Consider the following 144,179-nt stretch of genomic DNA (forward strand, 5'->3'; position numbering starts at 1 on the left):
AATAACTGTAAGATAAGTCAAAATTACAAAATCATACTTAAATTCACAAAGAAATAATTAAGCAAAACAAGAAAAGTAACTAAAATTTTAAATGAACCAAACAAAAATGCAATTCAAAACTTTGAGTTAGTAGATTAAATATTTTTTTAAAAAAAATCAGATAATCATTTCACTTACATAAAAAATTACATTCAAAATGAGTTTACAGATAGTTTTAAAAATGTAGATTGAACTTTCCAAACAATGAGAAAATTATTAAAATATAAAATGCAAACAGACTGTAGTGCATTTAACATGAAACTAATGTGTTTTTAACATAATGTATAAAATGTTATACTAAAAACAAGACAGAAAATGATATTTATAAACACCTGTACATCATTTGAAGATTTAATACAAATATTCAACTAATATAATCAAGAATATATATTTATATTTCAAAGAATATAAAATAACTATTGTTAAATTAAGCACAGGGTGCGTAGGCAGATTTTTCAACTAAAAATAAGCTCCCTTTAAGTACTTTTTAAGCACTCAAAAAATATTTTTAATCACTTTCCAAAAAAATCATAATTAGGATCTGTGCATTAATAAAAATAATTTCTTTCTATTGTTTTAAATTCTTAATTTACGAACATAAAATCAATAAAATTCAAAAAACATTTTCACAAACTTCACATAATCATGATAAAATAACTTGATTCTGATAAATATTTCAGAGAAAATCATGCATTTTTTTGTAATTTAGAACAACAATTGACACGGCAAAGAGAAAATCTCTTTTCAAAAGATTGAAAATTAAAGACTTTTTACAAAAACTGAATTTAAAAAAAAAAGCACCTTTAAGGGCTTACAAAAATGTAAATCAAAAATAAGCACCTTTTAAAAATGCTACGCACTCTGAAACAATTACAAATACTATAATTGTTTAAAAACACAAATATTTTCAAACATCTGCACATCATATAAAGATTTAAAGCAAATTTTCATAAAATATCATCAAGAATAAACATTTAAAATTTTTTAAATTGTTTCAAAACACCTAGCTTGAATTTTATAACTAATTAAAAAAATTTAAGCAGAATCAAATCAAACAAAAATTCTATTCAAACTTTTGTTTAAGTAATAAGTAGTATTAGTTACCTTTAACTAATAGTTCAATATTTTAAACGAATATAGAGGCATTCATTGCAAAGTCTTCAGTTATTGCAATCGACAATTAACTGAATAAAGTAAAAAAAATAAAGAAAACAAACTTTACAATGAATGATATTGATTTAATTATAGGCAAATGATATTAAAACATCTAATGATGGATTAGCAAGTAAAGAAACTAAATCTGCCGTTCTACAATTGAGCATATATAGATATATACAGAATATTCTGTAATCCCCATTTTTCATAGATATTTTAAGAACAAGTGTTGAAAATGAAGTACACTAATTAGGAGACGCAAAATATTTAAGGAAGGGAAAAAAAACAAACAAAAAACAAGAATTGCATCAAACCGATCACTAGAGAGCAGGGCTGGATGAAAACCATCAAAATCAGTTTAATTGTCTGATGAAACTAGATTGCCATTGAACCTCTCTTTATTTATTCCAGCAATCAAAACAGGATTTGTGGCTTTCAAATTGTCTTTTTCACACCAGAACTGTTAGATTTAAATAGTGATTATGCTTTTCTTACTAATTGTATTACATATTAATTGCGATTGTTAAAATACATGTTTTGCCATTTTTGACAAAGATTCTAAAAATATATAGTAAGAGTTGCAGTTACAGAACACCCTGCATGAATGCCGGGTGAACAATAAATATTGGTGCTAACATTAAGGGAAGACAGAATATAATGAAATATGCTATGTATGATGAAGTTAGATTTCATACAACATTGATCATCTTTATAGGTTCAAATATTATTAGTTATTAATTATTGTTAACATGAATTAAATGAGAAAAAAAGATATCTAGGTTATACTAACAATTTCAGAACTAATGAAGTATTACATATATAAAAGATGAAATTTAATAATTGCCAAAATGAAATATTACAGGCCTTTTATGAAGTACAGGCAGCCATTACCTTGTCTTTTATGTTTTAATAACTACTTTGTAATATTTTAAAAATGAGTTCTTACTGAAAGCAGATTACTCAGATAAATGAAGAACCTGTAGAAATGAAAATCAGGGTGCATAGCCAAATTTTTCAACATAAAATAAGCACCTTTTAAGCATTCAAAATATATTTTTAAGTACTTTAAAAAATATCATGATTAGGATATGTGCATTATGAAATTTTTTTTCTTCATTTTGGTGAAAGTTCTTCATATATACATTAACAAAATAATTTTTAAAGAGTTTACATGATCAAGATAAAATAAAAAATTTCTGACAAAAAATTATTTTTAGCCACTAAAAAAACAATTTATACACAATTTTAAGTATAGTACATGCAATATTGAGTAGCTCATTCTATTTTTTAAATTAATTACTTTATTTAATTAAAAAATACTAATTAATTTAACTACTATTTAAAAAGATTATAGAGTGTATTTTTTAGATTAAGTAAACATTATTTACAAAAGCGCACTCAACAAAACATTAACAAGATTAATATCATTGACCACACAAAATTTATAAAAATGTGCAAAGAACTAAGCAAACTTTAATAAATTCATATTACAAATGTAAATTAGCGATTGGTCTAAATAAATTTTTATAAAAATTTGTTTCTTGGTTCAGTATTTCTTTAACGAAATTATTAAATTTTTTAAAAATAATTTTGAAATGTTAACACAATGAGCTTTGAAGCTAAACATTTTTGTCAGAAGTAAAATATTACAGGGTTCCTCCACTCGTAATACTTGAAAAAAAATCTGACATAATCGAATTTTTTATTTCAATGTTTTTAAATCAAATCACTAAGAGATGAATTATAAGTTTTTTTTGGAATGACAAATCTTAATATAATAAGATTTTTTGCTGCATTTAAAATATTGAAAGTCCCTCACTTTATACATATTTTAAAATCTTGCCTCTTAAATATTATATAAAAAATACTTAGCACTGGAACTGCTTGTCATATCTATCTTCCATACTTTGATTTTAAGATTCACAACACTTATGGCTAAACTTGAAAGTGAAAGAAATTTTATACGGTGGTCAAGAACTCTCAGAAAAAAAAATCAAATTAAGGGACCTAAATTTCATAAATTTTTTATCTTTGCTATTTTTTTTTTATAAATAAAATACATCACAAAACACTTTACTTTTGCTTTCAGAGTTTAAAAAATCCTTATTTTTAAAATTACAAATAGAAATTTTTTTTTTGAGTGGAAAAAATAGTTCTTTGAGATACCTTTAATTTATATTAATTCCCTTTCCCTGACTTTGTTCATATCTTAGATTTCCCTTATTCTAAAGTGATAAAATTTCCTGTTCTGTGGTCACCTTACTTTAAACTTAACGTTACAACCATAAGAATGAAGAAAAAAATTTAAGGTTTAAAAACAGGTTTCTGACCTACTCCTTAAAAAGTGTGATTTTCAAATTGTGTGAATACAAATGGTAATGCGACACATCGATCGAAATTGGCAAATTACAAGATTAAAAGCCTTGTTAAAATCACCCAAACTGGGAATTTCAATAAAAATTATGGTTAGAAAACAAATTGTAAATTATGTTTTAGTCTCAGCATTCCCCCCCCTTTTCTTATCAGAAAAATGTGCACGTCAGTCTACATTACATCATATGCTGAAATACAAATGATTTTGAATAATAGGCAGAAAATTCCAAAGCAAATGAAACACTTTGCATATTGAAAAATTTTTGTTAGAAATATTGCGCTCAACAAGAAGAAATCAGCAATGCTTCTGAGCACTAATAAGTACAATAATATTTGTGTACTTACCAGGGATGTCAAATTTCTTTCAAAGCAACAAAAAATTATGATAAAAACCATACCAGACGGAAAAGATTTAGTTTCTTCCAACCCGAGTGAAAGAAATAGAAGAGACTTTAAAAAAAATATGAAACATCAAATATTAAAGAAAAAAAATTTCAATTGCAGTCTAGTTTTAATAATACTATTAATTTCCAAACTAATTAATATAAAAAATTTCAACACATGAAAATTTAATATTTTTGTAAACATGAGAAGCAATAATCAAAAAGAAAAATAAGCTTAAAAAATTTCTTCTTCTATTATCCTTCAATATTTAACTTAAATAAGGACAGCAAAACCTAATTTATAATTATATAAACTGCTATAATATAATTTTTTTTAAATACTAAATTAACAAATCACATATACACTACACAAACATAAAAAAAAAAAAAGTATGAATACTCAATTGGAAATTTTTTTTAAGTTTTCACATTAACTTTCACACTTATTAACAAAATTGAGAAAGTACAATAGGATAAAGACAACAATTGATGCATAGAAATAAATGTAAAAAAATACACAATAACCAACATTTTACATTTCGCCAGATGACATAATGAAGAAATAGATACATCTAGTAATGCAAATTATTGTATTTGAAGGCTAAGCCAATAAATGTTCAGCATTTTTTGCAATAATACCAGTCAGCTCATTATAAATTTTAATGTAACTGTTCCTCAACTCTGGTGGAACACTAGCACGGTTGTAGAGCGTGGACGCCAAATCAGCAATGATTTGATTAATGCTTTGGTAAAGCTCAAAACCAATGGGATACTTTAAGAACTTGGAGGTTTCTTTAAATCCAGAGTACCACGTAATGAAATCAGTAGAAGTTTGGGATGAGAAACCCGAGCTGTTGGAGGCACTCTGAGTACCGACGGGAACGACTGTGAGAACAGAAGAAGGCGGTTGCTGGACGGACAACTGCAAATCGTTAAATGCTTTGGAATAAAAAAAATTGTTGTTCTTAAGGTGTTCTTGTTGATGTGCCTTCAGCTCCGAAGGATCAGCAAAAAATTTGGGACAGGCCATGCAGGAGTGTATTTTATGAGATTTCATGTGAAGGTCTAGCGATTTTTGCTTAGGAAATCTCCGTTCACAAATAAAACACACATGACCTTTCGTTTGGCCCCTATTTGGGGAACAAATAGAAACCCTTTTAGAACGGGTCTCTTCTGGATCCGATTCAACACTCGTGAAAGAATCGGCATCGGATTCGACGTCTACTTCATTAAAGTTTGCGTTAGATTCGTCATTAGAGTCACTATCGTCACAGTCTGAAGTTTCACTCAAGAAGTCGACATATTCCTTGTCTTCTTCGTGCTCGGCAGTCGTATGCAACCACAGTTCTTCATCATTACTGAAAGGCTTCCGGCAGAACGAGCAAGCCAGTGTGTGGTTGGTGATGTGTATGATTTGCTTAGCTACTGTAGGAAACACGGCATCGCATCTGAAGCACTGATAAGGTGGCGTGCTCATATGTTCAGATTTATGTTTTCTGAAACCAATACTGTGGAAGAACTTTTTGTTGCAATCTTCGACGGAACACGTATAGATCTTTTCCCCTCGATGTATCTGTTGAACGTGTGCTACAAGCTGAGGTTTTGACAGAAAGCTGATCAGGCAGTGCTTGCATTTGTAGGAATGAATATTTAGGTGACTGCGAAGGTGCCGCCGATAGCTTCCGATTTTCCGAAACTTTTGTTGGCAATTTGGACATTCATGCCCATTAGAAATTATATTTTCAGCTACGACTTTGGTTTTTGTAGTGGTCAATGCGACATTTGTAGAAGAGAAATCCTGAATTAATGCAGAAGTTAATGCTGTAAAGATGAAAACATTTTGTTAATAAAAAAGGACTTTCATGAAACAATTTTTTGTTGTTGTAGTGATTCAAACAAAAAATGCATTTAAATATTACACATATTTTTGGAAATGTTGTACTCATTTGTACTTTGTAAACAGAAATAAACAAATTATTAACCAGAACAATTAAGTATTATTACTATTTTTTACAATCAAAAGAAAAGCAGCAAAAAAAAAAAAAAAAACCTAAAACCTCTTAAAAATTGCAGTTTAACAAATAGGAATCCTTAGAAGCTATGCAACTATACACAGCAGATTTAATTGAATTATAATTTTATTCATGAAAACATAATTTTTTGTATTTTATAGTATTTTCTGCAATGGTAAAATTTTTGCACAATGGTAATAACAATCTAATCAAAACTTTAAGTTAAAAAAAGTACAACAAGAAAAAGCAACTAAAAAATAAATAAATAAAAAAATTTTTAAACAAAAAATTTTATTTCATGAATGGAAATTTATTTAAATAAATTTAAAGAGTAATATCTGATAGAATAAGTTTACTAACATAATTGCTCATAAAAAATGACATAATTCTAAATAATGATGATACACTGAAAAAAAAAAAAAAAAAAAAACGCAAATTGATGATGAAATATTTGTGAACAAATTACTTTTTCATTATAAAAAGTACATAGCTCTTTGTTTAAAAATGAGTTATAAAACAGTTTAGTCGAAAGAAGCAATATTAGATTTTACCAAAAATAAGTTTTATCTCTATTAATAAAATGCAAGTTCAACTAGGTATCAAAGAAAAAAAAAAAAAAAAAAAGAAAGAAAAGAAAATAGAACCTATATAATGATACTTAAATAGCCAGTTAAATGTACTATAAAACCCATAAAAAATATGCAAAGGTGAAATTATATTTAAAAAAAAAAAAAAAAAAGCCATAAAAAGTGTTTTTGAGTAGTAATGATCATACTGATAAAAAATAAGAGTTACAAATTTGTAATAGGAAGAAGAAGTAATTAAACATTTTTGTTAACAAGTGAAGAAAGAATAAATATTTAAAAAACAGAAATAATGCATTATGTTTTTTTTACAGTTGTAATGAATATTCAGCTCCTACTCTGCATTCAGCCTTTTTTCTGAATATTCAGACCTCTGATTGTTCAACCAAATGTTCAAAGTATTTATTTATTTATTTTGGAATTTTGAAAAAAATATTAAATAAAATAATAAAAAATGTTTTTTTTTAACTATACACATAGCTGCCAAATACAAAAAAAAATCCAGTAGATTTTACGAAATAATAATATTAGATGACACCAGTTGCACAATATGCTAAATATTTTACGTATAGGGGAATTGTATAAGATTTTTATTGTCATTAAAATACAAAACTTTTATTACATTAATAACTATAACTGGTCTGCAATATCTTGTATTTTGATTAACATTAAATAACCTTGAATTAGAAATGTTTTCTACTAAGTTCATAATTTTAAATAGCAATATATAAGTAATTTATTACTACTAGTTAAAAGGTTTTAATTAATTTAAAAAGGGAGTTTTGAACTAAAGGAAAGGAAATGCTTTAAACCGATTACAATATTAATGACCCGATTAGTTAAGCATAAATAATACTTATTTAAATAAAGCAAATTATTGTGTAAAAACTGAATTTTTATTAAAACAGTATAATAGGAGAAACTGACAAAACCTAGAACACTACTGATAAATCCAGTAGAGTTGGCAGCTATGTATACATTATTAGAAATAGTTTTTACACACATTAAAGTTCTAAAATTTTAACAGAGCTTGCAAATTTAAGTCCGGGAAGACAAATGGAAAAGTGGATAAAACTAGATTACTTTATACTGAATCACATATTTTTTACTGTTGATATTTTTCAAATTACATTATCAAATTACATTACATTACATTACATTATTACTCTTTTTGCATTTTGCTGTTTCTTATTATTGCATAGCGCCGACCGGCCTGTGTAGGGGGCAGGGAACTGTCCTTGCATCAGAAAGGTCCTGGGTTCGAATCACGGGCAAGGCATGGATGTTTCTTTCTCTCTATCTGTGTTCCATGTCTTTTCTCCTTTGTGTGTGATTATGTGAAGGTGACCTGCCCTATAATCAGGTTGGGGTAGTGCGGCGTGGACGATGCTGCTCCACAGCCATGGCTTTGCCACAGGTGCCCACTGGGTAACGGAAAGAGAGTTAGTAGTTTTCTGAGGCCAATGGACAATAGTTCCAAGTGCCCGTCATTAAAAAAAAAAATTATTGCATAGCATTTTAGCGGAACATTTATGATAAATTTTATTCTTTCACTGTAATTTTTTTCCTGAACGGTAATATAGAAATCTGTGGTTTTCAAGGCTTAAGTTATGTTTTAATAATTAAGAACAGTTTTTTTTCTGTTCCACTTCTTTTTTATTAACTTTTTGATTTTATCAGAATTTTTATTATGATACAGCGTTTTTAATAAACTTTATTCCTTTATTGTCCCTTTCTAAAAATACGACAATGTAAAAAAGTTAAACTGAGATTTTTAGCGTTACATTTTTCTTTTCAAAATTAAGAACGATTTTTGTTTTAGTTTCATTCCAACTTAAAAAAAAAAATTGACATTTTTATTATAACTTGGCAATTAATAGGGTTCCTATTAGTTTTTATTCTATTTTCTTTTGAGAACCATGATCGATTTTAATTATTTTTTCTGTTCTGAACAGAATTGTTAGTTTTTAATTACGTTTTTAATGTTTGTTTTTATTACAATCAAGTTTTTTTTCAGTGTATTTTGGCGATTATGGGGATAGGGTTAGTGAGTAGTTTTTTTCATAGTTTGTGATATTAATGGTAATGTTGCCAATCAAAAGATGGGGATAGGGTTAGTGAGTAGTTTTTTTCATAGTTTGTGATATTAATGGTAATGTTGCCAATCAAAAGATTTTTGAAAAAAATTATAAGAATGGAATACTCTTTAACTTTTAGGTGAGTTTTTACATATTTATTTTCTGGGGTTTTATGTTTTTTGTTAATTTTATGCTGAATGGTAACTAAACTGTAACCTATGATTAAACATCGATTTGCAGTATTTCTTTTTATGGGTTATAAAAATTGTTTGTAATGTTAGACTTACTAAACATTTGTGCAGATATATTACAAAATACTTGCCTAGGAAATGGAAATGATTTAATATTGATCTACAGTATTTTTCATTTTCTTGTTTTTAAAATAAGTGTTGGCTATGATAAATTTGCCGAAAATGTGTGCTGATGCATTTCAAAATTATTGCTTAGAGGTAATGATTCAATATAGATTTGGAATATATTTTATTCATGAACAGAAATTTTGAATTAAAAAATGTCAGTAAAATTGATTACATTTTAATATAATAGATACTGATGTGTTTTAAATTTAAGTGTCAATGCCCGATATACATTTCTAAGGTTAAGTGTCATTGCTTTGGATATCCTACACTGCTGCTTAAAATTGACAGAAACACAAATGAACTTTCGCATCAGTGCAGACTCATAACGAATTAATCGCTTATGGGTTACCATTTGTTATAGGTCTGAAGTTATTTTTGAAATGTGTGTTCTATGTTAAAAAATTATCGAAAGGCAAGTGAACTTTGAATTTAGAGTTACAATATTTTATTCTGTTTTCAGCATGTGATAAGACTGGTGCCTATAAAGATGTGCCAAAACTGGCTTAGGGGGGGGGGGAAATCAGCAACATCAGTTGCTGCTGCATAATAAATCATTCCCAAACAATGTGCAATTTGCAACTTCACAATCATGTTGAGAAATAAAATTTATGTTGAAAAAAAAAGCATTATATTTTTTTATAAATATAGTTCAGGGGGTAAAAGGGAATAAAAGATAAATCAAAATTAAGATAATTATAAATTAAAAAATGCAATTAATTAAAATTAAGTTTACATTGCACTCTGAGTGGTTACTTTTAGATCTACAAAGAAAGCCAAGTATAAGGTAAAACAAAGTAAGTCAATAGCTAGTTTTATATATTCAAAATGAAAGAAATGTATGCTATCACATTAATAATGATAATAAAGTTTTATAAAAATTAAAAGATTAAAAAAAAAAAAAAAAAAATTCAGTGATTCTTGGACAAATTTTATCAAATTTATGCAGCAATGAAAAGGTTGACACTAGTTACAAGAATTGCTTACATGAAGGGGAACAGCCACATTAATTTTTAATCCTATGCACATTTCTAAAAATCTTTGAAGGTTTACCAGGGTACCTAGCCAAATCTCTCAACCAAAAAGTAAAGTACTTTTTAAGCACTCAAAAAATATTTCTAAGCACCACATACATTAACAAAATGCAAAATAACTTTCAAAGACTTTATATGATGATGATAAAATAAGTAGTTTCTGACAAAGAACTCTTTTCCTGACTATGTTAGCGACCATAAAAAGATCGAGAGATTTTCCAGTTTGATTTCAGAGGGCAGAAAATGAAGCCTGAAATTTAGAATATCCTGCAAAAGGCAGCATAGTTGCACATGAGAGTGCAGGAATCTCACCGAAAACAGCTCAGTAGTCCCTCCTAAATAATATTTGTAACAGGACAATTGTGGTTAAATTAATTGTGAAAACGTTGAATAGAATAATGTGAAAACCACGCTTTTACATAATATGCAGCGAAAATCAAGCCGATTTTAGAAACATCCTATGAAAAATGCACCTTTAAGGGATTTTAAAAAAACAAAAATAAGCACCTTTTAGTACTTTTTAAAAATGCTACACACCATGTTTACATACCGTATATTCCGGCGTATAACGCGCACTTTTAATACAAAAAATAACATTGGAATTTACGGGTGCGCGGTATACACCGAATATAAAAGTTATAGATTAAAAAAAATTTAAATATAGAAAAATACTTTTATTTTAAAGAAATAACATACCTTTACCTATATACTTTATTGATTTTCGTTATTACATAAATGGTTCATTATATTCGTATTCCGTTATTTCTTCAGGCACGTCATCACAATCTGTTTCGTCTTCATCATCTGTGTTACCCTCCTCCATAAATAAACAGTCATCCGTCCAGATTATTTGAAATGCTGCATTTTTTGAATGATTTTCTAAACATCTCAGGCTTAATTTCATCCCATGCTTTTAATATCCATTCGCACACTGTTTCCAAACTGTTGTCCTCCTTTCGTAAAGGTTTTCTCGCCCTCCAACATCCAAGTGTTCCACTGTTTTTTTTAAAATTGGCTTTAAATGGTTTGTTTAAGCAGACGTCCAATGGCTGAACTAATGGTGTCTCACCGCCCGGAATAACTGCCATATGGGTTTTACATTCCTTCAACAATTTTTTTGTATTATCTGTAAGGTGGGACCTAAACATGCCCCACACTAAAAGGCTTTCTGGTTTTCTTACGCAACCAGGACGGATTTGCCAGACATTTTTTACTCACAATTTAACACCATTTTCATCCATCCAGCCTTTTTCGTGGACATGAACAAAAATACCTTTTGGAGAATTACATTTGGGAAAAGTTTTTCTCTTAAAAATCTAAATTTTTGTACGCGTTATACGAAGAGTATATCTTAAAATTCAAGAAAAGTAATTAGAAATTACAGGTGCGCGTTATGCGCCGGAATATACGGTACTTTTTGGAAACTCTGTATATGAAAATAACAATACTCACAACCAGTTTTATGACTTTTCACATGTTTTCTATACTCATTCATAGACGTGCACATTTGGGGACATCTGGAACAAACATATTGTTTGTCTTTTCTTTTGAAAAACCTGGATCTATCAGCAGGAGGACATTTTTGGTCAGAATCTAAATAATAAGAATAAAATATTATATTCTTGTTCAAAGAAACTTTTTGTACACTGCATTTGTTAACCAATCGTGTTTAAATTGGGGGTCAACTTATAGATAGTTAACCGAGGGTTAACAAAAACAAGGTTATAAATATTCTTGATATACAGTCACCTTTGTAACTTGACCATTTACTGAGCAATACAATAGCGATCAGTTTAGAAAGATGATCAAGGTCAACTCTGTACAGACAATAAACAAGATTCTAAAAGAATAGCACAATTTAGAAAACTAGCATAACTCTTAATATCGTGGTTCAGACTCAAAAGGAAGAAATTTTTTTCCCTGATTTTTCCTCTCAGATTTACAAAAAATTCTAGATTCTTTTTTCAAAAAAAATTTATATTTAATAAAAATGTCAATTAAAATTGTAACTCAAAGGAAGTATTAATAAATTATTTTTATTTAAAAAAAATAAGATGATAAATTGTCAGAATTGTAAACAGAAAGGGAAATAAGAAAGAGAATTAATTGAGCAAATTTTTTGCAAAAAAGCTATTTTAAAATTTTTTTAAAAACATTGAGCAATTTAAAAAAAAAAAAAATTGGTATGAAGTTGTTGGAATAAAAATAAATAAATAATCTGTGCATAATTGATATTAAATTAACTCAAGAACATTTTTTAAAATAAAAATGCAATAAACAATTAAACCCCAAAATATTAGCATAGATTAAAAATTAATTATGGGAAAGATAAGCATCAATGAGAGTGCAAATGATACCACAGCTCTGGTGAATCAGAATTTTTTTTAGGCAAAGAAATAAATAAACATAGCAGATGATAAAAAAAGTTTTGTTCTTAATAATTAATGCACGATCCAAAGTTATAAAAAAATCTGTTAAAATAAATCATGAAGTGTAAAGTTATAATTATTAACTAAAAGGAATACTAAGCTCTTCAAATATTTATAATATATGCTTACACAAGATTAAAACACAATGCAATACTCTTATCAAAGTAAAGAAAGAACAGAACTTAAGTTATCAATTGTCTTTTTAAACAATATAATTTCTTAATTAACTTTTACACTACTTGTATTTTTTTTTCTTGGTCTAATTATTTTCAAAAACTTAATTTTGATTCAACAAAAAACTATCATTCAATAGTTTTATTTAGATTTATTACAATTAGTAAGTAATAACCTGCTGGTTCGATTGCTGTGCGTTAAGTTTTAAAACAAGAAACATTTAAATAGGAGTTCAATTAATTCCAAATAAAAAATTAATTATGTTGCAGTAAAAAATTGTCTAAAAATTCCGACTGTATATTTTAAGTGTCTAACAATTTTAACGAGTATAGATTATCTTTCTAGATATATAATACGCTGTTAAAGGGGTACCAGATATTTTTTTAAAATTTATTTTAATTAGTTTCGTATGGTTTGCACTTGGTCTGCAAAAAATTTCTTTTCTTTTGTTTTTAAGAAATGATGCATAAGCATATTGAAACAACCAACTGGGTTATAGAAGTTAAAGAACCACATAGTTTATTTGACTTTCATGTATTTCTGTATATATAAAAGAAACAATACACATTATTTACATAATCTATTCAATTTTCACAATCAACAGAGACAGTGCACCAAAATTAAAAAAAAATAATTAGAATTAATAATTAACTATTCATTGAATACAATAATTGGTTTGTTACATCTATAAAAATTTCAGTTATTTTCAGGATTTTTTTATTTTTGGCAATTATTGGCATAAGCATTAAGATTTTAGAAAAATCGAATGCATTTACCTTGTTTATTTCATATACAGTCAGGACAGGCTTTGATTTGTCAAATGAAGAAACAGAAATGGTTTGCAAACAGAAGATTTTACGATACCCTGTTTTGTGAGTTTTGTAACACTAGTCCCATGAAAAACATAAAATCGTGATTCGACTGTATTTTTAATTCAATTGTTGATTCATACATTTTAAAAGCATAAATCCACATTTAATAATACAATAGAAAACTGATTATACGGAATAAATGCGGATCATTGCCACTCCAGATGTCGGAATTTCCGGTTATCTGGAGCGCTAAAAAATGATTTAATATAGCCTAACTCAATTTCTACTTTATTATTGAATAAAAAATATAGTGGAATTTTAGCCGAGCAAAAAATGAAATGATTCGTTTCATCAAATTTTGTTTATGAAATTAAAAAAGAAAAACCAAAAATGGTAAAAATTCCTCTATTCAACCCAGTAATCAACCAGGCAGCAACTGATTTAAGAATTTCTTTGTCTGCTATAGGCAATTGCGCTTTTCCCACGCTTATGTTTGGCTTTCAGGCATTGGGAATTAGACAGACAGCTGTTGGTTTCTCCACCGGGCAAAGAGAGCTGCTTTTGTCATTCAATTCCCGAACTCGTCGCTACATATATTATCCATTTTAAGTGACGTCGGGGGATTTTAGGTTCATGATGCGTCTTGTTAAATTGTGATTTTGCTTGAACATGTTTATTTCAGAGTTCAACTTTTAAAAAAAATTTTTTAAAAAAAAACTAACTAAATATTTTATGAAATAAAAATTCAAATTTTTAATAAATTTGGAGAGAATTAGATAGCGACAAAAGGTTTGAAACTATTTACAAGAGTTGATTAATTTCTCACTTAAAAGTTTTTTAATTGAGAATGATTTTGATGATACCCAGAGAGCATTTGCAATTATCAAGTCTTTTCAGGAGGAAATTTCTCAATCTTTTAGTATTGCTTAAATGCTGCTTACAAAAGAAAGTTGAATAGTGGACAAAAGGATTTTGAACAGCAAGTAATTAAAAACAATGGTTTAAACTGTGGACATTGTCATTGAGTTAAAAGCCTTGGCAAACTTGGATTCAACCTAAAATCATTTTAATATTTTAAAAGTATCTAAGACTTAAAATTTAGTTACCAGAAGTAGATGGGTCCAAGCATTTCATTTTGCGTTGAACTTTACGAACTGAACTTTTGATAGGTGTTGGCAACTTTTGTGTACTGTCTTCTGCATCTATACAGAAAAAGGAATAAATATGGAGTGTCAACAATTAAGGCTAGCACTTGTGAGTGGCTTGTATAAAAAATCATGCAGAATTTTTAAAAAATTTGATTGTAACATAATTACATTATAGGACTATTAAATAGAACAAATAGATATATCAAACTTTTATAGAAAACACAGACAAATAACAATTGAATAAAACATTAAATTTAATTCACAAAACAAAACTACTTTGTCCTTTTAAAAACAGCAGCCATAATTTAACTGTTTATAATTTGTCTGTTTATATTTGACAATACCTGCACAATATTTGCAATAATCAAGTTTTGTTACAGGAAATAAACATTTACTTCCAGGCTATAATTAATAAATTGTAAACACTCTTATTGAAGCTTAAAGCTTATTTCTCAACCTTGTAGTATTTGCTTAAAAAGAAGCTTCTACATTATGGACGAAAGAATTTTAAGCAGTTCACAAAAGGGTTTTGAACAGAATCAGTAGTAAAAATCATGGTCTAAACTGTGTGTATTAACATTGAATTAAAAGCCTTTCCAAACTTGGATTAAACCTAAAATCAATTAAATATTTTTAAATTAAAATTTAGTTACCAGAAGTAGATGGGTGTAAGTATTTCATTTTGCGTTGAGCCTTACGAACTGGACCTTTAATAGGTGTTGACAACTTTTGTGGACTATCTTCTACATCTGAAGTATACAAAAGAATAAATTTAAATAAATATTTTTTTTTTTATCTAAAGGATAAATATAGAGTGTCAACAATTAAGGTTAGCACTTGGGAGCCATTTGCATAAAAAACTATGCAGCAGTATTTTTAAAAAATTGGATTGTAGCATAATTACATTGAAGGACTATTAATTAGTGCAAATAGATGTATGAAACCTTTATAGAAAACACATACAAATAACAATTGTAGGGACAGCAGCCAAAATTTTAAGAAAATAGGATTTTTTTCAAAAATTAGGCGTGTTGAAAAACAAATAAAAATTTCACTTTAAAGTAACTTAATAAATTTTCATAAATATTAATTTTAATCATAAAAAATATCTACTTTCCCAAAGAGCAAATATAAATTGAAAAAACAGTAATTAAAAATAAAATTTCTGAAAAGATTAAACATTCTCTGAGAGTTAAGTAAGACATATTTTACATTTTATCATTTTCATTGAGGCTTTAACAATATAATTATGATATGCATAAGTAATATAACTTGCATAAAAAATATATTTACATAAAATTGAGCTAAGAAAATGTATCAAAAAATTTTTTTTGCCAAGTTTTGCATTTTATGAATAAAATATTCTCATATTAAAAACTTTTATTTTACAAAATTTAAAAATAAATTATTTCTACATAAATTTTTTAATTTTTTAAAAAAGTTATTCTTGCAGTTAAAACAAAACCGCTTTGTCATTAAAAAAGAACAGCCATAATGTAACTGCTTTATAATTTGTCTGTTTATTTTTAAGACCTGCAGAACATATGCAATAATCAAAACTTGTTGCAGGAAATAAATAGTTGCTTCCAGGCTATAATTTATAAATTGTAAATGTTCTTATTATAGCTTAAAGTATAGTTCTCAATCTTTTAGTACTGCTTAAAAGAAGCTTCAAAATTATGAACAAAAGAATTTTGAATAGTTGACAAATTGGTTTTGAACAGTATAAGTATAAAAAATAGTGGTTTAAATTAAGTTTAATTAAAAGCATTAAATTAATAATTAAAATGAAGTTACCAGAAGTAGATGGGTGTAAGTTTTTCATTTTGCGTTGAGCCTTACGAACTGTTCCTTTAATAAATGTTGTCAACTTTTGTGGACTGTCTTCTACATAAAAGGAATATAATTACACAATAAATTTAGCTAAATATATTTTTTTTCATCTAAAGGAATAAATATTAGAGTGTCAACAATAAGGTCAACATTTGTGAGACACCAGTATCAAAAAATATGCAGCAGAATTTGAAAAAAATTAGACTGTAGCATGATTATATTATAGGAGTATTAATTAGTGCAAATAGATGTATCAAACCTTTACAGGAAACACATAAAAATAACAATTGAACATAGCATCAAAACAAAACTACTTTGTCATTAAAAATTTGCAGCAATAATTTAACTGTTTATTATAATTTGTCTGTTTATTTTTGATACCTGCAGAACATTTACAATAATCAAGTCTTGTTGCAGGAAATTTGAAATTATCTGCTTTCATGGACAAAAGAATTTTGAAGAGTTGACAGAGTTTTGAACAGTGTAAGTAGCAAAAACTATGGATAAGGATTTAAACTGTGGATAATGACAATGAGTTAAAAGACTTGCCAAACTTGGATTCAACCTTAAATTATTTACACATTTTAAAAGTATCTAAAAATTAAAATTTAGTTACCAGAAGTAGATGGGTCTAAGCATTTCAATTTGCGTTGAACCTTACGAACTGTACTTTTAGCAGGTTTTTTCAACTTTTGTGGACTGCCTTCTGTATCTAAAGTACACAATATGATTACAATTACATTTAGCTCAATAATTTCTTTCGTTTTCCTTTAAATGAATATATATAGGGTGTCAACAATTAAGGTTAGCATTTGTGAGCCGCCTATATCAAAAACTATGCAGCACAATTTTTAAAAATTCGGATTGTAGCATATTTACAACGTAGGACTATCGATTAGTGCAAAAAATTAATTACCGAAAACATCAGTAGTAGATGTATCATGCCTTTATAGAAAACACATACAAATAACAATTGAATAATATATCAAAGTCAACAATTTTCATTTACAAAACAAGTATATTATGATGTTCACCAGTGTCTTTTACAATTTGAAGGCATGAAATCAGATGTTCAATCCCTGAAAGTAGTGTATGCTTTTTTACAGTTCAAACATCATTTTATTATTAGATTAAGTCTATCAGATATGTATAATATACACGAATGCAGTTCACGGAAAATTTGTCCCCATAGCGGAATTTTTTTTAGCATTAAAGAAAGAAAAAATAATGATAACACAACCTCTCATTTACCGCAGTATTGCAATAGACCTTCAAGCATACTAGCTTTTGGTATCAATGATGAATTTTTTTCCGTTGTTCAATTTAATAATAGTAAAATAAAAAAATTCACAGTTTAAAGGAAAGTTAATCTTTTTTGAATTCCCGAGGAAAAAAAAATTAGTTTTTACCCTTTTCCTACCTATGCAAACACGATGCAAAATAACATTCACACGATTTAAAATTACACAGCGTGATTCATATTCACGCAATTTAAAATCCACTATTAGTATTTACATTCAAGTAAAAATCCTGTATTGATATCTTTACTACTCTTACATTGAATTGATAACTTTCTGATGCGCTTTATGTATGCCGATTTCATTGTAAATCTAAATGATTTTTTGATTTCTCGTTTAAAGGCAGTTATTGCTACTTTTTTCCATGTGCTTTTAATATATATATATATATAGATAGATATTAAATAAAAATCACAATAAAATAATTTATTTTATTGCGTTCAGAAGCTACTGGGGTATGCAAATCAACAGTTGGCGGGCCACAGGTTGGGTAGTGCATCCCTAGATCACAGAGTCAAGAATATCAATGAAAATAAATTTTTAAAATATATTAAAAATTTAACCTGAGATTGAATTTGCTGCAAGCTGGCAATGACTTATGTGTACATTACAACCTCTAAGAGTCTTAAAAACTTTTTGGCACTTCAGACACTTGTAAGCAGCTTTATTCGAGTCAGTTAGGATGACATCTACGGCTTTAATGTCATCATCACTTCTTGCATCAATTTCCACTTCCAAAGCAGGGTCTTAAAAAAATGTTATTAAAGATAATTCAATACAAATTATATTTTTCAAATTGGTCTAAAATTAATAAATTAAAAATAACTTGTTACAATGAACAGATGAAACATGAAATGCTATCCAAAATAACTCTCTATTATGTCTCTTAATCTTTAAAATGCAATTTCAACTTCCAATAATGTAAGAAGCTGTCCAAGCTTATACACATTATTTTTAGGGATAACTAACTGAATACCCGTTATTCACACGGGGTGAAAAAGCATAAAAATAAGAAAAGAATTAATAAATCAGTACTGAGAATCTTTCCTCCATGAGCTCTTGCTTTTTAGAACATAGCTTTTTTTATTTTATTTCAGTTAATACACATTATCAATATTAATTGAGCATTAGTGTCGATAATAATATGCAGATTTTTTACTGTTACCCAAATGAGAATAAGTATCTTTTATTTGTGCTTTTTAGTTCAGAAATTATTTTTTTATTTCAACTAATACATATTACCAACATTAATTAAGCATCATCGTCCTCCATTCAAATTAATACCTTTACTCCATTACTTTTGCTTTCTAGTACCTAGCTAATTTCTTTTATTTCAGTATGCATATATTATCTTAATTAAGCATCTTAGGCAAAATTAAGTCCCATTGGCTTCGATTTTTAATGTTTCTCCTAAACGAATTAGCACCACTTCCCCATTAACATTGCTGTCGAGAATTCCCACTATAACTGTCTTCTGCGCATGTTGTTTTGGTGCGCCCACAGTTGATGTTAATATCTCGATCTGAGAACAAGCATGTTTAGCTCCGTACGATAATTAGATGTTTAATTGTTTATCTTCTTTTGTTTGTTATATTTCGTTATTAAAGTGATTGTCTATAAACATGTTAGAGTCTTTTATGACTGAGCAATTGATATTTATTACCCTCCAAAATGTGGCAGTCCTGGAGAACGGGGTAAGTAGCACTTACCTTAATTAATATAGAAATAGTTTTCTTCAGTTTTTGCTTAAAAATTGACATTTGGCGCCCGAACAGGGACTGCCATTAAACGGTAATAAACTATTATTGACATTTATTGACTTTTACCTGATAACGAAATGTTGCATGTTTGAAATAAGACATTAAACACCAATGTAAAGAAATTAAGATTAGCAATTAAGAATAACTATAAATTGACTCACACTTATAACAGAATGTCTGAAGAAGAATTGAATAAATTGAAACGGAAACGCGGCTTTGTAAGAGCTTCGGTGACAAAGATGATTACTAAAATCGAAACTGACATTCTAAAACCGGACATAAGTGTGGAAGATCTCGAAGAATCACTTGAACTTTTTGGTGAAAAAAGCGAGGAATTAAAAACTATTGATTCTCAGATTGAGAGCTTAATCAAAATCGAGGATATGGAAGAGGAATTTAACTGTATAGAAGAGTACAAAGAAAAAATAACTAAAACAAAATTTAGAACATTAAGATTTATTAAGAATTTAAACAAAGAACTTGATTTAAATAATTCCTTTCAAGAAGCTAATATTTCTCTAAATAGTCCCAATCAGAGTGACATTCAAACCATTGAAAGGGAACGCATTAAGTTACCTAAATTAACTATTCCTAAGTACTACGGAGAAATTTCTGAATGGTTAAATTTTTGGAATTGTTTCAATTTGTCAATTAATGAGAATAAGAACCTCAGTAAACTTGATAAATTCATTTATTTGAGATCATTTTTAGGAGGTCCTGCGTTTAATGTGATTGATGGTTTAGAATTAACCGCGGAACATTATGATCACGCTATTGATTTATTAAAGCAACAATTTGGCGATACAAATATTTTGATTAATGTACACATTGAAAACCTACTCCATACATGCCCATTAAAAAACTCTAATGACGTAAAAAACTTCAGGAACATTTTTAATCACATGCAAAAGAATATCAGAAGCTTAGAAAGTTTATCTGTTAAAAAAGATAGCTATTCGAACATTCTAGTTCCCATTTTAACCAAATTGTTGCCCCGTGATCTACTACTAGAATTCAACAAAAGAACGAAAAATCCTCTTGTTTCTGAAATTGATGAGCTAATCGATTTTTTATCATCTCAATTAAAAGCCAGAGAAATGACTTTCTTAAATATGAATACTTCTGTTTCGGAAATCAAAACACATGTTAGAATGAATCATCACATTACTGAGAAGGAGTGTAGGCGCCAGCCATCGGCTTCTGCATTAATTAATGAGTGTTTTGAAGATCGGAAGAATGAGAAAGAGACTTGTCTATTTTGTAAATCTCATAAACATTACTCGGCTTCTTGCACGAATAATAATTTGAGTTTGGAAGAAAAAATAGACATTTGTAAGCGGTCTGGCTCTTGTTTCCGATGCTTAAATGATAAAATAAAAAAAATACACCTTTCCTCTACTTGTAAGGCTATCGTTAAATGTGAGATATGTTCAGGCAGACACGTTAGTATAATGTGTATGGGGAAAAGAAAAATAAATTCGATAGAAACAGGGGGGAAGGGGAATAATTCTGATCTTTCCCAAATGAAACCTGATACGGACTGTGCTTTAAGTAACTCTTCAAGTAGAGAAAAAATAATGTTGCAAACTCTCATTGTAAGTGTTTCGGGAGGTAAACAAAAACATTTGATTAGGGTGATTATTGATACTGGATCTTCTTGTAGTTATATATCGGAATTTGCAGCGCGTAAGTTAAAATGAAAGAGTCTTGGGCAGGAAACAGTTGTGCATGGATTGTTCGCGGGGTTAAAGAAAAAAGAATCACATAAAAATTACACGATTAATTTAAGTAATGTGGACAATAGTTTTACTTATACATTAAATGTACTGGAACAAAAGACAATTTGTACCCCGATTCCAAAATTGGACAATAGGGAAATTATGAAGGAATTAAAAGGGCACGGAATTTATCCTAGCGACGTAACCGTGAATGAAACTTTATGTTTATTTGATAGGAATGCTAATGAAATTCACGGATTAATAGGTGCGGATTATGCTGGAGATTTATTTACTGGAGAAATTAAAAATATAACGAATGGCCTTGTCGCGATGAATACGCATTTCGGTTGGACCTTAATGGGAAGAACTGGAGAAAGTCCTATAACGAATGAAGTGCTTTTATCACTTCATGTTACTGACTTAAATATTTGTGACTTATGGTCACTTGATTCTCTGGGAATTGCGGAACCGAATATTTCTCAAACGAGATCAGAAATTGAGGAAGCCGCGAAAGATCATTTTGTTCGGTCGTTAAGAAGGGATGGAGAAGGTAGGTATGAAGTGTCACTCCCATGGTTGGAGGTTCATCCTGAATTACCGGGCAATCGAAACCTTGCCGAAAAGCGGTTAAAGTCTTGCGTAAAGGCGTTACAAAAACGAAACTGTTTACATGAATATGAAAACGTCTTCAGAGATTGGGTAGCCGAAAAAATTATTGAACCCGTTGATTCAGAGGAACTGACAAAAGATAAAGGTCATTATTTACCGCATAGACCAGTATTTAAAGAGAACTCCACAACTAAAATCCGACCGGTTTTTGATGCGTCTGCTAAGGAAAGAAATTCTGTGTCGCTGAACGATTGCGTTGAGAAAGGGCCGAATAATTTAGAACTGATCCCCAAACTCATTAACAGATTTCGTCAGGGGAAATTTGGGGTAATATCGGACATTCGTCGAGCTTTCCAACAAATAAACGTTGCTCCCTCAGATAAGAAATTTCTGCGGTTCCTATGGTGGGAGGGAGGTGATCCAGGGAAACTTATTTTTTATTCACATTGCCGTGTAGTTTTCGGCGTAAATGCAAGCCCATTTTTACTCGCCGCGACTATAAATTATCATTTAGAGAATGTAGATGAAACCAAGAGAGACATAGCTTTAAAACTTAAAGATTCTATGTATGTAGACAATTGTGTTGCAAGTGTGAACACTATTGAAGAGTTAAATTCTTTCATTACGGTGTCTAAAGAATTAATGGCATCAGCACAATTTGACCTAAGGGATTGGAAACATAATCGGCCAGATAGTGATGAGATAACCTCAATTTTGAACTTGTCTGGAGATAACTATAAAGAAATCGTTTCAGTATTGGGCCTTAAATGGAATTTATATAGTGATACTTTATCTTGTGAGATAAATGAGGAAAATGAACCCATTCCGAGTAAACGAAATGTATTATCTATGTTAAGCCGAATTTTTGACCCTATTGGGTTTACAAGTCCTGTCACACTAGTTCCTAAATTAATCTTGCAGGAATGTTGGAAGGAGAAAATTAATTGGGATACAGGACTTCCGGATAATCTGAGGAATAAATTTCTAAAGTGGGCTAATGAATTAAAATATCTGAAAGAAATAGAAATCCCTAGAAAAACACCTGATCTAGATGAAAATTCTACTCTGCATGTCTTCGTAGACGCGAGCAAATCGGCTTAAGCGGCTTCAATTTTTATTAGAAATGTTAAAGGGGGAATAGTTAACTGTCAACTCTTACAGGCTAAATCCAAGGTAGCACCCCTAAAATCGATAACAATTCCTAGATTAGAAATTCTCGCGTGTACCATTGGAGCCAGGCTCGCTTACACTGTAAGAGATGATTTGAATATGAAGAATGTGCAAACCTTTTTCTACACTGACTCAATGAACGCTTTATACTGGATTAAAAAGCAAGATAACTGGGCCACTTTTGTTGCTAACAGAGTCAATGAAATTCGAAAACTTACGGATCCGGAGGCTTGGCGACATATTCAAGGAAAGTATATTCCCGCAGATTTGCCCTCACGGGGATGTAATTCTAAAGATTTATTGAAATCCCATTGGTGGGAGGGCCCCCAATGGTTAAAACTGCCATTCGAGAATTGGCCAGCTAGTGAACTTTCTCCGGATATTGAAGTAGTTCTTTCAGAAAGAAAACGAACTATATCCTCAGCCACAAATTTAACAACTGATACCTTTGAAATCTTCCAAAATGTGTCTTCCTTCAATAAAATTGTGAGAATCATGGCTTACGTCATCCGATTTTATAAAAATACTCTAAGAAATCATAGTGATAGAAAGAAGGGAAAATTGGAGGTAGAAGAGATCGAAGCATCTGAGAAGTTCGTTTTGAAAGAAATTCAAAGAGAATCTTTTAATGGAAAGATAAATTTTCGAACTGTGAAAGACAGCGATGGTCTCTTACGAGTTGAGACAAGAATAACATCGAGAAAAGACTTAGAAACTTTTAGATTCCCTATATTATTGCCTAGCAAGCATGATTTGGTGGAAAAATTAATAATGGACAAACATATTGAACTGAAACATGCCGGTGTTCAAACTTTGATGTCTCACTTCAGAGAGTCGTTTTGGATTATTAAAACCAGAAAGACAATTCGAAGCGCCGTAAGAAATTGCGTCAAGTGCAAAAGATTCTCGGTTAAACCATTGGAAGCCGTAAGCATTCCACTCCCAGAAGATCGAGTCAGAGACGCAGCTATTTTTGAAATTATAGGTGTCGACCTGTGCGGACCTCTGCTTTTAAAAGGAGATAGAAAATGCTGGGTGGTACTCTTCACTTGTGCCATCTACCGAGCGGTGCACCTCGAAGTAGTATCGTCCCTGTCAACAGATTGTTTCATCTTGGCCCTTCGCCGATTTATTGCTCGCAGAGGACACCCATCCACTGTATACTCTGACAATGGGACAAATCTTGTGGGAACGGCAAATCTTTTGAAGAACATTAATTGGAACGAAATTGAAGACTTTGCTTCAAGGAAACGAATTTCATGGAAATTTAATCCTCCCTCTGCCCCTTGGTGGGGAGGCTTCTTCGAAAGATTAATAGGAGTTTTGAAAGGCATCCTGAGAAAGGTTCTAGGACGAGCTTGTTTGAATGAAGAAGAGTTAGCTACAGTATTATGCGACGCGGAAAGTTTAATTAATTCCCGTCCTATAACGTATCTTTCAGAAGATCCCGAAGATTTGTCAGCGCTCACGCCATCCATGTTTCTACAGGAAATTAAAGAAATTGGTGTTCCTGAACTTGACCTAATTGATTAAAAAAAAATTGAACAAAAGATATTCTTATCGGTTAAAATTGCGTCAAGATCTGCGAAACCGATTCAGAATTGAATATCTAGGTTTGCTTAAAGATAATTCTAAAATTAAAAGGGAGTCGTCTATCAAAGAAGGAGATCTTGTGCTAATCGGAGATTCCAACCATAAGAGAATACTCTGGCCATTGGCCAAAGTTGAAAGGACTTATCCAGGAAAGGATGGGAGAATCCGTTTAGTGGAACTTAAGACCCAATCTGGGAAACTATTAAGACCTATACAAAGACTTTTTCCGCTGGAAGTGTAACTATTTTGCTAATAATTTTATTTGTTTAGTTTTTTTCAGATGGACCATATAGACTAAGAATTCTGTTTTGATTCGAAAATATTTCTTCGAATCCAAAGGTGGGAGATTGTCGAGAATTCCCACTATAACTGTCTTCTGCGCATGTTGTTTTGGTGCGCCCACAGCGCCACCAGTTGATGTTAATATCTCGATCTGAGAACAAGCATGTTTAGCTCCGTACGATAATTAGATGTTTAATTGTTTATCTTCTTTTGTTTGTTATATTTCGTTATTAAAGTGATTGTCTATAAACATGTTAGAGTCTTTTATGACTGAGCAATTGATATTTATTACCCTCCAAAATGTGGCAGTCCTGGAGAACGGGGTAAGTAGCACTTACCTTAATTAATATAGAAATAGTTTTCTTCAGTTTTTGCTTAAAAATTGACAATTGCCTTTGAATACATAAATATTTTTTTTTCTATTCACAGTTGGTTATAAATAAGTAATCTTTTAGAAACATGCTTAAAAGATAATACAAATGAAATAGAAGAGCATGGTATAAGACAAAGTATAAATTTGGTGACGCAGACCACGGGAACTATCAGGTAATGTTTATTGAATTTATATGACATAGAGAATATAAGATAAAATACACATATATGCACATACATATATGTGCAAGAAACTATTTTTTGATCAAATAGAGCTATAAGCCAGCAATTATCACTGATGTTATCTTTAAAATTGAATCGTTAAATTTAAAACAAAGGCCAATGCTTAACCAATCAGAAAAATCCATTTCGTTTTTCGCCTATTCCGCTCGAACGGTGTGTCATAGAATGTTCTAATGTCAACAGTGACCTTCCTCATGCTTTGAACTATGTTAGTGCCGTTGTCGAGTTTCGCTATAGTCCATTCCACCTTAAGTTGGCACTGGAGAGAAAGGTAGGAAATGTAATACTCCGCCTTTGAAAAGTAGTTCTTCGCTATTTTGGAATTAATTGCAGCTTAAATGCGCGTACAAATATAAATAAATGTTGCATAGTAAGAAAAGTATATCTTGAAACATTCATTAGAAGTTTTTCATGTTTAAATGTATTTAACTTATAAATACCTTCTCAGTAAAGCGAATATACAAAGAAAAAGGAGGTGTTTTAGTTTGGCGCTGAATTAGTTTTCGAGGACAAGGAATTGGCTCATTGGCTATGTTTCTACACTGGTCAGTCAGCTTTTCCATTTGCCTTGGCTTTGCTTAAGTGTCGTATCGCTTGTGCAGTTCTTATTTCGTTTTTTTTTTTTTTGTATTTGATTATTTAATTTTCTAAATATTAACCTCATCTGTACAATATTTAATGAAAAGTTTTTTCCCCTCAGAATAAATGAAAAAAAAAACACACACCCCAATAGACAGGTGAATATTATTAAACTGATGGCAGTTGAGCATATTTGCTATGTAGCTAATTCAACATGTGATTTTATTATTATTTTTTTACGACAAAAGAAAAAATTGTTTTCGCTTTGATCGATCTCTGTAAAGATTCAAATTTTGCGTCTTTTGCGCCATGTTTAGTTCTGAAAAACAATTCGCTTTTCATAGGAACTTAAATAATGTAAAAATTTAAGATTTTTAGTTTGTTCAATTAAAGGGACTTTTAAATATTATCTGAAATACAATTTCCATAATAGAAGTGTTAATCCGTTACTTATAAACTAATGAAATGTATAGGAATTGAAATAATTTAAAAAAAGACGCAAAATTTGAATCATTAATTTTTTTTAAACATCGAAAGGTTAATTTAAACCAATCAAAATTTTAATAATTATTTTTGAAATACAAAGCCCAAAAAGCTGAGAAATCCTTTCCCTTATGTAGAAAATATTAAGATATTTCAGTATCTGACAAAATATTTCGAGGCTAACTAATTCTACTGTACTTAAATAACAAATTATACGGGTTTTTCTCTTAAGCCTCCTTTCACCTGTAAAGATCCTGAAAAGTAAAGGAAAGTTCTGATATTTCAAAATATGTATTTTCTTTTGAAGAAATGCGCCCACCCATCCAAGTAGAATTTCGCCTGATGAGAAATTGTGGATTGAATTCAATTCAGGGCTACCCCAAATAGAGTTTGCAGAAGGAACTGTCAACTGTTAAAATATTAAATGAATAACATGATAACCACCAGGATAGGTGGTTATCATGTTATTCAAAGAGTTCCTGTTGAGTCTAAGAGGGTGGGATATGGCAGCTGAAAACATGGGGGGGGACAAACAGTACGCCCCCCATATGGATAATACTAATTATTTTTTTCAGGTAAGTTCTTTTGTCTCTTAGAAGCAAATATATTTCAGATAAAAAAAATTTTATAGTAAAAAAAAAACTTTTCTGAAAATTTTTTTTAAATTTTTTATTTATAAAAAAAAAGAACAGTAAATATTAAAAAAAAACATAGGTATGATATTTTTCATGATCAATGATTTCCTGCCTATGTTGACTTTTTCTTCCCCAACAAAACACCAATGAGGGATAAATTAATGTACATTAATCTACAAAAAATAAGCATATAAAAATAAATATTTAAAACGAAGTATTTATGCGCATCTATGCATTTCGTTTTTTTTTACTTAGATTTCAGCAAAATATAATCTTTTTAAATATATATTTTTTTGTTTAAAATTAGTTTCGTTTAATTAAAAAATTATAATAAGAAAAAAAAACAGTAAGTATTATAAAACATAAGTATGATCTTTTTCATGATCAATAATTTCCAGCCTATGTTGACTTTTCCTTCCCCAACAAATCACCAATGTGGGATAAATTAATGTACATTAATCTACAAAAAATAAGAATAAGAATATAAAAATAAATATTTAAAGCAAAGTACTTTTGCGCATCTATGCATTTCTTTTTCTTTAACTTAGATTTCAACAAAAAAGAATATTTTTAAATATATATTTTTTTTTCTGTTTAAAATTAGTTTCGTTTAGTTAAAAAATCATAATAAGAAAATCTGCTTTTTAAATACTAATTAAGAAATCAGCTTACAACTAGTATCTTAAAATAATAATTATGAGAAATGCTCTAAAAAATCGTGCTCTTTTCCGTATTCTGTACAAAATTTTAGTACGATTCTTGGTTTTTTTAAAAAAAAAATCGGCGTTTTGCTTTCTTTAACGCCAATACTGGCCACTTTCTCTCCCTTTGTTGCTACCTCATCCCCGTACTGACTTAAAGAGTAACCCAGTTTCCATGTAATCCGGTCTACCTACCTTTCTCTCCAGTGCCAACTTAAGGTGGAATGGACTATAGTAGGGGCAGTTCAGATGTATTAACTTTTTGTTCGAAGCTCTCGTGCTTATTGTTTTTTGTAATTTAACATGCTTCGATAACTATTTTATGATTAGTTGTAACCATATTTTGATAATTGCTTATGGTTAATGGTAACCATATTTTGGTACATAATGATTCACTCGGAATCATAAAATTAACTGATTTCACTATTGTTATTTTGTTTACAATAAAAACTGTTATTGTTATGGACTATTGATTTACTTGACCTATGGATACTTTGTTGTTAAAGTAGGTTGACCCTACACTATTTGTATGTTAAATTTCACAGCTTTCGGTCGGATGGTTTAGGAGTCTGTAAAGGACACACACACCCACAGACATATTTTGGATCACAAAATTCTGTTATTGTTTACAAAATATTGTTTCACTTGGTTAAGAATTTTGAAATTTGGCTAATACTTTTGATATTTGGCTAAATAACTGGCCAATAATTTGAAGTCCATTGTGCGGGCACTGCAAGTACAAAATTATTAGAAGTCAATTATCAAAAATAATAGTAAATCAATTAATAAAAGAAATAGAATGTAAAAAATAATAAATGTGGCTAACCATATTTCAAGACACATGTGTGAGCATCTAAGGCAGCTTTGCTTTTAAACTCCACCAAGCAATCCGCACAAGTAGAACGGTCCTAAAAGTTGAAGATGCATAAATAAATATAACCTGCCTTAACTAGTTAGGATTCGTTCACAAATACATGATGTGAAGTGGAAACAAAATTTTCAGTCAAAAAAATAAAAAAAGATAATACAAATAAATAGGGTTTATTTCAGACTGAGCAATGAAATTATTACATTAAAACGGTAGAAAAAACTGTTCATTATGCTTATTTGTACTATTTGTTAGATGTGTGTAGCATAAAAAACACATAGTTTTCAACATGTTAAAAACAAAAATAGAAATATGCCAAGTCTATCAGCGGTACTTTTGACACAAAGTGAGCTGTTGTGCAAAAAATTTTAAAAAATAATTATTTATAGACTTACCTTTGAAGGCATAGAATATTTGGATATCTTTCTCACTGATCTTGATGTCATGTCATTTAATCCTGTAAAATTGTCAATTGCAAGATCATCCCTTAAATAAAATTCAAAATTTATATATTTAATTCTCATACCATAATTATTATCCTTGATTACTTATTTTAAATATCTGCATTAATCACTGTCAAATTTTTCTGAATTAATATCATTTGCACTTAACTATGACCAATAGTTATACTACAGCTTTGGAGTAAGAAGACAGCCTGAAGAAACTGCCGAGCAGTCTTAAATAAAATGAAATACTTTTTGCAAATACAAAATGTAAAAAAAGTTTTCTGCACACTTTACATCAACTCTTGTAACTAGTGTCAACCCTTTCGACATCTCCTAATTTTGGCGAAGTGTAAATGAAAATCACGGATTTTTTTTAAAAAAATGTTTCAATCTTTATAAAACTATATTGATTCAATTCACAGGGAAGAGTTTGGTAAAAAACTGAAAATTGTAATCCAAATATATTTTGCGCAAAAAACGCTTTATAAATAATTGAAAAAATACTTGAAATTTGAGAGAGAAAAGAGTATGTAGGAAGCAATTATCCACATCCCCCATAATTCTTTATACGTTCGCTGAACAAAACAAACAGAAAATTTACATTTCCATAGAAAAGGGAAAAACAAAAGCGGAGATTTAATTATAACGAATTTTCCAGTTAGCTGGAAAAATAATATGCACGATTAATAGATTCGATTAGTTACATTATTCTACGGGCAAGTTTAATCTATTGCAATACAAATACATTTTAAAAACAAAATAGCATAAGATTTTTAGAGCACATTGGTTTTGAATATACAAAAAATATGCATATGACTTCTGAAAAAATTACATGGTTTCCAAGAAACAAATAAATTTTAAGCTTTCTTATACAACAACTAAAAAAATTTACCATCTTAAAACTTATGGAGCAATTAGATAATACATTACCTGATAAATACACTTCAATGAAACAATTTCGATTTTCATGAAAATATTAATATTTGTATAAAGTTTGAAGACTTGAAACATGCCTTTAGCTTGCATTGTAAAAATTATTATGTAGTGAACTTCTTACTTTTACGGTTAATTTTTAATAGCGCTTTTTACTCACATGTGCTGGGACAAAGCAGTGGACGCAACACCGTTTTTCTGGCAGCAACCAAAAATTACGAAACTTTAAAAAGATAATTAAAACTGATTTTATTTGAGAATATCGATAATTTTTTACATGAAATTCAATTAAAAATGCTCCAAATCCTATTTCATAAAATATTAGTTTCTTTACTGATTTCTGGTGTTGAAAACGATGAATCGATTCGAAATATGCCCATCCCAAAGCAGAAGACGTGTTGGATTTGTTGTGAACGGTTTTGAAGTTGCGGTAGCTTACCTGTCATCGTAAGAGAACAGGAGATTTATCTGTCATTCCCAACGATTAAAAATGTCAACTTCTGGAGATTTTGGAAATCCTTTAAGAAAATTTAAACTTGTTTTCTTAGGTGAACAGAGTGGTGAGTTTCGATTATGTAGTTAAGCCTAAATTATATGTCTGTTGATTTCTTCATTTTGATCACTACGTTGCTCTACTATTTTTAAATAGGTCCTGTGTTTTTATGTATTGGATTTGTTTTCGTATTGAAAGAAAAACAAATATGCTAATTATTTGAATTTGTGAAAGTCTGTTTATTGTTATATAATCTAAGTAGAAAGCTGAAAGTAATTTTTGACATCTTGTTTTGACTTAGAAACCACCCTAGTAAAGGAAGCTACCTTCATAAAAGTTTCTAAACTAATTTATTGAGATTTTTATTTAATGAATCTATTTCTTGCTTTGCTACTTTTTATTTTGTCCCAGGAAACCATGGGTCAGTTCCTTAACATAGAGCTTTAGAAGTTCTCTCCTAATTTCTTCAACCTTTGAAGAGTAAACAATCTTTTGATAGTTTACTTTTCGAACAATCAAAGTCATAGTTTTTATTTTATAATACTTCTATTGTCAATATTTTCCATTTAATATTTTTATTAATTCTACAAAAAAGTACAGTAAAAAAAAGTTAAAATCTTGAAGGAAGAGTATTTATGAGTTATCGAAGTTTAGGGTAGCTACATTGTTGTGCTCAAAAAGCAGCAGTTGAATTCTGAATTTCTAAGTGGGTTTTTCCTATGATTTTATTATTTTGATGAAAAACTTACTATTAAAAACACAGAAGCAGCATTGGAAAGTGTTCTGTTTAGAAAATGAAGATTATGTTATTAAAACATTTTAATTCAGCATAAACTCGTTTGTTTATAACAAAAAAAATGATAGATTTTCAGCGCTTTTTTTTTAGATTAAAATACAAAACTATTTTATCTATTTGCAAACTATATTATATGAACATCTAAGAGCTAAGTCAGAACTGGCCCCTGGGCTAATTCTTCTATCCTAAATTGAGGATTAAATCTTTTTTTGTGTGTGTTCTTCATGCTTAATGTTACTTACTGTACAATATCTAAGTATGTTAAAATTCGTAGTGATCATGTTAAAATGAAGAAATTCATTTTAAGTAAATTCACTTAGAGGATGGTTTTATGGATTTGCTATTGATAATTTTTTTTGTAATTGTATGTCAAGTATTGGTATATTCAGACAGGTAGTATTTTCTACACAATCGTCAAGACCCCAGTTTTTTTTTTTTACATAAATGTAAAATATGAAGTGTCAATGAATTAAACTCCTTAAAGAAAAGCATGAATTAAATCCTTTGAGTTTGTCCTTTTTGGGATGTTTTTCTTTTTTTAGTTACACACGTGCCATTGCTCCTCCTGCTTACTTCAAAACTAAGAGTAAGGTAACTGCGCTTCAAGAGTACATTGCAATTCATATTCACGTAAGTTTAAAATCCTAAACTCGCCCTTTGTTTCCATTGGATCTAAAAACGGTGATATTTCTGTATTGTGATCTGTCGCGCCAATAGATTTTAAACTTGCAAATTTAAAAAAAAGAAATATGTAGATGTTTGCCTAGGGGTGGCTGCGAGTTATACCTTTCAAGTTAGTCCCTTTCTGTGATGTTTTTTATTTTATTTTTTAGTTTCTCTCGAACCACTGCCCGGAAGTTTCCAAAACTTGATTATTTTGCCGCAGATCAGGATACAGAAATCTCTCCTAAAAACCCTGCATTTCGATTCAAAAATTCCAATATTGCGATTTGTGGGGAGATTTCCGTATCCGATTTATGGATTTCTTTAATATGATGTTGTTGTTTTTTAAATACATATAAAAACTTTTTTGTATATAATAGATACTCTTTTTTATTAAGTATTTATATTTCACTGTCATTTGACTTTCATTCTATTCGAACTAACGTTTAGTTTGATTTTCAGTGGGTAAGACATCATTGATTACAAGATTTATGTATGATAGTTTTGACAACACATATCAGGTATTTTACATTACATTTTAAAGTTATATGTTATTTATTACTTATTGTATCACATGTCAGGAAGAGAAAAAGAGGTATTAAAATCATCATTAAAGTCTTTTTTTTCTTCTTCCTAATTGCTTTAGAGGTAACAGACGATTTTAATATAACCTTTGGTTTTATCAACATTAATAGTTAATTGGTCTGAGTTTTAACTATTAATTTCAGGCACCAAATTATTTTTACATTATTTTGGCTAGGATTCTACTAAAAGTATATATATATGTACTGCGAATGACCGAAATCAAGAAAATGTCTCCTTTCACTGGTGAATGTCAACAATCACATAGTCGCTGTGGTGAATGTCCGAAATGTTTGTTACGTCTGATTTGATATTAATTTATTCATTGATATTATATTTATTCAATATTTTAATATCTGCTGAGGATAGATTAGGAGAAACATCAGTGTTTGGAGTACCGGTTAAATGCATACTGGACAGTGGCATTTGACCTTATAAAACCATTGATGTAGGGCATACGGGGCAAATGTATACTGGGCAGTGGCACTAAACCTTTAAAACATTGACGTAGTTCATACCGGCCAAATGTATGCCAGGCACTGAACCTAGACCTAGTAAATATTTCGGACATTTACCAAAGCAACTGTGATTGTCAACAACTACTGCTACAACTATTTCTGAACACAAACTATATAAATGAATTGAATGGTTTACAATTGATCAGTTTTAAAAAAAAGTTTCAATTTAAAGATTTTTTGGACGTAGTTCATACTAGCCAAATGTATACCAGGCACTAGACCTAGTAAATATTTCGGACATTTACCAAAGCAACTATGTGATTGTCAACAACTACCGATTCTGGTCATTCACAGTAACATATATTTATAAAGATATTTCTGAACACAAACTATATAAAGGAATTGAATGGTTTACAATTGATCAGTTTTAAAAAAAGTTTCAATTTAAAGATTTTTTGGACGTAGTTCGTACCAGCCAAATGTATACCAGGCACTGGACCTAGACCTAGTAAATATTTCGGACATTTACCAAAGCAACTGTGATTGTCAACAACTACCGTTTCTGGTCATTCACGGTAACATATATTTATAAAGATATTTCTGAACACAAACTATATAAATGAATTGAATGGTTTACAATTGATCAGTTTTAAAAAAAGTTTCAATTTAAAGATTTTTTGGACGTAGTTCGTACCAGCCAAATGTATACCAGGCACTGGACCTAGACCTAGTAAATATTTCGGACATTTACCAAAGCAACTATGTGATTGTCAACAACTACCGATTCTGGTCATTCACAGTAACATATATTTATAAAGATATTTCTGAACACAAACTATATGAATGAATTGAATGGTTTACAATTGATCAGTTTTAAAAAAAGTTTCAATTTAAAGATTTTTTGGACGTAGTTCATAGTAGCAAATGTATACCAGGCACTGGACCTAGACCTAGTAAATATTTCGGACATTTACCAAAGCAACTATGTGATTGTCAACAACTACCGATTCTGGTCATTCACAGTAACATATATTTATAAAGATATTTCTGAACACAAACTATATTAATGAATTGAATGGTTTATAATTGATCAGTTTTAAAAAAGTTTCAATTTAAAGATTTTTTGGAATCTAAAAAATTTTACAGAAGTACAATTGAGTATATTATTTGTAGTACTTAAAATTACAGAAAAAAAAAACTTAATTATGGTTTTAAAACTAAAGCTTAAGTTTTATAAGGTTTTTCTTATGGTTTGCTGATTCATTTTTAAATTAGAATGATAACAACAGTATGATGGTCTTTAGAGAACCAGAAGTAATGGTAATATTTTTAAAGTTTAACTGTTATTATTAAAATATTATTATTGTTATTGTCCAGTAATATTGAAAGTCAAATAACTAATTTTGAATTGTTGAAAAGAATTTTTTACTAACAACAAGTAGGATTTTAAAAATTTGATTTTTTATGCTTCTCTCACATGTACAAATCTGTATATAAAGTTTTGTATCTAAGTCAAAATTTTGTAAAGGTAATTTTTTAAATAGAAATATTCTGGTTGGTAGGGCATTCGGCCCGTGTCCAAGAGATCGTGGGTTCGATCCCTGCCAGCCAAAGACTTCCCTTGCTGTAAATGGTGACTGATGAACATTAAATCTGTCGAGTCACAAAGTCTGCCATGTTCCCATAACAAATCATACCTCTGGGGGTACTGATCCAGGAGTTTCCTTGTCTCCTGGATTGGTTCAAAATTGCTAGGATACAGAGTTGAACATTAGTAGTCGTAAATACAAAAACTGGGTTGGCTGTTCAATACGAATATAAAATATAAAGATAAAATAAATTGTTAGTAGACATTTGAGATTTTTGGGAGAGGAAGGTTCATTTTTAATGTCTTTTTCAGGAATTATATATAAATTAAGTACAAAAAATATTTTTACTAATATGAATTGATTCTAAGATTATGAAATAATCTCAGAAACAACTTTTTTTGTTCTTTTCTCAATTGGTATAAAAAATACCTGCTTCTTGACGTTCACAGCAAAAGAGCTGTATCAAGAGTTGAAAGTCATTTCTATTTAAAGTTGTCGCATTTTAACACATAAGAGTCTGACATTAATTATATTTGGGAAACATTTATAAATGATTTTACTTTTAATACCATCAATTCTTGTTCCTGATTTGTTATTAAAATAGGTTGATACTAAAATTTTAGTATTGTTTTAATTTTTTATTTATTTTTTTACAGGCTACCATAGGTATTGATTTCTTATCAAAAACAATGTATCTAGAAGATAGAACCGTGAGTATTTTCAATTTGTTTCTTTGCATTCTTTCAATATTCTTTTGTTTCAAACTGAAGAATTTACTTATTGTTTTATTGACCCTTTAAATTTTCATTGCAGGTTACAAAAACAAGTTTATTTTGTTTTGTTTTTAAATAAAAATGAAATGAAAATAAATTTATTACTTTAAATGTAATATTGTCCAATGTACTCTTACTTGTGCAACATATACATTAAGCATTCATTTATGTTTAATATTAAGTTATTTAATAGGTCATGGTGAAATATTTTTATTGAATTCCAGCGAGATTTTTTAAAAAAAAGACCTCTGACTTGCAATTTTTTGCCAAAATTAAAATAAATAAATAAAACTTAAGAGCCTTTGCAATGTGAATTTTTTTTATTTTTTATTTGCTTCACGTTTAAAATCATTAAGATGTTTACCATTCTTTATTTTGCTGTGCTCTAAGTAATTTCTTATTTTAAGCTATCATTTTTTTTAAAAATGTTTTGTTAGGGTGACCTGGGGTAATTCCTGATCAAAAAATGCAAACATCTATTTTGTGAAAAAACTATTCAAGATAGAATATTAATATTTTCTGGAAGTTTGAGGCTATATGAGATGAGTCCAATGCTACCTTCTTTTGTTTGAAAATCTAATTAGAATTTAAAAGATTTGAAATTTTTAGTGATCAGGAATTACCCCGTCTCTTGATCAATTCTGGGGTAAATCCTGATCATTTCTGGGGTAATTACTGATCACCAGTTTTTATAGTAAATGGGCTGTTTAAAAATAACTATACAATGGTAATTAACAAATAAGACATTAAGATCAAACAAATAAACCAAAAAGATATGTTTAAGCAGCTAATAAAACTGTTTATTTAAAATCAGGAATAAAGATTAACACTTCAGCTCTGGCAGCAGCTCTCACACTGAAATTTTCATTTTCAATCATTAAAAGAAATTCACTATTTTTGCTTTCTAGAAGCTTAGTATCCTTTTTAAGCTTATAATTTCTCACCATATTTATATTAGGTTAATTTATCAACTTAAAAATTATTCTAGCAATGTACACACATAAATTTAAGACAGAAGCAAGGTAAGACAAGCTAGAAATGGTGCATATCAGAACACATTTTTCTTGTATACAGTTAAAAACAAATTTTGTGATTATAGTTAAAATATATTTTATAGTTGTTCCATTTTATAAATATGAACTGTTATTTAAGAAAAGACAATTGACTATTTATTAGCTATTTTTTATACTATTTATAAGAAGAAATGACAATGATCAGGAATTACCCCAGTGATCAATAATTACCCCATCTGTAAGGGGCAACATTTGATATAGTTTCGTATAATCAATTATAATGTTTACAGTAGATGTGAAATAATTAAGCAAAAGCCTACACTATTTTTATATCAAAGAAAAAGAAAGTAACTCAAAATATTTATTATTAAGAGAAGGAGGGGGATCTTTGCAGAAATGTGCACATTTTGAAACCCATCTTTGAAATGGAAAATACAGAAAGCATTTTAAAAGATACTTATTTTGTTAGATTAAAACTGTTATTAAGTAAATGTAGTTATACGTTAGTAAAGTGTACAAGCATTCTTGTCCATGTCTCAAACTTAAAAAAAATATTATTTTTTTAAAATAAAACTTAGGTGATCATTATTTACCCCAGAAACAGAGTGATCGTGAATTATCCCGGGTCACCCTATTTACTTTTCATATTTCTTCAATATTTTATTATTTACTTTAAATGTTTTATTACTACAATTCATGAATCTATTTTTAATCAAGACCAATTTGCAGTTCCAGGAGTGCCAGAAATTTTAAATTTTTCCCATAGTTTTTGTATTAATGAAATTTATAATGGACTGTACCTGTTCTCTTTAACACTAAACATACCAACACTTAATGTAAACCTATTTCTACCGTAGCCGGTCAAATGACCAGACTTTATGTTTCTTCATTGAATGTTTGAAATATGGATGTTAGGAAATAAATAAGCTGAAAATAACTTTATTATAATTAAACAAAATTGTATATTGCCAACTTTTATGTATTACAAACACAAAAAATAAGAATTTTTAATTCATAGCTCAACACATTTTTTACATATACAGGGTGTTTTCATTGTACATTTTCTGCAAACATAGTTCTTCTAATTATTATTATTTCTATAATTCTTATAATTAATGTTATATCTTCTAAGAACTTGTGCTCTCCTGATTGTTTCAGCATTTTTCTGGGTAAAAACTAACAGGTTGTTTAAAATGAAGTAAAGCTATCAATGTAAAATCTAAGGTACTTACCAAAACATTTAGCTTTTGTTACTTTTTCTTACTCAAAAATGCCAATCTGAAATTTTAGGTACTTGCTCAAAATTTGAATTCACAGTTATTCTGATTGAACTAACTATGCAACACTGCTTGCAGAAATGTGTAACTAGTTGAATGCAATACGTTGAGCACACATTACATTGTAATTTCTTATCCGATAACCTTATAATAATTAATAATAATTGTTCTCCCGTTCAAATGACCGGTTGTTATAGAAATAGGTATACGACAAGTTTTATTTGAAGCAAACAAAAGTTTAAAAAAATAAAAAAAAATAATTCAATATTGTAGTCGTGCAAAAACGATAAGATGATAAGCACATTTTCGATGCAAAAGTTCTTTAACGGTCATTTGACCGGTTATGGTATGTTTATTGTTAAGAAATTCTCCCTTACCATAATATATGCATTTCTGTTTCATTCATTTTAAAGTTTATAATTCTTCATAATTTTTTTTTAATATTTTTAGAATCATGAAATACATTTCTTAAACATAGCATTTATGAAATCACATTGCTGTCTTAGTTCTGAAAAATTTTTGTTCTCTTTTCCTCTGTTTGTGAAAATTTTGTTCACTAAATAGTGAACAAAATGCAAAAACGATAAGATGATAAGCACATTTTCGATGCAAAAGTTCTTAAACGGTCATTTGACCGGTTATGGTATGGTTAGTGTTAAGAAATTCTCCCTTACCATAATATATGCATTTCTGTTTCATTCATTTTAAAGTTTATAATTCTTCATAATTTTTTTTTTTTTATATTTTTAGAATCATGAAATATATTTCTTAAACATAGCATTTCTGAAATCACATTACTGTCTTAGTTCTGAAAATTTTTTGTTCTCTTTTCCTCCGTGTTTGGGAAAATTTTGTTCACTAAATAGTGAACAAATTGAAATAAATCTTCAGATAATTTTATGTTCTGTTTTTTGTCAACTAGTTAATTAGTGAAATACATTATTTTAAATTAATTTAAAGGTCCCTTACCATAATATATGCATTTCTGTTTCATTCATTTTAAAGTTTATAATTCTTCATAACTTTTTTTTAATATTTTTAGAATCATGAAATACATTTCTTAAACATAGCATTTCTGAAATCACATTACTGTCTTAGTTCTGAAAAATTTTTGTTCTCTTTTCCTCCGTGTTTGGGAAAATTTTGTTCACTAAATAGTGAACAAATTGAAATAAATCTTCAGATAATTTTATGTTCTGTTTTTTGTCAACTAGTTAATTAGTGAAATACATTATTTTAAATTAATTTAAAGGTCCCTTACCATAATATATGCATTTCTGTTTCATTCATTTTAAAGTTTATAATTCTTCATAACTTTTTTTTAATATTTTTAGAATCATGAAATACATTTCTTAAACATAGCATTTCTGAAATCACATTACTGTCTTAGTTCTGAAAAATTTTTGTTCTCTTTTCCTCCGTGTTTGGGAAAATTTTGTTCACTAAATAGTGAACAAATTGAAATAAATCTTGAGATAATTTTATGTTCTGTTTTTTGTCAACTAGTTAATTAGTGAAATACATTATTTTAAATTAATTTAAAGGTCCCTTACCATAATATATGCATTTCTGTTTCATTCATTTTAAAGTTTATAATTCTTCATAACTTTTTTTTAATATTTTTAGAATCATGAAATACATTTCTTAAACATAGCATTTCTGAAATCACATTACTGTCTTAGTTCTGAAAAATTTTTGTTCTCTTTTCCTCCGTGTTTGGGAAAATTTTGTTCACTAAATAGTGAACAAATTGAAATAAATCTTGAGATAATTTTATGTTCTGTTTTTTGTCAACTAGTTAATTGGTGAAATACATTATTTTAAATTAATGTAAAGGTTTATTTAGTTTCTTTAATGTATATTTCACTTCATCTTGTAAGTAAAAAGAAAAATCTGTGAGGAAAGTAAATTAAAATGTTATTAAGTATGTTATTAAAATGTTATTATGATAAATTAAGGGAATGAATTCTTTTTTTACAATGATTTCCCAAAAAGTTTATTTTTACCTATGTTAACATTTTTATAGTTGTTAATATTTTTTATGAATGTAAAATAGTGGCAAGTAAAAATAAATAGCCTAGCTAGTGCCTTTGGTAATAAAGTTTGATACCCTGCTTTATGGTATACTTAAAGGGTTCAGAATTTTTTTGAGTGAAGGGCCACATGCACAGCAGATTTACCAATGAAGGGCCACATGACAAAGTATTTAGACAGACATATTGACAGCAATTGTTATATAAATATCATTGTTCTAGTCACTAAATTCTTCTTTTCAGTTAACTTTGTTATATCTTTGTAAATAATTAAACAATTTTAAATGTTTAAAGTTAGAAGCTGCAAAACTAATTACTTAAGGAGTAAAACAGAATCAATTTATTAGGAAAAAAAATTCGATCAATTGAAATAATTAAACTATGGGAAGATGCATTTTTTTTTAAAGATCATGTTATATAATACAGAAGTCCATTTAAACATGAATTTTAACAGTAAAAAATTATTCATAGAATTAAATTTAAAAAAAAAAAATAAATAAATAAATATTCTAGTTTTTAAAATAAAAAGTTAGAAACTTTAATTTAAAGAAAGTTTATAGGGTTAAAAATGATTAAAATTAAATCTATTAAAATTAAAAATGATGAAAAAAGAAAAAAAGCGATCGAAGAACTACATTGATTGAGACTGGGTGCATAAAAAATTATTTAATTTTAATTTTTCAAAAAAATAATAATTTTTTAAAAAATTTTTTGTTTAGATTGGTGCCGAGGGCTGCACATCGAAGGTTGGTGGGCCGCAGTTGTTTGCTCCCCTAGTATACTTCATAACTTGGTGTTGTATTTATACTTAGAGAAAAATCTAATATGTGTTAAGAGTTTGAGTATTTGAACTGCTAGTAAAGGTCTTTAGTCCTTAGAAAAGTGTATCTGCATTTTGCAATCACAGAAATCCAAAAAGCATTGCATCTTGATTGCAACTGCATTTAAATTACTCAAAAAAATTAATCTGCACTACATAAAATAAGCAATATTGATTAAAATGTGAATCCAATTCAAGCTCTACACTTATAATACATTTTTTTAAAAAAAAAATTTTCTACAAGTTTGGCTTATTTTATCTACTCAAAATATAATTTAAAAATGAGAAGTTTCTCTTCATCAGATTTTGAATTTTCATCATCATTAACAATTCTTTTGTACATTGAAATTAAATTTATTCCTCCTTAGAATTACAATATAGTTTAAAATTTTACTGTGTTCTGAGAAAATTAAAATTGTCAATTCAAAAACCTTAAGCTGGTTATTGATGATTTTAATAATGGATAAAATCGAAATGGATCTTTCGAAAGCCACTTGTGTAACAATATTGTAATTGTCTAATCAGCCTTAAAAATGATGCAGATTTTTATTAAATATTTAACAATTGAATTTCCTTTGAATAACAGGTTAGATTGCAATTGTGGGACACAGCTGGACAGGAAAGGTTTCGTAGCTTAATCCCCAGTTATATCCGTGATTCAACTGTGGCTGTTGTAGTCTATGACATCACAAGTAAGACTCTACTTAATTATTATTTATTTTTTAAATGCTCATCAAAATAAATCACATCTGCCTTTCTTCAAATTCTTCAAAAGTAAATATGTTCTACAAAAGTATGAAATTTTTCTCTACTATTATTATAATTTTTTTTTAAATTTTGAATTTTTTTGCTATGTTTTTGAAGATTGGAAAAAAAGGACATATGATTAAATTCAAATTAAATCAGAATATATGTATAGTATTTTTATTGATAATTTAGTTTTTTTTTATTTCTTCTTTTAGTTGTTGAAAAGTTGCTCTTTCATTTTATAGTTATATTTGGATAATTTGATAATTGGTATAAGATTATTGGTATTGGATTTAATAATAATTTGATAATTGATAAAGAAACTTTTTTTTTTTTTTTGCTTGTCTGTTGATAAAAAGCGTAATTTTTTAGTTACTTATTCTATAAGACTTTTAATTTAATAAGTATGGATTAATTTTAATCATATATGGATTCTTTATATATTTGTGGAATTTCTGTTAGGATAGTTTGATAATTGGTGTTAAAAATATGTTTTTTTTTTCAATTATTATCTTTTCAATTATTATTATATTTTAAACTTATCACTCAATTAAGTTTTGCAATCTTATTGTTCCTTATCTTTACCATAATTAATTTTTAATCTCTTCAAGTATTTTATGTTTTAATTGTTTATTGCTTTTTTTGTTTTAAAGATGTTCTTACGAGGATTTATATATATATATATATATATATATATATATATATATATATATATATATATATATATATATATATATATATATATATATATATTGCCTAGTAAATTTAGTTTGTCTTATTTCAATTTCAGTCACATTTTTTGTAAATCTACCTGGAAAAAATCTCTTCCTTTTTTAGTATGAATTAATTTTGAGATTAATGTATAGCTTGCACAGTTGGCATGCTTTTGACAGAATGGATTAATCCACAGTTAAAACCAGGGCCTAAACTGTTCTGTCCAAAACCCCTTTGTCTTAAACTGTCCAAAACCCTATTTTTCAAATTATGTCACAATTTAAAAAAATATTGCGAGAAATGAAAGATTAATTTTTGAACAAGAAACAGAATAAAGAAATGTATTTTATTTTTTTAAAAAGTTTATTATTATTTTTAATATTGCATTATTTATCCTTATGCAAAAGCATAATTTATCTGTATTAAAGCATATTTATTCATATTCTAGAGATAAGGTATTCACTTTTGTTCAATGAATTGTGGAGCTTCAAAAGTTATAAATCTTTTCCTATTATATTATTTTCCTTTATTAAGTTAAAGCAAATTGTACAAAAAGTATCAAATATTTATTAATGTATGTAATTGAATTGTTATTTGTGCAATGGTTACACAAATAGAATTTTTACCTTTTACCGAAGTTTAAGGTTTTGAACACTTTAAGACAGTTTTAGTCGGTTTAGGATAGTATAACTAATAACCCATGTGTCCTGTCCAAAACCCTAACCTGATTTTGAGGAATTCACAATTTCTAATTTATGAATATTATAATTTATGATTTTATCATTGCAAAAACTGTTATGTGTATTTCATTTTTTTTTAATAAGAAATCAACTTAGTTTTGAGAAGTATTAATTTATTCAAGGCTGATGTATAAATTAAACCTTTCCAAAAGTAAAATTTCAATGTCTCCAATAATAGCAAATGTTCAATTTTAATACTTGTGTAACGGTCAATCCCTAATTTGTTTTATTTCAATTTAAGTGTTGAGAAAAAAATCTAATAAATCATAAAATATGCCATTTTAGATGCTAATTCATTCCATCAGACATCAAAATGGGTTGAAGACGTCAGAACGGAAAGAGGCTGTGATGTAATAATTATGTTAGTTGGCAATAAAACAGATTTAGCTGACAAAAGGTATAAACTTTTAATTATATAAAACATTTGTTATTTGAATTCAGCTTTGCTAGAAAATTTATTTCAATTATTATTATTTTTTTTTTTTAACTATTTATTAACTGTTAATGCATTTATTATTATTTAGTAGACTTTCTATATTACTGTGTTTGAAACATTTTGTAAATAAATTATTTTTCTTCTGACTGCAATCTTAATTTAAAGTATTCTGCTTATAAACAGATTTTTTAGCATTCTCTTTTTCCATTCTTTTCAATTTTGTTGATAATTTGCCCTTTTCTTAATTGATCTTAAAAATTTGCAAAGAGTATTTAATGATATTATTGGAAAATAATAATGTTAGTGATTCTGCTAGACTTAAGAAAGACTTAAGGTCTTTGGGACCCAGGACTTCTAAATCTCTTGATCCATCTTTGCTGAAAGCATGTTCCAATACATTTAAAGTTATAGTACATGTTTTACTTTAGATATTTAGTGCAATTTCTATTTTTGAAAAGTTTCCTTTTGTTTTTTAGAAAGTTAAAGTAATTGTCCTCTTTTTTTCTCTAAAATCTGCAAATTTCTCAATATGTTTTAGTGCAACAAATTGCTTGGAATTAGTTTTTTTTTTTTAAATATATTATTTTTATTTAACAGAAGTTTTTACTTTTCTGAAGCCTTAAATTGAACATGCAAAATTGATAAGATATTTAAGGAAGTGAATCAATAGCAAAATGACAAGAAAATAGTTCAGAGATATTAGATAATCACAATCTTGTCAAGTAAGGTGGTCTTTCTACACTTAGGGAGGGTAATAAACTGATAGGATTATCTTGCTGAAGTCAGTAAGAGTACAAAAGAAAAACAAATTTATAAATCAAATCTTTCTCATGAAAATTGTTACACAGGATATTGCTCTCCGCAATTAAATTTCTACTGCCTTTCTACCTATCCAGACAATTTTTTCTGGATGGGTTCTTGTGATTTCTTAAATAAGGATCAGTTTCTTAGATGAGAGGGAGATATGGCTTTTGTAATTAGTAGTTTGAATGTAGAATGTTTGAGTTTTCACAGCAATTACTTCTTACAAAGCAACGGTCAAGGAATTGCTCGTTGATGAAGGATAAGTGATCGTGTTTTGAAAATCAGAGACCGAACGCTATCCAAAAGGTGCAATTCGATGATTGTCGATGCCTACAAGCAGCGTGGACGCAGAAAGATCGTTTTCTCAAAAGAAAGAATAAAAATGTATTAAATGTTGAAAGACGAAGCATAAATGAGAATAATCTGACAATGTACAATACTTTGTACCAAGATTCTGTTCATTTAAATAAAAATATTAACATTGATTGAAATTAAAAGAAATACTTTTGTTGTGTTTCTTTTAAGCTTTTTTTATTACATGCCCAATTTCTGTCTTTTGCATCATTTATATAGTAAATTTTTTTATGTTTACAATCTGCGTAATTTCAACATTTTCCGCGAATTTTGGGTCTTTTTTTTCTGCAACAAACTTGCAGCCCTAGTTATGATTTGAAGAAGAAAAACAATTTATTGCTCAGATTAAAATAAAATAATCAGGGTTAAAAATTAAGAACTGTTAATCACTTGTTCTAAGGTTTAATACTTCTAGTAATATTCAGGGGTGTTTGTGCTCCGGGGAAACCCCGGAATTCTGGGGATTTTGAACTTTGATATCCGGAAATTCCAGATATCAAGAGGACTTAAAAACATGTATTTCAGATGAGTCACCTATAAAACTCTGAGAAACCTTCTACATTAGCAGAAAAGCAAACTACTTCTACCTCTGCATGTGCAGTTCTCGAGGAAATTTCTTTAACTGTAAATGAGGAAAATAAAAGTCAACCTTCCTGCAATTATGAAGTTCACCACAAAAGAAAGACAAGCCCACAAACATCAGAAAATTAAAAAAAGCAGCAGAAATTAGATAATTTTTTTTAAAGAATTAATTCAGGTAATTTAAAATATTTACATAAAATGTAGTAGTTTACATGTTTGAAAATTTATGGTTATTAATTTTGCAAAAAAAGTAATTCATTGAACTTTTATAATTAGGTCATTCAATACTTCATAATTGTAATTTTTCATTCCCCCCCCTTCTCGAAACTCCAAAATGTCGGTAGTAAGTCCGTAAAAGTTACAGGGGATTTTTTGGGGTCCCACAAATACCCCTGAATATTGGAATATTACTAGCTTCCTAGTCTTACATATTTTTACTGCTTCTTTTACATCTCTGTATTAGAGTTTCATTAACAAAATCAAGGTGAATTTAAATGAAAAATTACTTTACAAAGAATGTGTAATGTTCACAATGTGATGAACAATGCTATTTTGTGACAAAGCGCAAATCAAAACACTATACAGAAAATTAACATACAATTTCTTTAAATCATGAAAATTTATTTTATGTGATCAGAGTTAAATTTTACTGGCCATGGATCACTCCTATTTTCAAGTCCTGATAGGTTAAGAAATTGTATTATGTAAGTAATTGAGTTCATTTAAAAATATCAATTTATGTCCTTACATTAGTACCTTTTTTTTTTTTTTTTTTTTTTTTTTTTTTTTTTTTTTTTTTGCTTGCAATAATGTTCCACTTTGTTTATCCATCAGAATCTATAGATTTCTGTTTATTTGTATTTATATACATTCTTTTCTTATTGACAGGCAAGTGACAACAGAAGAAGGTGAAAGGAAAGCAAAGGAGCTAAACGTTATGTTTATAGAAACCAGTGCAAAATCTGGATACAATGTCAAACAGGTATGTTGATTTTATTTAGCATCTTCATATGTGATGGTAGAGGTTTCCATTTTCCTCATGTAAATTTAATTATCAGATCAAAACTTCCCACATGTCTGATGTGAGGTAATATTTCACGCTTATCATTCTATAGTCAAAACATTTCCCACTTGAAGGTTTCCTATCAATCATAATATACTGGAAATTTTTTTTTTTTTCTATTTTAAATTTATATGCAATTTATTTATGTCCTCTTTAATCCTTCTTTTAACTGATTTTGCAGCCCGCCTTGCTTAGCCTTTGATCCCAATCAATTTTCTCTCTTACCCTTTATAAGTATCTTTTTTCAATTTTTTAAGTGATTTTAAATTTTAAAGTTATTATCTTTAAATAAATAGGTGTTTTTTTTAATGCTCTTTTAAATGTTTACTTTCTCATAATTTTCAGTTTAAATTATAGGAAAAAGCTTTTAAGTTGTTTATCAATTAATCATTTTTTGCTAGTTTGCTTTTTTTGGAAAAAAAATATGCACAGAGATTTTTTTTTAGCATGTGTTTAATTATTTTTATAAACTACAAATGTTTCGCTCGCTTTGAAAATGAGAGAGAATATACTCAAACAATAGTATGAGAGGATAATTTAAAAATTGTTGACCATAAAATTCAGTTATTACTTAATATTACACATTTAGATAAATATTTACACCCTTATTTAGTATAAATCCTTTCAAAACTCAAAGTGCTCTGCCCTTTTTTATTTCTAGGGAGAATTCTGGATAGTAAACCAGGGTGTAGTACTTGCCACAGATTAAAATCATTTTTGCTCTCAGAGCATTTGATTTCATTAAATGGCTGATTTCATAAACCAGTTTACACCTAGGAAAAAAATGTTGTTTTTTTAATGGTGGGCTCTTGGAACTATTGTCCATTGGCCACAGAAAATGTCAAAACTGCTAACTCTCTTTTCGTTATCCAGTGTGCGAAGCCACGGTGGTGGAGCAGCTTCGCCCACGTCACACTACCACAACCTGTTTATAGGGCGGGTCACATTCACACGCAAAGGAGAACGTGTTTATGGAGTCCGATTCGCGCGATTTTGGGCGTCTCTCTTTTTTTCAGCTATTACAACCATGTATTTCATGATTTTTAATTACTTTTTTTTTATTGTGATGATTATTTACAAAATTTAATAAATTGGTAAAGCTCACATATAATTTGTGCGTTTTTCTCCCAACAAAATGTGACAATATTATCCATAATATAAAAATAAAAAATTATTGCTTATTCAATTTGAAAAATATATATAGTCTTTTTTGTAAACACAGCGTATTTGTTACTTTCAATTAGTAACGTACATGATTGTTATAATTAAAAGTATCTTGCAGAAAGATGTTTGTGCTAGAGAGATTCGTAGCAGATAGGTCGAAAAAATTCTGCTACAGGGCAAATCAACAGATTTGTAATGAGATTTAGAACAGTAGAACATGGAAATGTCTTTATTATAAGACGGTTTTATTGAAGCTTTGTATAATGCATGCACATAATCTGATTCTTTGTTTTGTGCATTATTTGGTATTCTCTCTCTCCGCCATTCATTTTCTCTGCAAAGACTGGAAATATCTCCCCCTTTTCGCAATTCATGCATGCTCAAAATATACTAAATATTGTTATTACCACATATTAGAAAAATCAACTATAGGGGTGAACAACCTGAGGTCCGCGGGCCTCTTGTGGCCTGCCGGAACTTTTGAATGCAATACAAAAATTTCTTTTAATTTGGTTTTTTTAAACATCATAAATTTACTTTAAAATATTTAATTCAAATTTATATCACTCCATAATTTTTTCCACTTTCATACTGTAAGCTTCTTTTTGGTTAGAATTTATATCCAACAAATATATATATTTAATAAATTATTTATTTAGAAGAATGCAAATGGTTTTTTTTTTTTAGAAAAAGTATCCATTTTTTTTAGTTTTAAATAAACTAAAGTAATTAAAAGTATTTAATTTTCTGAAACTATGTTATTAAGTTTACTGACTGAAATATTTAATGCTTAGTACACTAATGTTTATTTAAAAATCATCATATTTGCCACTAACATGACTAAATATGCGTGCTGCCCTTCGTTAATCTACCTGCTGTGCAAGTGGCCCTTCACTCAGAAAGGTTGTGCACCCCTAGTCAACTGTAATTTTTATTTTTTCCTATTTGGTTTTATTCTTTGTTGTGTGACATTATTCCTGTTTTCAGCTTTTCAGACGCGTAGCTGCAGCTTTGCCAGGAATGGAAACTCCTGAAAGAACAAAAGAGGATAGTATCCTTTTTCTTAAAGTTTCTTTTCTTTCTTTCTTTTGTTATTTTATTTATTTAAAAAAAATTTTTGCCTGCACTTTTGTGAATGCTTTTCTTTGACAATGCATCAAAGTCTTGGCTTATTGCTTTTTAAATTTTTTATTTTCTATATGTTTTGTGAACAGTTATAAATTTGATTTTTGTTTCTATTGTGCATAGCTGCCAACATTTTTTCAGAATACAACAGTGAAATTATTGAAATTTAGGAAACAATTAAACATTTTTCTATATTTCCTATTTAAATTAAGCAAATAATAACATGGGAAACTAAACTCAATATTTTTAATATTACTTTTCTTTTCTGAATTTTGCATTAAAGATGAATAAACATTTTTAGTGTCTCAAGTTTTCATATGTGACCCCAAATTTAAACATTTTTCAAAAATTCTTTTTAAACTCTGAAAATTTATGTAAGAAATCCACTTCTAAAATAGTACAATTAAATTGCTTTCTTTGAGAATTACAATGATTTTTTTTTTCATAAATGTCTTGAAAATCAGTGAAGTGTATATTTATTTCTATTATTGATAAATTTCAAATTTTTGAAGGAAAAAAAACAACTTCGTACTAACATTTTTCTGACTGTAATTATTATTATTACTACTTTTTTTCATGTTTAGATCATAAAATTTATTTATTGTGCGAAGATATTGTATTCCTTTGCTAATGAATCAGATTTTCTTCTTTAAATTCAAAGTAAATTTTGCATGATTAGTGCTGTTTCTTAAAAGGTCCTTAAATCATAAAACTTTTTTAAAGCCTGCAAAAGTAATATTTTTTTTATCTTAATTTTACCCATTCAAATATCACTTTAATAAACTAATATTTTTGACATATTTTATTGACCAAAATAGCCTCCCTATAAGTACTGCTCAGAAACGAGTGTGCCCCAGAAAAAGTCCGGATTTTTCGCTAACCGCGATCCGAAAATCCGAGCTCCAGAAGTTTGAAGAAATCATTGATCACATTTATGTATAAAAATTCTTGTACATTTTATTTAAAAATATCAGAACTAGAAATTTTACTTGACATCTCTTTCATTTGTAAATATTTTTTTTCTGGTTGAATAATAATTGTGATTAGAGATAAAAGTAATCTTATACAAAATTATTAATTTAAATTATGCTGCATATGACTTATTTAGAATTTCATGTTGCGAAAATATCAATGATTTAATTTTATAAAGACATAAATTTTTTGAAATGCGTCATGAATTATTTTATTCAAGAAATTTTCAGGATTTTTGAGTTGGGCTTACAAACACCCATGGTATTGCCATTAATTATTGCTTAAAACTTAATTAATAAAGTTTCTAATATCACAACAAATAGTTAGATTTTATTTACATATAAGGCTTCTGGGTGGCAGCTATGCTTGTTGCATGGTTTGTAATCTTCTCCTTTTTTTGTTTTTATTCCTTGACTTTGTGCTTTAGTTGTTGATGTGGATCTCAAAGATGCTCCTAGTGAACCGCCTAAGCCGGATGGTGGTTGCATGTGCTGAAATGTTGTTTTGAATTTGGCTTATATGGCTGCTTGCCTTGGCTGGTCCAATTTTGTACTTAATCCCTTAAGAAGACTCAAGTCATATCTAATAAAAGTCTTCTACATAGCATTTTTTTGCAGACTGCTTGAGTTATATTTATTTAAGAGATACATTAACGCGTTAATAGCATTTTTGATTTATGTTCGTAATTAGTTCTGTTTTTTATTATTTTTTTTTATTGACTGCATGATGAAAGCAGCTTGTGTTAATTTATTTCATATATTTTTTTTATTTCTTATTATTATCTTACTCTCACTAAAACATCCTTGGAAATTGTGATTTATTGTGTGTGTATATATGAAGAATACGTAGTTTGTATGTAAGTTGAGAAAATTTGTGTAGAAACTAAAAAAGTCTCTTCTTTATAAGTACAGTTGACTCTCAATATATTGAACCCTGTCATCTAGCAAAAAAGGCTATTGTAATGTTAGGTACTGATAATGTGAATTTACAAAAGTAACATAAATATTTATTTATAACTGATAAATGCTGGATTAAGTTTGACTAAACCATAGTTAAAAAGTATTGGGACCCTGACAAAATAATTGATAATTATGTAACATAACATATGTTGCGAGCAACCATTTTCTATAAATAGCTAATACCCAGAAAACTTTTAAGTCTTAACAAAATCAAGAGGAATAAATTTAATATTATTATTTAAACTATAATTATTTAATGAATTATTTAAAGTAAACTCTAATTCACATACTTTTGTAGTCCAAACCCAATTAGAATAATAATATATTCAAAATTATTTAAAGATCTTTCACATTTATTTTGCAGAAAAATGGTGGTTTAAATTTCTATAATGTACTGTCGAGTAACCAATTTTCAATGGAAGAATAACTTATTTTCAAAGTGCAAAAGAGGTTCACTCTTGTTTAAGAAAAGATCTCGATGAAAAAAAAAATTACTTTAGTTCAATTCATATGTTCTTATGAACATGAAAATAATGTATGTAATTTTGCATCTGTGGAACATAAAAGGGGACTTAATGTACTGCTTGTCAATAAGAATAAATAACTAAATAATAGAGTAATAAATAAATGGAAGAATCAATACTAAAATATATATACCGTATTAATAAACTTGTCGAAACAAAAATATTCCTAGATATGATTTTAATCTTTTCTAAAACTTTAAAAAGGTGATTTTATTTATAAATATCTATTTTTGCTGAGATTTTCTTGGAGATGAAATGAAAAAAATCAAATTACATTTTGTTTGCTAAGTGAAATAAATTAGCATATTTTAAGCAATAAAAGTTTAGTGGGTTAAGTATTCAAAGTAGCATGCTATTGACATACGTAAATAGCATTGTATCTATGGAATAACAAAAGGGTTGTTAATAATGGAAAGGATGTTGATATAGTGGTCAGATGTAATAATAATAAATGTAGTCTGTATTTGTAAATTTAAAGAGACAATAATCTTTCTGGATATGATTTTAATCTTTTCTAAAACTTTAAAAGGATGATTTTATTTAGAAGTATTTACAGGGTATCTGTGCACCTGGAAATTCATGAATTTCGGTATTGAACAAAATTTGCCATGAAATGTCATGATTTTAACTGTTTTTTTTTAAAAAAGAAAAATCATGGAAAGTCATGGATTTAGGTCGCCGAAAAATCTAATTTTTAAAATTGTATCCCCCCCCCTCAATTTCACAGTGTTCCGAATATCTGAATTTGTAACGAAACTCCACTCACAGTAATATTTTATTCAAATATAAAATGTTTTTATCCTGTTCTTTAAAAATTATGTTGTTCTTCCAAAAAATGAAAGAAAGAACATCATTTCTAGATCAAATTATTCTATAAACTTTTGTAATTACAGATTTTTTTTATTTATTTATTTTATCAATTTAAAATTCTTGCTGAAATTAGCCAGTCATTGGCTCTTTTTTTTAAAATTCTGAAATAAGAACAGAAAAATTAGTATTTCTTTCCTTTCGGATAAACAAAAAAAAAAGTATCTTTAGAATATAATTTTGCAGTAAAAAAGGAAAACAAAATTTTGCTTTTGTATTTTTTTCAGCTATTTTATTACTTCAACTTTTTCTTTACCCTGTTTTTTAAATTTAAAACCAATAAAAATGAAGATGCAGAGTATAACAGTTTTGGTTATGCTTATCATTTCGATTAATGTTGTTATAATGCTTTTTTAAGTTTATTGTTGTGTTAATGTAGAATCGGAGAAAATAATAATATCTTTAAGTCATGAAAAATTCTTGTAGTTACTCATGGAAAGTGGATTTGAAAATCTAAAATGTAGCAGATACCCTGTATTTGTAGTTGATTTAAAAATGGAATGCTTCTGTTTATTAGTGTTGGCTTATATTATGCTAAATGGAGCTGATAGCATGGTCTTTACTACTTTTAGCTGTGCATGTTGCTTGTATTTTAACTTTTGAAATTGCTCCAGATGATATTTTGGGTACAAATTATTTATAACATAGAGTATCTTGTATAATTCTGTAACATATACATTTTTTATATTAAGGTCTATTTATATATACATTCTGAACATTGAATATATTGAGGTGTGATTTTATATTGTGAATTTTCGTCGAATAAAAATGTGCTTCCTATTAATGGTCAATTTAATAAAAAGTATTTTAATATAATATATACATTTCTATAAAACAAAGCTAAAGGAAGTTTGCGTTTATATATTTAAACCAATCATTATGATGTGGGTTATTTATTATTTGTTAAGATGTATAACCTAGCTTCTATTAAGTTTATTGTTTTGGTTCTTTGGTGTTTTAGTGATATTTTCTTATAATTTGATGTTTGTAAATAGAATTGGGTTGATAAATCCTTTGTAGATTCATATTTTTGTGTATACATTTTTGTCTATACTAACTTTCTTAAATCCAGTTACTGTTATAGAATGTTAACTTGCTTTTTTTTTAGAAGGATTTAAGTTCCTCAATTCGAGGGGATTTGATAGAAAAAGATTTAAGAGAATGCTCAGGGATCTGTCCTGGGTAAATTCACTCCCGTTTAGCGGTACCTTCACAAATTCAACTTTAGGAAAAATGGTAGTTTCATAAAATACTTTTAAAGCAAGTTTTAAGATCCTCCCCATCTCATCATAAAATTTTATTTTTGTATCCCTGTAAAAAACAATAATTCCGGGTTTAATAACACATTTTGGCTTGCAATGTATCCCTCCCGCTGATTCTTATGGTGTAGTAGAATAATTTGCCTCCCCAGTTTGGAGAGAGAATGTTCCCAAAATGCTGTGGGATGTATATATGAAACATTTATAAACATTAATTAAAACTTATATTTTTTTTATGAAAAATTTTTTCTCTGTGAAATTTTTGTAATGTATGACCCAGACAAAAATGTTTGCACAGTGATAATAAATGTACCTTCACAAATTCAACTTTAGGAAAAATGGTAGTTTCATAAAATACTTTTAAAGCAAGTTTTAAGATCCTCCCCATCTCATCATAAAATTTTATTTTTGTATCCCTGTAAAAAACAATAATTCCGGGTTTAATAACACATTTTGGCTTGCAATGTATCCCTCCCGCTGATTCTTATGGTGTAGTAGAATAATTTGCCTCCCCAGTTTGGAGAGAGAATGTTCCCAAAATGCTGTGGGATGTATATATGAAACATTTATAAACATTAATTAAAACTTATATTTTTTTTATGAAAAATTTTTTCTCTGTGAAATTTTTGTAATGTATGACCCAGACAAAAATGTTTGCACAGTGATAATAAATGTACCTTCACAAATTCAACTTTAGGAAAAATGGTAGTTTCATAAAATACTTTTAAAGCAAGTTTTAAGATCCTCCCCATCTCATCATAAAATTTTATTTTTGTATCCCTGTAAAAAACAATAATTCCGGGTTTAATAACACATTTTGGCTTGCAATGTATCCCTCCCGCTGATTCTTATGGTGTAGTAGAATAATTTGCCTCCCCAGTTTGGAGAGAGAATGTTCCCAAAATGCTGTGGGATGTATATATGAAACATTTATAAACATTAATTAAAACTTATATTTTTTTTATGAAAAATTTTTTCTCTGTGAAATTTTTGTAATGTATGACCCAGACAAAAATGTTTGCACAGTGATAATAAATGTACCTTCACAAATTCAACTTTAGGAAAAATGGTAGTTTCATAAAATACTTTTAAAGCAAGTTTTAAGATCCTCCCCATCTCATCATAAAATTTTATTTTTGTATCCCTGTAAAAAACAATAATTCCGGGTTTAATAACACATTTTGGCTTGCAATGTATCCCTCCCGCTGATTCTTATGGTGTAGTAGAATAATTTGCCTCCCCAGTTTGGAGAGAGAATGTTCCCAAAATGCTGTGGGATGTATATATGAAACATTTATAAACATTAATTAAAACTTATATTTTTTTTATGAAAAATTTTTTCTCTGTGAAATTTTTGTAATGTATGACCCAGACAAAAATGTTTGCACAGTGATAATAAATGTACCTTCACAAATTCAACTTTAGGAAAAATGGTAGTTTCATAAAATACTTTTAAAGCAAGTTTTAAGATCCTCCCCATCTCATCATAAAATTTTATTTTTGTATCCCTGTAAAAAACAATAATTCCGGGTTTAATAACACATTTTGGCTTGCAATGTATCCCTCCCGCTGATTCTTATGGTGTAGTAGAATAATTTGCCTCCCCAGTTTGGAGAGAGAATGTTCCCAAAATGCTGTGGGATGTATATATGAAACATTTATAAACATTAATTAAAACTTATATTTTTTTTATGAAAAATTTTTTCTCTGTGAAATTTTTGTAATGTATGACCCAGACAAAAATGTTTGCACAGTGATAATAAATGTACCTTCACAAATTCAACTTTAGGAAAAATGGTAGTTTCATAAAATACTTTTAAAGCAAGTTTTAAGATCCTCCCCATCTCATCATAAAATTTTATTTTTGTATCCCTGTAAAAAACAATAATTCCGGGTTTAATAACACATTTTGGCTTGCAATGTATCCCTCCCGCTGATTCTTATGGTGTAGTAGAATAATTTGCCTCCCCAGTTTGGAGAGAGAATGTTCCCAAAATGCTGTGGGATGTATATATGAAACATTTATAAACATTAATTAAAACTTATATTTTTTTTATGAAAAATTTTTTCTCTGTGAAATTTTTGTAATGTATGACCCAGACAAAAATGTTTGCACAGTGATAATAAATGTACCTTCACAAATTCAACTTTAGGAAAAATGGTAGTTTCATAAAATACTTTTAAAGCAAGTTTTAAGATCCTCCCCATCTCATCATAAAATTTTATTTTTGTATCCCTGTAAAAAACAATAATTCCGGGTTTAATAACACATTTTGGCTTGCAATGTATCCCTCCCGCTGATTCTTATGGTGTAGTAGAATAATTTGCCTCCCCAGTTTGGAGAGAGAATGTTCCCAAAATGCTGTGGGATGTATATATGAAACATTTATAAACATTAATTAAAACTTATATTTTTTTTATGAAAAATTTTTTCTCTGTGAAATTTTTGTAATGTATGACCCAGACAAAAATGTTTGCACAGTGATAATAAATGTACCTTCACAAATTCAACTTTAGGAAAAATGGTAGTTTCATAAAATACTTTTAAAGCAAGTTTTAAGATCCTCCCCATCTCATCATAAAATTTTATTTTTGTATCCCTGTAAAAAACAATAATTCCGGGTTTAATAACACATTTTGGCTTGCAATGTATCCCTCCCGCTGATTCTTATGGTGTAGTAGAATAATTTGCCTCCCCAGTTTGGAGAGAGAATGTTCCCAAAATGCTGTGGGATGTATATATGAAACATTTATAAACATTAATTAAAACTTATATTTTTTTTATGAAAAATTTTTGTAATGTATGACCCAGACAAAAATGTTTGCACAGTGATAATAACTTTTAGTGCTAGTACTGTTAAATGCTTGTTTTTATTAAACTCTAGTTGCAATTTAACTGTGGAAAATGAATATATAGATTTTTAAATTTGGATACAATTTTAAGCCCAAAATTTTACAGTGTCAAAATTATTTTTGAATATAATTTTGAGGGGGAAAATATATTGAAATTTACCAGTCATAAATGATTTTTATTTGTAGTGACAATTTTTGAAAATATTTTCTTACTTTGCCATGTTGTGTTGATTTTTAATGTAATTTTTAAAAATTATGTCGAAATTTTCACAAAATAGGTACCTCTAAAAAAACTAGACAGACCCCTGATGTGGGAGAAACTCTTCATGTCAAATTCTCGTTCACCTTCACGAGTAATTTAAAGTTTTAAGCGGGTTTAGGTTACCCATGAAGTTACAAGTGCTCACAATTTCTTTTTCTTTCAATATACAGTAGGGAACCGATTATCCAGAACGGTCGGGACCATCGCTATTCCGGATGACTGATTTTTCCGGTTTTCTGAATCACTACAAAAAGCCGTTTTTTTTTTATTGTTAAACCAACTAAAAAAAAAAATATTTGGAAATAATCTTAAAAATAAGAAAAAACAATGAAGTAATACACTAATGATTATTTCCAAAATGATGGTAAGGTAAACATCTTTATTCTTTAAAAAAAGAAAGAAAAATCGTAAAATCTTGTGAGGAAAAAAATATATTTTTTTAAAATGGCGAGAAAATTTATCGAATTTCGTTCCGGTTTTCTGATTTCTGGATAACGGGTTGGGTTCTGTACTGTATCAAAATGCAAACGAATTGTGACTTGATTGCGTAGGATTACATAGTTGGAAAAATATCTTGCAATAATTTGTTTTTATTTTGATATTTTGGAAAAGTTTTCTTCATTTGAAATTTCATAGTTCATAGCTGCCAAGTCTCCTGTTTTTTAACAATTACTCATGTATTTTACGACTATTTCCTGTTTACTCGTATATTCTCAAATTTCTCAGTATTTGTTAAAGAAATTTTTAAAAAAAATTTTGCAAACAAATATCCACTGATAGCAAAAATACTTCTCTTATTCCTCAACCGAAGGTGCTATTGCCAGTACTGGAGTGTTTAGAGTGTTTAGAGTTTTAAGTAATTATAAATAATGGTTTAAAAAAGTCTTTTTTAGATTAAGATTTATATACAAATTTTTTTATTTATCTAAATGTAAGTGCTTATATTATTTCCAATTTTGAATTTCTCTTTTGGACTTACATGATTATGCATTATCAAAACTTTACTCGTAGCCTAGAAAATTTCATTAGTAAAATCTCTGTTATTTTATTTCCCTAATATTGGCAGGTATGATCCTGCTGTGATTTGTTTGCATTTTGATGTTTTGGAAATGTTTTCTTCATTTGAAACTTCGTAGTTTACTCTAGGTTCACCTTAATTCATTTTTCTCTAAATATTAAAAGGCCAATGGAGGTGGAACAGAATTTCCCGTGAAAAGATTCTCCTGTAGTATAGTGTTACACTATGTGCTTAACTGCAATAATAAAAATTAAGGATTAAAGCCTAGGATCACAAAAAATTGGGATGTTGCACGACAGAGAGAATACTTAAACCTAAAACAAAACTTGAATCATAAATATATACAGTACCGCTCAAAAGTATCAGTACACCTAGAAACTTATAAAAAAATGGCAAAATTCAAAATGTCATAACTAAAGTGTTAAAAATGATCAAAAATGCTTCTGCTTTAGCTCATTTTAAAGCTTAAAATCTCTCCTTTTATGCACTTTAATTGTTTTTAATTAATATATTTTGCAACTATGCACAATTACACTCTAAACAATCATAGAAAATTGTATTAATTTTTTGTGAAGTTTGACGCGATGTACGGGCACAAAGGGGATAGATATTGTTAATTTTTATTATACCATTGAAAAATTTGAACTTTTAGCTTTCATTTAAAAAAAAATTCCAAAAAAACATGTTTTTTGACGAAGTTATTGTCAAATAAAAAAAAAGTTTTTTTTTCAGAATTAATGATTTTTCAGCAATTATAATGAATTTTAGTGTAATTATAATATGTTATGAAAATTTTTTAATTAAAATAAATTGAAATTTAATATTTCTCGATAATATTATTTCATAATTTATTATAACAATTTTAACTTTTACGAATTTAACGAACCTGAATAGTTCCTGTGCGGAATTCATTATAATTGCTGAAAAATCATTAAAATCTGAATAAAACCTTTTTTTTTATTTGACAATAACTTCGTCAAAAAACATGTTTTTTTGGAATTTTTTTTTATAAATGAAAGCTAAAAGTCCAAATTTTTCAATGGTATAATAAAAATTAACAATATCTATCCCCTTTGTGCCCGTACATCGCGTCAAACTTCAGAAAAAATTAATACAATTTTCTATGATTGTTTAGAGTGTAATTGTACATAGTTGCAAAATATATGAATTAAAAACAATTAGAGTGCATAAAAGTAGAGATTTTAAGCTTCAAAATGAGCTAAAGCAGAAGCATTTTTGATCATTTTTAAAGAAGTTATGACACTTTGAGTTTCTAGGTGTACTGATACTTTTGAGCGGTACTGTAGGTTTGTAATTAACATTAGCCAAGTTTTTTTTAAATTGTTTTTTTACTTTTTTTGAAAAAAAAAAGGATATTTTTGAAGCATTAATAAATGTAATTTGAAGAAGTTTTTTATTTTCTTGTTAAAAATATCAAGTCTTCGATATTATTGTTTTATATTTTTATGCTAGAGGTGATTGTGTCGATTTGGGCCAATTCTTTTTTTTTTTTTATCTAATATTACTTTCTTTTTTTGTCAGCTGTTGTAAAGAAGGAAACAAAATGGGATATTTAAGATTTGGTTTTAAATGAATCATTTTCAAGTCTTACTTATTTTTTTTTCGATGTAATTTTTGATGAGTTTTTTTCTTATTTTTTTTTAAAGTTTTTAAAAATGGCATAAAGATTTTAGTTTCATTTTAAAGTATTCATATCCTTTTTGTACCAGCGCTTTTGGGTAAATATCTTGATATAAAAAGTAAATTAGGAGCTGGCTTAATGTTACTCTATTTATTTGCTTAATTGTCAAAACAAAACTGTTATTGTTATTAAATTGTGACTATCTTTAACATGAGCTATGTTTTATCCCTTTAATAAATTAGGCATTTATTCACTAAACTTGCTTTATATATTTATTTCTTAATATTAACTTTTTATACACCTCATTGAAAGTCCTGTCCTTGTTTTTTTTTTTTTGATGTCCTTGATTAATCAGAAATTTTTTTTGAATTTTCGAAAATTTTCCTTTGTCAAATGTGGCTTTCATCAAATGTGGCTTTCATCAAATGTGGCTTTCATCAAATGTGGCTATTGTTATTTTTTAAAAATGTGTAAGCAAAAAAGAAATATATAGAAAAATGTTTTTCTAAATACTTTGATTATTTTTTTTTATGGAATATAATTCAGTGACAAAATAAGGCTGTTGTATTTTTCTTACCAATATTGATAAATTAAAAAAAAGAGTGAATTGATTTTTGTATCCAAACCAGTTCAGTCTATCAAAATTATTTAATTTCCATAAAATGAACTTAAATTTTTATCTCTATGAAAATTATTTTAAAATAATTATGAATATAATTTATTACAAAAAATATTACCTGTATTTTTTTCTCCTGTAAAATTTTTGTAGGTGTCAAATGGTTTTAAAATCATAGTCTTCATTTTCTGAAAATAGTAATGCTCCTATATATACAGTATTTTTTTCTTCTTCTTATAACGGGAAACGTTGAGAAAGTATTTATGAATTAGTATTTAAATATATATATATATATATGTTAATTTTACATTGATAAGCAATAAAACACACTAATGCTTAATTTGTGCTTTATATTTTTTGTTAAGAATAAGTTAAATGTAAAGTTCCCCCCTCCCCCCATTCGTCATTAATTCATTAACTTTTATTGATTCCGACATTTCTGTGTGCATAAAGTAATTTAGACATTGTTATAGTTTTTTTTTTCTATTTCTATGTCTTTAAAAGCATATGCCACTTAAATATAGTGCTATCATTCATTGATTTAATAGAATTGCATTTTTAAAACGCATTTTAAAAAATTAATAATATTGATTTGTTAGAAATGATATGGGAAATAAATTATTCATTAAAATTTTCTAACTTTGTTAAAAGAATTTCCTTTCTATATCATTCATGGTGCGTAGCATTTTTAAAAAGTGCTTAAAGGTGCTGATTTTCGATTTTTTAAAAGTCCTTAAAGGTGCTTTTTCCATAGGGTGTTTTTCAAAAGTGCTTAATTTTCCCTTTTCGAAGATGAGATTTTTTTTCTTTAAAATGTCGATTTCCGCCTGGTATTACGCTAAAACATGCTTTTCGCATTGTTCTATTAAACTTTTTTACAATTCATTCAAACAAGGCATTTCGGTTTACTGTCGGTCCGTAGCGTATGGAAGTGCCACTCATGTCACATGTTTGGCGAAGTACCTGCGGGTCCCCATGTGCATATACTGAGCTGGGTTTGGTGAGATTCTTGCACTCTCATGTGCAACTCTGATGCATTTTGGAAGATATTCTCAATTTCAGACTTCATTTTCTACCCTCTGAAATCAAACCGAAAAATCTCTGGATCTTTTTAGGGTGGCTAATATAATCATGAAAAGAGTTCTTTGTCAGAAACAAGTTATTTAATCATGATCATGTAAAGTCTTTGAAAATTATTTTGCATTTTGTTAATGTATAGTGCTCAAAAATATTTTTTGACTGCTTAAAAGGTGCTTATTTTCGGTTGAAAGATTTGGTTAGGCTCCCGGTCAATTTTATAAATATGATTTTTTTTTTTTTTTGCAAGACATTAAGTTTGCCAACAGTCAAGGCAGAATTTGACTGTAACCGTTTGTATACAAACTTGCTCAGTGCCTAAATTGTATATGACACACTTGAGTGCACTTCTCAACTCAAGCGTTTTAAGGGGAGCTAGTAAAACTATTTGCTTACATCTTATTAAATTTAGATGTTAAAAAAATGTTCTAGTTTTTCTTGGCAGCAAAAAAAGAATTTTTTTTTTTTTGCTTTTAATTTTGTGAAATGTATCTGCTTGTACTTGTATGTTTGGGTATTGTGAGGGGAAAATAGATCAGTACTATACTTGATAATACTATACTTAAGTATATACTTGATAATGTAAAAACTTCAAAAATTAATGAGATGGATGAAGTCTACATATTTTGAGCACTCGAAAACAGGCGCCCATTCTCTTGTCTCACCTGGTTTAAATGATGACTCTAAGTCACCAAAAATGAAACAGGAAATAAATGTGTTTAACTAGACTAAAAAATCGCCAAGAGGCAAATCAAGACAAAAAGCATTTTCAATCAGTATGGCAAGCAGGGAAAGACTCTTGTCGGTAACCAGGGAATCGCAAGCCTAAAGTAGCAAAATGAGCTAATGTTACAAAATTATGGCATTATCAAAATTAAATTAATGCCAATGGTAACAAAACAATGTGTGGCTGTAGATGATAATTTGAATTATCCATTATAAATCTTAATATAAATTTTAAAATGTGTTATTTGATGAAGCCTAGGTTGCATTTGCCAGTCATGTGGCAAATGGCTTTTCGACGTACCGTCTGTCCATGGCGTATGAAAGCAGCAATAATTTTACATGTTTAATGAAATACTTGCGAGTCCGCATGTGCGTCTACTGAGCTGGGAGCGTCACTCTCACGTGCAACTCTGCTGCGTTTTGCAAAATATTCTCAATTTCGGGCTTCACTTTCCCCTCTCTGATATCAAACTGAAAAATCTCATTTTATAATGGCTGATATAATCAAGAAAAAGAGTTCTTCGTCAGAAATGAATTCTTTTATCATGATCATCTAAAGTGTTTGAAAATTATTTTGCATTTTGTTAATGTATATAGTATTTAAAAGGTGCTTTTTTTTGTTGAAAGATTTAGCTACGCACCTTGTAATATAATTTTGCGTTTTCAAAATAGAAGTTCCCTGTTTAAGTTGACCAAGCACCAAATTTACAAAAACAATTGTTTCACCATCTGAGGTGAACTATTGCAATTGTCATATCATAAATGAAGATTTAAAATTTTGCTGTTGGAATATAACGTAATATTACGAAAATGAAAGAATTATTAGCAAGAGGGTTATAAAGATATGACTTATAATCTCCCCCTTTTTTCCACCTTCACGAAACGAATTTTTATCATGATTTTCTTGATGGGAAAGACCTTTTTAATTACTTGTTTATTCAAAACAATATTGCTTTAACGATATTTTAAATAAATAAGGTAATTAAGAAATAATTTGAATGCTGAAGAACCTGTTTTTAATTTTATTGTAGCAAGGAGGGATGCCCGTTTTCCGTTCCGAGCTGTTAAAACTTTCTTTTCACGTGATTTTTTTTTGCTTGGCAATATATTTTAACTAACTTATGATTTATTTTTATGGCTTGTAGAATAAGAAAAATGTTTAAAAAAAAACTCAAGTTGAAAAAAAAGCATTAGGAGTAACAAAATAGAAAAAGCGAATTTTTCACAGTCGTAAAGCATCAAATTTTAAAAAAAGTATTATTCTTAAAATTCGATTTCTCAGGAGCTATTCGTTCGACTTATTTATTTTATTTTATTTACTAAATTTTGTAATTTACCATTTTAAATTGTATTCTTTAAAAAATTGTATACTTTACAATTCAAAATGCATTTGACTATAATAACGAAATTAAATAAATAATCATAAATATTTACTAAAAATAAAATATTGTGTCGAATTTTCTATGGATAGACGAATTTGATAATTGTGTACCAAAAGTTATCAATCAGTTTAATAAGTTCTCGAGAGATAAGGTGCAATACGTAAAAAAGTGAAATTAACATTAAGGGGACCAAATTTAATATCATATTTCTTAAATTGCCCTCTATATTTTAAAGGTTAGAAATCTGAATCCGTTGAAAAAAAAGGTGTGCTTATTCGAAGAAAGTACGTTTTTGTGTACGATTTCGTAACCTAAAACATCGCCTGCACTAATTAAGTAGCATATTTGAGGTTATCCTCACGAACCATTATGATTATGAAGTCATAGAACCATTAGATCAAAAGTTATTTTGGGTGGTCTTTGAATTTTTTTGCGAACTGTATGCATTTCAGTGAGGATGTTTAATTAACGTTAAACAGTATTGGATTGATAACTAGAAACCATTTCGTAATCGTGGTTACAAATATTCATAACCAAAGTTCAGATTTTGATGTCATTTGAGTTTTTGGAGGTTCTTCCCCCCCCCCCCCCCCAAGATTACTCAGGGCTAGTAGATTTTTATATATATACTAGTGGGCAACGCCCTCTGCTCGCAAACCCCCGAAAATTGCTACGCAATCATATATGCTTTGCTTCGCAAATCAAACTCGCTACTAACTTAGATACATTGCAAATGCACAAAATTCTAAAAATTCAAAACAATCATTCAAATCCATATAAATTTTTTAAGAAAAAAATTACATCTTTTTAGTAAATACTAAGTCATTAAAATAAATTTGAATTCAAATAAATGACATGTAATTCGTTAAACCTATTAGAAATGTGCTATAGTATAATTCGTGATATAAATCAAAAATCGTCAAATAAATTCGTAATATATAAATTTGTGAAAAAAAGCGCTTTCGACAGAATACTAAAATAGAAATCTATCGACAAAGACTACTCACTTCTGTCTAGCTTAATAGTATGAGATTGCCGCAGCTGATGCTCTCTGGTTATTTCAGTTTCCGTTTTTAAAAGCGCTATATGTTAAGCCTCCTCAGCTAGATTTGGCATGTGACATTTTTAGCGGCAATAATTGGTCGATTTTCTAGCGTTGCCATTCGGGGAGTTGTAATGAGGCTTTTTTTTTGTCGCCGTGTAAGAGAAATAGTAACGTAAACAAAACAAACGTTGCCACCGGCGGAGAAGAAATACAGCCAAAATTTGGGAGCCACGTAAGAGAATTATGTATATTAGATATCGCAATAAATAAAAACAAAAGGGGCAAAGAGAAAAACGAAGAAAATAAGTTTCACTTACATGAAAATTTTCTCCTTCATTTGAATTCGTTACTTGTTTTATAGATTCCGTTTTATGTTTTATTCTGTATTTTACGTGATAATTATTACTTAGAGTGTTCTATTTTGTTTCAGAAAAAAATTAATTTTTTTAGTGCTACTTACTTACACTATTGTATTGCTATATTTTGCTTTGGCTATATTGATACAATATTAGAATGCACTCCTTTTTGCGGAGCTGATGGAGAGATTATATCTCCCCCCCCCGGATTTTTATTAATTAATTAATCAATTTTTTTAAATAATCTTTTTCTTTTCTTTGTTCATTATTCTGAAATTTTTTTACGTGTTTTCTCTTCTTTTTGAACTATATATATATATATATATAACGTCGTTGCCGAGTGTGGAAGGATTAGGTACAAAATTTATTTATTAATAATTAGACAGAGATCAGCTATAAAAGTGCGCGCGAAAAGTTGTGCTTCTCGATTATATGTTAGGGAAAATCTTAGTAATTGTAATTGGTTTATCAAATAGATCGAGCGATTCCCACAGAGAGCAAAGGGAAAAATATCTTGCTTTTAATTAAATGCATGCTTGAGCCAAAAATAGATTTGAGTACAGGATGTGAATTTAAAAGTGAGAAAGTATTTCGATTAGATAAATAGAAGAAAAGGATATCCAAAAAAGAACTTACATAAAAAGATTAATTGAAGCTTTTTATGTTACATATGTATATAATTAGGGATTTTTTTTTGTTGCATGGAGCATATACACACACACACACACACACATATATATATATATGCTGAATGCCCATTCGTGCGGGGTAAACAAAAAAAGAAAATAACAAATCAGAAATGAACAACACTACGAAATCGTGCAAGAAAAGCATATACCGACGCAATTCATAAAGCTAAAATAATTTAATTGTTTATTTTTATTGTTTGTGACACTTTCCGATGGTTTTGCGCTATTAAATATAGTAAAACATGTTTTTTGTAGTCTTATCTCATCAAAATGGGAAATAAATATATTCAGCATCACTTGGCATGATGCTTTGCAACTCATGATAGTTCAAATTTACCACCATTAAGTAATTTTTGACCGGTACGTATCTCTTTCGCTGCGCCTTAAGAGACTTATTCCCGCAGTATCGGCATTAAATCTGTTTCGTGTTGGCTCAGTTTTAATATTTAACAGATGTATTAATATAATACTTTGTACCTAAATTTAGTTCTGTTACATAACCCTTCAATATGTGAGTTTTGTACGAAATTCATTTATTAGTGGAAGCGTAAAGCCGAAATTTTAAAAACAAATAGAATTCTTGTAAGGACTTAAGAGCATGACCTTTTCTCCATCTTGCCTTTAATGTACTGTTTAAAATATTTAAAAGTGGTAAAGGAAAAAAGTTCTTTTAATTCATTAAAATATTAATACACTATAGTTTACTCTGGAAAAAAATATTTCCTGAAACTACTGAAATCCGTTATCTGTCGTAGAATTTTTATTAAAACTATACCATAATGTTGGTAGTACGTTTTACCAAAATTAATTATGCGTCATCTGCGTGTAATGATTTTCTACAGTTCCTTCTAGCATCTTTTCTCTATTAACTTTACTTTTTAGTATATAACTTTTTATTTTAGTTAATACACAATAAGCATTGCTGGTCATAATAATGTAGTTATATTTTTTAAATAATAATTAAGCATTTCTGTCCATAATAATATGGTTATATTTTTTACGGTTCCCAAAAGGAATAAGTACCTTTTATCCATTAAGTTTGGTTTTTCGTACATAGTAAAATGTTCTATTTCAATCACCAAAATAAATTAAATATCTTTGGTGCCATTAATGGTTTGGCGTGTTTTTTTTAAAGTACCTCTAAACGAATGATTACCTTTTCTCCATTACGTTTGCTTTTTAGAATATGGCTTATTTTTTTTAAATTTCAATATATTCCTTTTACCTAAATTGGTTAAATCCTAGAATAGCCCACCCCTTGGCGACTTTTTGAAATCCAAATTGGCGATTATTACTTGAATTAACGTTGTTTTTTATCATTAAAAAACAATTTTAATTATTACATAGTTCGGCGAGATTTCAAAAAATCGTCAAGGGGTGGGCTATTCTAGGATACACCCCCTAAATTAATGAAGAATCGTTGGTGTCAATAATAGCATGGCGATTTTTTATTTTACTCCTAAACGAATAAATACCATTTTTTCATTAATTTTGCCTTTTTTTTCAAGCTATTTTCTTTTTCATTCAATGACCGCTGATTTTAAAATATGTATTTACTTTTATAGAAACAAGATTTATGATTATAAAAGAAAAGATTATGAATAAACAAAATAAAGACGTTGTATCAGATAACTTAAGAAAAATTAATTTGATGGGCTTAGTCTACGAATACAAACCACGTTAATGTTGTTCATTCGATTTATCTGACATCGCGAATAAAAATATAATTAAATATTAAAGTACGCACGTAATAAACTTTCTTTTTGTTCAAAAAGAGCCATAAGCTAGGCCTGATGTTATCTTTAAAATATTTGAAAAATTGAATTGTATGTAGTTCTATGCTTTCTTTCGCATAAAAAGTGCTCTAGTTTTAAAATGTACTTTGTAAGAATGAAACTCTTTATTAGTTTTAAACTAATTAGTCTATTGAATTGGGCCTTGTCTTATCCAATTCTGCATTGTCTAGAAAGCTATGTCAATTGCTTTAACAAGTGAAAGTTCATAATTGTGCTTTACCCTGTATTATTTCTAAACTATTAGTCGGTTCGTCTGGAATTAGTCTCGTTCGATTTATTAAACAAAACGAAATTGGAAACAGTTCCTTATTTGTCTAAATAGCATCTAAGTTACTTCCGCCGAAACCCATCGTGTGCAACTTTCTACAGCTTACTAAGAGATGGGTACTTAACAGCTTACCTCAGGTTGGGACTTTTATTTTCTCCATTTTAGATATTCATTTAAAACCCTCTTTTTATTCTTTTATTTAAAGATTTGGAAACATATCGATTTCGAATTGGATATAACGTAAATTTGAATTGACTCCGAAAGAAAAAAAAAATACTTGGGATAGCCCTTGACTGTAACTCTCAGAGGAGAAGTTCATCTTCTAATTTTTCCCATTACATTTCGCCAAACTGTTCACATTTCTTTTCATCTTAATATTTATGTTACATATGCCTTTATTATTCTCTTAACATAATTACAGTAAAAACATAAGGTACTTTTCAATTAGTCGGGCACAAATGTCGCCAATTGTGAACCAAACTCAGCCAAGCGAAGCGAATGACAAAACAGTCAACGGAATAAAAGTATGAAACTTTCAACTATAAACAAATACTTATTAATTGTTTTTTTTTAAAAAAAAAAAAACAGTTTTACCCCCAAAAAATGCTTATAATAATTTTCTTCATTTTTTAACACAAAAATAAAGATGGAAGAAAGAAAGGAAAACGTGCTTTATTTTGAATGAATTCAGAAAATAGAGCAAGATTACCCTTATGGTTGTAAGAAATTTGGCGGAATTCTATATTATTTGGCGATTTTTCGCTTGCGCCTGTCTAACAGAAAAGTACCAGATATAATTTGAGGCGTCGCTTTGGCGATAATCCAAGTATAAATTTCTTTTTTCATAATACTCATTAATTTATTCCTAAATGTAAGAATGTGTTTTTTTCTTTTTCCTCCATTAAATCTTTCCTTAACACCATTTAGCTGTGCCATTGAAACCTCAAGAACCCCCTAAGGAGTCTAAAGACGATGAAACTGGTTGTATATGCTAAGGATGATTCTAATTCTTATTCCCTTTCCTCCTCATATTGTCGTTTCAGTTGCACTGGAAAAAGCTTAGCGGCCAAGATCTGCTGGCAGTGTGCGTCGCTTTGTGCAAATCAAAGAGCCCACGCAGCTGAAGTATTTTTTATTTTTTCCATCACTTCGAAAGACCATGAAAACAAAATTTAAAGGGGAATTTTTCAGTTTTTAATCGTTATGTGTCTCAATGCAAAGATTGGTTCTAGTGTGGATCTCTTCACTTCTATTCATTTGAGAAATGATCCGAGACTTTTATTTCTCAATTATCAAAAAATCAATCACTTTCATTCGTCAGATTTAAAATAAAAAAAAGACTCTAAAAAAATGTTTTTTAGTGTTTTCAATGCAATGCTATGTATATCTTACAGATGTTTTGATTGTCGGATGGGTGCTTATAGAACTTTTCAATAAAATTTAGGAATGCTAATTGTGTTCTTCTTTGTCTTTCATTTATTTAACGGGGATGTTTCCAAATCGGTATAATTCGTTCATGGCACTTGGCTTCATCTCCTCGGTCGAAGAGTTCATTGCAGCGCGGGAGTAAGAGAAGAAACGTCTCCGCCCTTGAAATTGAGACAACCCTTAATGCGTGCCAAACGAAGACAGTGAATTATTTTTCAATCACTTACTTCGCTTCATCATCTGCTATTGTAACATTCGTAACTCTAGCTAATTAAATATATTGCGGCATAATGTCTAAAAAAGAACAAACTATTCAGTCAAAAGAGAGAATTATCATCAAATTTATGAAGTATTTAATATTCAAAAAATGCACATAAAGTTTGCGAAATAAATATTTTTGTCATACTATCGCCAAATAGCAACCTTGTCCCAAATATAGTAAAATAGTATCGTCGGATGCCACGTGATGAAGGCGGAGCCAAGTGCCAACTCATGGTGAACGAACTATACCTGCTCCACGCCAACCACAATCGCCAATACTCAAAATTGTTTTTGTTCTTAAAAAATTGGGAAAAAAAACATGTGTAGTAGCTTCCCTGAGGGGGGGGGGTTGTTACTACGATTTGTATATATGTTACTGTCAATGTTGTGAACTGTCGGTTATTATTAATACTAACCGGTCGATATCGATAATAACCAAAGAAGCCGGTTAAAGTGAATAATTTAAGTGAGTTTATCACACTAACCGGTTATTTTTAATAATAACCAATGAAATTTAGTCAATGTCGTTCTTCCGAAATTTTATTTCTTTCTTTGACCAAAAGAAGTGGTTGTTATTAATGCTAACCGGTCAAAATTAGTAATAATCGCTCTTTCCGTCTAAAGCAGTGTTTCACAACCTTTTTTGTGCCGTGCCCCACTTAAGCCTTTCTAAAATTCTTATGCCCCTCTATGTGACATACACATAATTTTTAATATTAAAAAATTGAATTGTTCACATAAGAAACTTAAATGATAGGTTTCAGTGAGAAATCTCTTGAAAATTGTTGACGAAACACAGTAAGTAAAATTTCGACTTATAATGAAAAAGTAAAATTCAAATTCGAAATAATTTTCATAAAGATTTTTCTATAATAATTTAATATTTTAATTTAGAGAGATGCGCTTGCTGCACAGAGATTTTATGTTAGTTTCCAATTTGGTTAGCTTCAGCCTCAAGTCTCCCCACTGTGTTATATCCAGGCGATTTCCTTTTTTTTTTACCAATAAATCATTTGCAGCACTAAATCCACATTCAGTTAAATATGAAGATGGAAACGGTAACAATAGTTTTTTTGCATATTTGGTTGAATTTGGGTATTTGATTTCTGTTTCCTCACAAAGCCATGTCATCACTCCTTTTATATAAAATAAAGTTCTAACTGACTTATCATTTTGCATTTCTGAGAGTTTTTCTTGATACTGCATATTTCATATAACAGGCAAATGCACTAACATTGGCTGTATCATCCGAGTTGAAAAATCTATTTGTTTTAAATCAGAAAATCTTTCTTCTAAATCAGCCGATTGAATTTTCAGATGATCGACAATAACAAGTAAAAGCGGCATCATTTACTTTTAATTTTTGGGGACAATTAAACTGATCCAAGTTTTTGTTTTCAGACTTAATTCAATAAGGGTAATGAAACCAAATATCTTCGTTTTTGTATCAACAAGAGTTTTATTTGTTCCTTGAAGTTGCTTTTTAATATATTTAGTTTTTCAGAGATATCGTCTAAATAACTTACAAATGCTTTACCTTCGACTGTTAAAAGATACTTCATATCAGGTTTGTCGCTTAAAAAATCACCAAGAGTATCAAACAGTTCCATGAATTTTTTCAAGCAGTTCTCTTTAGAGAACCATCTTACTTCAGAGTGAAGTAAAAGTCTCACATGGTCTGCATTTTGTTCTTTACAAAACAGCTTGAAGAGGAGCTCACATTTGGCATTAGATTTAATAGCATCGATACACTTTATTACTGAATGTAAGTACTTCATTTAGAGCTGGCGAGATGTTTTTAACTACCAAGTTTCTCCCTATGCACAACTTTATTCCCAATGCAATAACACAATGCACAAGAATCATTTCTGGATTCTCATCTTTCATCAATTTTAAGTAGCAATTTTTCTTGCCCATCATATTAGGAGCACCATCTGCAGCACAAGATGTTATATTTTTCATTAGTATATTATTGACATCTAAGTAGTTTTTTTTAGCTTATTATATAATATCTTTGGAGGTGGTGATGCTTTCTAATCTTTTACATATCAACATTTCTTCAGCAAAATGCCCTTTATCAATATATTTTACGTAAGTTATCAATACTGCCACACTGTCTATCAAAGTTGATTCATCCATTTGTTCTGAGAATTTTCTTGTTTTTAGCGTGTCAACAAGTTGTTTTTCAATATCTTCACTCATTTCGTCTATTCTTATGCTAACAGTATTGTTATTGAGTGGCAAAGCTTTTACATCTTTTTCAAGAACCGTTTTAAGAAATGCTGATATTGACGGTTTTATTTAATTCTCTCCTATAGTATGATTTCTTCCAAATTTAGCGATGAATAAAGAAATTTCATAACTAGCCTCAAGAATACAAGTATGGGTTGAAGCAGTAAATAAAGACTGTTGCATTGCAGGCATAAAAGACATACTAATGGTATCTATCACTGAATGTTGCGACGGGCCATTCAGATGCGGGCATTGTTTAGCGAAATTTTAAAGCGTCAAGGGGTGCCGCAGGGAGGAGGTTAGTTAATTTGACGACGCCAGTTGATATTTTGGTCTCATCAAACGAATTTATAATATTCATTGACCGCAATTATTTAAGAATTTGCTTTTTTTCTTACAATGTTGGCACCGAAATCTAGCATTGTATTTAATACTCAAATAGGTAAAACTCTTGTCGAGTCCATTTTCGAATTGCCCCCCTTAACAATCAAATTGCCCCCCCCCCAGTGGGGCGTGGGCCCCACGTTGGGAAACACTGGTCTAAAGGGAGAAATAAAAGATTTCCGTATCGTGATCTGTGACAGAATAATCGCCAAGTCTTGGCAACTTTCTCGAGAAAGTAAAAAAAAAAATCACAGAAAGGGACCAACTCGTAGCCACCCCCGGGCAAACATCTACATGTTTTACGCCAACTACAATCACCAAGCCGCAAAATTGATTTCAAACTGGAAAATTAATAATATTAAAAAAAAAAAAGAAAAACGTGTAAATGTTTGCCCGGGGGTGTCTTCAAGTTATACCCTTCAGATTGGTTCCTGTGCTTTTTTTTTTTCTTCTTTTTTTTACACTGGTACTGGGTGATCTTTCTCTGATTCAGATCAAAATTACGATCTGTGGATGAATGAAGGGGTCCACTGTTTAAACGGGAGTGACGTATGGATGTGGCAGAAGTCAAATTCTTTGACATAGATGGCGCCACCAGTGCCTTAATGGCATAAGACAGTGTTTCCCAAACTTATGACTTTTGTGTACCCTTTCTAAATTTTTCGTAACGCTGTGTACCACTAATAAAAAAATGAATGTATTTTTTACTATAAAAATTTTTTCACGAAAGTTAAAAATCACAATTGGCTGTTGACACCACTAATTATTAACTGCTAACTCCTCAAAAAAATAGAAAAATACATAATCGTAAATTTTCATGGCTAACTTTGTTTTTAAATAAGTTTGTTTGAAATTTTCGTTCATTGCAAGATATTTCGTATAAGGACGCGTACCCTCGCTTAACTGTTCCCGTACCCCTGGGGGTACGCGTACCACACTTTGGGAAACACTGGCCTAAGATAACAGCAAAATGAAATATAGTTTTAAGCAAAAATTTTTATTAGTGTCAAATTATTATAATAATTATCTCAACAGCCGCGATGGCACAGGGGATAGAGTGTTCGCCTTTCATTGATGCGAACCGGGTTTGAATCCCAGTCGATACGAATTCCGCATCCGGCTTGCATCGACTACAGTGCTGACGAGAATTTCCTCAGTGGTAGACGGATCATGGGTTAGAGTTCGCTTGCCGTCTGGCTAACCGTGGGAGGTTTGTCGTGGTCTTCCTCTCCATGTAACGCAAATGCGGGTGGTCTCCATTAAAAACTCCTCCAAGAAGGCAAATTTCTCCAAAGACTCGATCCAGGAGTTCCCTTGTCTTCTGGATTAGGTTCAAAATTACAAGGCTACGGAGTTCAACATTAGTAGTTGTAAACCCGTAAAATTGGGTCGGCTGTTCAACGACGCTTATAAAATAATTATTTCAAGTAATAATTCATTGATACAACAATGATTTAATTATAAACAGTAATAATTATTTTTAGTTTTCTTAATTCTATCTTTACATTTTTTACATTAAAATTAAAGAGCTGACAAAAATCCCGGAAAATGCGAAACTTTAAAAGTCTAGATTTTTTTTAAACCTTGTACTATACAGTGTAATGATAAGCCACATTTTCAGATTACATTGAAGTGTTTTTCATTTGATGAAAAATGCAACGGTTTATGTAAGCAATAAGGTAATTCTGGGTATTTTGCTATTATATGATGAACATAACCGAAATTTGTAAATTGCCTATCAGGAAAAATTAGATGTGAGAATGACCTTTTAAAAATGTGTAGTTTTTTCATTGTTTTTCCCCCAAGTTCTTTATAAAAGGAATTCAAAAAATTCTGTAATTTTGCACTATTTATGACAATAAATTTTTGGAATCAAGCCACGTATTAACGCACTAGAATTGTTTATTCTTTTTTTTTAATTCTGATGCTAAAACGTCATAAAAACATCCACGAAAGAAATAGGGACTTGTAATAATGAAATTAGGAAACATTAATGCAAAATGATAAGTAACAAGTTTTACAAAAGAGATTAATACTGCAAAACCGTAGAGCAATTAACAACAAGTTATATTTCATATGTTCCCGTCTACCACTGAGAATATTTTAAGCCGGTAATGTGGTCGGTACGAGCCGGGAGCAGGGTTCGTATCAACTAGCCACCCCTTGGGTTCGTACCCGAGTCACCGCACTGGGAGGGGAACCCTCTATCCCCTGAGCCACTGCGCTCGTATGCTTTCGTACATCTTATCGTCCCTCATTGTAAAGACACTGTTCGCAACAACTGACCAAAGTCAAGCATCACTAGCTGCGGTCAGTGTGGGAGTGGATGACCACTTGGATCAGTCTGCGTAGGAACCGAGGGAGTGCATTGCTCCTCGTTAAACTGTTCTACCGTAAAGTGTTCGACTTCGCTTGCAGGTCATCAGGCTACTGAAGTGCGGGTGCCATCCCCTCTGCAGAGGATCAAAATTGCGATGGCATGTCTTCGGATCATCCTCAGGAATGTTTCTCAGACCGTCGCCAATAGCCTATTGTGCAGCTCTAGTGCGACATAAATGAAATACAACTAAAACAACGACATCTTATCGAGTTTATTTATAGCTAGTTACAAACATGGAATTTAAATACTCTGCGCACAGATACGCATAAAAGTTAAAAGTTATGACCGATTTCTTCACAGTATATAATATATTGAAAATCTTTCCCACAGAAAAAATATTAAGTAGTAATAATAAAAATATTAGTAAGTTAAGTAATAGGTGGACGAATTTTATTTTCATTTTTAAAAATCAATTTTAATGTTAAAAATTTTTCACCTCAATATATACTAGAAAATAAAATGGTCTCATAAAGGATTAAATTGTGTGATATTACGTTTAGATTATTTTTTTGGATCGCGAAATTTAAATATGAAAATTATGAAATGAACAGAGAAGAGGATTTGAATCGGGGAAACGATCTACAAAAATATAAATACTTTTCAAACTTGTTTTAGTCAGGTATTTCCTGCAGTTTTTTTTTTAAAACTAAGTCAAGCTTCGTGTGAGAACTTCTATAAATATAGCAACAGAATTGATCTATTGTTCATTGTATTGAATACGCAAAGAAATAGTTTCCTTTTTTTTATTTTTTAAAGCAAAGGATGAATTATTTTAGACTGTTTAAGAAAAAGTAAATTTTTCTACATTTGAAATGAATCGAACGAAGAATTGCGATAATGTTACTGAAAAAGATGCAAAAGAAAAAGATGCTTTTAATTTCATTAAGATTTTTCTAATGAAATAGACCTATTTTATGTTTCCTTAATTATGAATAAAGGTAAACTAAAAAGTAGAGCAGCGTAATGTGTTTTATTTTACGAATCTATCATTTTTTAAACAGAGTTAAAGAAATGATTTTCTTGTTTTATAAAGCTATATATATATAACGAAGAGAGTTGAGATTATTTAAACTTTTTCATCTGAGTTCAAATGGACTAATAATGCACGCTTGGGTAAGAACATCTCCAACTTATTATTTCAATGATTTTAATTATTTTTGATATTAAAAATCTACTATTTTGGGGGCACATACAGTCACTGGCTAAATTATTAGACATCCTGTAAGATTTTAGGTAAAATCTTAATTATCAGGTGATATTCTACAGCTTTATTATTTTTAAGCAGCTGAAACCGGTTTACGCTTGTTTATGTTCGTGTATGAATGGGTTAACATTGTAATTCAATACATTAAAAAATAAATGCAAATAGGACGTATATTAAAAATCTCTTCTATAAAAACCCATTACAATTATGTTTAAATATAAGAGTATTGCATATAAACTCGTGCAATTATTAAAACACTACAGTGCATCTAATAATTTGGTCTAATTATCTGTCTATATTATATAAAACGCTAATACGTACGTTTGTTTCGATAAAATCGATGATATTTCTTTTCTCGCGTTGGCAACAGTTTACATTTTTAATTGATAGGCTTCGGCGAGCAAGAGCACGTAGTGAGCATCATATGGCTAATCTATATTATATAAAACGCTAATACGTTTTAATTGATAGGTTTCGGCGCGCAAGAGCATGTAGTGAGCACAGGGCCGGATTTACGCATAAGCTAAATAAGCTGTAGCTTGGGGCCCCGAGATGGCAAGGGCCCCCAGATCCAACTTATTCCTTCTTTTTTTAAAGTTTTTTTCGGAGCTGGAGCCCTCTGAAGCCTAAAATACATTTTTTTTTCTTTTTTACATTGGTGAACGCTTTTCAAAATCTAATAGAAGTGTTTACAAGTATAAAATAAATGTTACTCTTCACTTTTTTAACCAAAAGAGCAAAAAAAAGGCCTTTTGACTGATGAAAATATCCTGTAGCTTTCGTAGCTACCAGTGATGGGAGTCCATGGATCCTAAAAAGCGGTATTCCATGGGGTAGTCAAATAGCCGCCTCAATTTACACTGTGGGAAATGTTTTCAGCTTCTTTAAATTGCTGTGGGCTCTTTTGTCCACAGAAACACCCTTTTGTCTGATTTCTGGGCAAAAAATTTCTAGGGCTGTGGGAGAATCTTGTTTAGGGTCACTCTGTTTCGAGATTTCCGTTGTGTCTCATTGTCGTTAAAGAGCTTCTCGTTTAATTTTAACTTTTCTTTTTTGCGAAATATATGTTTTCCAATTTATTACAAAAGCTTTTTTTCCTTTTAATTATCCTAAATGTTTTAACTAGCTTAATTGTTTAATTTACTTAATTATTGTAATTGATTTTAATTTGCTATTTTCCAAATTAATCGTACATGAATCCGTGAACTCCTTTCTTTCTTTATTAAAATGGTGGGCCACCATTCAATTCCCTCTTTGACAAGCCCATCTGCCAAAATTCTTGATTTGGTTTATTTTGGATGAAATTGAGATAACAGATGTGGTTTTACTTTAATTTTACTTACTGCTAATGGACAGAAGCAACATGTGATATTGATTGATAGAGCATTGAAATCAAGTGATCATCAGCTAAACAAATGTTTAAATATATATGTAAAAAATATTGCTCAAACCTCCTGTCTGACCAAATTTTCCATGTATCCCTGAAATATGAATTATGTTTAATTTGTAAAATATGATATTTGGTACACAAAATTCATTTATTTAGTTAGCTTATGCTTTTATTGTTTATTGATCATACTTGTTTCTATTTTTAACTCCCTGATTTTTGTTGTTATTATGTGTTTAAGGTTAATAAGGCATCTAAATTTTTTAATTTATAAGGATTTCAAATTTTTAAAGCAAAGTTGAAATAACTTCTTAAAATTGCAAATTGAAACTATTTATAAAATTTTGGCATATTTGTTTTTATTTTGAATCTGTGCATTTAATTTAATAAAATAAAAACAAATAAAAAATAAGTTTAAGAAATATAAATAAATGGCTAGATTAAATATAAAACTGTGTTGTCAATGAAAAGGAGCATATCTTTTAAACAATTTGAGTATTAATAAATTATTTAAAAATAAATAATTTTAAAAGGTAGAAAAGTTTTTTGATTTGTTTAAAAGGCAAATTTTGTCCTATCATTTGATCAAGAGACTATTTAATATCTGTTTCTAAGAAGCAGTCGGTCGCGTGTGGATGATGTGAGTAAAAGAGGCATACAGAAAAAGCCAATTTAACTTCAGTTAATGCCCTCGATATTATATTTTGAAACTCCTCGCAAAAATGTAGTAAAAAAGTTATACAAATTAATTGTCGCAAACAAATTAATATTAAGTAAGAACGAATCAAAAATTATATCGAAATATGCTGAATCACTAATGAGACAGGCGGGATGAAAGACATCGAAACCAATTTGATTAAATAGTAAAACTAGAAAATGTTTCAAAAATCCGGACATGTATCAGGCTTCAATATTTTTCTTACTGCCACAAAATTTATCAGGGACAATTCGTTAGATTTCAATACAGGTTTTTCTTTAATTAAATATTAACTAATATTTGTCTTTCCAAGCTTTTCATTGTGTAATAACGAATGTGAAGCATTTAAAGTATCCAGTTCAAAAATGTCAAGTATCCAAATAACTTCATTTATTAAATTTGAGCAAAATAATAATAATAATAAATATCCGCAAGGCAGGTGTGTATATTTGGGGCTGATGATTATGAAATCTAACACAAAACTGTGAGATCACGGGTTCTATTCCAGCTGATGACAGTTTTTAATTATTATTTCTTAATACTGAAAAATGTATTTCTTATTTTTTTTAAAGTATGCATGTTAAAGACTAATAATTTAACAAGTATTTAAAAAACTAGAAAGCTACACCCCCTGTTTATTTTGCACACTAACCCTCATGGTTGCTTCTGATTAATCATTGCAGATTAAGAGGAAAAACGGTTTATTTCCATCTTTTTATTCTACAAAAATTACGATTGAATTTCTATTTACATTTTGAAAATGACAAAAATTTGGCAAATCAATAAAATTGGTACCCCCTGCAGAGTTATTACCCAGTGAAGATGGACTCAAGGGCACTGAGTTCGAATCCCAGTGTTGACTGGTCGATACGAATTCTACACCCGGCTTACACCAGCCACTGTGCCGAAGTAAAATATCCTCAGTGGTAGACGGATCATAGGTCCCCTTGTTGTCAGACTGACAGTGGAAAGCTTTTGTGACTTTCATCATCATGTAACTTAAATGCTGGTCAGTTTCATCAAAACGTCCCCCTCCGAGACAAAAATTTCTTCCAATACTTGATCCTGGAGTTCCCTTGTGTTCTGAATTGAGTTTAAAATTAGACGTCTAATAAGTTGAACATTAGTAGTCGTAAACTCGAAATTGGGTTGGCTGTTCAATGACTATTGTAAAATAAACTAATAATTTGTCCGGGATAGCCTGGTTGGCAGGGCGTTGAACTCGTGTTCGTGAGAATGGGATTTCGAATCCAGCCGGCTGAAGAATACCCATGTATAAAATGGTGACTGGTGCATGTTAAATATGCCGTAGTTACAAAGTCCTCTAAGTTCTCACAACAAATCAATACTTTTGGGTGCTGATCCACTTCTCTTGTCTTCTGGATTGAGTTCAAAATTATAAGGTGATTATTCAATATTATACGGAGTTAAACATTTGTAGTCGTAAACTCAAATTAAGTCAGTTGTTCAACGGCGGTTATAAAAAAAAATAAAACTAATAATCAAATTGTATTTTCTTATGTTCTTTCTATCTCCTTGCTTATTTTTGACACACCTTCATAATTTCATGTTTCTAAGTCATAGAGCAGCAAAGCGAAATGTAACGTTTAAAAAAGAAACAATTTAGAAAAAAAAATTCGCAAAAAAAAAAATAAATAAGTAGTAAATCATTTAAAATTCCAAATAACATAGATTTAGAATTTCAAGAAAAAAAAACTCTGTTAAACATATAATGGTTCTTCTAACATGCCAAATCTTTACTCTGTGCTTCTGATGTTCTTAAAATGAGTTTCTGTTTTTTTCCTCGTTCAAAAAATATGTGTAATAATAGAAAGGCTCTACATTATAGTCCCATCACAATCAATATATTTAACAATCAAACAATATTATCAAATTTTTAATAATATAATGTTAATATTCAGCAATAAAAAATACGACAGTTTACTTTAGGTGTATAGAAATAGAATTGAACTTAAAAGGGCCCCATCATTTTCAGTAGCTTAGGGCCCCGCCAAGCTTAAATCCGGCCCTGAGTGAGCATCATATGGTTAGTCGGGTGAATTCTCACCGAATTATCAAAACAATTCTTACAAAATTATCTTCATCGAAGCCGATGCTTTACATCCGGCGTTCAGTACTATTTCATATTGTTTTACAACACTTGGTCTTAGCCCTCTGGCGGGAAAGACTTTAAAACAAAACTTACAACAGTTACTTTTCTCAACAACTGAAATTTAGAATAGTGTGATTAAGAAAAATATGTGAACTGTTTGCAATTTCAAATTAATATTGAAATGCACATGTTTAGAATTTTCTACAGTGAAAAGTTTTCGGAACTTTAGTGTTCAAAAAAGTATACAAAAGCTAGACGTTAAGAACGTATCCAATGAGCGATCATCGGATTGCGAAGCAATCCGAAATGAACTGCGAAAGCAGTTCCAGGGGTTGGCAAGCGCCAGAGAGCAGGGGGCGAAGCCTCCTAGTTATAATATAATGCCTGATATAATAAATATTTATATAATATATCGTCTAACGTATCCAATGGTCGAATTGATATTATATATGGTCTAATTTAACCAATTGATGCCAGAACGTAAACAAGTGCAAACCGGTTTCAGTCGCGTAAAAACAATAAAGCTGTATTACCTGATAATTAAGATTTTACATAGAATCTTACGGTGAGTCTAATAATTTGGCCTGGAATTGTATATACCTTAATGCATGAGGATTTTAAAAAAAATATTGACAGAGTAAGGAGATATTAATTAAAATGCATTTTTAATTACCTTTATTTGAAAAAAAAATCTTAGTCAATACATTTTTAAAGATAATTTTAAGTTATGAAACAATTTGATCCCAAATAAGATTAAAACAACTGCTGTTTTAAATGCTTTCAAAAATATGTTTGTTCACTTATATAAAAAAATTTTTTTTTTCGAAATATTTTATTACAAAATTGATAGATAAACTGCGTTTATTTTAAATATTTTGCACTTAAAACTCAATATCTTAAACTCAATTAGAGAAACATTTGTTTTAGACTTTATTTGTGACCAATATTTTTAAAAATTAAAATTCATTTAGAAGAATAGTTGCGAAAAGAGAATTTTTAATTACGCATATTTATATAAGTGTATTAATCAATATCTTCTTAAATTTGTAAAATCTTTTTACGAAACTAGGAGTACAAAATATCTTGCGTAAAAAATTCTGGGAAAAAAATTGCAGGCGATGATTTTTTTAGCACCTTAGGACTAAATTTCTCATGTTTCTTTAAAAAATGTACAGGGTGTCAAATAAATTCTCATGCAGTTTCAAACAGGAAACTCTGAGGCATGGTAAAAAGTATTGTGAATGGTTTTATCAACATCAAAAAGATTAAAATTATTTACTAAACCATTAACAGCAAGTGAGTTAGTATGATTCCAATCCAATTTTTATTTCATAACCGTCGTTGAAGAGCCCACCCCTTTTTGGGTTTACGACTACTACTGTTCAACTCCGTAGCCTTGTCATTTTGAACCCAATCCAGAAGACAAGGAAACTCCTGGATCAGTACCCCCAGAGGTATGATTTGTTATGGGAACATGGAGGACTTTGTGACTCGACAGATTTAATGTGCATCAATCATCATTTACCACACGGTGAGTCTTCGGCCTGCTGGGATCGAACCCTCGACCTCTTAGACATGGGTCCAGTGCCCTACCAACCAGGCTATCCCTGCCCCCAATCCAATGTTCAGGTTTTCCACAAGCTTTAGTTTTTTTCCTCCAAAACTAGTACTAGTAGTACGCACACTATGCATAAAAATTTATTTCCTTACTCGCACTATAACGTTGTGCATTTAACAAAACTTAATTTTGAGGGTATAAGTACAGTGAGTCAAAAAAAAAGAAAGGATATCATGAATAACTTTTGTTTTAATGATTGTATTTTCCCACAATAAGCACAAATCTTAATGATAAAGTTCATTGACTGAAAATATGCTAATTATTATTAAAACTAATTAATTGAGGTATGAATCTCGGATTCAAAAAGTTTCCAAAGATATGACGATGTACAGTGAGGGAAAAAAAATGGACCACTCTGAATAACTTAAGATCTAATGATCGGATCTTCACGTTCTTAGACTCAATCTTAATGATTTGAGGGGGTGACCTCAAATATGCTAAATAATAAGTGCAGATGATGGCCCCGATACTGTTATTTTACTTTTTGCGTATTTAATTATATCTCGAGAAGTTTTTAACAGAATTAAAAAATATTTGCAAGCAATTATAAAATTCATTTATTCAAAGGTAATTCCATGCAAAAAATAACATTTATTATAGTTTTCGTTACTTTAATTAAAAAGGTCGAAAAACTTTTGAATTTAAAGTATAGAATTTTTGCATCATTTCAGAGAATATAATTTTGCATAGCAAAATACAAAATTTGAGTGAAATCGGTGAAAGAGTTTCTGAAAAATTATGTTTCAAAAAAGTCAGATATTTGAAATTCGATTTATTTATTTATTTGTTTTTTTGCGCACAGTACATTAAAAATGAGACTAGCATTTAAGTGACCTAACTAAACTGTTGATGACTTTATTTTCTAAATTGTGGTTTCCCTTATTTTGATGGTCAGAAATCCAAATCAGTTGGAAAATAAGATATGTTTATGCAAAAAAGTACTTTTTGTGTCGGGTTTCTTAACTTAATAGTTAGCAATAGCTAAATGGCGTATATGAAAATATCTTTTTGTGTCATTAAGATCGGTGTTCAGTTCGTAGGAACCCAACCCGATCATATGAAAAAAAGTTATACACGGTTAAAAAAAAATTTTGATTCACAGTACCCACGCAGAATAATGCTATGGATTACGATCTGGTGAGCATGAGGGCCACTCATCGTTCGGAAGAAAACAACCCCAATCGACTTTGATCCGATGTTAGACAATGTTTGTATGCAAAAGAGCATTATCTTCATAACAGCAATTAGCCGCCATACAAAGTAACTCTTTTTATGGACTTAAAAATCGAAATTTAACTCTCTTGGAATGGAATTTTTCCTCTTTTTCCACTAAACCATTATTAAATATGCGTAATGCAATTTTGTCTCCAATTTTCATCATTGCGTAGAGGTGAGTTCTAAAAATTATTCCACTTTTCGCATTTAAATTTGTATCAGTCACAAATCACCGGCAATTACATTCTAAATATTTCCATAATAAAATGGACCGAGATAGCCATTTTGGTAGGGTGTTAGTCTCAAGAGATCGAGTCTCCCCGTGTAGTAAATGGTGAGTGGTGCAAGTTAAATCCATCAAATCACGAAGTCCTCCATATTACCATAACAAATCATACCTCTGGGGAGGCTGAATTGAAGATTGATTGTTCTCTGGTTCAAGTCAAAATAAACGAACTGTGGATGAATGAATAGATGTATGAATGGGTCCTCCCAATAAAAGAGTTGTGACGTGTGTGTGTCCATAAATGGAGGAACTAAAAACCAAGAAACTCACCCTTTGCCATAAACTTTGCTTGGTTTCACCAAATAGGGTTGATGGTTTCGGCAAGTGGCATTAAAAATAACAACAGTAATAAAATACAGTTATTTATCCAGTTATGCTACTTTTTTGGTAATGATATCCATGTGTTGCCCATTCGAAATATTTCCTCATGAAACTGAAACCATGGTTTTTAAAATTGAATTAGTTCCGTACTTTCAAATAAATAAAATTGAATAATACTTTACAATCGTGTGTGCAAAATGTCTATGAAATGCTCTATTACAATATCAGTATTTTAATTAATATATGTTAATATTTATTCTCCGAGGCTTGGATTGAAATTGATTCTCATTACTTAACTTATATTTATTATTTGTTTATGTATTTTATTGTAACAGCGATATATTTTTGTTTTGTGTACCTGGCAACTTCGATGCATAATTAGTTTGTTCATGTTCCTTATGGTTTCTTTGCCTGTCTTTGCGATAAGTATCTGTATAAATAGTGAAAGAATTGAACCCTTTAGGAAATAATTTTTGTGAAAGAAAATAGAATGAGTCGCTTAAGAGAAATGATACTTGACTTGTTTAATCAAAATAGAATGGAAAGAACAGTTGCTAACGTAAACAAAAAGCCGCTTTTCAGCAACCCATCAGATACAATCTAGATACCCGCGCAGCGTCACTTGCATTTATCCCATCCCACAATTTTTAAAAGAATTTACAATAACATTTAAATCCATATTTTGCCAACTTTCAATTGACGTCACATGCGGTAAGATTAACCCTGATTTACTGCTTGTCTCACAGTTTTTGTTAAAACAGGATTGCTAAAATAAGATTCCAAAATAATAAAAAAAAATTCAAAATTTATTTTTGAAAAAAACATATTTTTTTTTGCGACAATGTGATACAAAGTGACAAATATATAAAAATCGTAATTTTGATTTTTTTCCTGTTTCATGGCAATAACCAATTTAAAAAGAGTGAAGTAAAACTTATTATTATTTATAGGTAATATTGGTGCTTCTGCACATAGCTGAAGGTGGAATTCTTACTCGTTTGTTAGACAAGTATTCAAGAAAACAGCAGATTAGATGGGAACATCAAGATAAAACTCCCTTATTTCAACCGATGATGCTCCCTCTCTACGACCCAAATGCTTATGTAAACCCTTGGAATGACTTCGGCATGATGCTCAACTGTCTGGATGAAATATACAATCCTTTCTTTTTTCCGTGGAATAACAATATTCCAGTATCAACAATGATAACCTCCGTTTTGACAAACACCAAAAATCCTGCAACAATCAAACCAACAACTACAGAATCAGTAACTGCAGAGACAGTATTTTTTGAATCAGAAACTGTCGAATCAGCTACAGTCAAGTCAACAGCTTCCGAATCATCTACCGATTCAAACATTGATGAATCATCATCAGCAGTCATGCCTACTGCTGTTGAATCAGAATCTGTCACGTCTACAATTTTCGAATCGGCATCAGAAACAGGAGTCGAATCTTTAAATTTCCTATTAATGTCAACAATCAACCCTTCTGAATTTACAGAGTCGTTAGATCCACCTCGAATCAGTATAACGAACCTGGGAGGTGATCTCGATCTTAAGGCAATAGGTAAAAGGAATAAACTCAAAGAAAAAAGTGAATCAGATTTTGCGTTGAGTCAGCGTTTTTTTCAACAGCGACAAAAGCAGAAAACTTCTGCCTCTCATCCAGATTATGAATCCGATGCAACGACTGATGCAACTTCCACTCCTGATTATTTCATAGACAGTTTAAAAGATTCCAATGTTGATTTGACGGAATATAATATGAACGCTGACTATGATCACAAACTTCCCGAGCTTGCTGCAGGTGCAGAATCGTCACTCCACGTCAAAATAAATTGCACTTTGCAAAAATGGCGTCGTCAGTCACGAAACCGAAATAAATCTGAAACTGAAGTTCACACAAAAGATGCGGACAAAATGACCGTGCCTATAGCGAGGAGATTAAGACCCATGCGCAATAGACCTGAACCAGTTAAAGTTGTGAGTTCAGAGAAGGATTTAGTTCCTCCTGTATCTGGTGGCGAAAATGTTGATCGATTGACTGGCAGCAAACTCAGGAGGGGACTTTCTAAAGTAAGCTGGTTGCCAACCACTCAAAAAAGGGCATGACTTTAAAATAAATAAAAATTTTATTATGATTAATAACAAATTGAACCCCGTAAAATACTTTGATAAAATCATTGCTTACAATCAGTTCGATCAGTATTCTTAATTAACCAGTTGTGATTGGAAGTTGTGTTCTGATTAAATCATTACTTGATTAATCTGATAAAATTTACTCCGATTACGTTACAGACTGATTGATGTCTCCATTACCTTACATACTTGGCACTCAGAAAAGAGATTCAATATGGTGGCATTGTTACGTAATCAGTCCTGGCAGTATCTTCCTGTTTCTAAGTTTGTGGTGGAATATTCCATCCGCTGCTTGAGGGAACTGTGTTTAGTTGCTTCTTCAAGCAGTTTAGGTCCTGAAGTGTACTGATCGCTAAGACGCGGTTGCCAGTAGAAAACCGAAGTCAAGCCTCACTGGTTGTGGTCATAGTGCGGGTGGGGGACCACTTGGATCAGTTTAGGAAAGGACTGAGGGTGTGCGGTATGGGTCCTTGTTAAACCACCCTAGAGTGCTCGATTTCGCATGCAGATCGTCGGATTACCGAAGGAGGGGTGTCATACCCTCTGCAGAGGATCAAAATTGTGATGGCATGTCTTTGGATCATCCTCAGGGATGCTTCCCAGACCGTCGCCAGTAGTCTGACGTAAATCAACTACAACTACAACTCAAGCATTTTGGTAAACAGTGAAGATCGGATCATCTGCCTTAAAGAAACTTGTCAAACAAACGAACAATTTTAAGATGATCCAGATAAATCCATTAAAAGTGAATCGAATTTAAATCATTATTCAAACAGAAACAGAATTTAGACATCGATAAAATCTAATATCTATATTTAATGCAATATGAAGAAAAACTAACTTATATCTTCTCCCCTTATAAAAAAAAATCAATACACTACAAGATGTCTCGCTTTCGTTAAGTCTAGTTTCGTTATAGAACGTTTGTCATCGATGTCCACTTCTTAACATTAATTATTATGATAATAAATGAATTCTTCACTGGCAAACAATTAACCTTGCTATGTCGAAAAATGCAAGTAATCTATTATAATAAGCAAATCATTTGACTATAAAAACAATTTTAACTGATTTTCGATCTATGATGTAAAGAATTTTTTTTTTAATCTTTATTTATAGCCGAAATCTCGAACCGAAATTCTCATGTTTATTATCATATAGCATTCACCTGTCCAAACCGTCATTATATTTGTTTTAATTTTATTTATTGCAATTTTTGTATTTAATTTATTCAATTTTTCTGAGTGAGCTGTATAATTTTAAGTAATTTGCATGAGTTCTATTAACATTTTAACTAAATATTTCTTTTTGATGTATCTACAGTAAAGAAAATTAATATTAGCTAATTAGGTTTTAATTAGGTCAATTGTCTGCAGATGAAATAAAGAATTGACTGAAGAAGTTTGCCATCTGAGAATTTTTTAAAGAAATTTTTTCTTTAAGTGAATAAAGAAATATCCTCTAGAGAAATTATTTCTTAGAGGCCAAATTTTTATTTCTTCATCCATGTTTTATATGACATAAACACCATTGAAATTTAAGAAAGGCTACAATAAATTTTTTAAAAAAAGTCTGTTTCAGAAGAATGTTTTGCTTAAATGAAAATGCATTTTTTACAGAGATTGCAGTAAGGAATCCAAAATCCAGGTTGTTAAGAGTATTTTTCCTTATAAGAAATAAAAAAACGCGCAATCTATCCAATTTTGATCCAAATTTATGATTTAAACCATAAATTTACGCTTTTTAATTTTTTTGATAATGAATATGCTTACATAAAATTCACCTAATACTAATCTGTATTTTTCTCTGTAAATACTTATAACCTTTAAATTAGCAACTATTTTCTCTAAAACACATGCCGTAGAAAAATGTAATAAGAATTTTCCAAAATATTATGAAGTCATTTAATATAATCCAGTGAAAGTGTTTTACGTAATAATTTGTTGGTTAACGTGGCAAAAGTAAGATTTGTTTTTAAGTCTGAAAGACATTAAACAATTATTTTTCTTGTTTTTTTTTTGTTTGAAACTCTGAAATTACTAGTAAACATTTAATTAAAAAAACAATTAATAAAAAAAATAATTCATTAAAAATATATTAATTAAAAATAATTAATTAAAAGTTAATTAATATAATCTTGTTTTATTCTATATTGGAAATCTTTGCATGTGCACGCGTGCACACGCAAAGATTATTTCCATATTTGTTACAATTATAGGTGCTGCAATAAAAATAGAAATGCTACAATGCATTATAGGCAATGAAACTGAAATTAATCTAAAAGCAAAGTCTTCAGATAATGCGCCATGCATGCACAATGAACCAGAAAAATATTATGATACAACTGTTCAAAACACCTATTTCAAAATTAGTTCATTGTAAAAATTTCAAAAATACAATATTGTGTGATACTCACTTCCGGGGACTATACAATGTATCTATGACATTACATTTTGGTCGAATTTTCTGATCAAATATGTTTATATTACTGTGGAAGACCGAAAGGGGTTGCTGTTGACTTCCACCTGTGAATGCTGAATTAAGTGCCCTTGCCCGGTATGCCCTACAACAATGTTTTCTAAGGTCAAGAGCCACTAATGCATGTAACCGGTTCTCCGAACACCGATGTTTATCCGTATCTATCCTCAGCACATATTAAAATATCGAATAAATATAATCGTATCAACGAATAAATTAATAGCAAATCGACTGCAACGAATAATTCGGACATTCGCAAAGCGACTATGTGAGTGTTGGCTTTCACTCACCAGTGAAAGTAGACATTCGCTTAATTTCGGTGTATATATATATATATATTAGTGTGAGGAGCACTCAAAAATTTTTTTATAAAAATAACAACAAATAAAATAGATCACAAAAAGTAAAAATAAGTAACATGTAAAAACAGATAATAAAATAAAAGAAAAAGAAAAAACATTAAAAAGGGGGGACTATAAAGCGAGTAGCAAAATCAGATCAACTTACAAGGACAGAAAATTTTTCAAGAATGATTTAAAAATGTTTTCGCAGAAAGATTGCCAGATTACAAAATATGAAAACAAAAGCGCAAATTGAGTGTAACAAGAGAGTTTTAAAGTGTCGTTCTTACTGCACTGCTGAAGTGATTTGTTATTCTGAGCTTTGATTTGTTAGTTACCAAGGATGGGCCCGAAATGGATGTGTACAAGGTAATATTATACTGGATAATTTTAGAAATTGATCATAAATAGTTTTAGAAGATAGATATTTATTTAAGAAAACATATAAAATAGAAAAGAGAAACATAAATTGCCTGTTTTTGCAAATAATTTTAGCCGCGGATTTGCACGATAAGAAAAATTATTTAAATTATCAAAGAAAAAAAAATTTTAATAGATAATTTTAACACGGATTTGCCCGAAATGGATTTGCAAATGGAAAAATTAACAGAGAAAAAAAAATTTTAGTAGATAATTTTAGCCCATATATATATATATATATATATATATATATATATATATATATATATATATATATATATATATATATATATATATATATATATATATATATATATATATTCCATGTGCAAATCCATTTCGGACAAATCTGTGGTTAAAATTATGAGGAAAACAGGCAATTCATGTTTCTTTCTCTTTTCTATTTTGTAAATATATTTTTTTCTTAAATAAGTACTTATTCTCTAAAATTATTTACTGTCAACTTCTTTAAATTATCCAGTATTATATTACCTTAAGCACATCCATTTTCGGGCCCATCCTTGGTAACTAACAAATCAAACGCTGCAAGAATGCACTTCAAAACAAAACTTCCCTAGTTACGCTTTTAGCTCAATTTACGCTTTTGTTTTCAATTTTTGCAATCTGGCAATCTCGTCACGAAAATATTTTAAATCATTCTTGAAAAATTTCCCGTTCATGTAAGTTCATTTGAATTCGCTGCTCACTTTATAGATTTCATTTCATGTTATATTCTGTTTTTTCCTTACATTTTATTTTCTGTTTTTTGTTTCTACGTGATATTTTTACTTATTGTGTTCTATTTTATTTATTCGTTGTTAATTTTTTGTAAAATTTTTTGAGTGCTTCTCACACTATTGTATTGATATATTTTGCTTTGGCTATGTTGATGCAATATTAGAAAGCACTCTTTTTTTGCGGATATAATCGTGTGAGCTGATAAAAAGATCATATATTTTATTTTCCGGATTTTTTAAAAAAATTTTCCCCCTTTTTTTTGCTATTTTTGATTTTATTATTATTTTTCTTTTTTCTCCTTTTTTCATTGTTCTGTAATTTTTTCCTTGTTTTCTGTACATTTTGAACTTAGAATAAATAAAACTCATTGTCTTTCTTAATTTTGTTCGTGTCTTTTTGTTTCTATTTATTATGCTATATATATATATATATATACAAACACACACACAATAGTACACGATACTACGATACTGTTCAAGAATTTATAATTGTAAGAAAAATTAAGAACAAATGAGTAAAGTGGCTAAAAATGTAGAAGTAAAATGACTTTTTTTTTACAGGTGATGTTACAAAAGACGACTTTAATTGTGCAAAGCATTAACTGTATCTATCAAGTCGTAAATAATATAAGCCGAGTCGTCGTTTTTCAAAACAGTTCTGACATTTGTTAAGAAAGACACTAAATTCAGTAAGGAAGCTTTGAATTAATATACTATACGGCTTAAGCCATGAGGGGATTGCAATTAAAGTAAGTAATATTTTTTTATGTGAATTGGTTTGCAAATTCTACAAATATTTTTAAAATCGTTTTAAAAATCTACAACAGGTGAGTTCTGTAGCGTTCACAATCTAAATAGTTATATACCGCTGCCGAAATGAAAAAGTTCAACACGTTTAAAGAATGAAAAACGGTAGCATCCCATTTTTTTTTCATTTTATGTAAATATTAGGAGATGATCCTCTTCTTTTACTGCCGCTTACAAATCTCTGCCATGCTTTTCAATCATTAAACACATTTATAAATTAAAAATTATTGATCTCAAAAAATTTTATTCTTTGAGCTATGATTTTATTCCACACATTTTGTTTCCAGTTTTGCTGGAATAAAATTCTTATAATTGGGTTTTAATTGCAATTTTAATTTTCGCTTTCTCACTCTGGTTGAACGTAGAAGTAACGATGCGCATGCGCACTTCTGAAAACAAAAAAGAACTGAATTTTAATAGTCAGTCGAATATTAGAATTTCATGTAGCTGTTGAGCTTTAAATTGAAATGTAAACACTTTCTTTTCTTTTATTAAATACTTTAAATATTCTTAGATTTGACTGTTGAATTAGAATTGTTTGATGACTTTTGATAGAATTTTTAGCATTACTTTGATCACTTCTTAATAAAATTTCTAGAATTAGATTTTATAGATGAACCACCGTTAGCACTAGTGAGAAAAGTGGTTTTTAAAAAATCAAAATTTGATGAAACTTGAAGGTATTTCAACTACTCAACATTAACTTTTTTTTTCTCTGGCAACCAAAGAAGCTAATTGTTTGAATATATTTCTTCTTTTAAGTTATTGTATTAAAATAATTTTTAATGTATGATTTTTAATGTTTTCTTTTGAGTTATTATATTAAAATAATTTTCAATGTTTTCTTTTGAGTTATTGTATTAAAATAATTTTTAATGTATGACTTTTAATGTTTTCTTTTGAGTTATTATATTAAAATAATTTTTAATGTTTTCTTTTGAGTTATTATATTAAAATAATTTTTAATGTTTTCTTTTGAGTTATTATATTAAAATAATTTTTAATGTTTTCTTTTGAGTTATTATATTAAAATAATTTTCAATGTATGATTTTTAATGTTTTCTTTTGAGTTATTATATTAAAATAATTTTTAATGTTTTCTTTTGAGTTATTATATTAAAATAATTTTTAATGTATGATTTTTAATGTTTTCTTTTGAGTTATTATATTAAAATAATTTTTAATGTATGATTTTTAATGTTTTCTTTTGAGTTATTATATTAAAATAATTTTTAATGTTTTCTTTTGAGTTATTATTTTAAAATAATTTTTAATAATTTCCATTCAGTGAACATGGAATAAATTTCCTTTTGTAAAAGGGTTGTTTTTTTAAGATAATTTTATTTCAACCTGGTATAATAACTTACTTTTTATCCTATTTTCTTACATTTTTTACAGAAAAATGGGCTACACCTATTCTTGAAAGAAGCTCAACTTGAATGATGAAGAAGTATGGGCTAGATAGCAGGCAAAGCTGGTTGGTAGTGCTCGCCAGCTGCGTGGTCAAGTTCATGACATACGGTCCGACAGAGATAGCAGGAATGTTGATGGTCTACACCATGCACTCTTTCAACACCACACGAGAAGCGGCATCTTTACCTTACACACTGGTCTACGTCATTAGAAACGGTGCAGGTAATATTAAATACATGGTATCCTACAATTACTGCCCTTAACATTTACCATTTAATATAAATTTTCAGATTCCTTATAAAAATGAAGACAAAAAAATTATACATATACCTTGCTTATATATTGTGTGGTAAGGTCGCAAATTAACATATAACTAAGGAAAAAATAGAAGCATTATCGTGATCTAACGAACTACTGCAGATGAAAGTAAGTGCATATGACATCAAAGCCTGTTTGATAACTTGTTGAAGTTTACAAGTGTTTCTAATAGTCATCTTTCAGCTCATCTCTATTTCTACCTGCAAAAAAGCCGGTTTTGATGCTAATTACTAGCTTTCCTCAATATAGGCCTGACAGATTTCGATAGTGTTGTAACGTCAAGATAACAAAAAAAAAAAAGAAAAAAGAAGAAGAAAAAAAAAACACAATGAAAAAGTAAAAAGAAAAAAAAATTTAAAAAAAGAAAAAAATATTATTAAGCACTTCTTACAAATAATTAAAAACCATGTACTTGCAGCTGATGCGCAGTTGTTAATACTTAAATAAATCTTAAAAGCTGAAATTTTCCCTGAAGTTTTCTTTTTTACTAATTCTATTATTATTGTTGTTTAAGCGTATTACAATAAATATAAATTATTAAGAAATGGAAAAGGAATTGATCAATAACCCTAAATTTGCTTAGGCTTTTGCGATAAATTATTGAAAGGCTATTTACAATTAGCTTTTAGTATTTTAGGATTGCTGCAAACTGAATGAGATAAATCAGGCTAACTGAGAACCAAATGAGAAAATTGATTATATAAGCACTTTACTTGTTTAAAAAATTATATAGACGAAAAATATTGACAAGTCACTAGCTATAAGAATAGATGCTCATTTTTAAAACTCGCCAAACGTCAATGAGGAAAACAAAACAGACGTTAAAAGAAACTAATTGTTGCTCTCGAAATTGTAGAGCCATAATCTCCATGATCCCTTTTAGCCAATAACTGTATTTCTAAGAGTTATTTTCTTAGCAATTTAATATTTTTCTCATAAAGGTGGAATTTCATTAAACTTGGTTTATTGTGTTTTTTTAGAAATAATATTTATGAATAAACATGTTGTAATGAATCATGCTTAATAAAAATTCATAACATCATTGTAATAATTAACTTGAATTTTCAATTTTTAAAAATGATAAAAATATTTTATTGTTATCGAAAAAAAAAACCTGTTTTGAAATATTTTCGAAAATATTAATTGGCAAGGATTACGCAGCCGTTTTGTTTCGTAATTCATTGAATTTATAAATTCTTATTTTCGGTACCAAATTAAAATTGTGAATTTTAAATACAAACGTAAGGGTGTGTCTTGCTTAAGAAAATGTTTTTCAAACATTACAATAATTACAGGGTGTTTCATAATGACCACCCTTAATGTGCATCGTTAAAATCCTTGTCAAAAAAATCGCTCAAATCGGAGTTTGCATTCATAAAGCTTAATAATATAGAAAATCATAATGAATATTACCAATAAAAAAATAAAAACAATATCAAATTCTGAGAAATCACTATTGAGGGAAATTTGCGCACCTCTTTGATTGCTTACTTTAACGGGGATATGTTTTTAATTATCGTCTTTGAACATTGTTTGAATAAAGCTGTATCCTTGATGATGAGCTAGGAGCTTGATGATGTCTATTGCATAAGAGTACAAAGACTAAAATGGGCAGGACATTAAATTAGAATCAGACCGAAACTGTAATAAAATATTTTTATCCAAACCTATGGGAACAAGACGAAGAGGAAGACCATGCCTAAGGTGAATCGACGGTGTTGAGAAGGACATCAACACTTTGAAAATCAAAAACTGGAGGACGGTCGTGAAATAGAGAAACAGTTGAAGGAAACTAATACAGAGGGCCAGGGCCCACCCAGGGTTGTAATGCCAGTTAAGGAAAAGAAGATTAAACAAACAGTGATCATTCACGTAACCAGCTGTGTCAAAGTTCATAGTAGCGTTCCGCAGAACCCAGGTTGAAGATCTCTATTCTATGGTAAGTATTTATTCTCTTGATTATCCCTCTGAATGCGTCGGTCAAATATCAAGTGAAATTAGTACTACTTCACTTAGTACTCGCTTTACTTCGCCTTAGTACTTCGCTTAGTTAATTTCAGTACTAAACTCAAAAGGCTAAATAACGTGGCGTCAAAACCGCAGCTGGAAGTCAGTTTTTATCACTGTTATAGAATCTTTAATAAGAGAATTGACAAAAACTGTTAGAATAAGTACAGCATACAATACAAAAAAGTAAAAGATGTAGCTTTGATAATTTTGGTTTCCATTTGGAATCATGTTTGATTAAATTATTATTATTTTTTTTTTTACATTTAGGACCCATTATTGCCTACATAGGCAACATTATAGGCCTTCGATCGACAACCCTCATTGGCTGTGTTTTATCTTCTATAGCAATCGGTGCTTGTTTCTTTGCTGAAAATGTTATAATAGTGACTATACTATGGGGAATAGTTTTCGGTAAGTACTGAATTCGTTTCTGTTCTGATTATTGGTTTTATGTTTGAGTCATATAAAGCAATCGTATAAAAAGGTTGCTGAAAAAGTGCTCCTGAAAAAGTGCTCTTGAGTGCTTAATAACACTTCATAATAATTCTTATAATTTAAATAATATAATTGAATTAACACTAGAAAGACTGAAACTTAGTAATATACCTATATTGCCCAAAAGCAGTCAAAATGGCTGGATTGTGAAAAAATAACTAATGTGTAAAGAAATCTGCTTAAAATTAATTTTTAATATTATTTGCAGTTATATAACAAGTTATTAGTAGGTATTAACAATAAAATAAAATTATATGTTGTGCAAAAAGTCTCAAAATTCTAAGAAATTGTGTCATTATATAGATCATTGTTTTTCGAATTGAAATTCAAAAGCAGTCAAAATGGGCAATCTATTGTTAATAACATATAATAGACCACTCGGCTGTCATAGTGAAAAACTGGAATTCTCAGTGGCAGTTGATGCTCACACAGCTTCAGCTTAAGTAGGAAGTAAAGGCGGCCTGTGCACAGTGCTGACTACACTGCCCTTATGAAATGGTGGCTCCGTGACCCCTGTCCCACACTGAGCTGATGAATGCTTTATTTTTTTAATAACATAATTCATATTTAAGAAAATAATAATATCAGTTTAAAAAAAACTGCGTTTCTCAAGTGGTCTAAAAAGGAATGCGTCTATCAATTCTAAAGAAGTACTATAGGAAAATTTTCGCTAGTGTACGAAAGTCACGTGCCTTATGTTCTTAAGTGCCTTTCTCCTTTCTTAAATGAACTTAAATTTAAGATAAGGAACTTTTCTGTCAGATGGAGCACAAAACCCATTAATTAATTTCTGTTTCTACAAGAGGTCAAAACAAAATATTACCCCACTATAGTGGGAAAAGCCGGGTAAGCATGTTAACCCCAGGTCTTACCCAACTTGTGGGGGCAAGACCGGATATGACAATGAATCTGACAGCTACCAGGTCAAACAGCTTAGTTCCAAGAATCCTTCGAATCTTAAATAACCGGTCTTACCGTACTTTCTCTATATACATCATTCTTGAAAAGTCATAGATATGTTACTTTTTCTACAGATGATTTATTTTCCCCTAGAAAAGGTCAAATCACCCTATTTTACCCCACTAACCAAGTCAAAATTTCTGATGGTTTTCCATTGATGAACTAACATAATCTTGATGGTAACCATCAATAATTTCATCATGAACAATTATGTTTTTTGTTGGTAACCAACATAGGTAACCATCATCTCAATGTAGGAATTCGAACTGATTTATGATGGGTCCAACATAAGAATAGCAACTTGTTTTGATGGTTTTTTCATGTTGATCCATCACGAATTTCCATCATGGTACCTTAGAAATTAAATGTTGGAACGATCATGAACAACCACCATCCCAATGTAGGAATTTGGATTGATTTATGATGGACCAACATAAAAAAAAACAAATTATTTTGATGGTATATTTCTGAGAACCAACAAGAATTCCCATTAAACCATCATGGAAATGTATAGTTGGAACCATTTATGAACCATGACGGATTGTTGGTTCTTGAGATTTAAACTTCTCTTGATAGTAAACCATCATAGTATTAAAGTAGCATTTTCCATCAAGGAATGATGGAAGTTCGTTGGCATATCCAAAACCATGAACATGTAAAGGAAAATGTTGGATGATGGTGACCCTCAAATGATGTTGGGCCATCATGAATAGCATTGAAACTTACATAAACCATCAACATTTTTTAATGGGACCATCTAGAATTTTGACTTGGGTAGGTAGGTGAGACCAGGCACATACGTTAACTTTGTAGAAAATTCTGAAATACTAGAATTTCTGAGCAAATGTAGCAGACATTTCTATTTCATGTAACAATTTAAGAAAATTAGGTATGCAATTTACATGTGATGTAGTCAAGGCCGTACTCAAGGGGGGAGAGGAGTAGCAATTGTTCTGGGACTACCCCAGGGGCAAGAAACTACCTGAGAACTCAACCGAAATTTCTTATAAAAAATAAAGTGGTTATTAATTATTTTTTTAAAGAAAATTGTGGAGAAATTCTTTATATCTATGTATCTACAATTTTGTGTAAAGAGGTTTTGAAAATGAAAAATATGAGAAGAGTGCTTTTTGTTTGAGAAAGGAGGGAGCAATGAAGTTTGTTCTGGAGTCAGTAGTTACTTTCTTACTCCGTTGCACTACAACTTTCGCGTGCCTAGCAGAGACAGACATGAGAAGGTGCAAGCTCAGTTAAGACCAGGCCTGAGATGATAAGGTTACCTGAGAGCAAAGGGTATCGAAACGAAATAGAAAAAAGTTACTACAAGACAAAATCCTTATTGTTTTTTAGGATAAGAATCTTTAGTATTTAGAATCTTTAGTATAAACGTATCACAAGTTGGATTAAAAATAATTTGTAAGACTGTAATGACTTATGAATAATGCTGCAATGACCTATAAAATAAGTACGACTTAAATGTATGTTACAGTGAATGGCAGAAATGGGTGGTTGTTAACTTCCGCCGGTGAATGTTGACAATCACATAGTAGCTTTGGTAATTGTTCGAAGTATATACTAGGTCTAGTTAAGTGCCTATGCCTCCTCCCCTAAGTGTCCTGCCCCGAAATACCCCATGCTAATTTTTTTTAAGTTTCAGCGTCACTGCCCGATGTACATTTGCCCGGTACTCCGTACACCGATGTTTCTCCTAATCTATCCTTAGCAAACATTAAAATATCGAATAAATGTAATAATATCAACTAATAAATTAATATCAAATCGGATATAAAAATATTTCGGACATTCACCAAAGCGACTATGTAATTGTTTTTTTTATAACCGTCGTTGAACAGCCGACCCAATTTTTATGGGAGCATGACTACTAATGTTCAAATGCGTAGCCTTGTCATTTTGAACCCAATTCAGAAGACAAGGGAACTCCTGGATCGAGTATTGGGAGAAATTTGTATTCGTGGAGGACTTTTTGATGGAACTAACTAGTATTTGCGTTAACATGGAGAGGAAGACCATGAGAACCTCTCACGGTTAGCTTGACGGCAAGGGGACTCCAATCTATGATCCGTCTACCACTGAAGATATTTCACATCAGCAATGTGGTTGCTGCAAGACGGATGAGAAATTAGTATCGACTAGCCATCGCAGGGATTCGAACCTGGTTCACCTCATTGGAAGGCGAACGATCTATCCCCAGAGCCATCGCGGCTCAGTATGTAATTGTTTTATTTTATTTTTTTATAACCGTCGTTGAACAGCCGACCCAACTTTGGGTTTACGACTACTAATGTTCAACTCCGTAGCCTTGTAATTTTGAAAAAATCCAGAAGACAAGGAAACTCCAGGATCAGTACCCCCAGAGGTATGATTTGTTATGGGAACATGGAGGACTTTGAGACTAGACAGAATTTACGTGCATCAGTCACCGTTTACTACACGGGGAGTCTTCGACCGGCAGGGATCGAACCCACGACCTCTTGGACATGGGCCCAGTGCCCTACCAACCAGGAGTATGTAATTAACTTTCACCGGTGAAAGTCGACATTCTCTTGATTTTGATCATGCACGGAAACATATATACAAATAGCTGATTCAGCCTAGGTCCACACTGTTATTTCTCCACCTTGTTTTATGTAATTTTCGACTTCTACTTGTTTTCTTTAACAGATTTTTGACATTTTTAACAAAACAAATACTAAGAGTTGTTATCATAGAACAATATTATTCCGTAATATGTTATATGTATTCTGAATAATGTTATTAAAATTAAATATGTACTCTTATTTTTTCCGCAGGATTTGGTTTCGCTTTCGAAGGTCTTCTTCTAAATTCAATTACCATGGAGCACTTTGAAATGAATTTCTCAAAAGCATTGGGAGTAACAAATGCTGGAGCTGTTCTTGGGATCTGCTACTTTTCTCCATACGTTGATTTTTTAGTGAACAGTTTCGGTCTTTCGGGTGCCTTCTTGCTCCTGGCTGGAGCAACCTTGCACTCTATTCCAGCCGCACTTTTCATGCTACTAAATAAACCAAATGAACAAACAAAACACTATGCGAACAACATTGCGAACGTATCCAAGGAATACGATAAAATAACTGAAAATACTAACGATCAGAAAGGAACTAAAGACAATGCAGACATTTTAAATTGCGCCACTTCGCATCAAAGTTGTTTTGGTAACCAACAAAATGGTTCGATTAAGGACATTTATTCGGAAAGGAATGGTGGCGACACAGAACAGCGGGTCAAAACAATTGCCTATAGAGTTTACAATTCGGAAGCATTTGAAACAAATTGGAATAATCCAAATCAATGGATTGATGTTCCACTTTACTGTAAAAATGGCGCACTGAAATTTGACACTAAACCGGATTCATTTGGTCATTTTGAAACCCAGTTGCCTACAGACAATCAGCCGCAGAAACTCGAGACAAACCAAATGATGAAAACTCTTTTTTGTCATCCAATCTTTTGGCTGATTTTGATATGCAATGGAATGCATTATTTCACTCTTCCGGCGTTTTTCACTCTTCTCATAGATTATGCTATAGACATCGGTATGGACCCAGCTAATTCACAATACATTGTGATGTACTCACAGATGGCTGAATTCGTTGGCTGCCTTGTGCTTGGCTGGTTGGCGGATTTGAAGCTGGTATCCAGCCACGTGTTTGCCATTACATTATTTTTGTGCCAATGTGGGGCTTTATTACTCATGCCTTTGGCTCATAATATCGTTTTTCTGGCCCTGGTAGTTCTTGTCTTTCAATGGACACAGACAGGGTTGTCGTTGATCTACCCTTCTGTGGTTTCTGATTCTTTAGAAAAGGAAATTCAGCCATCAGCGATGGCTTCAATGTTCATCTTAGCTGCACCTTTAGATTTGGCCATTTCTCCATTAATAGGTAAGTTGCTTTTTTTTTAATCACAATACTTTTTCTTTATTTACTAATACAATGCCCTTCTCTTAATTCAAGTCCCTTAAGGATTCTGTAAGCATAGAAAATCGTTGGGGCCTTAACCATGTGGGTAGCGCAGGAATCAACATGACCAACCTTCATCTATCAAAAGGTACCTCAAGATAGGATCCAGTTAACACGTCGTACTTGTGAATTGATGCTTAATAATCGTAGTGATAGTTACGTCCTAATACTCTACCAGAATTTTATCTAGGATAGAATTCGATTAACGGATCCCACTACTTGCTGTACTTGAGTAAGACCCGGAGAGCTGTATTAAGTTCACCGAGTTTGAGCATTTGTTATGAGAGTTGTATTAAGTTCGCAGTAGTGTGTGTGGTCTCTCCTGTATTGCTATTAGCAGTCGTGTGTGTGCAAGATCTCGTTGTGAGTAAATAAGATTGAGAAGCAACAGAGCGAGGAGGTCAATGATGCAGTTACAAATAGCAACATAACTGTATCATCCCTCGAAGTAGGCGTGTCTTAATGAGAAGTGGGCGTTACTTTCGAGGAAGGTGAGCTAATATCTCGCCGGTGTTTCCAATGTGGGGAAAATAGAAATCGACAATGTCAACATTCATCAATCAAAAGGTATCTCAAGAAAGAATAGAATTTACACGTCTTATTTACTTGTGAATTGATGTTTAATAATTGTACCGATTTTATTTTTGAAGTTATACTTCTTATGCGACTTCCAGCAAGGTTGCGTTAAACGTATAACGCTACATTTTTATTGGCCGGGAAATCACGTGGCAGGATCCAGTTTTCCCTCATTCATTTCTATATTGTTTTGGTTCTCACTAGCATAAAAATAATAAAAGTCATAAAACTTTTGTTTTTCTGTAAATATTTTTTTGATACACATATAATTTAATAGGCTAGTATTTTTTGTTTTCAAATTTAGTGGACAACAATTGTAAAAAATGAGTGAAAACAATCCCACGGACAAAGCGACAGATTTAAGGTTATGTCAAGGTACGTCTCTTGCGAATATCAATTGATTATTAGGTTTTCTCCTCTGAAATTACATTATGACGCATTCACATACATTATTAATACAAATACATTTTCCATGGCGAGACGATGAGGCTCCCACAAGCTCTTCCACTGGTTCAAGAGGTCCAAAGGAAAAATGCACAATATTACCGTGATTACAGAGCAGGGAAGCGAGCGGAGCAGGGAAAGGAGTCGTTGAATAGAACTATAGTGATCCTTCTACGACTGCCGATTCTTCTACAATTAACGTCGCTGGATGCGAAGTTTAACTTCTTCCGCGCGGGGGGACTCCACGCACTTTTTTTCTTCACACTATTAATTTGATTTAACTATTTATTTTAGACAATTTATTTTTCGTACGCTGCAACCACATCAATGTGATCTGGGCTACATGGGACATATAAGTCGCGCTTTAAAATTTAGATTAAAGAAACACGATAGATGTGATTGCGATCAATCATTTATTGCCGTACGCCATTCAAACTTTAGGTATAAATTTAATTTTTATGAAGTCCAAATTCTTTCCACTTCTGTTACATCAACTCATCTTGAATCCCTGTAATCCGGTTTCATTCATATGGATGCCAATTCCTTTGTTAACTACAGATTTCCCAAAGCGCGTAGAAATGCATCGACCACTGCGGTTTTTCTAGTTTTTCTCTCTTTTATTTATTTTTCATTCTCCCTTAGCTACTCTACATTTTTTGTTTCACTCTCGGCTACCGTGTTTTTTTCTAATTTAGTTTCTTAATTTATATTTGTCTTCCATTTTTTTTTCATTTGCATTTTCCCATTTCTTTTTTCAAATCTTTTTTGTTTTCCTTATTCACGTTTACACATTAAGTTTCTTTAGTTTTTAAGCAAACAAGATATTATATTATCAAGTTCATTGTTCTACCTTAGGTTCATTAAATTATTCAATTAAACTAGTCTACAACCTTTAGAAGGATATTATTGATCGTAAGCAAAGCACGATTGTCAAAAATTACTACAATCAAGTAAAGTTCTCCGGTATTTATCACTTTTGGGGGTCTTCAAAAGCTGTTACCGCAGTATTTATATTAAATACCAATAATACTATATTCCTTACCTATCAAAGTTGCACATATTACCAAAATAGCAGTAATATCTACTTTAAAAATTAATTAAACATCAATAGCGTCTAAATAGTATCGCGATTTTTTATGGATCATAAAAAAATTTTCTCTATTAATTTTTCTCTTCATCGCTCAAATAATTTATTGTATTGCAATTACGAAGGTTGCTATTTATATTTCTGGCCTTGGCAACAGTAAGTGTTGCTAGGCGACCGCAGATGATTTTAATCGAAAGTTTGATATTTTTAAACATAAATTCAGCAGACGATTTACCATTATAGCTTCATTTGTGTTGTTGACAGTAAATTGAAAAGTTCTTCTCTTTCAAAAAATGGAATTGAATCGTGGACATTTTCGTGCCATTATTTTTCATAACTTTCGACGTGGATTGTCAAGACAAGAGTGCTTCGATGAACTTAATTCTTTGTTCAGCGATAAAGCGCCATCCTACAGCACTGTAAAAAATTGGTATAACGAATTTAATCGTGGTCGATGTACGACCCAGGACGAATCCCGTGCAGGTCGTCCAAAATCCGTTGTTGTGCCAGAAAAGATCAATGCTGTGCGTGAACTGATAAAGCGAGATCGTCATAAGACATACCGTGAGATAGAGGCGTCTTTGGACATTAGTATGACTAGCATCAATAAAATATTGCATGAACATTTGAGCGTAAAAAGAATTTGTTCGCGTTGGATCCCGCATAATCTGACAAACGCTCAAAAAAAGGCTCGTGTCGATTGGTGCAAGGAAATGTTGGAAAAATGCGTTCAAGGTACATCAAAGGCTGTGTATAACATCTACACAGGTGACGAATCATGGATCTATGCATATGAGCCGGAAACAAAACAGCAATCAACTGCATGGGTCCTCCAAGACGAGGCAAAACCAACAAAAGTTGTTCGAGGAAGAAGCACATCGAAACAAATGATTGCCTGTTTCTTCGGCATTAACGGTCATGTGGCAACAGTGGCGTTAGAGCAACGCAGGATGGTCAATTCTGAATGGTACACGACCATTTGTTTGACAGAAGTCATCGGAGAAATTCGAAAAAAGCAGAAGAACAAGCGAATCATTCTTCATCATGACAATGCGAGCTCTCACACATCGACTCAAACAGAGGCATTTCTGATGGAGCGAAAGATCGAACTGATGGGTCATCCGCCGTACAGCCCTGATTTGGCACCCAATGACTTCTTCTTATTCCCACACATCAAAAATAAATTACGTGGACAACGATTTTCGACCCCCGAAGAAGCGGTTGATGCATTCAAAACGCATGTTTTGGAGTTACCTCAATCGGACTGGAAAAAGTGCTTTGAAAATTGGTTCAAACGCATGCAAAAGTGTGTTGATCATCATGGAGAATATTTTAAAAAACAATAAAACCAATTTCGATCCTACATGTTTGTTTTTTCATTATTAGGCCAGAAATATAAACAGCAACCCTCGTACCATTGATTTTGAATTATTTATTTTGCAGAAACATGCTTCAAAGGTATAACTTATAAACAAACTAATCAGTTGGCCTCAAATAACTAATTTGTCACGTAGTCCACCAATGTCATTCAACTTGATCCTGTGCTCATGTGACATATCGAATAAAAGTATTTAGATAACCATGTTAATAAATAGACAAAAAATAGACAACAATGTTAATAATTTTATTTAAGTTATTAAAAATTTATTTTATATCCTTCACTGAACAAACGACCAATTTTGGGTTTACGATTACTATTAATGATCAACTCCGCAGCCTTGTAATTTTTGAACCAATCCAGAAGACAAGGAAACTCCTAAATCAGTACCCCCAGAGGTATTGATTTGTTATGGGAACATGGTGGACTTTGTGACTCGACATATTTAACGTGCATCAGTCACCATTTACTACACGGAGAGTCTTCGGACGGCGGGGATCGAACCCACGAACTCTTGGACACGGGTACAATGCCCTACCAACCAGGCTTGTTCATAAGTCCTTCCTGAACAAACTAATTTAGATTTTTAAATTATTTAGTTTTTTAAATTATTTAGATTTTTAAATTATTTAGATTTTTAAATTATTTAGATTTTTAAATTATTTAAATTTTGAAATCATTACTAATTTAGATTTTCTAAAAAGAATAACTGTGTAATTTCATAAAAAATATACTTTTCATAAAAAAATATATTATGGCTTCTAAAAATTGGTTCTGGAAGCTGAAAATTTTGTATATTGCTATTACAATTTTCTTTTTTTTCTCCAGGTTTCTTTCGAGATGAGAGAGGTTCTTATACTGGTGTCTACCTGACTCTTTCTTTGGCTGCGTTTATTGGAAGTTTAAGTCAATTGTGTGTTTTAAAATGCGTCAGTCGTAGAAAACTATCAAATAAAAAAATTTATCAAGGATAGCCTGATTGGGGAAAAATATATTCTGAGGTATCATTTAGCCAAAAATGGCAATTTTTTGGCAGCAATCATGCTTATGTCAAGGTGTGTTTAGGAAATGGCGTCAATTTGCAAAAAAGACATAAACTTAAAGACACAGCGAAACATAACAAAACATTATAAAACATAACCAAAACATAACATAACAGCATAATTAAGACATAAAGGCATAACGAGATGTATAATAAGCTTTTCGGATTGCCATAAATAAAGCAACATCTTGCCTTTGGGGTGACCAATTTGGCGATAATTCAAAAAAAAAAATGACTGCCTTATTACGATAACTTGTTACCCATTGATCAAATGCTTTTTCTTTCTGGATTGACTCCGTTAAACGTCACATATCAAATCATGGATTGCAAAAACTGTCTCCATTGATGTTTGTCTTCGCATTGGTTTTCATATTCTGCCCATGTACGTGTTTCAAGACCTCAAAAAATACTTCATATTTACATTAAAATCACCATCAAGCCAGTAATTATATGTTAATAATAAAAAGAATATAAAATTACTTCAAATTATTATTATGTGAATACACTAAAAATGCCTGCTAGTGAAAATAAAAAAATACTAAAAAAATGATCAAACAGTAGCGGTCGTCATAGCAATACAGACGCATGCGCACTGTTTACTATTACTCTTGAACACAGTTGAAAAGTGTGATGACGTCCAAATAAAGTGAGCACGCCATCAAGCCCAAAGCAAGACCCCTTTTGCCAATGGGTAAAAATAAACTAAAATAAAAATAAATTAATAAATAAAGGAGAAATGTTCGAACCATGCGTCAGTTGATTCACACTAACTTTTCATATAATTCCTATAGATAACTATCTTAGAGGGCTACGACCAGATCCGGATTATACCTTTCGTAGGCCCTAGGCACAGCCGTTTTTGGGCCCTCCCCTACTTTCAAAATATACGCTAAAATTTTCTTGCATATTTTTTTTTTACATTTTTATTAATATGGATTTTAATTTGAATACGACATTTTGCGTAGTTTGGAATTCGACAGCATAATACAAGATTTCGTTGAATCCAAAAATCGCTAAAAAGCAATATATTCGATCATAAGATTCTGTAAAATAATTTATTACCGAAAAATATTATATTTTTATTTGTATCTTCATAATTTTGTGCAAAATACACTTGTTGTTTTTAAAGCTAAATTACTTTTGTCAAAAAAAATTTTTCTCCCAATTTTTTCGTAGGCCCCTGAATTTCGTATGCCTTAGGCACGTGCCTAGTGTGCCTATAGGTTAATCCGGCCCTGGCTACGACATATGGGGTGGCATTCTCTGATTGGTGGTTAAAAGCCAAAAAATTCCGAAAAATCTACATTTCCTCTTAGACTTAACGTAAGGTCATTGACAAGGTATTTTTTTTCTGGCGAACTCTCAAAATTATAGAATTATTTTTGTTCTTGTATTTAAAATTCATCTTAATTATTCAAAGTATTTATTACATGCGAAAATATTGTTTGTAAATAACAATTTATTTTGTTAAATAATTTGAAAAATCACAATAGCTCTACTTTGCACTTTTATCAAGTTATTTTTACTAATATATTCCACATAAACAACTATTTAATAAGTGAATAGTTTAATTAATCGTTTTCTGCTGAAAATTGTTTAAAAAAATTATGAAATCTTTGAATAATTAAAATGCTACATAATATAAAATTCTTATTCTATTATTGAAAAATGAATCTGAATCTTAATGCGTGATGTTTTTCACTGTATATTTTTTATTATTGAAATTATAAGAAACGAATATAAATAAATAAATAAAATATTATTACTATTTGTTTTCTCTTTATTTAAACTTAATTTCCCGAATTGAACTACGTAAATATTTTTTAAGGCAGTAAGTATTCAATACATTCAACAATATGCTAATTTTTCAATAAGTTGTCTCATTTTTGAGAAAATGACTACAGTCCCGTGCCAATTTATTCGATGCACTCTAAGATTCTATGTAAAATATTAATTATCAGGTCATACTATGCAACTTTATTGTTTTTATGCGACTGAAACCGGTTTGCACTGGTTTACGTTCGTGTATCAATTGGTTAAATTAGACGATATATAATGTAAATTAGGCTATTTGACAACTTAGACGATATATTATATAAATGTAGAATATTTATTATATCAGGTATTATATTAGTATATTATAATAATTAGACCCAATTATTAGACACATTGTAGTGTTTTAATAATGACATGTTTTGCAAGAGTTTATAGGCAATTCTTTTATATTTAAACATACATGTAATGGGTTTTTATTCAGGAGATTTTTTACATATACTTCCTATTTGAATTTATTTCGAACGTATTGCATTACAATGTTAACCAATTCATACACGAACGCAAACCAGTGCAAACCGGTTTCAGCCGCGAAAAAACAATAAAGCTGAATAGTATCACCTGATATAACTCATTTTTCGTTCATTTTAAAACCCTAGTTCTCAATTTTTTTCGTTTGTTTATTTTGTTATTTTTTAATTTTCTCTATTTTTTTTTATACGAGAGAGTGGTCGAAATATGCTTTGGTAATAAATTTTGCTTGCATCATTACAGAATGTATTCTCCCCAACCACAGAGCTCCAATTGAAATTTAAGCACTTAAATTATTTGGAAAGTGGTCAAAAATTGCAAATGGCGGCATATTTCATTCGATATTATGAATTATGCTTGTTAAGATCAAAATAAATTCTTTCTAGATATAATGTGGGACTATGAAATTTACTTATAGTAGCTAGGAAATGATTGAAACTAAAAATGTCATTCAGTACAGACGTCCAGTTAAAATATAAGCACTCTAGCATATCAGTCAGCTGTTAGAAGGAAAATCATCGGTAATCCTTATTGTAAAAGTGAGGAAACAATTTAAACTCTTATTTCGGCCAGGCACAGAGATGTAATTATTATGTGAGTACTCTAGTTAGTCTGAAAGTGATGGACATTTTGAATGATAATATATTCTCCTTGACAGACATATCGCATTAATTTGAGCTGGTAGCGTTCAGGAAGTCTTGTTGCTTCAGCACAGTTTGGATTGCTCTAGCTTGCCAGAAATTGGTCGAAATTTCGAGTGGGGAATTTCATCGACAAGAACACGAGAGCGAGTTAATTTTAGTAAAATTATGTTTACTAAAATAGAACATGTATTTTTATTAATACAGTTTTTTTTTATTTAACTGTCAATAAATGTGCTTAAAAATAAAAGAAAACTTGTACGTATCTGAGAAAATTTATCAATAATTATTGTTTCAAGCAAAATGTGCTTCGCTTTAATGCCAAGAAAATGGTATTAGCATTAGTTTAATCATAAATATATATTTAACTCAAAATCTCAATCCTACTAAAGAAAGATTAAAAAATTCACTATTAGTGAAGACTTTACAATAAGGAGGAAATAAGTGATATTTCAAAGATGTATCGCCAAGCATGGTAACCTAGTCAGCTATCTTTCACAATCCTAAATTTGGATACTTGCTGTTGATGTCACGCGTGGGTCAGCCAATCAGATTCGATACACGCTTAATGTTGCTTGCAGGGATCCAATTAAATCTGATCTGAAACTCGATTTAGCATAATAATTAACCCAAGCATTAAAGTTGTAATGTAAATAATAGAAAAAGGTCCTTTTAATTGGGTATACTATAGCCTACGTCACAGATCGTGTTATTCCTACTAAATTTAACTAGTAAACAGCATTTTCTGCGAACCTGATGTCTAGCAACAAGTAAACATTAAAAGAAGTGTGTTGTTATAAGTCGTTACTCGGCAGGTAGAAATTGTATTTATCTAGTTCCTTTTGAAATAATTTATTTTGTTGTTTTATCTAAGTTTATGAATTTAGTAAACATATTTAAAACTCAGCTTATTAATTAAACTAAAAGGTAAATGTTATTCCTAGTAAAATTTTCGAAGTGGAAGTAGTTGTGTTTTTTTCATATTATACCCAATTGGGTATACTATAGCCTACGTCACAGATCGTGTTATTCCTACTAAATTTAACCAGTAAACAGCATTTTCTGCGAACCTGATTTCTAGCAACAAGTAAAAGCATCAAACGAAGTGTCTTGTTATAAGTCGCTACTCGCCAGGTTGGAATTGTATTAGTCTAGTTCCTTTGGAAATAATTTATATTGGTGTTTTACCGAAGTTTATGAATTTAGTAAGCATATTTAAAATTCAGTTTATTAATTAAACTAAAAGGTAAATGTTATTCCTAGTAAGTGGAAGTAGTTGTGCTTTTTTCATATTATACCCAATTAATGAAAATGAAAGGCGAAGGAAAAATGGCTGAAGAATCGACTGATTTCATTTATTTGCATTATACATAATAATGATTTAAAATGTGATAAATTTCAATTTCTAATTCTTGTTACTAATTGTAATTTGATTCTTCTTATTCATATTTGTAATCTGAATCCGTTTTTGCTCCGTTTGCGTTCTTGTTACGCTGTCTTGTCAAAATAATAATTTTTTGTTATGTTATGTCTTAATTGTTAATTGGATCCTTTGGCTGCATACCTTATGATGTCATCTCGTCGCTGGAAGTACCCGTTGCTTTCGGAACAGGATAAGATTTCATAAAAGATACGAATTATCTGTTACTGATTTTGTATGTATTATTCATCTTTATCCTTATGAGTAAAAAAAAATGGACGATATACGCATTCTAATTTAAATGAATAATTTTGCGTAGTTGAAAGGAAAGAAAGGGATTTATTTATGATGGTGTAAAAATAGATTATGATAATTAAGAGTGCATTTCTTAATGGTAAATTGTGATCACTGTAGCATTGCATGCTTGCTTTTTTTCAGGAGTTTCTGGTGTGATAAGATTTGATAAGAAACTGTTTTCCCCCCCCTCCTATGTCCACATGTTTTTAGGGGCTATATATTCCATTCTGAGGACTTAATAAATAATTAATTTTTATCTTTTCAATGTTTTAACAAATTTATGCAGTTCTGTGAAAAAAAATGAAAGGCTTATCTTGAACTTGAAAGCTTGTGGCGCATTGTCAGCAGACTGGCAGTCCGGCTAAAAAGTTCAGAAGCTGTAAATAACTATGTTGACTATTTCAAAATGTTTCTTTCTTTTTTTTGATAAAATTTATTTTATCGGATTTTTCCTGTTGAGGTTTAATTTAGAAAAGTGATGTTTAAAAATTAAAAGAGGATGAATATTTGAATAAAAGTAAGTGATTGTTCGTTTCTCTCAGTATATTAAAATTTTTTTTAGTGTCACCCCTGTTTTAGGTGTTTAGGTATTTAACTTAATGTTAAGTTTTGTTTTGTTGCGCAGAAACGATAAGACTTCAAAACTTAAAATTGTAACGTAAAACAGTAGGTAGAAAAATACACAGGAAGTACGGGTGAACAAAAAAAATTTAGCTTTCAATAATTACTTTAAGAATTATTAACCGTTAAATATTTAGCAAAAAATACCATGAAGACCACTCTGCAGTCTACAAGAATGCAACTACAGAGTTATTTGATGTGCTGAAAAGTTAATTTTCACTTAACTTATTGACACGAGTTTTTTCGAATTTCTAATTTGTTAGAAAGTTATTGTAATTTTAAGTACTTTTAAGCGGAATTTTCCCATTTATTTTGCTTTAAATATTGAATATTTATCCATTCTTGTAGAAAAATTTATCTCTCTCGAGATCTTCATTCGATGAACTCTCAAACTTAATATCAAAAAATAAATAAATACATATGATAAAAACAAAATATGAGATTGAGTTATTAATCTGTACATTATGTATCGAAATTTTTAAAAATAGAAAAGGCTTAAGAGCGGTAAAAACTATTATCAGTTTGATCTGTCATGTAATATAATATTACCGTTAGATATATCAGTAATAAATAAAATTATTTCTCATTTATTACTTTGTATACTGTTGCACATTCTTCATTCCTAAATTTTAATATGTAGTTATTCCTTAAATGCAGTTGACTAATCTTTAAATCTTTTTAAATTTATTTTAAATCTCTTTGAATTTAAAATTTCTTTTGATTAAATCTCTTTTCAATTAAATATATTTGAAATTAATTATTTTTTAATTTGCGCACATTGCCTAGCTTATCTGCAGATTAACTACGATGATTTTAAAGTGCGGAATCAAGTGTTTTCTGCCTTTTACCTAAATATTGTGTCCGGTAAACATATTATTAAAGTCCAAAAGTTTGTTCCCGCAGTGGACTGATCGTAAAGATACCGAATTCAGGCATCATTGGCTGCTGTCAGTAAGTGGGTGGGTGACCACTTGGATCAGTCTTTTCTTGATCGGCCTGCGTAGGGACCGAGGGTGCGCTGTATCGGTTCTCGTGAAACTGTTCTACCATGAAGTGCTCGACTTCGCTCGCAGGTCGTAGGGCTACTAAAGCAGGGGAGCCGTCCCCTCTGCAGAGGATCAAAATTGCGATGGCATGTCTTCGGATGTTTCTGAGATCGTCGCCAATAGCCCAACGTGCAGCTCTAGTGCGACGCAAATAAAGTACCTACCTATCTACCTATCAAAAGTTTGTTTTTCTATTTATTAGTTACATTTTTATTAAACTTGATTGTTTAGATATTAAATAATATATAAATAACATTATGTTCATTTTTTTGAATTTTAATAATATTTGTTCCGTACATTTCGTACAATTAACATATTAACAAAATGTGCTTGAAATAATTGTAATTATATATTTTATGACAAATCTAATTATGAAAAGAAATATTGTTGAGTGCGATGCAACCACGGTGGTTGCTGAGCAGAGCGAACTGGTGGCGGAACCTTCTGGTAATTTTTACTATTCCAAATCTTGAATGCAAAATAATCGAAACTCACTATAGTATGAAATAGATTTTCTAAATAAAATATCAATGGAAACAGAATTTGGAATAAAATGCAACCAGTCTATTATTGAATGGGAAGTAGCATAGAAGGTACGTACCTTTATGTTGAATTTTACTGAAACATAGGGTGCCAGTTATGATCTTTTAAGTGCCTTAGTGAAATGAACTTTAAATTTTTTTTTAATTGCGGCTCTTTTAAGTCACAGAATATCAGGCACGAGATGCAATGACAGCTGAACGCCAAGAAAGGGCTTCATAAAAATTTAAGATTTTTTTTTCCAAAATAAAAGTGAAATTTTGCGAGACCAAAATTAATATTCATTATATTTACGTTTAAATTTTTAAAAAATTCCCTTAATTAAAGAAAACTAACTTGAAAATAAAGCGTTGGATAAACTGTTAAGAAATTAAGAGTAAATAAAGGTTTAATTAGTAATTTTTATTTTATATGTAACTTTGACAGTGTACTTGTGTGTATGTGTATACACACAGTTACACTGTATGTAAAGTATAACTGTGACATGCATTTTAACTGTTTTCAAGCTTTAGTGGTAACATGTATAAAGTTTCATTGACATCCGACTGCTGGCTTAGACTCTTAAGTCGGTCAAAGTACTTTAGTTAAAAAAAAACTTTATAACTTAAAAGTTTACACCAACAGCTTCTGATTTTATTCCTTATAGAAACAATAGAGTGGTTTGTATATCTTGAAGGATGAAGGAATACGGTCCAGATAGCAAACAAAGTTGGCTGGTAGTGCTGGCCAGTTGTGTTATTAAGTTCATGACATATGGTCCGACAGAAGTGGCTGGAATGTTGATGGTCTACACTATGAGCAGATTCGACACTACACGTGAAGCTGCATCTCTACCATACACACTGCTCTACACCATTAGAAACGGATCAGGTTAATTTTTTATCCATTTCTTAAATTTCAATTTGCTGGTCTAGTGGTTGCTGTACTGGACTACGGGGTCAGTGGTTGTGGGTTCAAATCCCACCGTAGGCATGGATGTAACTTTCTCTCTGTGTTCTATGTCTATTCTTCTGTGTGATTGTGTAAATGTAATCCGTCCTATAAACGGGTTTGTGGTTGCATGACGTGGGTGACGCTGCCCCAATGCTGTGGTTTAGGCAGAGTAGCAAGTCTATCATTTCTGAGGTAATTGAGATCCTAAGTGACGACCATTAAAAAAAATTTATTTTAACCATGTTTAAATACTTGTTATAGCAATACTTTTTCAGAACACTATCAAAGTTAAACAAACTTGAATTTTTTATTCTTTAAATTAAATTCACACAGCATATTTTATCAAAAAATTGCTCTTCTTACCTTTAATACAGGGTTCTTACTGTCATGGAAAATGAAAGAGAAAAAAACTTATATCCTCTTCCAAACTTTAGAGACTTTTCTCAATATTTTCAGTTCAAGTTACGAAGCCAGTATAGTTTGATTTGAAACGTGTTTTATTTATTTAATTAATTAATATTTCCAAAAATATGTGTCATATAACTCATAGTTTGAAATCCCAGTGTTTAGAGACACAGCTTATTTAGGTAATTTATTTTTGCATAAACTTCTAAAATGTATAAGAAACAAACACCGAAAAAAAAGGATAAATAAAGGAAAAAGAAAGTTAGGTAATAAAGTAGGCAAAGTAGATCGTAGTATTCAAATATTCCAGGGTTGAAACAAATTTAAGGTTAAACAAGTTTAATTTTAGAGACATGATTGAAACAAGTTTAAAATAAAGTTAATAAAACAAGGTTAAAACAAGTTTAATATTAGAGCTATGTCATGCCACAAAAGGAGCGTAAAGGTGGACTAATCCTCATAATTTTTAAAATTACCATTTACATTTTTTTTTAAATTTGCAAGTTTAAATTCTATTTGGTACCTTGGCGATTGCAGTTGGTGCGACAGATACGGAAATATCCCATTTTAGATTTTACTTTATTTATTTATATCATTCTGATCAACTGAAAGATTGGGGAAATGCTATGATTCTTCTGCAGATGCATCATAGGATTACTACATTGAGGTTTTAAAAGTGGAAAACTTCATTCTTCCTTCGGAATATGTCGAGAAATAAAACTTCTTTTACTCCAATAACGCTAAAAAGGGAGAGTCAGCTTCGTGGATGGAATTAAGCATTGCCTAACATGTACTTCTCTGGCGATAAAGGGTTCGCCAAAGTGATAACAGGCACGTGCCATCTCCTATTTGTCTCAAATCATTCTTATATTTTTAAACTTAGGAAATAAAACTTGAGAAAAACTAAAATATCATTTTTTTCCTTAAAAATTATTCTTTTTAAAATCCTTAAAGTACTTAAAAATTTCAGACGGGAAAGCAGAGGCCGAAAATTAAGAAAAATATGGCATAGAAAAAGAGTCACCTACTGCTGAAAAATACACTCATCAAGTGATGCCAAGAAAGCACGCCGGAAACGGGCAACCTTCTCTCGGTCACAGTTAAATAAAAAAGAATCATTATCAGGAAATCAATTAAAAGTTAAAATGACAACGCTGTTAAAATAAACAAAACTGAGTAAAGTAAGTTAACTTGAACAAAACATTTTACATTTCGATCAGAAAACTATTAAACTAAGTTCATAAAGTTGAGCGTTTGAAATTTCGATGCAAGTGTGATGCAGCAACATCCCAGAAGATAAGCAGATAAAATAATTTTTATTAATTTGTAGCAGTATCAAAACTTGCCAGCAGATGGCAGATAATTCACCTCTCGATCAAAGCTTTTAAGCACAGCAACTGCCCTTGGGGGTTGAGGTTTTCCTTGCCCCAGTCAACAGCACGGTCCAGGGATTGCTTGAACGCTGTCGCTCCATTAGCTTCGGCTTGCAGGTATTATGTTATTTTAATTTAATAAAATGTCAAGTTTATAAATAATTTTGCATCTAAGCTTTATCTGACTCATTAATAACATAACAATGTTGACTCGGACATGATCTGAACACACTTTACATCGACAGACACGCCCACTTCGATTTGAACACGCCTCCTTCGATTGATGGTCCACATTGAACAGTTGGCTTGCTATATGTGACTGCGATATTGACCTCGTCACGCTGTTGCTACTAAGTCCCGATCGCACATACCATCGGTCTGTATACACTCGACTGCTAATGGCAACACAGAAGCAACCACGACCGTGATCTTAATACAGCTCTCCCGGCTACTCACAAAACAGCAATAAATCAACTAGTGATATCGGCTCAGTGAATTCTATTACAAATAAAATTCTGGTGGGGGAGTAGTGTAGCGTGACTACCACTACTGTTATTCTATTTAAATTCACTAGTATATAAGGCATATTAACTCGATTCTATGCTGAAGTACATTTTCATAGATGAAGGTTGACATTGTCATTCAGTTATACTTATTTTCCTAACTATTACATTAAAAAAAATTCCTTTAAATTCTTAGCCTAACTTTGTCAGAATGGCAAACTAACAAAGTCTATTAATTGTTTTTATACTTTGCTCTTTTATAGGTCCTATAATTGCCTATATAGGCAATATAATAGGTCTTCGTTCAACAATTCTGTTTGGATGCATCTTATCCTCTACAGCAATCGGTGCTTGTTTCTTTGCTGAAAATGTGAAAACAGTGACTGTACTGTGGGGAATTATATTTGGTATGATATTAAACAATTATAATAGTATAAGTAATTTTTACAAACGATGAATTTTTTTAATCATCAGAAATAGATATCAGTATATTTTAGTTGAAAAAAATCATTATGGATTAATACTTTAATTATTTTTTTACAGGATTTGGATTCGCTTTTGAAATTCTTCTTCTCAATTCAATTACAATGGAACATTTTAAGAATGATTTATCCAAAGCGTTGGGAGTGACAAATGCTGGAGCTGTCCTTGGGATCTGCTGCTTTTCTCCATACCTCGATTTTTTAGTGGACAGTTTTGGTCTTTCGGGTGCTTTCTTACTTCTTGCTGGCGCAACAATGCACGCTACTCCAGCAGCCCTTTTAATACTATTAAATAAACCAGGTAAACGAATAAAACTTCATGCGAACGAGAGTGCGAATGTTTCTGGAGAATACGATAAAGTTAATGAGAACACGAACGGTCATAGAAGAAACGAAGAGATTGTAAACTGCGTGGACTCAATACAAACTGCCCATCAAAACGACTTTCATACACAGAAAAATGGTTCAAAAGACTGCATTAGCAGCATTTATCCCGGAAACTTCAAAACAGTTTGCAATGATACTGAACTGCAAGTCAAAGCAATATCCTACAGAGCTCATGGCATAGACGCATTTGAAATAAATAGAAATAAATCTAACCAATGGATTGATATCCCTCTTGATTCTAAGAATAACGAAGCCAAATACGATCATAATATGAAATCTATACGTACGAAAACTGAAAGTTCGACGAAGTGCTTCACAACTGATTCTGTTGTTGCACCCACACAGAAGCTTCACACAAACAAATTGATGAAAACTTTGTTTACCCATCCAATTTTCTGGTTGATTTTAATCAGCAATGGAATGCGTTATTTCGTATTACCGGCATTCTTTACACTTCTTGTTGATTACGCAATAGACGTCGGTATTAATCCAATACATTCTAAATACGTAGTGATCTACTCAACATGTGTTGAGTTTGTGGGCTGTTTGGTACTTGGCTGGTTAGCGGATTTGAAGCTTTTGTCTAGTAATGGATTTGCAATCACTATGTTTTTGTGCCAAACTATAGCTCTGGCTCTTATGCCATGTGTACCAAATATTATATTTCTTGCCCTAGTGGTTCTCATATTTCAGTGGACACAGACGGGGTTGTCGTTGATCTACCCTTCCGTGGTATCTGACTCCTTAGAAAAGGAAATTCAGGCATCAGCTCTTGCATCAATGTTTATCTTGGCTGCACCTTTGGACTTAGCCATTTCTCCTTTAATAGGTAAGAAAAACACTATCAGCTCTCTTTATTACAATAATTTAAACTTCTCTCTATATTCAAAAATCGTAACAGTAGCCGCTAGGACGTTTAACAACACATTTTGTTTTGTTGCGCAATGACTTGAAATATCGAACGAGTGTAGAAAAAATATCAAGCGAGTAAGAAGGAATATAAAAAATTAAAATTTGAAAATTAGTTCAAGATTTTCTAATTGTTAGACTAGTAGAAAATGTTCCATGCAGGTCATTATGCAGTCCACGGAAATGCACCTGGATGACGAACCAAATGAAGGAATGCACCAAATGAAATTTGAAATGATGAAAGGGCCATTTTTATTTATGAATGGTACAGCGAGTCGTTTAGATCAGAGGTTCCTAATCTTTTCAGTTAAGTTTACCTAAATTTCGTAAAAAAAAAAATGAAATTAAAAAAAAATTAAAAACTTAAAGGCCCACTAACTACCAAATATGCAGGGAAAAAAAATACACAATCACTGCTCATAAACCTTTGAGTATATCATTCCACGGTATTAAGGCATATGTAACGCAAAAAAATTCTAAAATTCATCTTAAATTTGAGAAATTCCTTACCCCGTAAATAAAGCAAATTCTTACGCCAACTGCCACCATCAATGCATTAAAACCCTAGCAACAATTTTACCTTTGCCCCAGTTTGGCTCAATATTGGTCCTGTAAGAACATGCACCGAAGGACCTATATTGGGATGCCTAGATTTTTAAATATTGGTTCTATTTATACAACTAATATAGGGCTTATATTGGCCAAATAATGACTATAAAATATTGGATGAATCTTACAATTCTATATAGGGCCGATATTGGTTGAAAGTGGCTGTAAAATATCGGGTGAATATGGCAATTCTATATTGGGCCAGTATCGGAAAACAACGGCCCCTTAAACGATCATTTAGACAAGATTCGCGATTATTGGACCCAAGTTATTTTGCTGATAGGGGAGAGTTGCCTCCAGATTTTTGTTGTTGAACAAAAAATTACATATCTGAATATAAAATTAAAGTGACTTGTAAAAATAATATATAAAATTTAAATGTGCGTCGTGACATTCATTTTAATTACTTGCACGTGACTGTTTCGTCGTCGTCACCAAGCAGTCTATTGGTCCACGTACCCTACCGTTATCCTGATAATAATCAATTATATTTTCTTTTTTTTCAGGTTTTTTTCGAGATGAGAGAGGTTCTTATACTGGTGTGTATCTCACTCTCGCTTTAGCTTCCTTTTTTGCATGCTTAAGCCAAATCTGTATTTTAAAATGCGTGAATAATAAGAAGCAGTCAACCAAAACATGATGAAACAAGAAGTGTGTATGACAGTTCGACAACTACTTTCCAGATCGGCACGTTTTCAGTGCCAGTTTGACAACAAGAATCATGTTTCTATCGAGCCATTTTATGGAACAAGCTAACTTGTGTTTCAGCTCTTCACTTCACTTTTGAAACAACTTGTGTTTCAGCGACTATGTTACTGAAACTCTGCACCGTCTGATAGATTGTTTTTGTTCAGCTTTCGAAAGTAAGAGAAGTGATTCCTGATTGCTCATCAATTTAGATAGAAAAAAAAAATCTTAAACTTATTCATTGGATCTCTTTTTTTGCCATATACTTCAGTCGTAAATCATGAAGAATAATTTGAAAATAATGTGATAATTGTGCTTAATTGAAGCTGCACGTGAAAGATTTTCAAGAAGACGTATTCTTAAAATTCGATTATTTTTTTTTCAGGAACTATTAGACCGAATTCGTTAAAATTTGTATTTTGCATTAAAATTTGCATTAAATTTGTATTAAATTGTATGTAAAATTACTTTCTCCACAAAGATGTAAGAAAATACACCTTGCAATTAAATTTTTTTAGACTGTTATTTAATAAATAATAAATATTTACTAAAAAGTTGTTTTCTGCTTATAATTCTCTTTGGGTAAACGAATTTTATAATTGTGTGTAAATTTTTTTTGATTATCTTAAATAGTTCGTGAGATTTGGCTTAATACGCAAAAATTGAAATTAACTGGTTCAAGCTTTGGAACACTCTCCTAGCCCAACTAATGGACCCACATTTCCCATATTGCGACTACCGTATTTTGCTTTATATTTTGGAGGTCAGCAATCCGAATTAGTCAAAAAAATTTTTTTGTTTATTCTGAGAAAGAAGGTTTTTGTATCTGATTTCGCAATTTAAAATATTGTCTGTTCAAATTAATTAAGATCCTCCATTCGAACCATTAGGAATGAATTCTAAAATGTGAAGTGTCGATCAAAAGTTATTCAAGGGGGAGAGTTTTGATTTTTTTTTTTTTTTTTTTTTGCGCATATTTCATTTGCCCGACAACTCATTTTCTCGACATGTACGTTTGTTCGTAAGGGCTGATATGTAAGAAAATTGATTATAAGTATGATTGTTGGTAACTGTTTAAAATTTTCAATAAGATTGGGCTTCTTACGACAAGCGATATTTAATGACTTTTTATGTTGTTAACCTTTTCGTCTGCTTTGTGGTACTGTAGTTAATTCTGAGCCGTGATGGCTCCTGGACAGAGGGTTTACCATCCAATGAGGTGAACCGGGTTCGAATCCCAGCGATGGCTGGTCGATGCGAATTCCTCATCCGGGTTGCACCGACCACAGTACTCACGTGAAATATCCTCAGTGATAGACGGATCATGGGTTAGAGCAGTGCTTTCCAAACTTTTTGTACCTGCGCCCCCCTCTTTGGAAAAAAAATTTGTTGTGTCCCCCTTAATTTTTCTAACTATTCCAATTTCATAAACACTCATCTGATATTGTAATTTATTTATTGGGCTACAAAATAATATACAATATTATGTATAAAAATACATAAAAAATTATTATCTATTTTAAGAAATAATAATATAATGTAATAAAAACAAATCTTACAAATGTACAAAGAATAGAATTCAACATTAATACAACATTATAAAAATTTAATGTGAAGGGTGAGCTTGTTTTTCAGCACAAATTTTGTCAAACCGTGGTATCATTGAAGATATCGCGGTTCTCAGTTCCTTTTCAATCTTTAAGCAAGATCTATACTTTGTCTTTAAGACAGCTACTGCAGAAAACCCAGTTTCACATAAGTAAGATGTTACAAAGGGCAATAAAATTTCTAAAGCTTTATTTGTTAAAGTAGGAAACTCGTCCTTTACTCGTAACCAAAACGTGACAATATTATTTTTTTGACACCTATTCGACTTTTTTGGTTTGTATTCGAAAATGATATTTTGGAATCAGCTGCGTGCCCCCCCTGCAGCAGTCTCGCGCCCCCCTAGGGGGGCGCGCCCGACAGTTTGGAACACACTGGGTTAGAGTCTCCTTGCCGTCAGGTTAACCTTGGGAGGTTCTCGTAGTCTTCCTCTCCATGTAACGCAAATGCGGTTAAGTTCCATCAAAGAGCACTCCACGAAAGCAAATTTCTCCCAATACATGATCCAGGTGTTCCCTTGTCTTCAGAAATGGGTTCAAAATGACAAGGCTACGGAGTTGAACATAAGTAGTTGTAAACCCAAAAAAATTGGGTCCGCTGTTCAAAGGCGGATATGAAATAAAAATATAGTTAATTCTAGGCAGCATTAAATTTTCTTTTAATTCTTATCTTTAAATTTATTTTCAGTTAATTTTATTTATTTCCTGTTCTTTTGATTCTTCTTTATTTTTTATTCTTTTGTTTTAAATTTTATATTTATTCTCTTTGTTTTATAATTGGGTATTTGCACTTCAAGAGGAAGAAGATCACGAATACTCAAACATGTGACCTGTGAAGTCAGTTCCAGCTGATGGTTTGTAAGCAAAATGGCATGTTAAAGTTGAGCTAAGTTTCTCCAAGTTAGGTTGTTAATTAACGTGAAGTTCATTAAATACACACCAAATTCGTTGAAATATAATTCTTTCTCGTCTGCGTCTGTACTTAACTTAAATTTATCATTTGTTTATGTCTTTTATTGTAACAATGATATATTTTTGCTTAGTGCACCTGGCAACGTCGACACATAATTAGTTTGTTTATATTCTACATGGCTTCATGTCTATCTTCGTGTTGAGTAAGAAATATATGCAGTGAAAGAATTGAAATCTTTGTGAAAGAATATAGAATGAGTCACTTAAGACAAATGATACTTGACTTGGTTTGGCTTACTTGGAATAGAAAGGAAAGAACAGTTGCTAACGTAAACAAATGCCCAACCAATCAGTATCGAGATAACCCCACTACGTCACGTAATCCTGCTGAATAAAGGGATGCAGGATTTTAACTAATTGCGAGGAGTAGCGTGGGCCCCCTCGAGCCAACCCAATACCTCCTAGATTGAAGAAAGCCGAAGGACGGAAAACGATGACTCATACAGTTAGGCCCAGATTTGCTGATCACTTCTGACGAAGCTTCTCTTTTTCCCTTCTGTTTCTCGACACTTTTTCGTTACTCTTCTACTAATTTTTTACTTTCTACAAATTATTATTATTATTTTTTTTGTCTAGATTAAATGTTCTTAAATTGTGTAAAAATGCTTAATATATTTATTTGTTTTCAGAAATGATTAACAATAAATCAATTCTAACAAAAATAACTGTTGTGTGAATGAAAAAAAATATATTTTTAAGCATTAAATATCAGTTTTATTTTATAAATTGGAAAATTTTATCTAACTTTTTGTTATAAAATGTATGGATTAAAAACAAAGAAATATATTTTTAAAGGGATTTTACACATTTATTATTATTATAGTTTTGACATAAAACTAAGAAAGGGGTCTAATTTTTATAATATGATACTTACATTTTTAGTAGATGATTATTTTGGATTTCAATGACTATGTTTTGCATGTTATTAGAACTAGAGCATACGAAATAAAATAGAAATTGTTTATAAACAATGACATAAAATGAGCTTAAAAAAATTTAGAAAATCAAATGCAGTCTTCAAACAAGGTTTAGATAGTAAAAAAAAACATATCAAAAGCATGATTATAATTTGTATTTTTTTCCTGTGGAAGTGTGATTGTTAGAAGTGATAAACTAAAATTAAAGTAAGCAACCTTAGATAACAAATATTTTATTAAATAGCAAATTCAAAAAACGATAAATAAAATGTAAACACAAATTTTACTGAAATATGTTAAAACTTTCAGTAACATTTAAAAAAGTATAATTTTTACCATCACACTGATAAACTAAAATAAAGTAAGCAACCTTAGATAACAAATATTTTATTAAATAGCAAATTCAAAAAACGATAAATAAAATGTAAACACAAATTTTACTGAAATATGTTAAAACTTTCAGTAACATTTAAAAAAGTATAATTTTTACCATCACACTGATAAACTATTTTAAAGTAAGCAACCTTAGATAACAAATATTTTATTAAATAGCAAATTCAAAAAACGATAAATAAAATGTAAACACAAATTTTACTGAAATATGTTAAAACTTTCAGTAACATTTAAAAAAGTATAATTTTTACCATCACACTGATAAACTAAAATAAAGTAAGCAACCTTAGATAACAAATATTTTATTAAATAGCAAATTCAAAAAACGATAAATAAAATGTAAACACAAATTTTACTGAAATATGTTAAAACTTTCAGTAACATTTAAAAAAGTATAATTTTTACCATCACACTGATAAACTAAAATAAAGTAAGCAACCTTAGATAACAAATATTTTATTAAATAGCAAATTCAAAAAACGATAAATAAAATGTAAACACAAATTTTACTGAAATATGTTAAAACTTTCAGTAACATTTAAAAAAGTATAATTTTTACCATCACACTGATAAACTAAAATAAAGTAAGCAACCGTAGATAACAAATATTTTATTAAATAGCAAATTCAAAAAACGATAAATAAAATGTAAACACAAATTTTACTGAAATATGTTAAAACTTTCAGTAACATTTAAAAAAGTATAATTTTTACCATCACACTGATAAACTAAAATAAAGTAAGTAACCTTAGATAACAAATATTTTATTAAATAGCAAATTCAAAAAACGATAAATAAAATGTAAACACAAATTTTACTGAAATATGTTAAACTTTCAGTAACATTTAAAAAAGTATAATTTTTACCCGTCACACTGATAAACTAAAATAAAGTAAGCAACCTTAGATAATAAATATTTTATTAAATAGCGAATTCAAAAAATGATAAATAAAATGTAAACATAAATTTTACTGATATATGTTTAACTTTCAGTAGCATTTAAAAATAATTCTAATGTCATTTAATATCTCTTTTCTAATGTCATTTTCCTTGAAATGCATCTCACATACCTATAACAAAATGAATACAATATTTAAATGTGCATTTAAAATAAATAGTACATACTATATTCATGTATGAAAAATTAATAGATTTTTGTAGAAAAATTAATAGATTTAAATTTCATAATCAAATAAATTACAATATATTATGGTCAAACAAAAATGTTTAAAGTTTGAGCAAAAATTTAATAAAATACTAAAATTATTAATATTTTTATAAAATAAAACTCTATAAAAATAACTATATATTACAATAGTTTGCGATATGATTGATAAGAACAACTTAATTATTTTAAATAATTTATCCACAATTTAAAATAATTTACTCTTAGTAAAAATATAATAAAGAAGCATAATTAAATTTTTAAAAATAAGAACAAATATTACTCACTTTAGAATTCTTTGCAACTTCAAAATCTCTTGGCATGGCGGCAAGCCATTTCTTACGTATTGGGAAATCCAAAATTTAATACTTTTGTACCATCAACTTTGTAAAATCCTCTGCAGTTTGGTACACAGCACTCATTGGCAATTATCCATAACACTAAGAATTAAATTAATGCTGACATTTACAACATTTGTTGAATAAATATAAATTTTACGAAGAACGTTGACACCAGAACACACACGGTTGTTTACAAATTCAAATCAAAAATATTCGCCAATTGGCTGAATGCCGACACAGGTTATAATACTTGAGAATATCGCCAATGGCTCGTTTGATCAGATTCGGAGTTTTTCGTAAAAATAGCTACCCTGACTGGTTTCCCTCTGGGCCTAACTCTACTACGTCATCATCGCCTATAGTAACCCGTCGTGAGGCTTGATTCCTTTCTAGGAGGTATTGGCCAACCCCTCTAACTTGTCTAAAATTGTGAGGCTTGGTGTAGATCTCTGGTACATTATAAAAATCTATCTGACCCAGTTTCAAAATTTTAAATTTATATTAGAGGAAATATAGGCCAATGTGTATATACAAAACATTAAACTTAGAACATGAGCGATGCATATATAGAAAATATTGTCATTCATTTAGATCCCATTGAGCCCCGACTGAATTGTCTATAATTTTGTTGCAAACATTTTTCATGTAACAGAAGTGGTATCACAATTTCCCAAAATACCAACAACTTGAAATGTTTATGGAACATTTTTGTCCAAAACAGTTGCAGTTACCACACTTTGTTGAGAGGATTAAAATTCAACCGATTTCAACGATAGAAAATATTTATATAGAAGAGCATTAAAATGAAATATTTATTTAAAAAAAAATTAAATAAATGAGAAAAAATGAATAAATTAAAATAAATAAATAAATTAAGCCATGAGTGCACAAGCTAAGTCGTTATGTTACTCAGTTGCTGCGATAGATGGCGACACTTCTATCGAATAAAATATAAATTAAGGGGGTTTATTGACATTATAATTCGAATCCAAATTCGTCCCCTATTTTTGGTAAGTTATACTTAACTTTTTGTTACAATAAATGTATCTAAATTTCAAAACTATTGATTACAATGCATGCTATTTTTTGTTGTTCTCTATAAAGTATGCTATTTCACATTTCTGAGGGGAAATGGAATTCCAGCATATTTCAGGGCAAGAAAATATAGATAAAGAAAAAGATTAGAAAAGTAATAAAATAAAGTGTATTTACTTAAAAATAAAAATTTGCTAGAAAATTAAATCATTCACTGGTGGCCCTATATAGTAGGTGGTCTACATTACAGACATATTCGGTCAGCCCATAGAATATTCGACCCATAAAATTATATGTCCCTATATATGGGATACTATGAAATAGGCTTTATTTTCTCAAATATTATGATGACCTATAATTTTAAAATTTGATTGCATTAATTTTTTTTTAGCTATACATAGGGTGAAAATTATAGAAAATTTAGGGACTGAACTAAAGATTAAAATGTTTCGTGTGTAACACCCATATTGATTAAGCGCGTGTTTTGAATGCATTACAGACTTTAAGAGTTTTGGAAAAAATTTGCATTTTTTTGAAAACGTTCCGTGAATATTTCCATGCATTTGTTGAGAGCTTTAGATCTTTGACGCCCTCTTTTTCATTTAAATAAAGCTTCGAATAATTCTTGTGGTGTAAAAAGATTATAAAAAAACATGTAAGTGAACCACTGGCGTCGGAACCATAGGGGTCCGAGGGGTCCGGACCCCCCCAATAATTGGGAAGCCAGGGTTCATTATTTTGAGAAAATATTTCCGTTTTGTTTCCATAACTTTTAATTTCTCTCTCTCTTATTTTTACAAAGCACAACTTATTATATTATATAATTAAAAGAAAATTAGTAAAAAATAAAATACACACAGAAAAATGCACTGTCTGAAAAAATAAAACAGGTGTTTAGAGAACTACAAGAAATGTCACAGCCACCCTTTCCTTCAATAAGCAATAAAACACTCTTCCCACCTTTCCTTCTCACTGTTAACTGATAAAGACGATTCTCCCTCAACATAACACACATAGTCATTTGATACCCAAAAATAGCCGCCTTAGTTTAGGATACGGGAAAATGGTTAGCATTTTTAACTTATCTTTATCGTATTTATGGCCCTGGGCTCTTTTGTCCTCTTTTTTAAAATGTCAAATATCAACAGACCCCTACCTATTCATAAATTGTCTCAAACAAGCAATTATCTAGAATTTCTAGGGGGGATTTCAGTAGGGAAAGATTCTTGTAGACATTTTCTATTTTATTGGTTTTTTTTTTTTTTTTTTTTGGTGGTTTTGTTAAGAAAATTTCTCTGAAATAGAATCATTCCAAATCTTCTCTTACGTATAAGCGCTCACAGTGTTATTCCATCATTATTTAAACTAGACATTTCCAGTCAGTTCGAAATTTTGATAAATTTAAGTAGTAATTCTGTTTACTTTTATATTTTGTTTCATTAATTGTTTTAACTTAAATTATTAGTTGTTATTTTTTTAAATAAAGTTTATTTAAAGTTTTTGCAATAATGTTTATCGTTGGAAAATAAGAAGTCATTAAAGAAATTCTGGGGAGGTAAGCAAATGTTTGTATTAAATCACTTACTAATACATTTATTATTATATATTTGCAAGAATTGTTTTATAGTTTGTTTATTAAATTTATTTATACAGTACATCATTTCATGGTTTTACTGCTCATTGCGCATGAATTTATTTTGAACGCACGGACCTACTTTTTATTTATATTTGTCAAATCAATGTAACTTTTTAATTTTTAAAATTATAAATCGAAACTTAGAATTTTAATGACCTTTCTATAACTTTGTTTTCATTCAGAAATTTAATGTCACGTTTATGTTTATAAGGACATTTATAAAATTAACAAAAAATTTTAATTAAAAAAATTATATAAACATTGATTATTTATGTTCAAATATAAATAATTATCACTAACTTGCATTTTAATTAATTAAAACAATGAAGAATTACTTTAAATGCTAAAGTTTCCTAAAAAAATTCATAGAATTTTATTACGGTAAAAAAAACTAATAAAAATATTTTTTTTAAGAATGGGACAAATTGTTAAACTTAATTTATTGTATGAGTGTTTAATGATTACTTCATGTAATTTTATTTATTTTGTTTTTATCAAAATAATATGGGATTTTTAAAGTAATTATTTTGTGCTAATAAACATTTTCATAATTTGGTATTTTCAACAAATATTTTTTCTGAATTAAAAGTAATAATTTTTAAATTTTTAATACTGAAACTATAAATACTGTCGATAGAGGAAGGAAAATAAGAGTACTATGTGCTGTCTTTTTTATTTTTTCGTGTACATTTATATGAAGTTTTTATGGTTACCAAAATTAATCATGCGATCCAAAAAAAAAAAAAAATATCTCATCTTGTCTGTTGCTTTGCTTGAAAATAATAATAAGAGAAATACATTGAATAAAATGGGCATAAAAATTATTCCCATCACAATTATTATAATTTATCATTTCTTCAAAATATGAATACTATAGTTCTGTCAATCAACTGAATAAAATTTTATTTTCCTTTTTAAAGACAACAATTTCGATTTTTAAAACGTTTTGAACAGGAACAAGATGAGAAAATGGCTAAACTTAAAACTGCTTTAATATTCTTGAATTTCTCAATTTTTTTTTTTTTTTTTTTTTTTGCAATTTAGAGTTTTATAAATATATTTATTTTAATCATGATGATCTCTACTGAAACCAATATTAAAGATAGTTTCTCCAGTATTATTATTAATGTTGTATCTTTCATCTCAGAAATCCAGATCAATTCAAATTCATAGTAAAAAATTTTTTTTTTCGTTTAGCAAAACGTATTATGACTTTTTCCTTACATTTTTTTTTAAAAAATTCCGCTACAATTTAAAATGTTGAAATATGCCCCAAAAAATTTATCTCATTCATGATTGTTTAATCACGTAGGATTGCATGACATAATATTATGCATTTATAAATTTCATGTCATTCTCATCAAAAACTTTAACAGACAAAATGTTCTTTTCAAAATGAAACTATATTTTTAAGACACTGTGCATATTGGATTTAAGTAACTTTACTTTTACCTCAATGTATTACTTAAAGAAATTATGCTTATTTTTCAATTGAGACTTTTGAAAAAGGGACATACGTGATACATAAAAATGATATGTGATACATGATTACTTCATATATTTTTAATACTTTATATGTTTTAATTTTTTCATATTTTTAATTATTTAATATATAGTATTGTAATAAATAATGTATCAATCAACAATCTCTCAGGGGCTAAATCTTTTAATTAGTTAAAAATATCAAAAAAATTCAAAGTATTATCAATTTGTAAAGTTTTAGTCGTTTCTATGATACAATTCATTTTTTAATCATAGAATAAATTTGCAGTATTTCATACATTATATAGTAATCAAATAAAGAATACAAAAATATGAAAGGTTCAAAAGTTAAAAATAAAATTGATGAAATTTTGTTTTTAAATAATGCTTTTTTTATAAAAAATTGTATTAGAAAAAGAAGAAATAATCATTTAATAAAGAAATGGAAAGTAAAAATAGAAATTATCAATAAATAAAATATTTATTTGTCAAAATGTTGTTATCATGCACTATTCTGCAGTTTTTGCCTATTTAGCAAAAATTTTACTTACTGAACTCTGTTCTTTTTTTTAATTCTAGTATGCTACTATAATTGAAATAAATAGTATTTTTATTAAAAAAATATTTAGCTATTTTAGACTAACAAGCCTAGCTCTCAAGGCAGTTTTTGAGGACAAATATATTTCCTCGCCTGAAGTAAATTACAAACTTACGACTCACCACAACTCAATTTTTAATTGACATTAATGTAATAATTGTATTTGCTGCTTATTCTACTGATTCCCATTTTGAGTCACATTGCACAGTTGCATCTGCATCATCCGGAAAAACTCCCCAGTTTAAATTTTTTATTCATTTACAAGCCGAATACCAGTTCAGCGCATGGGGTAGAAAATAGGAAAGTAAATAATCAATCGATGTTAATCAACATGCACAAGCATGTACCAAAGCAATTAATAAAGTTAAAATAATTTTAAAAAATTATTTATTATTATTTGTTGCTCTTTCCAAGAAATTTCCGTTAGATCAATGTGCTATCCTAATGTTTGAACAAAATTCAATTTTTGTATAATTTTAATTTTTGCATAATTATAATTTGAATAAAAACTTAAAGACTAGTGAAAAAAAAATTCAAAAATAAAAATAAAAGGGATTTAAATATTATTTTATAATTAATTTTAAAGTTGTTAAAAGGTAACGCAACAAACAGGAATTCTAATTTTGCAATTATCTGAAAAAAGTGGTGCGGCACAAAATTAGGGTTTCAATTGAAGTCAACATAAAAAAAATAATATTTAAGAAATGTAAAAATTGAGAAGCCTGTGTAAGAGTCTTTTTTTTTCCGAATTACTTCTACTATTCTAGTTTTCATAGAAGAAAATAGTTTTTAACAAAGTTAGGTATATGTTTTATATTATTGTAATCTCGTCTTTTATCACACGAGGACATAGTTTCTTCTTTCCGCATCCTTTTTTACCATTATTGTCTTTCAATTTTAAGAACTTACTGACTAGAGTCTTTGATCTTGAACTACCTATCATTATCATCGCGCTAGCACGAATATTTATTGAAGAAAAAGCTTCTATCGGTTCTTTTCATGATCAGTTAATCTCTTTACCTTTGCAACCAAAACTTCTAAAAAGCGCAATAAAAAATACATAGCAAGAATTCATGGCAAATTTGCAAATAGAAGTGTTTTTCAATCGTCGTAGTAGCCATAGTATTTTTTAATTATATTTATTTCTAAAAATTACTGGTAGCCTTTAAGTTTTTACTCAGGCTAAAATACTAATTTTGATCTTAACAATTTTTTCTACATAATTTTACATAATTGCAAATCTTGTTTGTAGCGTTATTTCTTAATAATATACTTTAAGAATTAAATAAAGGGGATTTAAATTGTATTTTTCGATTTCTCAAACGTTTGCTCTAGTCCGAAAATTTTTACTCAGACAGTACTTTATGTTGTATTTCATTATAGATTGTTTGATTTGTAATTTTCTGCGCATTTAATAGTATTTTTTCACAGAATTGTACACATGATGCTCCGTAAAGACAACTCCTTCGATAAATTTCTAGAATTCTTGTCACAAATGAAGTAAAAAAAAAAAAAAAGGATCACAAATTGATATTTCAGGGGGGGGGGAAGAAAATCAAAACATGACCAAAAATTTATGTTTAGTTGCCGAAAAAACATAGAGGAATTGAAAGACACTTATTTGAGACACTTCAAACTTATTTCGGCAATCAAACTGGTTTGAAAGTTTCAATTCCGTTTATCTTAATAGTGATTCTTACGATTTTCTTATCGTTTTTTCCCGCTTTTAAATGGTAGTTTGCTATTCCAAATTTGTATAGTTTTTTTAACTTAATTCTTAAAGATGATTCTAAAATAATTATATATGAGGAAGTAGATTACGGACCACTCTGCATCATAGAATCAAGATGTTTCTTGATTCTATGATGCAGAGTTTATTCATTCATTAGAGTTGTATTCTTACTATATATATATATATATATATATATATATATATATATATATATATATATATATATATATATATATATATATATATATATATATATATATATAAATAAGGGCAAGGGTGATATTTTTCTTTTTTTCTCAAGAAACGTGAAAATAACAGTCTTAAGTATGGTCCCCCCCAATAAATTTTATCTGACGACGCCAATGAAGTGAACTACCACAAATTTGCGGAGGAACTAATTTAGAATCATGAATCAGCCAGTGATTAAAATGCGTAAAGGTGAAATAGTGGCGCCATCTATGAGAGTAAAATTCAACACTTATAGAAACAATTAAAAAAAAAATTAAGTTATGAAAAATATTTCATTTTGCGGCAGATGTTGAGCATGTCACATAATTACTTCATAACTACTGTCCACAGAGCCGGATTATACCTTTCGTAGGCCCTAGGCATAGCCGTTTTTGGGCCCTCCCCTCTTTTCAAAATATATGCTAAAATGTATATGCAAAATATATGCTAATATATGCTAAAAACTTTGTAGATGAATTTTTACTATTTTCAAATTTGTATGAACATAAATCTGCACAAGAAATGTTGAAGGCTCAAATTTAAGATAAACTTGTGAATACTTTTCCTAACGTTCACATTGCATTAAGAATATATTTGTCGATTCTTGGATCAAAGATCTTTCTCCTGATTAAAATTGATAAAAAATTATTTGCGTTCAACAATGAATCAAGATCGTTTGCATCGCTCGCCCTTATGTCTATTGAATACGACATTTTGCGTAGTTTGGAATTCGACAGCATAATACAAGATTTCGTTGAATCCAAAAATCGCAAAAAAGTAATATGTTACATTATAAGATTCTGCAAAATAATTTATTACCGCAAAATATTATATTTTTATTTGTATCTTCATAATTTTGTGTAAAATACACTTGTTGTTTTTAAAGCTAAATTATTTTTGTCAACAAATTTTTTCTCCCAAGTTTTTCGTAGGCCCCTGAATTTCGTAGGCCCTAGGCACGTGCCTAGTGGGCCTATAGGTTAATCCGGCCCTGACTGTCCATATTTATCAACCTTATTATAATCCATACTTATTTATTTTTCTTTTGGGTAGCCAAGTAACTAATGGTAACAGTTAAAATTTGGTAGCAACTTAAGTTTGAAAATGGCGTTATTAAGAAACAGATAATAACGGCAAGAGCAATGATTTTACTGATCAATGAATTTCAAAAACAAATAAATTTATTTTGTAAAAAATATTTCTTCAACGAATATTTTCACTATTTTTAAAACAAAACAAAAACATCTATTGTAAAAAAATATTTTTAATAACGTTTAAAGTAACGTTTTCGTGTCTGATTTCGTAACTTAAAATATCGTTTGTACTTATTTATTAGCATATTTAATGCTTGGCTCTCAAAGCACTAAGTCCTAGCGCGGGAAAATCCGATCATTGGATCAAAAATTATTCAGGATGTTCACTTTTTCATTTTGTGCACTGATCATTCTAATTAATATCAATTACTTGTTTATCTGAACTATTTTATGATTATTATAAAAGATTAAGAATAAAGACGTTTCTATGATTTGATGATTTGTTTTAAATTCAACTTTATCTTTTTTTATATTCCAACCAAAATCTAATTGATAAACTGAACATAACAGATAAAATATGGCACACAGTTATGATTGTAAAGTTATTGCGGACTAAAATAAAATTTCTAACAACTACATTTTCCTAGTAGACTACAAAAATAAAATAATAATGATAATAATAATAATTTTTCTTTTGTTGAACGTAGACCTATATAAAAAAAAGTAAAAGTTCATCACTTTATTACGATGTGAGGTTTGGGCTGATAGATTTAATATAAAAGTGATGTTCACTATGCTTTTCGTTTTAAATCATAAAAGAAATTATAATAACTAGGAGGCTTTGCCCCCTGCTCGCTGGAGCTCACCAACCCCCGGAACTGTTTTCACAGTTCATTTCGGATTGCTTCGCAATCCAATGCTAGCTTTGCTCGCTCATTGGATACGTTTTTAACGTCTAGTTTTTGTATACTTATTTGAATACTGAAGTTCCGAAAGCTTTTCACTGTAAAAAATTCTAAACCTGAACATTTCAATATTAATTTGAAATTGCAAACAGTTCACATATTTTTTAATCACACTATTCTAAATTTCAGTTGTTGAGAAAAGTAACTGTTGTAAGTTTTGTTTTAAAGTCTTTCCCACCAGAGGGCTAAAGCCATGTGTTGTAAAACAATATGAAATAGTAGTCTGCCACTGAACGCCGGATGTAAAGCATCGGCTTTGATGAAGATAATTTTGTATTTTTAATTCTCTGAAGGGCGCCACCTTAATAATATGGAATTCGTAAAATAAATGTATATATTTTTGATTGTTGATGAAGCCCATCATTTTGTGTTTTCATTAGTGTTCAGAAGCAGAACAACTATAAGTTTTTTATTTCATCACAAATTTTTTTTTATAAAAAACAAAGAAAAGAGTATGAAAATGAGTATAGTCATAGAAAAAGTTAAAATTATAATAAAGTATTTGTCAGTTAAAATAAAACTTTTTGTTTAAGTCATTGCTAACAATTCAAATTTCTCCGAGGCAATTTTAAAGTATAAATTAAGGTAGTAATGTTAAGTTGAAACACAATATTTTTAGTTTTCATGTCAACAATACAATTCAATTTTTCACAAAAACGATTGTTTCCATTGTTAAGTTCAATGTCAACAATTCAAATTTTTCTGAGGCAACTCTTAACCTCTAAATATTATCTTTTTTAAGTACACATTTCTAAATGTCAGTATTCAAACACAAAACAACTTAAAGTCCTCAAATTTAGCATGAAGTTGTAAAATGTAATGAAAGAGGGTCATAGCAATAATGAAAGTAGAAGTAAAGTTAGTACTGTAAAATTAAAACAATATTTTTAATCAATGAGCCAAGTTCTTCAAGAAGCAGTTGTAGAAGTAGGTTGTTTATTTAAAACTTTTTATAGAATTTCTTTAAGAACACAATTGCTAATTTGGGCATTTGGCGATACAACACTTTTAGAATTGAAGGATTTGTTACGTCAAGCGCTCAGGTATCATAATTTTGATCTAGTTGCGCTTCTATGTCATTTTGATTTATGTTAATAAGTTAACTTTCAAAAAATTCTGTGGCTGGCAACAGCATTTTTTTTTTAAGTAGTTTATTTTTATTTCTTTTAGAATTCGTTATTTTTTTAGCGAAATGTTTTTTTAACCTAACAGAATTCTTTGCCGACTGCTTTCTCTATGAATGAAGAAAATAAAGTAAATATTTAACTGTTGTGAAAAGAATCTTATTTAGTTGTACAAAGTACTTCAGCCAAAATTTGGGAGCCACGTAAGAGAATTATATATATTAGATCAGAAACACATCATTAAAAGGCAGAATGTTTTGGTGTTTTCAAAACAAAGCAAACGTTGCCACCGGCGGAAAAGAAATACAGCCAAAATTTGGTAGCCACGCAAGAGAATTATATATAATAGATAATAACATACTTATAATTTATGAAAAGATTATTTACGAGTAGAAAAGAATTTAATTTTTTTATTATATTATTTTCAATACATTATTTTCACTACATTATTTTTTCATTTATTTCATTATTTTCTATGCCTTACCTTTGATTCTGTTAGTTTTTTTTTTTTTTTTTTTGCTTTTTTTGTATTGGTGATAAAATTGGGAGACATTTTGCCTGCAAAGCTTAGGGTACAATTGTAATTTACATTAGTATCACGCATCGTAATTTTTATTGGTAATAAAATGAGGAGACATTTATTTGCATTAGTATCACGCATCGTAATTTTTATTGGTAATAAAATGAGGAGACATTTATTTACATTAGTATCACGCATCGTAATTTTTATTGGTAATAAAATGAGGAGACATTTATTTGCATTAGTATCACGCATCGTAATTTTTATTGGTAATAAAATGAGGAGACATTTATTTACATTAGTATCACGCATCGTAATTTTTATTGGTAATAAAATGAGGAGACATTTATTTGCATTAGTATCACGCATCGTAATTTTTATTGGTAATAAAATGAGGAGACATTTATTTGCATTAGTATCACGCATCGTAATTTTTATTGGTAATAAAATGAGGAGACATTTATTTGCATTAGTATCACGCATCGTAATTTTTATTGGTAATAAAATGAGGAGACATTTATTTGCATTAGTATCACGCATCGAAATTTTTATTGGTAATAAAATGAGGAGACATTTATTTGCATTTACTATCACGTATCGAAATTTTTATTGGTGGTTAAATGGGGAGATATTTTCCTTTCAAAGTTTAGAAAGCAATTGTAATTTGTATTAGTATCAGTATAACGCATCGTAGTTTTCTTTGGTTACAAAATGGGGAGACATTTGTTTACAACGTTTAGGAACAAATTGTAATCTGCATTGATATCACCCATCGAAAATTTTTATTGGAAATAAAATGAAGAGAAATTTTGTTTGCAACGCTTAGGTAGATACTTTATTTACGTCGCACTAGAGTTGCACAATGGGCTATTGGCGACGGTCTGGGAAACATCCCTGAGGATGATCCGAAGACAATGCCATCGCAATTTTGATCCTTTGCAGAGGGGATGGCTCCCCTGCTTTGGTAGCCCGACGACCTGCGCGAAGTCGAGCACTTTACAATAGAACAGTTTAACGAGGACCGATACCACGCACCCTCTGTCCCTGCACAGGCTGATCAAAGTGGTCACCCACCCGCTTACTGACCGCAGCAAGTGATGCTTGACTTCAGTGCTCTACTGGGAACTGTGTCTTTACGATCAGTCCACAGTTACGATCACTCCGAGCTAAAACCAGGAATTCAGTGAACAAAAATTTATGTCCAAGCACATAAATTTTGCTGTAAAATTTTATTTTTTATTTTATTCTTATCTTTACCGTTTAATACTTATATGTTTTTGAAAATCGCCACCCTAATTAAAGTATATTGCAAAACAAAATATTACGGAATAATTAGTTACTATTATTTTGCATAAATTTTTCTAAATACTTTATTATCAAGTTTTCAAATAGTTCTATAAAAAGTTGCTAAATACTTTTAACACTCATCTTTCAGAATTTTAATTTTCAATTTACAAAGTGAAACCAAGTTATTGTTTTGATTTTAAAATTTTTTTCCCCTCACTTTTCATTTTTATTGAAGTTTATGATATCAAGCAAAACAAAAGCGTTCGGCTTAAAACTTTTGTAAAAGCGTTTGTTAAAAAATATAGCTTTTAAAAAGTTATTGCCTTACAGCTACCGAGAACTTGTTCACGTTATCGTTACTTCAAGAGATGATTCGAGGACTGTAGTTAACAATGAAGGCATTAGACCGAAAAAAACAATTTTATAGTGTGAGGAATAATTCTTTTTTTAATTATACATTCTTCAATTACTATTTAATGCTCAGGGGAACATCGTTCTTAAAATTACAGTTTTAACTTCAAGATGATTAATTTTATGAAGCAAAAAATACTGATACGCTTGAAAGCGTAGAAGTATTTCTTTTATGTCGAACAAATACAGGTATAGAGTACAAGTATTTGCTATTATTATTAATTTTTGTGTCAAGATATTTTTTCTTCAAACAAGGAAGTTAGTTAAATCAAAGATCGCTTCAAAGTTTTGGTAAATCATAAAAGAGGCTAAGTAATTTTCTTTACGCCGTTTACTTATTTATTTATTATTATTATATTTTTTTTATTTAATTATTTTTTTATTATTTTTTGTTTTGTTCTAGGACTAACAGAAATAAAATTATTTTTTTTTTTTTGTTTCGTCTCCACTTGAAAAACAAATTAAAATTCTAAATATCTCACTTTTGGCTTGTCACTATGTGTTTCACGATCCGTCTACCACTGAGGAAATTTTAGGTCGGCGCGAAACTATTGGCTAATGCGTTACATGAAGAGTAAAACCATGAAAACCTTCCATAGTTAGTCAGACGGTTAAAAAAATTCTGACCCATGTTTCGTGTACATATAAGGATAGTTTACGTCAACACTGTGGTCGCTGAAAACCGGGAGCAGTATTATTCGCGATCTCAAAGCTCGGATATGCCACCAGGGGAGAGGACAGGTTCCATGGCTTGACCCTTCCCTTTTCTCCTCTTATCACTTGTACAGGAATTTACTGTAATATATTCCCCTTTCTCAATATTTTTCATATTTAATCCTCACAAATATTTCTTTAAAATTTCCGCGGAGCTTACACGCAGTTTTCAGTTCCATATAATTTCTAAACATAAATATTTTTAATCTACTTGAAAATCAAGACAGCACTTTCTTCTCCTATGGCTATCCACACGCTAAGAAAATTATTGCCATAGGTTGAGAGTTCTGCTCTAGGCCACCTGTAGCCCATTTCGCTCGCCAATAGTACTGCGAACTAAAAACAGTAATGACAGTCAATGATAACAATAAATGAATTTTAGAAAAAAGGTAATCAAAAGTTATCTAAGTTTTAAAAAAAAAATAGTTTGCTATAAATTATAAGAATTTCTAATGATGCAAAGTGAATGTTAAGAATCTTTAACCATTCACACGATAAGCCTTCTTAAGTTCTTTTTTACAAAATTTTAAGTTCCTGTCTCAAAAATATTTTTATCAACTTTTCTTTTACGGGTTAGTCAGTATTTTTGTCGGGACTAAGCTCCTTTGTCGACTAAAATTTATTTATTTCATTTGATATCTTTATTTTCAATGGCAAAATTGAAATTCACTTCATTTTAAGTCGATTCAAAATTTCAAGATGATTGAATTAGGTTATGAAAAGTTTAATTCGAGTTCAAGTTGATTTCCTGTTATTTTAATTTATTTCTTTATGGTCGATAATATTTAAAAGTAATACAGCATCACTATTATATCAGATTCGCTTTGCAAAGAATAAATATTATGTTTTTTCTCTTCAACTTAAATTTTATGTTTCATTATTTTTTTAAAAACTCCAACTTCATTTTTTGTTTGTTAGAAACTTTATATACAGTACTTAAATTGAACATAAGCCTACTTGACATAAGCCTATAAGCCCAGGGAAATTTTTCTTCATTTTAGAAACGAGCCCTGTAGTGTTTACCATAGTTTCTCAATATTAATATCTAAAGTTTTTTTTTTAACCGTTTTGAATTTTTAATTTTTTAAAAAGTGGTCGCATGTTTTCGAATGTGGCCACTATTAAAAATGATACAAATGGCCAGTAACTAAATTTCCTAATTTTACCCTACACGCTGTAACTTGCGTTTTATCGTTTTTGGTTCACCAAACGATTAAGAAAGAAAGAAAACGATATTTTCTTTTTTTTTAAATATATTTGAAAAACGTAACTTTTAAAATGCTGATATTGTTATTTAAATTTTGAATTTATTTCATTGCGAATTACATGAATTTATCATCTTATTTTTTGATGCATTCGATATCATTTTATTTGGAACAGTAAAAATGTTTTAAAGGTAAGAAAATGTAATTTGGAATAAATTGTTGCAGAACTCGCGAAGTATAATAGTTTGTTCTAAATATATAGGAGGAATGTTTACTTGATTTCTTTTTTAAGTTTATTTCAGAATCCGTTCACGTTTCTGCATTTGGCGGCACGAAATGTAATAAAAGTTGAAGAAATATGTAATAAGTTTTAAGTCACGCACAAAGTGTATTATAACGCGAGTTTCAGCATGTAAGCGTAAATAGCATTTTGTAAAATAATCAAAATATCTGATTCACTATATCGCAACCATTTTGCAACTCGGCACAAAACATGGCGCGTTTAAAAATCACTGTTACATAAAATACGAATGCCTCACTAAAACGATGAAAGTACTTTTTTGCATTTGCAAGGAGCTGAAACAAACTGAATTAAAAAAAAAAAATAGTGCGTGAAGTCCCTCCGCGCGGAAGAAGTTAAACTTCGCAACCTGCGACGTTAATTGTAGAAGAATCGGCAGTCGTAGAAGGATCATTAGTTCTATTCAACGACTCTTTTTCCTGCTCCGCTCTCTTCCGTGCTCTGTTATCACAGTAATATTGCGCATTTTCCCTCGTGGACCTCTTGAAACAGTGGAAGTGCTTGTGGTTGCCTCATCGTCTCGCCCTGGAAAATGTATTTGTATTAATAATGTATGCGTCATAATGTAATTTCAGAAGAGAAACAATGAATTGATATTCACAAGAGACGTACCTTGACATAACCTTAAATCCGTCGCATTGTTCGTGGGATTGTTTTCACTCATTTTTTACAAGTGTTATCCACTAAATTTGAAAATAAAAAATACTACCCTATTAAATTATATGTGTATCAAAACAAACTGAAACAATATTTATAGAAAAACAATACTTTTATGACTTTTATTATGTGAGAACCAAAACAATATGGAAATGAATGAGGGAAAACTGGATCCTACCACGTGATTGTAGTGTAAAAATGTAGCGTTAAACGTTTAACGCAACCTTGTTGGAAGTCGCATAAGAAGTATAACTTCAATAATTAAATAAAAGGTTTTAAGAAAATCGTGATCGCCGAAAGGAGATCACAGGTTACCCATTGGCTAAAAAGTTGTTGTCTAATTTTTTCCCATCGTCTTTTTTTCTTGCTTCAACTCTAACCTTTGGGTCAGTGTCAATCAGTTTGGACTCTCTTTATTTGTTATATTCACTTGAATTAGTATTGAAAACGATCCAGTTTGAACTGAAGGTTAGAATTTCTGATTCTTAATTAAAACAATAAAAACAAAAATATCGTTCAAATGATGAAATTCTCTTTTATTCACAACTCAAGAGTTATTTATGGGATCTCTCTGGTCCCATATCTCAAAAATAAACTCACCCACTTAATGCATAACAAAATTAAAAGTGAAAAATAGAATTCTAAAAAACTTATCAAACAGCAGCGGTCGCCATAGCAACGCATGCGCACTGTTTACTACTACTCTTGAACACAGTTGAAAAGTGTTATGACGTCCAAGCAAAGTTGCTCATGCCATCGAACCCAAAACAACACCCATTTTGCTAATGGGTAATAAGTTGGCATAAAACAGAGATTAAATGCGACGATTTCATAGAAGCAAACAAACTCTTTCATACTATAGTTTTAATCATGCTTTATAATGTAAATACAGTAGGGGAGAGTGGGGTCAATTGTAACAGGGTACGATTGTAACAGAGCAAAAATTTCGAGTGTCGGATTCTAGATTTGGTTCCTAGGTGGCGCACAAGGTGCATTTAACAAATCTGCATGTACACCCCTGATGGCAACCATTTTTATGTACTTTTGAAAGAGTTACATCGCCAAAGATATTTTCACGCCACGCAAGTACATTTTTTGGTATTAGAATACTATATTATAACAAAGTAATTTTGTTTAAACAAATAAAAATTAGTAACCGAATATGTAAGTGGACACCTTAATTAACATTTCAATAAAAAAAATATTAGTTTTTCTAATTAATTAGCATTGTTTTTAACAAATGAAGCTGAAATGGCGTCTTGGGGACAATTGTAACAATAAGTAAAGGGACGATTGTAACAGTTGAAAATAAATAATCTTATGTTTACAAACCATTACTTAACTCTTTAAGAACCACCAACAGTTTCCTATAGCATTTATATTATGTTGCATGTGCATTATTTTATTTGTCACCTTTCACAGCATAAATTAAAATTTTTAACCCCTTAAAGTTAAAAGTTTAACCCTTTAGGTCTCTGTTCATTATTATTTTTACTCCTAAAATATCACTACTATTTTGATCAATAAAAAAATATATCACAACTATGATAATATGTATAATTAACTATGTTTTAGTTGAATTTATGAACTGTTACAATTGACCCCGTAAGTGGGGACAATTGTAACAAGTGCACGACTGTCAAAAATTGTTAATAACTAATATAATAATATTTAAAATCAGGTATTTATTTTTCTTCTAGTAGAGGATAGTCTACTTTACACATCTGTCAATAAATACTAATATTATATTGGATTTTCTGTTAGTTAAAAATAGTTAAATAAAAAATGTTACAATTGACCCCACTCTGCCCTATACTTCCTATATCTCAAAGTTGAAGGGAGCCTAAAAAAATTCGAGATAGCGAGTTTTTGAGTTGAATATGTTGAAAAAAGTAGAAAAATATATTCTTAAATATTACCCTAGAAAGTAAAGTCATAAAACATAAGAATAACTACTATTCGGAGAAAGTCGGCATTCTTTTGATTTTCTTTTAAGAAAAAGGTCATTTCTTTTTTTTTAAAGAAAAGTCACCTTTAAAATTTGTTATTACTCAATATTCTGTTCTGGGGTTAAATGAAAACAATTAATATTATGTTCCGAACTCGCTTATAACGAACCCTGAGTTATATTATAAGTAATATAAGCGAGTTTGACTCACTCAACGTAAACTACTTTTTAGAACAGATTTTGATCGAATCTGTATTACTGATGTAAATTAACTGGCGCTAAGTTTTTGCAATTTCGAAACAAAAAAATTAAAACAATCAGGTACTTCGTTTTATTTCTTAAATGTTCCTCGTGGATTATTTAATATTTAGGTTGATTCTTTATTTTTTTCCCCGCTGAAAGAATACCCATTAACGAAAATTTATTGTATCAACCAGGCGTAGTGAAATTGCTTAATTTTTATTCCAATAATGTAAGACTTCTTAATTGGATCCATGGATTAAATGCCTTTAAATTCAGTGGGTTAAGCAATTAATCTCTGGAGACTCTTTAACCGTATCATCGATTCCGAAAAAAAAAAGTTTAATTGCATCTGAAGGAAGGAGTTTACGTGAATTAGTTTCCCTTTTTAATAGCATTTAGAAGATCTCGGTGAATATTTAATCACAGGACTAATGTTTCCCTTGCCTCTTAAATGTTCCGTGAGATATTTTTTTTTTTTTTTTTTTTTACTAAACAGAAGTATCCTCCAGTTTTACAGTATCCTCTTATAGTATCCTTGCAGGCCTTGACTGCCTTCTATCCCCGGTAACTCCCTTCCAATTTTTATTCTTTAGAGTTTTCTGATGATCATTTTCGATATCGTTGAGCCATCTAGTAGGGGGTCTGCCCCTCGGGATTCTTGAAGGTGACGATTCTCATGGCTCTGTTTTCAGGGCTTCTCCATAGATGACCTTGTACTGTAAGCAAAATAAAAACGAGATATCTCAATAATTTTTGATCTGCTGTTAGAATTGCCACGTATTATGATGCAATCTCAATAGCGAGAGGGGCTTAACTTAAATGATTATTACCGTTAACTTTGGTCAAACGCAAAAAAAGTTAACTTTCGTACTGAACAAACGAAACAAGACACACGGGTATTTTTAGGTTAGAAAAATAGTTATTACCCTATATATCTTTCGCTGTTAAATGTTTTTCAAAAATTAAGCGTCAGCCAGTGGATTGATCGTAACGACTCGTTTCTCAGTAGAACACCGAAGTCAAGCATTACTGGCTGCAATCAGTAAGTGACCACTTTGATATACCTACGTAGGGACCAAGGGTATGCGGTATGGGTCCTCGTTAAACTGTTCTACCGTAAAGTGCTCGACTTCAAGCGCAGATCATCGGTCTACCAAAGCAGGGAAGCCATCCCCTCTGCAGAGGATCAAAATTATGATGGCATGACTTCGGATCGTCCTCAGGGATGTTTCTCAGACAGTCGATAATAGCCCATTGTGCAGCTCTAGTGCGACGTAAATAACGTACCTACCTACCTAGGGATTGAATAAGGTATCATCAAATGCAATTTTCTGAGAGACAGTAAAGGTCCTCAATAGTTTTATAGCGTCCTTTATAACTATAATTCACAATAGGGAGCTGTTGTGGATGAAAGAATAGAGCACTCGCATCTTAATGAAGTGACCCAGGTTCGAATCCAAATGATGACTGGTTGTTTTCAATTCTGCTGCCGGCTTGCAGCGAATTAGGCCCGTAATAACACACGGATATATTTAGTCTATTAAACGTTATTTGAACCATTCATGAACTATTTCCTCTTTAAAACCGGAAATTCCTTAAATCAGGGCACGTTATAAACGAGGTCGACATGGCACAAAGTATGACATTAAAGGGCAAGATGATACATTTATTATTATGTCAGCGGTTTTCCAAGTCTAGTAAAGCCGTTGACAAGTTAAGCAAGATGTAAGTGGCCGGGAGAAACTGATTCCCAGAGGCATCGCAGAATTGATTCGTTGTTGAAAATGTGTCCCGATTCCTACTCTCGATTACTTCCTAAACTCTAATCTAGAAATGCCATTCTCTACCCCCTACTATCATTATTTTTGATCGCCTGCCGTTTCAGTCTTATCACAATCTATTCCAATACAACCCCGTAATTCGCAGTAGATAAATTTTAGACATCGCAATTGCAGAAAGGTAATCAAAGCTCTGGAACATGCTTCAGCGAATGGTATAGTTTTAGGCAAACGTTCGCACGGGATTACTGGGTGAAGATGGAGTAGTTATTTTCAGAATGATTTGTAGGAAACTTTCAAGCTTAGTATAATAATTTCAAGACAATTTTTTTTCCTTCTGATTTTAGATAAATTAATTAGTGATTAAAGCGGTCGAGCTTGCGTGATATTTTCCATAAAAATTGCGCTAAGACATTAAAAAAAACATTTGAAATAAAATAACTCAAAAACTTACCTATACCATTTTGATATCAGAATGTTTTTTAAGCTATTTTTTTAAAAATAAGCATAATTTCTTATTATGCTTATTTTTAGAAAATTGTTTATAACGGTGGAGCCACCAGGTTTATTACAGTTACATTTTACCAGGTTTAATTGAGTCCATGTTTATTACAGTGAATCATTTATCTAATACAGTGAAATTTTCAGGAAAGACCACTTCTGTGTTGCGACCTCCTTTATTTAGGACCACATTTGGGAGGCACGGAGTTTTTTCCGTTTTTGTGCTTCAGAAAACCTTTAGGAGAGACCATCAAAACCTCTCTCAACGGCCGGGTAAACCTCCGCACCAAATATGGAACGGGTCAAATAAGGAAACACGAAAAAAATATCAAAATAAAATTAATATTAGCAAAACAAATAAGTAAATTCAAATGTATTCAAAATATTTGCGATTGTGTCTCGTATTTAGAGTGCTCTTTTTCACAATCTGTGAGTAAGATAAACTATCTCATTTTGCTATATCAGAGTAGGGGAGAGTGGGGTCAATTGTAACATTTTTTACTTAACTATTTTTAACTAGCAAAAAATCCAATATATTATTAGTATTTATTGACAGACGTGTAAAGTAGACTATCCTCTACTAGTAGAAAAATAAATACCTGATTTTAAATATTATTATATTAGTTATTAACAATTTTTGACAGTCGTGCACTTGTTACAATTTTCCCCACTTACGGGGTCAATTGTAACAGTTCATAAATTCAACTAAAACATAGTTAATTATACATATTATCATAGTTGTGATATAGTTTTTTATTGATCAAAATAGTAGTGATATTTTAGGAGTAAAAATAATAATGAACAGAGACCTAAAGGGTTAAACTTTTAACTTTAAGGGGTTAAAAATTTTAATTTATGCTGTGAAAGGTGACAAATAAAATAATGCTTATGCAACATAATATAAATGCTATAGAAAACTATTGGTGGTTCTTAAAGAGTTAAGTAATGGTTTGTAAACATAAGATTATTTATTTTCAACTGTTACAATCGTCCCTTTACTTATTGTTACAATTGTCCCCAAGACGCCATTTCAGCTTCATTTGTTAAAAACAATGCTAATTAATTAGCAAAACTAATCTTTTTTTATTGAAATGTTAATTAAGGTGTCCACTTACATATTCGGTTACTAATTTTTATTTGTTTAAACAAAATTACTTTGTTGCAATATAGTATTCTAATACCAAAAAAAGTACTTGCGTGGCGTGAAAATATCTTTTGCGATGTAACTCTTTCAAAAGTACATAAAAATGGTTGCCATCAGGGGTGCTCATGTAGATTTGTTAAATGCACCTTGTGCGCCACCTAGGAACCAAATCTAGAACCCGACACTCGAAATTTTTGTTCTGTTACAATCGTGCCCTGTTACAATTGACCCCACTCTCCCCTACACTAAAGACGATGCTATTAATGATTTAGTTTAGAGTTAAAAGTCAAATTTAAAAAAAGGTAATATTAAAAAAGGACAAAGCCTCTCAAACAAACAAACCTATCATTTTTTTTAAAAATGTAAACTACTTTTTATGATATAAAATTAAATGCAAACTTAAACAACAAAAGAAAAAAACACAATTGTTTATTTATTTAAAATAGTTATATCATTCATAATTGGTAAATTTACATTTAAATATAATTATATCATTTATTTTTAATGATGCTAAATTTGATTTATCGATCCGTCTTTTCATGACGCCAACACAAGAGGTATTTACGCACCAAGAAAATGACACTGACAAGGGAAACTAGGGAAGTGTGACTCGCCAATTTTAAAACAAACTAGTGGGATGTATGCCTTATGAGAAATAATTTTAAGGGGCAACATTCGTTTCGGCCCATAGAAGGTCCTGTGAGAGATAAAAAATAATTCAATATATAGAAAAATCGATATTTTATTACTTCAATGCAGACTATTAGTTATTGTAATTGCCATATACTCCAATTAATTTGTAATTAATTGGTCAATTAATTAATTTTCTAATTAACAAATCAATTAGCAAATTAATTAATTAATTATTAATTACATATTAATTAATAATTATTGATTAATGGATTGATTTGCAATTACATACTCCAATTGATTTGGAAAATTTTTGAAAAAAAAAAGTTAAAAAATTAGACGTCAATTTTTTTTTTAAAATTAACCTAACAGGTTTTTCTGAAAAACTACAGATATATAAAATTTTCAAAATCAATTTTGAGAATAAATATGCATTATATACTACGTGAAAGTAAGTACCACAAAATTAATTGGAGTATGAGATAATTACAATAACTAATAGTCTGCATTGAAGTAATAAAATACCGATTTTACTATATATTGAATCATTTTTTATCTCTCACAGGACCTTCTATGGGCCGAAACGAATGTTGCCCCCTAAAATTATTCCTCATAAGTCATACATCCCACTAGTTTATTTTAAAATTGGCGAGTCACACTTCCCTAGTTTCCCTTGTGAGTTAAATTAAAACCGCCTGCGAAAAATCAAGTACCTTCGACAACATTTTGAAGTGAATGGGGGTAACGCCTAAGAACGATTCACTTCCAATGAAGACTATTTAACTGAGAAAGGGAAAGTGGTATCTCCCGAGAGGTTTCAATGTAGTTAAACTTTGACAGTTTTCTGAAATAGCAATGAAGGCGATATCAAACTTTTTCTTTTTAATGCAAAGACATAACAAAGTAAGGCATTCCCCCTGGTTTTTCAGCGATAAGAGTTTCAGTATTTATTCTTTTTTTTCTTTGGTCATTTAATTTTCTCCTTTCAATGTTATAAAACGCACCTCTAGAATGCTAACATTTTAAACTGTCTTGAGGAAATACTGTTCCGAATGTTTACTTACTTATCCTCTTTACTTACTTACTTACTTATCAAAGCCAAAATTTTAAACTGTTTTGAGAAAATACTGTTCCGACTGTTTACATACTTATCCTCTTTACTTACCTACTTACTTTTCAAAGCTAAAATTTTAAACTGTTTTGAGGAAATACTGTTCTGACTGTTTACATACTTATCCTCTTTACTTACCTACTTACTTATCAAAGCTAAAATTTTAAACTGTTTTGAGGAAATACTGTTCTGACTGTTTACATACTTATCCTCTTTACTTACCTACTTACTTATCAAAGCTAAAATTTTAAACTGTTTTGTGGAAATACTGTTCCGAATATTTACATACTTATCATCTTTACTTACTTACTAACTTTTCAAAGCTAAAATTTTAAACTGTTTTGAGGAAATACTGTTCCGACTGTTTACATACTTATCCTCTTTACTTACCTACTTACTTATCAAAGCTAAAATTTTAAACTGTTTTGAGGAAATACTGTTCTGAATGTTTACATACTTATCCTCTTTACTTACCTACTTACTTATCAAAGCTAAAATTTTAAACTGTTTTGAGGAAATACTGTTCTGAATGTTT

General features: G+C 29.9%; 4 protein-coding genes across 16 annotated transcripts; 3 read left to right on the forward strand and 1 right to left on the reverse strand.

Moving 5' to 3' along the window:
* Positions 1 to 3,702: 3,702 nt before the first annotated feature.
* Positions 3,703 to 30,222, reverse strand: LOC107455015 (uncharacterized). 10 transcript variants are annotated; one of them, XM_043043410.3, is made up of 10 exons: positions 30,098 to 30,222; positions 29,117 to 29,178; positions 28,680 to 28,761; positions 18,272 to 18,454; positions 17,027 to 17,122; positions 16,375 to 16,464; positions 15,231 to 15,326; positions 14,536 to 14,631; positions 11,467 to 11,607; positions 3,703 to 5,771 (listed from the first exon to the last, which is right to left on the reverse strand). In XM_043043410.3, exons 2-10 carry the CDS (start codon positions 29,165 to 29,167, stop codon positions 4,552 to 4,554), a joined length of 2,055 nt encoding a protein of 684 aa, XP_042899344.2. In that variant the 5' UTR covers positions 29,168 to 29,178; positions 30,098 to 30,222; the 3' UTR covers positions 3,703 to 4,551. The 10 variants fall into 10 exon arrangements, with proteins under 10 accessions (XP_042899344.2, XP_042899338.2, XP_042899345.2 ...); XM_043043404.3 differs by having other exon boundaries at positions 29,117 to 29,207; positions 30,098 to 30,202; XM_043043411.3 differs by having other exon boundaries at positions 29,117 to 29,207; positions 30,060 to 30,171.
* A 36-nt stretch (positions 30,223 to 30,258) lies between these two features.
* Rab6 (RAS oncogene family member Rab6) lies at positions 30,259 to 68,090 on the forward strand. Of its 2 annotated transcripts, none has more exons than XM_043043418.3 (8): positions 30,259 to 30,660; positions 32,515 to 32,573; positions 35,338 to 35,391; positions 41,184 to 41,289; positions 43,084 to 43,195; positions 45,863 to 45,956; positions 48,189 to 48,252; positions 67,565 to 68,090. In XM_043043418.3, exons 1-8 carry the CDS (start codon positions 30,591 to 30,593, stop codon positions 67,630 to 67,632), a joined length of 627 nt encoding a protein of 208 aa, XP_042899352.1. In that variant the 5' UTR covers positions 30,259 to 30,590; the 3' UTR covers positions 67,633 to 68,090. The 2 variants fall into 2 exon arrangements, with proteins under 2 accessions (XP_042899352.1, XP_042899351.1); XM_043043417.3 differs by lacking the exon at positions 67,565 to 68,090 and adding an exon at positions 49,726 to 52,428 and having other exon boundaries at positions 30,273 to 30,660.
* A 20,810-nt stretch (positions 68,091 to 88,900) lies between these two features.
* LOC107455007 (putative monocarboxylate transporter 5) lies at positions 88,901 to 104,295 on the forward strand. 2 transcript variants are annotated; one of them, XM_043043400.3, is made up of 5 exons: positions 88,901 to 89,029; positions 90,486 to 90,722; positions 93,096 to 93,239; positions 97,094 to 98,206; positions 102,598 to 104,295. In XM_043043400.3, the coding sequence occupies exons 2-5, from the start codon at positions 90,527 to 90,529 to the stop codon at positions 102,741 to 102,743; spliced, it is 1,599 nt and encodes a 532-aa protein (XP_042899334.2). In that variant the 5' UTR covers positions 88,901 to 89,029; positions 90,486 to 90,526; the 3' UTR covers positions 102,744 to 104,295. The 2 variants fall into 2 exon arrangements, with proteins under 2 accessions (XP_042899334.2, XP_042899336.2); XM_043043402.3 differs by lacking the exon at positions 88,901 to 89,029 and adding an exon at positions 89,054 to 89,192.
* A 3,452-nt stretch (positions 104,296 to 107,747) lies between these two features.
* Positions 107,748 to 116,524, forward strand: LOC107455033 (putative monocarboxylate transporter 5). Of its 2 annotated transcripts, none has more exons than XM_087150863.1 (5): positions 107,748 to 107,990; positions 110,327 to 110,550; positions 113,158 to 113,301; positions 113,438 to 114,592; positions 115,788 to 116,524. In XM_087150863.1, the coding sequence occupies exons 2-5, from the start codon at positions 110,358 to 110,360 to the stop codon at positions 115,919 to 115,921; spliced, it is 1,626 nt and encodes a 541-aa protein (XP_087006989.1). In that variant the 5' UTR covers positions 107,748 to 107,990; positions 110,327 to 110,357; the 3' UTR covers positions 115,922 to 116,524. The 2 variants fall into 2 exon arrangements, with proteins under 2 accessions (XP_087006989.1, XP_087006990.1); XM_087150864.1 differs by lacking the exon at positions 107,748 to 107,990 and adding an exon at positions 108,042 to 108,139 and having other exon boundaries at positions 115,788 to 116,522.
* The last annotated feature ends 27,655 nt before the right edge of the window (positions 116,525 to 144,179 follow it).

Source organism: Parasteatoda tepidariorum, chromosome 9 (assembly GCF_982258835.1).
Source record: "Parasteatoda tepidariorum strain Cologne lab strain chromosome 9, Ptep-v5.0, whole genome shotgun sequence".
Taxonomy (NCBI): Eukaryota; Metazoa; Arthropoda; class Arachnida; order Araneae; family Theridiidae; genus Parasteatoda; species Parasteatoda tepidariorum.

Coding starts and splice junctions, on each gene's coding strand:
- LOC107455033 (XM_087150863.1), top strand. CDS start 110,358: ATGAAGGAATACGGTCCAGATAGCAAACAAAGTTGGCTGGTAGTGCTG. Junction 110,551..113,157: donor CACCATTAGAAACGGATCAG/GTTAATTTTTTA, acceptor GCTCTTTTATAG/GTCCTATAATTGCCTATATA. Junction 113,302..113,437: donor ACTGTGGGGAATTATATTTG/GTATGATATTAA, acceptor ATTTTTTTACAG/GATTTGGATTCGCTTTTGAA.
- Rab6 (XM_043043418.3), top strand. CDS start 30,591: ATGTCAACTTCTGGAGATTTTGGAAATCCTTTAAGAAAATTTAAACTT. Junction 30,661..32,514: donor TTTCTTAGGTGAACAGAGTG/GTGAGTTTCGAT, acceptor TTTGATTTTCAG/TGGGTAAGACATCATTGATT. Junction 48,253..67,564: donor TGAAAGAACAAAAGAGGATA/GTATCCTTTTTC, acceptor AACACCATTTAG/CTGTGCCATTGAAACCTCAA.
- LOC107455007 (XM_043043400.3), top strand. CDS start 90,527: ATGATGAAGAAGTATGGGCTAGATAGCAGGCAAAGCTGGTTGGTAGTG. Junction 93,240..97,093: donor ACTATGGGGAATAGTTTTCG/GTAAGTACTGAA, acceptor TTTTTTCCGCAG/GATTTGGTTTCGCTTTCGAA. Junction 98,207..102,597: donor GGCCATTTCTCCATTAATAG/GTAAGTTGCTTT, acceptor TTTTTTCTCCAG/GTTTCTTTCGAGATGAGAGA.
- LOC107455015 (XM_043043410.3), bottom strand. CDS start 29,167: ATGACATCAAGATCAGTGAGAAAGATATCCAAATATTCTATGCCTTCA. Junction 17,123..18,271: donor TGCAGCAAATTCAATCTCAG/GTTAAATTTTTA, acceptor TGTGTACTTTAG/ATACAGAAGGCAGTCCACAA. Junction 11,608..14,535: donor CTTGGACCCATCTACTTCTG/GTAACTAAATTT, acceptor CTTATTATTTAG/ATTCTGACCAAAAATGTCCT.